Consider the following 134,259-nt stretch of genomic DNA (forward strand, 5'->3'; position numbering starts at 1 on the left):
GCCACTGCTGTGTGTTTAGTTGTCGACTGTGCGATTCAATCTCTCTACCGATCTGCGCGATTTTCTTCCTCAACGATCGGAGGTGTCGGCGCTTTCTCCACCGCTTCTGCAGGGATTGGCGGGCCGCGATCAGGTGAGCGAGTTTCGAGTCGACGCTGCGGATGGTGTTGTCGGCGGTCACCGTCGTGGTGGCCGCCTCGGCCGCCTTAAGTAAGCCGCCAGTCCACTGTTCGATGTCTTCCACTTTGGGTGCGATCGTTTGTTGCCTGAAGGCGTTCCAATCCGTAATTTTGTGTTTCGTTTCATGCGTGGTTGTAGAATTTGTGGCCCGCACCGGAATCTCCACCTCTATAATGAAGTGGTCGCTGACCAGATTCACCCCGGTGTTTCTCCACTTGGCGGGTCTGCCGTCGGGTAGGTAAGCGAAGGCGAGGTCTGGGTTGGAGTCGCGCGAGGCGGACGTGCCGATGCGCGACGGCTGTGCGGGGTCCGTGAGTAGATCGAACTGTGCTGCAGTTGCTTCTTCGAGCAAGTTCCTGCCCTTGGCTGTAGTGTTGTTGTATCCCGTTTCTCTGTGGTGTGCGTTGAAGTCACCCGCGATGACGGTGGGCGCGTTCACGACTTTCCTGAGTGTTCTTTGAAATAGCGTTCCGAAACGTTGGCTTCTGTGCTTTGGATTACTGTAGGCGTTGACGACGAACAGTGTCTCCTTCTTCTTCTTCCCGACAACCACCTCGGTAACGCACAGTTCGAGGGCCGTGTTGTTTCCCAGGAGGTTGTCGTGTGGTATGTGTACGACTCCCTTGCGGATGAAGGTGCATACTCCTTGTGCCGTACCGGTGGAGCTGGTGCGTGCGCTCGGAGGGGTTGCTTGCGTCCGATAGCCGGGGATGGTCGGCGTTCGTTCGCTGTACGTCTCCTGCACCATCACGATGTCCGGAGGGGAGTCGAGGCTTTGGATGTATTGTTGTAGGGCTGCTCTTCGGCACTGGAGGCCGTTGGCGTTCCAGTGCCATATTTTGATGCTGCCGTGCGTTTCTCTACCCATGGTGTTGCTGTTGTGTGGGTTGTTCGGGCACGGGTGTGCCTGTGATCTTTGCGCTCAGTAAGGCGAGCGTTCGTTGTATTTCGAGTAGGGTTTGCTCCACCCTTCCCATGCGAGCGTCCAAGCGCGCTTCTAGGTCGCTCATGCGTGCGTCCATGAGTGCTTCCAGGTTGTCCATGCGAGCGACAATTCTTGCCTCGAAGTCGTCTTGTCGCTTGAGTAGGTATCCTTCTAGGCCTTTCATCGCCCTGTTGTGTGTGATGGTGCTCGTGGTGGTCTTCTTTGCGACTCTCCCAGTTGTGACTTTGTGTATTTCTTCTATCTGTAGCCGTTTCCTAGGAGGCTCGATCTCCTGTGTCTCTTCTTCGTTGATTTCCTCTTCCTCCACCTCGTTTGCGGGTTGTTGTAGTGGTTGTTGGGGCGCGTCATCTGCCTCCGCGTTTTCCATCATTTCTGCGGGAGCGTTGTACGTGTCGTGGCTGTCTGCCGACCGGGATGAAGCTGCAGCGGTGGCATTAGTTTTGTCTTCGATCTTGAGTGTGAGTGTTTCTATACGTTTGGTAAGCGTGGCATTGGTAGCCTGTAGCGTTTGTATGATTTTCTCGAGCGCTGCGGCAAACACAAACAACAGGATTTACACTGCTGGAACTTCAAGTAGAATACCAACCACTTTCATGTATTGTGCACAGCATCTGAAACGCAACTCACTATGTAAAGAGAAACTTGATCTTTTCTTGTTGTCACAACCAAATTTCCCGCTGCTTCCTTCGCACGCTATGAAGCTGCGTATAGAGTTTCTGGAACGCCGGGTACTTAATGCTGAACACGAAATTTTATCTGTTTATAGGATTGTTTGCGAGAGGGGTTTAAAGCAACGAGGGCCATTTCAGTGGGGTAAAACATGAATATGGCGCAATTGGGCTTTTTTTGTTCTCTTTCAAATTTGTGTTCACGGCTTATTTGTGTCAGCGGATACACCCAAACGACCGATGCTCACAAATTACACGCTTTATAGCAGCGTTCTTCTCGATTCACTGGATGTGGCGTTCATTAGTGTGCAACCGCCGCCCCTAAAAATATTCCATACGAGATATTTCTGGACTCTGTCCCTGTCTTTAAAGCCGAAATCATCGCGGCTTGCAGGGGATTCTTTTTATTTTAATGCAAGTTGCAAATCGTACATTTTTTTATTCTAAGGTCTTCATTAAAAAAAACGTGATATATGCATAATCACGGCGACCAGCAGCTCAAGATTCTTTTATAGTTCAACAAAAACCTCATTTCGCAGAATAGTAAAAAGCTGAAACGCGATTGGTCGATATAGTGCACACAAGAGATTCAAGCGAAGTTAGCTGCCATATATGCACGAAAGTGGGATTTTCTGTTTGTTTAACGTTTTATTCTTTTATCTCTTTGGGGGGAATAGTTTATGAAAGGGAGAAAAATGCCAGATAGTCAAAAAGCACTTCTGTTTTTGTTTTTTGTTTTTTTGGGAAGGCGTTGCACAGTACTTTTGTTAGCGCCATGAATTACAAAACAGCAGCAAGTCGAAGTACCAGTGACGTCCTTTATTCCTTCTTCGTTTCTTCATTTCACCTGTTGGCGCTCGCAACATTGCATCCGTATCAAGTCGCCCAATTTCGCGTATTGCTGCGTGAGATATGTCTTACGTTTATGAGCAGCTGGTAATGACAATTCTGGGTGCAATTTACCCGATTCTTTCTGTGCGACAGGGGTTGTCGTCGCCTCAGGCTCCACTCTGAGTGTTCCTCACTTCGGCGTACCGTCATTTTGGCACAAAGAATTCAATACGACCAACAGTAGACAAGAACGTCTGAGCTGTTAAAAGGTTTATGTTCTCGCAAAGGATTGCCGTGTTTAGAACCACGAGAAGTTATGCTTGAAAATGCTTTACTCGACATTTAATTTGTAAAACAATTGTCGTTGCAGTGTAAATAAATGCCTAACGTGAAACTAGGTAACTAAGCAACATCCGAAGCAACTAAGCAACATCCTCCGACATAACTGCGCGAAATTCAACCGATAAGGTTATATTTCCCTGGAATTCTTGATAACTTCTGAGTGAACGCAGGCAGCTTTTTTTAATCCCATTCATTGGTAAACGGGGTATTGCGGCTTCAGAACAATTTAAAAATAACAATGCTTGCGGCACTCAGTGCCACTTGAAGCTTTGCTCCCGGCAGATAACCAATGAGGTAACGGGTTTGCGAGAATATAAATACGAGGGTTGAACGAAGTTTTGAAACTTACTACAACTCTATATTTTCGGTCCTTTCACGATGCTAGTGATTGATTTTAAGTGTCTCGCCCAAACTTGCCGTGTAAAGAAGGCTAACGTGGCAGATATGCACTCCATAAATTTCAAAGAAAGTTCTTGGAGGGGTGAAAGCCTATCTTCTTATTCTTTTGGTGGAGCTTTATACCGCCTGCAGCTCTGCGTGTCTTAAATAGGGGTAACGGTACCAGTGCGGTTCCTCAAATACCCCAACACTATTTTATTCGGTGTAGCATCTCGATACTACCTTAATGGAAGAGCGCAAACAGTAAATGGTGACTGCCGATTCTAGGATAAGACCAATCGGGAAAGGATAATGAAAACAAGAACGCTCTGTAGTTAATAGCTTCAAAAAGTTGAGTGAGTACAATAAAGACTATAAATACTCTTTTATCGCTAACAGAAAAAAAAAAACATGGGAACAAAGTGCCTCGCCCCTGTACCAGAATATATATACACTCGCAGCCAAATGTCGATGCATTAGCGTAAAACATTGAGCTTCTTTGGCTTAGGCGCTGTATGACCATTCCCTTTATTTAAGCAGAGCTCGTCTCATCATGCTTGCGAGCTGTATTACAAAGTGCATATCGTTGAATAAGGTTGCCGCATTATGGCAATATCTAAAACACTTGAAAGCCCCGCCAGCTCGTCCGTCAAGAAGGTTAGGGAGGGGCATGACTGTATATAACCAGATTCCGCGTAAAATCGAGAGGAGAAAACTAACTGAAACAAATATCTTTAGCTTCAAATCGTTTTGTGCTCTTTTTGCCAATAGATGCTGTGTATATTAGGATGTCGAAGGCAAAAATAATCCACCCACAGGAAGCTGTTATGATAAAGTGTGAAGAAAACCTTGCTGACGACGAACATGAGAAGCGAATGTGCGCTAACAAGACAACTGTTCAGACTGTTAAAATGAAATGACAGCGTAGCGACAGAAAAAAGGAAATGTGACAGAAAAAAGGACTTGCGCGTATCTCCCCGCTTCGACGCAAATGTAATCGAAAGACGATAATCTTATGCGATTCCTCTCACGTAAATGCCTCTACTCTATCCCCGACCCTCTTCCACGTTGTTCCAGTCCCGTTTCGCCCCTCCCAAGATGAAGGCAATGGAGGTTTGCTGCATTCACTTGAATCTCTCCGCGTTCGCACTGTTTGCATGCCGTCTTCTAGGGCCTTTTGTTACTGCTGAGTTTCGAGTGGTACCTGGTTGTCGACTCGCTCGCGCGAATTCTCTTAAAATAGCACTTTTAACGGTTTTCAAGAGCTATTGCGAGGTCATTCTGCTGTGTAATTTTCAATTTAAAATACTGCTAGTATCAGTTATGCATGTGTGTTTTGGCTCTAAAATACCTAATCTTATCGTTTTGCTGATACATGTTAACAATTATGAAGACCGCTTTAAGTAGTTTGGAAATGTTTTTATCCAATATGAACATCTCGTTCGAGATATCTTTTAACATTTCGCCAGGAGTCTGAATCGATGTACAGACAGCCAGAAAGAACGAAGTTGTGGTGTTTAGGGGGCGCAAGTTAGCATATCGTCTTTAAAGTCGGGAAACCATGATTTGCTTGTTGCCGATTGCGCATAACGATGGTGTGATGCTGCATTTTTTTACATTCAAGCGCGCTGGCGGAGGGCGCTTGAGTCTTCAAGATTGCTCTGCTTACCTCCCTAGTCTTTCCGAACAAAATAGAGGGAATTGACGAAAGAAGTGCATGAACAACTGCTCACACACGCACACGCTTACCTGACGCTCTCTCTGTCGATGTAGACAGTCTTACACAAAATTACTGGGCTGTTCGAGGCAAGCGATAGAGCGAGCAGCGGCTAATTAAAGCGAAAAGCTCGACTTTGTTCTCGACACCCCGCCCCTTCAACTAATTTCCAGGCATTGAACAGGCACGCTGACCAAGAGAAACTTTTCGCGTTCGCAAAGCAATTAGACTCACTGTTGGAATTGCTTTGTTGACTTCGGCGTTTGACCGGTAGTACTGATTAGAAAACTGGAAAGAAGCCAGTGCTAATTACTTTTCCAAGACGGGGAGAATGGCCATTTTGTTTCACAGGTTGCACGCACCAGCAAGGAGGAAGAAAAGCGTCAGTAAACGGGTTTGTTTGCTGCCATTGTTGACGTGGGAAGGGAAAGAGATAGTGTTTACCTCATTTCCTCACTGCACAGAACAGAAAATAATTCAAGACTTAGAATAGAATAACAACCCTTTTCGCTTGATATGTGCTTTTGTGTATAAATCAGGTATGTATAATCAAATTAGCTTTTGTCGAAGTCCGGTCATTCATCCGATTCAGTCACTTCTTCGCTTCTCTGTGAGGATCGTACGAAGCTCTTCATATTCAAATAATCCATCAACGGGTTAGTTAGAAGGCAGTAAGTGTTTCGATTTTTTTTCTTTGGGTCGCAACATCCTGTGCCTGTGCTTAGGGCCTATAAATACACATCTTGCAGTGAGCATCTTCTTTTCTGGCTTAAAGAAGGTTCCCAATAATATGAGGAATCACGTTACCCACTATGATATTCTGCCACGCAGCCAAGGACGACGCAGGTTTCTTCAAGGAAAAAACATTTATTGTAGTGAACTTGCGCTCTGCTAAGAACTCGAAGAATGCACAAGCGGCGAAGTAGCAGTTACCTAATGACGTGCACATACGAGTGTGGGCGAATCGAATTCCGCGGCGTTTGCCCTGGGAGTATTTACCTTTCCCCGCTCTACTTTCTGAAACAGTAGAATTGCATTGAGAATAAAGAAGAGCCTTCTAGAAAAGTGACGAAATGGCGCAACAATCTCCTTATCAAATAAGGTAGCTTGTGCGGCATACAAAAGAAAGAGAGGGAAACACCTGCTTCGCTTCCAACAAAGACAAGACAATCAGACACGGCCAAACGCAGGCAACAAAACAAACGAGCAAACAAAACGCAAGGCATGGTTCGCGCAATACAAGCAAAGGCATCATCAGTTCCTCCTACATGATGCTGATATTCGCATGCCAGTGACCCCTCTACTACAGCATCGAAAGACTTTTTTCTATTCATTTGTCTGGTATTCATTTGTCTGTTCTTCCACCGGTATAACCTGCTCCTTGATGGTTTAACAGCAGCTTGAATAATGCCACAGCATCGCATGACACGAAAAAATTAAAGGGACCTTGCAACACTTTTTTCAACTTTTTTTGAGATCCTAAATGTTTGCAGAACTAAGTCACCCAACACACCCAGTACTTAGATTACGGGGTCGCAAAGTACCTCAGCCAAAAATTACTGCTCTATGCTCATGAGATAACGTGGAAACTCCCCCAAAAGATTTTTTATCTTTCCCGGTCTTGACGTTCTTCGACGGCCCGAATTACATCACTGAGGCCATGTAGCGGCTCTAGGCTGTTCTCCTTCAATTGCAGCAATGAACGGCTTCCGATAGCAACTTTAAAAAAAGCCACAAAACCAAAGCAGAAACAGAAGGCGTATCTGGTGCAACGAGCAAATCACGCAGTGCTGCTTAATGCTGGCGATAACTGTAACTTTCGCAGTGCGCAGCGCTTCCAGACGCGAAAGAAAGAGTGAAAGCGTTTATCAAAAGTGTTGCAGGGTCCCTTTAAAAGCATGCATTCCTCCTTCTAACGACGACGATGGTTGAACGCGAAGCATTCTCGTGAGTGATTCGTTGGTTGGCGTCTGAGTTTGGACTTTGACTCGAAGACGCTTTGACCTTGCCTTGTTCAATTTAGACTCCGACTCGAACACAGTTGGGATTTTTGATGGCAGCGACTTTTACCTTGACCCTTCGCCATCTGACATCGCACAAAGAAATCTTCGCGTTCAACCATCGTAGCCCTTACACGGAAGGGTGTGTGATTTTTGTCTAATTTTGCACGTCCATTCACCCCTGTACAAATACATACCGCTTCAACCGCACCGGAATGGCGCACAGTGACGAGAATGCCTCTTACTTTGCAGAAAATGTTAGCAAACTGAAGGAAGTGTACGCCAAACAACAATGTGGTGCTGATGTTTTGTCACTTATGAGTGTATTGAGCGTAATTCAAGGCCACAAATGTTGACTGCCAACTAAAGGTTCGGCAGCTTGGTTATTATGGCAATCAATATTTTTTGGGGTGTACGACGTCAAGCCAGACTGAAAAATGAAATAATAAAGTAAGGGTTGTGTACGACCATTGACTACACGTAGTACCGAACAAATGATAATGCTAAGCTGGGGTTACGGCTGGTCGCTGTATGTATTGTATGTTTTGTACCATGCTTTGTTGGTGGTACCTTTTCTTGTCTCTACCATGTGTTGTTATTTGTCTAAGTCCGGCAATAAAAAAAGTGCCGAAATGGCGCAGTCAGATAGACGCGGCTTCTTAACGCGAGGGACACAGGTTCGATTCCTACCACGTGAAGAGTTTTAACTTTTCTACTCGTATCCAAACCCACTTGTGTATAGCTATTGCTACCCAGGGCGGTATTTTGCTGAGTGTCATAGACGCCAGGAACGAGCGGACCTGGAGCACATGTTATGGCAATGTCCGCAGGCAATCACAAATGGCCGCACAGTCACTAACAGTGAGCAGTAGGAGACCCTGCTGCTCAGCTCCAGCCCGGAAGATCAACTCTGGGCCGTACAGCTGGCTGAGGACGCTGCTAAAGCCCAAGGGCTCACAGCCGACGCCTAAGCAACACAGTTGCCAAACTGAATAAAGGTTTCTCTCTCTCTCTCTCTCTCTCTCTCTCTCTCTCTCTCTCTCTCTCACACACACACACACACACACACACACCACACACACACACCACACACACACACTTCACCCACGACTGCCATCATCGTCAAAGAAAGTTGGCTTTCCTGCAGTGGGATTGCAGTGGACTACAAACGATATCAGTGAGAGGCTGAAACCTTCGCTTTAAAAGAGCCGTGAATTTCTGTTGACAAAAAATATAAGGATCCGAATGTCGGCTTAAGTTCTCACCATGAAGATGCCTTACTTACTCCTGTGCGTTGCACAATGAACGCTGTCTCCCGCCTTTGTATATAAGAGAGCAAAGAAGAAAATTGTTGACCGTGAATTTCGGCATTATAAAAAGAGTTTCCAGTGCATTAAACAGGTTGCTTCAGTGAGAATTTAAAAAATAAATCTTAAAACCACTAGTGAAACGTTCTATATTTAAAATATAATGGGTCCTCGCCTCTATAAAGACATTATGTCATCCAGCCATTAATAAATTTTACAACAATTTGCTACATGATTTGCGTACGTACGCCTTATTTGCTAGCTTTCTCCGCGTTAATCACTTACGCTTAGTTTGTGCATCCATCCACCAATTACGCACCGTACATTATTTTATGTTTAAGTTGAAATCACTCTTCTACCTCGAAACCGTGTGGACGTTAGCAATAAAAAAATATTCGGCGGATTAAAGATCAATTCATCAACCCTTTCAAGATGTCCAATGAAAGAAGAAACAAAACGCGTAATTGCGATGGCACTTCTGCTAATAATAGTCCACGTATTCCAGCCATTTCAACCAAAAACTTAGAGAGAGAGAGAGAGAGAGAGAGAGAGAGAGAGAGAGAAAGAGAGAGAGAGAGAGAAGGAACTTTATTTGAGCCCAAACTGGTAGAAGGCCTTATATGTGTCAGATTGCTACAGAAGCAAGCAATACGCCCCCACCTTCTTCATCGTGGGTATACGCTTATGTTGTCAAAACCAGAAGCTAAAGTTTTGTAATGTGGCTGTTTAAAACGTGCGTGTTCACTATTTTGTAAACAATTAAACTCCGTTTACTTGTACGTTTTGTACAATAACTTATCAGCAAATATTTTTTACCTGCGAAAATCATGTGTTAAAATATGCTCGTCTTCACAGTAGCCGAAGAAAAATGAAAGCAAACCTTTTCTCATGGAGAATTTTGAGTGCTTTGAAGCGTGTTTACACTTTTTAAGCTTGAAGCTAAGACAACAAATCCAAATTTTTTTTCAATATAGGAAGAACATACTGTCCAATAAACGGGATTCATGACATGGAAACGGTTCTGCCTGTTTTAACACTGCCCTGAATAAGAAGGGAACTTGGTAGAGTTCTTTTTTCCAGCTCGCAATTGGTGACCATAAATGCTGGAACCACTCAGACACGTTACCGCATCCGAGAGCGATTCGTACCAACGGGGTGTATGCTGTGACTTCTATCGGTTCACAGTGGGCAAGAAATTCCAGTTGCCTGACTGATTGCTTTAAGACCAATCTATTTCCGTGAGATTCATGGCCTTATGTTCGCTATTTGAATCCGCCAACCCTTCAGTTCTTTTTCTCCATTTCCCACCATGAGTTGAATATTTTCGTCTTACTGTTCTAGTTCGCAGGACTCACGCGTGGTGGCGCGACAAACAAACGAAGCCCTTGCTGGTGGTTCCGAGAAAGAATAGCGATAATTAAATCGGACCCTTTGAGCCAAGTGGGTCACGTGAAACTGAAATAGCCAAGAGAACATGCTAAGCGCTAACCTTTTCACTTCAACGTGAAACCTTTACGGATTTCGTTGGGAAGTCAGAGTCACTAGTTAAGGTACGATCTAGGAAAGAATAGGCTGAACAAGGTGCGACTAGAGGCATTCGGGAAGCATTTCTTATGGCGATTCATCCCGCATTTTTCGTGTGGACAAAAAAAACGAAAAGTTTTTGGTGGCGGCAGCGATACCGACATATTCCCACTCAGCTTCCTGTCGCTTGCCACGCCAGCTGAAAGGACGGCATCGAGAGAATGGATGTTGGTGGGAGGAGAGGCCGTCTCGAGTCCTTTGAAAGACTCGGGGGCGCAGTGAATAATAAATGCTTCCACTTTCTGCCTACTAAGTGTCATTTTAAATTAGTGAGCCTCCTTTGTCTTGCAACTCTGGACAGCATTCCTTTCATCTTCCATCCTCCTCATCTTTCTTCTCTTCCTTGTCCCCTCTTCCTTGCAGCTGAAAGCGAGAGACGTTACCGCGAGGCTGGCACCTGCACACAATGTCGTCGCTTCGGTGTACGAAGCGACATAAGGCCACGTAAGAGCACGGTGCTTGCAAATAAAGCTGAGGCTTGCTTGTCAAACGGAAGTCGTCTCGCTGCGTCCCTACTGAGAGAAGCATAATAGAGGCACGACGATGAGGACGCAAATGTTCGCTTCTACCGGGAACAAATTGGCCGAAATGAGGTCGGGGAGTATAACCATGTCTCGGTGCAAAGTGAGTTCTACGGTGTTGTAAGGATGATACCCATGTTAAGAATAAAGGTGTGAAAACAAGATTTGAAGTATAAACTTTAAACCCAGTCCGCCTTTAAATCTCTTTATACTGTAAGGCATAGCCCAGCTGCTTTTGACTCTTAATTTTTTAAGAAGAAACCGAAAACAAAACTTGTTTATCGCTCTTTATTCTGGCTGTAGAATGTCTTTTAAAATAAATGGGGTAACGTGGAAAAAGGCTTGCCTATACTGCAGTGCTCCCGGAGATTTTCTTCTACATGTAAAAAGTGAGTGGGTGAGTGAAAAGACTTTATTTGATTATCCGGCGGACGACTATCCTAGCCCCACAAGGGGAGGGTCATTGCGATGCGGCCACACATCATCTCGGTGTGGTGTCCTTTACTCGGCGAGCAGCCCTCACTACTCCCGCCTTCTGGCACCCGCGCCTGCCCCTGTGCTGGGGTGGTAGCGAGCACCTGGCGCTTTCGCTCGGGCGCTGCTTTTCGAGGGCAGCCGAAATCCACTGGACGGCCCGTGTCTGTAGTTCCCGTTGGACGCTTCCCGCAGCGGCCGCAAGCCATGGCGGGATCGTCGTCACTGTCCGTGCCTCCCTCGGATTTTGTGCACAGTCCCACAAAATGTGGGCCGCAGTAGCCCTTTCCGATTCACACACGCGACACAAGTCACTCACATATACGCTAGAGCACACGTGTTTCATGAGCACCGGCGTGGGTAGCGACCCAGTCTGTAGTTGCCGGAACGTCACTGCCTTGCTTCGGGTCAGGCCCGGGTGAGGCGGGGGCATAGTCCTGCGCCCTAGTCTATACCAGTTCAACACCTTACTATACTCCGTCATCCTGTCTTTGGCTTCACACCACCACTCCTTCGTCAAGTCGGCCGGTTGGGCGGGGCGGTATGTGAAACCTCGCGCCGCCTCGTTGGCCGTCTCGTTGTGGTTTGCGTTGCCTCGGGCTGACACGTCCCTTCCCATGTGGGCCGGGAACCACTTCATTGTAACCGCTCTGTCCGTTGGGTTCACCGCGCGCAGCACCCGCACTGCAGCCACACACACACTGCCTCTGGCGTAGTTCCGCACCGCGGTCCTGGAATCGCTCAGCACGGTCGTGCATCCGGGGTGGGCGAGGGCCAGGGCGATGGCAACCTCCTCGGCCTGATGCGCCGACCGTGTCCACACGCTCGCCGCCGCCTTCGTCTCGCCGGTGACCGTACTGACCACTGCCGCAGCGAAAGTTCCCCTCCTGTCCTGATATTCCGCCGCGTCCACATATACGGCACCGCTGTCTCTGGCATGGAGGTCGATCAAGGCCCTGTCCCTTGCCGCCCTTCGCTCCCTGTTGTACTGAGGGTTTACGTTCTTGGATATCGGGCACACTTGCACGTGTCTCCGCACACACTCTGGTACCTCCGCTCCTTCTGCAATCTCCTCGTCCGCTGTCCTTGGCTCCAGTCCTAGGTTACGGAGCACCTGCCGGCCGGTTCTCGTGCCCGAGCGCTGTTCCAGCTGGGCCGTTCTCTGGGCTTCTGCAGTCTCCTCGAGAGTGTTGTGCACCCCCAGTGACAGGAGCTTCTCCGTGCTTGCACAGTCGAAAAGCCCGAGTGCAGCCTTGTAGGCCCTTCGTATGACCACGTTGATCTTGTTGCGCTCGTGTACCTTCCCATTGTCGAAGGCCGCCACATAGGCAATATGGCTCGCAGCAAAGGACTGGACCAGCCGCGTGAGGCTGGCCTCCTCCATGCCTCCGGCCCTTCTGCTTGATACCCTCTTTAAACCGAAAGGGTCTGGTGTGACTCCACAGAACATAATACACTAGGTAAGTTATCTAATAAAGTGTTCTGCAAGACCATGTGTATATCTTTGTATGTCTTCCGTTCGTGGCAGAATCTGTGAGTAGAATCGTTACATCATTTTGCCTGCACGAGAGCCCAAGCCATACCTTCCTGTCTCTCCCTCCACGAGCTGCGTAAAGGAGTGCGTTTATTCTTTGTTTCTGTGAACGGTCCTCAGAGAGAGGAGAATGCCCCTCCGTGAGACACTGTTTCTCGGAAACAAGCAAGCCAATCCTGTTTCCACGATTTCAATTCCGAATGTACAACGCTGCCATGCTGTCCCCTTGAACTTGCACCAAGGTATAGCGCGAAATTCGGGCAGGAGCGCCGCAAAAGATACAATTCAGAGTACGTTTTCCTTTGATTTGCTCCCACCGGAGCATAAGGATGCGATGTGCATAAAAGAGTACACAGAATTCACTTTCGTTGGCAACCCACACGAAAACCCTTTTCACGACACCCACAGTGATCTCATTATCATTGATGGACACCGGCGTAGTCTTCATTGTTTTTAATTTATTACACGCCTTTTATTCTTTTCATATTCTGCCCTTATCTCTATCCAGTCATGCTGGGTTACTCCAATTCTAACCTGAACTTCATTATCTTCTGTCCACAGATGATCCCGCTGGCTGGCAGTGCAAAATAATCAGGCCTCCCCTGCTGCCAGATGCACAAAGGCTAGCTTCGGTGTCTCCCATGCAGCTTCTGACGGCGTATACATACTGTCGTAGGTAGATGGAACAATCGATTTTCGAGCGCATTCCTTTTACTACCGGAAGCAATCATTTTCTCAGTATTTCACAGTTTGGGGGTACCGAAGTTCTTTCACAAGAAACAAATTATCGTATGGATTTTCGCGCGCGGACACTACAACTGAACTATGATGCCCACGGTGGTGTTGGCCCACGAAAAAATGCGAAGACATTTGATGCTTTTTGATGCACCCAAGAACTCCAGTTGAATAAATTTGCAGAAAATAGAGCGGCCTGTACGCCTAATCTTCCATTTGCCCAGGCTAAATTTTCGCGCGTTATGGTTCATCAGCCACACCACGATTCCAAATTGTCTTCAGAAACTCTTCACAATCTCTTGAAAGGATCCACTCCATGTCACTTCCCGCGCACTTCACGCGCAGTGGTGTACAAAGTAGGATACATCTGCACCGTCAGCCAAATATAAATCACTAACAAGCGGTCGAAAATGCACAGAACGTTATCCAATTAATGCAAAGGTATTGCATGTGTACATATCACAGATTATTTAATAACTTTACACGTCAACCCCAGACCTGTGGGAACGTTTTAGGGAAGGACTTACATAGATGAAAATTTCTGATACGTGCTGCAAGTTTCTTCGGAGCTTGCGAGCGGAAAATGCTTTTCAAGTAAATCGGTGCAAACGCAGGACTTATTTCAGTGTGGCTCAAATTTCCGCGGAGTAAATATGGTGGCACTTGGAGATTCGATAGACTATGACATAGAAAAATTAATAAGCCCAACGTAATGTATACCCGCATATGGCTATAAGCAGTAGCTTCACTTGCGGAAGGTTCAGTTGGCGATGAAGTATAATTTTTTCCGTACGTTTATTGCGAAAAAAATCTTTTATTGAGCCACACACAAAATCTGCGAAATTTCATGTACTTAATTTCTAAAGCTTTTTTTTTAATTGAGATGAAAGCGAAGAGCAATCAGTTTTTCGTGCCCGGGTTTCATTTGTTTCCTACTTCGGGTGATTTAAGACGCGCGGAGCTATATATGAGAAACAACGGGGCTGACACATTAGTTAACTGTATAGATTTATATTCGGACAGCTTACCTGCTTAACTATCTCACGTTGTTAGTATCACCTCCGCTGTGGGCATGGAAACCCCACAACCTCGGGTTATATAGTTCGAAGCCTCGCTCACTGAGCCCCGACGAGCCGTACCGCAGTAATCGTGTTGCAACCGCCAAACAATACGAGTTATGCCAGTAAAAACTACGGGAAAAGTATTTCAACCAAGGCTAACAAATGCGAATAATTGCGAATTGGCATGTCAGGCTCCTGCACAAATAAAAAAATACGCTTGTATTGGGCGGTGAGGTTGGGTGCTGCCAATATCTGCGTTCGCGATGTTTGGCCGCCTAGGTCCGGTCATATTCACCAGGTCTACGATTAACTGTACAAAACGAAACAAGGGAAACACGGAGACAGAGAGTGATATGGGCAGAGTGGTCCCGTTCATGACCTTTTGAGGACATATCATACATATTGTGATCTTTAGTGGGGTTAGGGCGCCTATACAAATCCCCAGAGAACCTGACCCAAGCGCATCAGACACCGTTATCGAGCTTATGGGTGTCCGTGTTCCACCCTCTACCGTCAATCGACACGATTCAGCGCGGACTTCACATACGTTCAAATGGTGTTTGTTTCGATCATTCTCACACTTCCAGCTTGCTTAACCTTCTCTCTTCTGGAGAGCAAGTGAGCAAGCTCAGCGTTTGCAATACAAGCGTCGTAGCAACCATAGAGTTTTATACTAATATACACTAGAGGGGACACTGGCGCTAGTGTCTATGCGAGCCGTTGATCGTCTGCTTCAACCCCCATGAGGGCGGCCATGTCAAATAGACGTGTGATTTTCGAACTTGGCTTGACTATGCCGACATCTTGACTTGACTCAAAATACTTTTTTTAATTGAAAAGCTACAACTAATGTTTATTACTGTATAAATTATTAGTCGCGTAAACAACTTGTACTATACGTTAAGTTTTAATTAAGGTTTAGAAGTATTCTTTTATAAGAGGGGAACTGATTTGTGAACGGTATACACGGCTGAGTTTAGCGGAGCCGGCGATTCGGCGGCGAAGCGTATTTTCTTTCTTTCTTTTTTTTTCTTTTTTGCGTGCGAGTCGGCGGTGGCATGGCGGTGGCATGTGTCTGCTGAAGGGCCGCTGTACGGCGTTAAATTTTGTTCTGGAAGACTGCGAGTAGCGGAGCGACGCGTCCTATAACCCCAAGTAAGTATACATGGTTGTTGTTTATTTCCACTGATTAGTCGCCTTACCCAACGTGCGGTCGGCATGCTGACAAAATCGTGAAAGAACACTGAGTAACAGCTGATCGTTTGCTTTGGTGCCTTAAACAAGCCATAACGGCCAACTCGACCACGGAACTCGACCATATCACCTCTGTTCGTCGCTAACACGTAGACGATGTTTTATTGACCGGATGGTTAATCGGGTGAGAGATAGAGAAAGAAAACATCTTTATTTGTCCTGCAAACGTGACGCGGCCTCACGTCGTGTCAGCCGGCCACTCGGCTTCCGTCAATCGGGTTCTTTTTTTGTTGTACTGTTCGAGTATTCTTGATGTCTAATTGACGCACTGTAGAGCTGTTTCTGTGAGCAAATGTTAATTTTATATGTTGAGAGCGATAAACCTAGGAAACAGGGTATCTTATCAGGCCACACAGCGAAAAAATTATCGTACTTCATTCGTGTTAACCTTCCAGAAGACGGCCTCGTCTTGCTAAGAGCGACAGGCATGCAGATCGTTCTGGAGCCGTGGGCTGCATTTTACGGGAGTTCCTAATTTCGTGAAAATCTCCGTGTAGAATGTTTCTATTAGATGACCAATAACGCGCACTGATATATCTAAGCACCGTGTGTGTACATTACACTCCCACAAGTGCCAATCATCACCTGTCTAACCGAGGTCTCACGCCGATATAGCCAGGACCGCGTGTGAAATTGAAGGCACCCTATTTTTTCCAGTCCCTCCACAGAAGCGTGCCGAAGCGCAGGAACAGTTTGAAATTACGTGCGAAGGTGTCAAATAGTGTAAATGTTGCTGATCAGACGGTGCTTTCCTAAATAGGAACTAAATAGTGCCTCCGGGGTACCATTTCCATAATAAACAAGCTGCCTTCATGCATTCGTTGTTCCGAAGCTGTTCCACAATAAGTTCAAAACATTTACTCATTTTGTGTGGTTGTTCAGTCTTGAATAATCCAACTGCTAAAGTCATGTCTTGTTAAAGCACGACCTTTGAAAACATTGTTGGCTTCCTGTGAGTTCATTGTATGTGTCTTCTCTTTGGTTTACGTAATGACTTCAGCGTCACACGGCAGCGCGCAGCTGATCGTAACTGTGGGTTTTTATGAGAAAGCCAGAGTCATTGAATGTGTTATGTTGCTGGAACCCTTTTTGTAAATAAGCATGTTAGTGTGCTGGATTTTAAGAGTACATACTTGTGCTCTAAATATCTGTACAAAAGCCTTGCAAAACCTTCAATGATGCCATCCATTTCGATACAGGTCCCAGCTGTGTCAGCAGTGCAAGGGCCAGACCAGCAGGCAACACAAGAAGCTGCACCAGGCATGCAACCAGTTTCCAAGTCAGGATCATTGGATGGATCATCAGCAGCGCAAGACAAGGCAGGCATGCCGCCAACCTGTCAAAAACACCAAAATTCTAGCAAGGGCCACCGTTCAAAAAGCAAAAGGGCTTGGGGAGAGGTTGATTGCAGCCTACGATATGTAAATAGTAAAAACAATCCTGTACATTCAGCAGCGCAATAAAGAGAAAAACAAGTGGTGAGGAAAGTTCCTTGTAGTGCATGGGGGATGTTCTTTGTATCTTGCTTGTTAGGCACTCAAGATTTAAACTAATTTTCTCGGGTGCAAGAAAATTGGTAGTTCGAAACCATCCATTGTATGCATAAATGTGACTTATAGCAGTGGCGTCATTTGCGATAGCCTTTGCACGGCATGAAACCAACTTCATTTAACTACTATGAGCAGCCATTTGAAGACTTGTGTACGTGCTTATTGAACTGAAAGAATGAAGTGGAAGTATTCTGCATGGTATTCTAGCCCACTGTGTTCCAAAGTGGTATTCACTTGAGGGACCCTGCTGAGAAGGAATGTGTGTGATGCCAATGGCTGTGAGAGAGCTGACACGTCCTCACTGCCCATGTAAATCTCCAATGAAGCCAGGTTCTATTGTGCACCTTTCACAAACTTTTTGTGGCGCCGCCACCTCCTCCGGCAACATATTCATGAAGGTGTGACGTAGGGGATCAGCTTTCACCACGTGAATGTCAGTTAAAACCTACATTATACGTTGTGGCTGCAGTGTTTTGTTTATGCACCTGTGATGTATGTCCAAATAATGGATTGAAAAATGTTGAGCTGCCCTTTTCCATCTTGCACTGTTAGTACGGCTCAAAAGGTTCTGATCAATGGGGTAGAAGCCTGCCTCACCTACTTCTTGCTGTTATCAAGTTGCAGATTGTATCCACCCACGGCTGTTCACTGTGGCTGTATATTGTCGTGCCGAGTGTACGCTGTTTTAAGAACCTGGTTTTGTTCGTTGATCAGATATTGTTGCCCTGCTTCTACTGCGCTGGCAGATGCTGATCGAAACACTTCTGCTCTACAGCTATAAGCTTTTCTAGGGTTCCTTTCATGCAATCTTTTTACCGTAGCCTAACGTCGCATTTGTTCGTCACTTACAGTAACCATTTTCTTGGTTCCTGCATAAAGCACCCTGCGTACATCAGTACGCTGGTTGCGAAAATGGCAATGCTGGTAGGTAGCTACAAACTAAATCCTGGTACCAATATGTTCACGGTGGCTCTTGGATGGGACAATAAATACATTGATGTAACACGCTTATGCCTTCACTTATTTTCATTGCATAGTTTGCATGTTTGCTGTTCACCAGCCTTCAAAATTTCAAAACTTCCTCAAGGTAAGCTTGCACTCTTGCTTTTGATGTATTAAGCAATGCTGGCTCTTGGATGGGATATATAAATACATTGATGCGACATGCTTATGCTTTCACTCATTTTCACTGCATAGTTTGCATGTTTGCTGCTCACCAGCCTTCAAAATTTCAAAACAACGTCCTCAAGGTAAGCTTGCACTCTTGCTTTTGATGTATTAAGCAATGCTCTGCTTATTTTATTGGTGTTACAGAGTATGACTCATCTTAAAAATCCAACTGCGCGCAAATTAACGAGGACGTGAACACACTGAAGACACCACAAGCGTCAAGATGCGTCAATACCAACTCGCCCAACTTTCGACCCTTTTAGATTATGGCTGTGGTGAGGGCTTTTTTACAAATGAGTAAAACTAAATTCTGCACTTTGCTGTTGGCACAATAAATTCACACAGCACTCGCCTAGTACAGTCGCCAACTTTTTCTGTGTGCTCAATATGCCTGTCTCCAGGCGCTGAGCCAGGGTTCCACTAACACAAACAGTTGCTACAGCAACACCTGCCACTGGATGGGGAACACTGTGACCAATGCAGACTCACAGCGACTTCATTGAATAGCAAGCATGCATGCCTGTGATCGCCTCATCTTACAGGCATATGGCTTCACCAGTACATAGCTATATAAGCCATAGTTTATGGCCCAAAAGTACTGGTAGGCCCCAAGCAATCATTTGGCCACGTTCTGTTGCAATAGGTAAAGCCATTCTACCGTTGCAGAGGTACGTTTTCTCTCCCTGTCTGGTACGGCTTAACGAGATCATACTGCGCTGCGTATACAGAGTATTCATTTCATTACATTGTTTTACCTTTAGCTTCAAACACCCCATATGCGTCCATGGTTACAGGCGGTCACAGCGATTGCGCGTGAGCCTTGGTTACGTACTGAAATTCGAAACTGCGCAAAAAGACGGGACACGGAAACGACGACACAAGGCGCTGACTAACAACTGTCTAACTAACCAGTGTCTAACTGTCTAGCTAACCGTCTTTTTGGCTGTAATTTCAGTATGCACCACCAACTAGCCCAAACCACCGTTCTAACGCAGTCCTTGGTTACGCCGGTGAATACACGCAGCTGATTAGCAACGGAAAATGACTGTGTCGGCTGTGTTGTGCTTGCTGGAACAGCCTAGCAGACGACGGTTGCACTGGCGGGGTCGTCCTATGCAAGCATGGTGGAAAGAAAAGTTTTTTCTTCCTCCATGTATGCAAGCGGCCCACCCTCACTTGTTTCGCCACTTTCTCCCAAGATAAGGTGCCGACCCACCCGCTGGTTGGCGCTCCCGCAACATTAAAAAAAAAATCACCGGCTGTGCACACATATACCGTAAAAACCCGCGTATAATACGAGGTTTTTTCCCAAATTTTACTATCTAAAATTTGGGCCTCGTATTATATGTGGATCCCAAAGCTTTCAGCCTATAATTTGCACTTTCGGTTTCAGCGGAGGGTGCGCCATCTTGCGGTGGCGTTAGCTGGCTGCTGCTTCTCTCAGCCGGCGCCATTTTGATTGTTTTGACCACGCGAAGGATCTCGGCACGTTCACCGCAAGTCTATCGCGATGTTGGGTGCACCAAAACAGTATTCGGCTGCAATTAAAAGAAAAGTTATTTTATGCGCCGAGACCATCAGGAATTGCGCCGCAGGACGGCAGTTCGGCGTCACCGAAGGCAGCATTCGTGGGTGGAGAAAGGAACTGGTGCATGACTGGATAAAGTCTGTGCGGTGTCGGCGGCCTGGAGCACTGTTGGGGATTCCCGTCAGTGCTCGTGTTGGACGCCTAACGCTGCCACCTGGCCGATTCCGTGAAGAAGTTGTAGCGCAAACGCCGCACCGAACTCATTGTCATTCCAGGAGGAATGACATCCCAGCTGCAACCGCCAGACGTTTGCATCAACAAGACTTTCAAAGACTGCATCAAGTCCTGCTACCAAGAGTGGATGAGGTGAGGAGACCCGTAAGTGACAGCTACCGAATGGCTGACGCGGATTTCTCCAGCGGTGCTTTGTGGCTGGATCGCGGATGCGTGGGCCAGCATCCCAGAGGAGCTCGTCAGTCGCTCTTTTAAGAAATGCGGCATCTCGAACGCCCTTGATGGCACTGATGACCACTTTCTGGGGGAAGACATTTCCGACAAGGCGACTTCAGGAGACAGCGGCAGCGAACCTGACTATGACTGAACGGACGTCGGGAGATAGTACCACCGAAAACTGACAATGACTGAACGGAAACTGCAGTGCAAATAAATGTTTTCTGTGCTCTTTACCTCGCATTATATGCGGATGAAAACTTTTTTTCTGATTTTGATGTCCCCGAATTACACCTCGTATTATACGCGGGTCCGTATTATACGCGGGTTTTTACGGTACTTACTGCTGATAAAAGATTTTTATTTGTCTTCGGCGCTACCGTGCTCGTGTTATAATCGCAAGCGCAGTCATGAACGTGACTAGGATGGAACGCAGTACCCGGCGCGGAATGCTTCCCGTATCCATTCATTCCACCCGTGCAGTATTTGCTCACTGCAGCCGCTGGAATCGGACGCCAACAGCAATTCTGCCCCGGAATGACCCACCGATGCTTTTGACGCCGAAACCGAAACTGACGGCGCGGAGAAGTACGAAGCCTAGCACATATAACAATCGTCAAGCCTCAAGTTAAGCCAAGTTCGAAAATCACGAGTCTACGTCACACAATCAGCTCCATGGGAGTTGAACGATTGCAGCGCCAGTGTCCCCTCTAGTTTCATTAGTATGAAACTCTATGGTAGCAACATCATGACGCTACTTAAGCGCCACATAAACCCTGACTGTCCTCGCTATTCGCTAGTTATTTGCTAACCAGGCGTGACATCGCTTGCTCAAAGTGTCACGTTGCTGGTGACGTGGGACTAATTAAGATTATATTCACCTTCGGGGCACACAATAACTACTTGATTCTCTTTCAACGACAAAGATAGAAGCGGATGAAACGACATAAAACGAGATACATGGCGGACAGAAACACAGCAGTGATTCTTCTTTTTCTTAGTTTTTACTCGCCTTTTACGCCTTTGTAAGTAAGTGCCCTGTGCGAAAAGCCAAGAACACTACTTTTTTATCCTGTCATCATGGCGTTTCATATCGCTGGCAACTCAAGGTACTAACAGAGAAGAATTAGGCGCTTGAAGCTGAGAAAAATCCAGTAACTATAAAGCAAACATCCTGGTGCACCATAGACCTAGTCATTTTGAAGAATTTAAAACTCGTGCAAGTGATGTGTGGTAAAAGGCAACCAACGCAAGAGGAATATCTTCCCCCACACCTGCACCCTATACCATGTGGTATGAGGGTGTCATGGACCTGGTATTTTTGAAGACAGTTCAAAACTCGCGCGTGTGATTTGCGGTAGAAGGCAACCAACGCAAGAGGAATATCGGCGCCCACCCTGGCACCCTATAACATATGGTATGAGGGTGTCAACAAACCCCAGCTCTTACTCCCATTCCCCAACCTACATACGAGTAGTGTGTGACATGGCTGACCAGCTCCGACATCTCCTTCTAGCGTAGTCTGTGGAGAGGGCCCGGGTGGCCAGCGCAGGCCAGGGTACCCCGGACTAGAGGAAACCCCCCACCAGGCGTGGCCCAGACATCATCGCATAAGGCTTGCTTAAATAAAGTATACTCCTTCTCCACCTGCATGGCCTTTTTTTAGGCCTGAATTCAGGCCAGGTGTGGCTTTAGACTGACATTTCGACTGCTCGGGACTTTTTTCAAGTAACAATATACTCAGCGCATGTTTGCGATTCTTTGTTAGGGAAAATTGAGACTGTTTTCCTATTAACACACTGCCTTGTTCTATACACTTTTTTGCCGCGCAAGGACTTTAGCCCGAGTTGCCCCCGCAATAGACCATGGCGTGTAGTATTTTTTCTTGTGCAGTTTTATTTCAGAGATATTCAAAAGCGCCCATCCTGTTTCCCTCCCCTTTAATTATTGCCTTCATGGCGCTGTAGTTAATATTACGATGAATTACACACTCGCCCAATACTGCACCCTGTCAAAAAGGGGATATGTAGAGAAAAAAATAATGATGGTGAAAGCTTGTTCCAAAGGTGGCTTGCAACACAACAAAAAAGGTCCATTGAATTTACTTAAACTACGTAATACGGGAAATGCTTAGAATTATCTGAGAATGCGAAGGCGAAAGCCTTGTTGGACCTTACGCTGATCTGCTGTTGCGCAGTATTCTCAATGCTGACCAAATTTATTATATTAAGCTTTTACAGGTTATACACAAAGAAAATTTTCATGGCAAATATAACGACACTAGCAGTATATACTCTTTCAGATGTGCAAAATACATGCACCAAAATTACGAACAAAATACGACAGGCAGTCTTTTCTGTTTCAACGCACCGACATACTAAACAATATTGGAAACCAGATTGATTTCGAATACCGTAGAAACAAATGTTAAACACAGGGGAAAGGATGCCTGTCAAGTCAAAATTTCTGCTTCAATGGTTAGAAGTGTAGATGTTGTTTAGACTTATTTAATGCGCAGGTTTTGTAGCTATGCTCATCTTTAAAACGCAATCATAGTTCTACTCTGATTGTCCAATTGTACTTTATTTTATTTCACTCTGCTGTACTCTAACGTACTTTATTGTACTTTTTTTCTTATTGTAGTTTATTCTTTGGTGCTCTTCATGTTGCCTGTATTTTTTGTTACTTAAACAGATTTTCCAGCCTTTCAATGTTGCTTGCTTATTATACTGTACCAACGGGGCTGGTGCCTCTGTCAGGCTTTTGAAGCCTTTAGTCCCAGCCTGCCTCCTCGTATTTCAGAGGAAATAAAAATCTTTGAATCTTTGTACATTCTGCTAAACTTTGCAGCCGCGCCCGTCAACAGTTGACCAGCCTCCTGGGCAGCACCCTCCGAGGCTCGTTCCCGTCACTCGCCATCGCCAGGAGTCCCCTTAATCGCCCCTGCCGGTACTTTAACCCCTGATGCCAGCTCGTATTGTACGTGCGGCAGCGGCATACCCTCCTCCTGCGCTGCTGTTTTCTTTTATGTCCGAATTTCTGCGTGATTTTTTGTACCTCACTCGTTTCATGACGCATAGGATCTCAAGCTTCATCTTAAAAACGCAGAAGTACTGAGCTTAGCAATCGCTTCGACTCCACACTTTGCCGCTTGTGGCGGCACTATATCACTCTTCTGCCTACAAATTTACAAATTTACCACAAAATTTATTTTCCTTTCAAATAAACAAAACATTCGGTTCACAGCCGCTCAAGAGCCAGAATATCAGTTCTAGATGAAGTTAATCTTTGTTGAACTGCTCGTTGGCGAATATTTATTGATTATAATAGGTTGATTTTATTAACTCGAGTAGCTGTTCTATTTACTCAACCCATCTGCGACTGATATTTAGTACATGTACAAAGGTGATTTGATTGATTGTAGGGCTTAACGCACCGACGAAACTAAGGCGATGAGGCGCGCCGTAGTGGAGGGCTCCGGATTCATTTGGACCGCCTGGGGATCTTTAACGTGCGTCCAAATCTCGTACACACGGGCGTTTTTGCTTTTCGCCTCCATCAGAAAAGCGGCCATCGCGGCCGGGACTCGAACCCGCAACCTCGTGCTTAGCAGCGCAACGCCTTAGCCACTGAGCCACCGCGGCGGGTATGTACAAATGTGGGTGTATATCGTAGATTCAGCCGGGCTATATATCAGCTAGTTGTAGGTTAACGCCATGAGCCACCAAGTAAAGATACCAACTTTACATACCGACCGTTCTCTTGAATCTCGTGCCTGCCTTCAATGTGGAACACCACCCCCCTCCCCTTTTGTATCCCCTCTTCCAGTACATCTAGAAAGACTACAGGCTTGTGGCGCGTGCTAGTAGCTTCCTCGCTACACATGATAACTTCGTTCACAAAAAAAAAAAAATCGCGGGCCATTTCTACTAACGGGAAACCTGGGGAGGGGCGAAGCCTGCAGAGTACAAATGCATTCATGGCGCCTTGGTGTTTTTCCCCACGGGGATGAAACCATTAGGGGTAGAGGCATGCAGCTTTGCTCTAAAAGTCTCTTATCTTTGAAGCACGAAGCTCTCTACCACGAGGCATAAACGAGTGCTCTGGTGTTTTTTTTTTTTTAGTAGGTAGTGTCTCTTATCACGGCAACCGTGAGAATTACCGTCAGAAATTTCTCACGGCAGTCGCCTCTCATTGGCTAAGCACGCTACGCGGAGATTCTATGGGATAAATATTCCCTAAAAAGCCGTGTCCGTAGCTGGCCCTGTGGCGCTGTGGTAGAGTACTGGCTTTTAAACGAGGAGGCTCAGCTTTGAGTCCGACATGGCGATGTTTTTTAGATGCGGCGGCATCTCATTCACTCGCCTTGTCCCTCCATACGGCGTTGTCATTGTCCGTCCACACCCCTCCCCCATTCTCCTCGCCGCGCGAGCTGCGCTCTCCGCCGCTCACCCCTCTCCTCTCCGATAGCGAACACTCTCTCGCGAGGGGCATTGGATTGGATTCGATTGGATTGGCTTGGATTGGATTGGATTGGATTTGGATTGGATTGGATTGGATTGGATTAAAATGGATTGTGTTGGATTGTGTTGGATTGTGTTGCGTCATAGCCGCGCCACGTTGCGTCATAGCCGCGGCAGGGGGTTCACGGCACGTTTCACGCGATGGGAGAATCAACCTAACGGAAACAACAACGGAACCTCCTATGCGTCGCATCTACACAGGGGTTCCCGCGAGGGGAGGTGGGAGTAATTTTCTGATTTTTTTTTGGCTTTCGGAATGTTTTGGTCATCGTAAATTTGTTAATAAATTTTTTATTCTGGTTTTTACTATATGAAGTGATCGAAGCACAGGACTTCTAGAATGTGTTAGGTTACGGTAAATACAGGCTGTGTTCTGCGTCGCTGGAACGGGTTAAATTAGGTTTGTGGCAGTTGGGCTGGATTGGGTAGGTCAATGATGCATTCCGTTAGAATAGATTACGTTAGGTTCGGTGAGGTTATGTTATGTTAGGTGAGGTTACTCTGGGACGTAATATTATTCAGCCAATTTTAGGCCAGCCAGCTTTTATGGAAAATGCCATCAGAATTTCCCGGGGGTAATTCTCACGGCTGCCGTAACATTAGATGCAGCCTTTTTAGTACGCGTCATGTTCTAGCGCGGAGGCGCCAACAGACCCATCCCTTAAAGGGGCTTCGCCTCTAAAACAAACATTGGCGCAGCTGGAGAAACAGCAGAGCTGGTGGTCCCTCTCCCTTCGTCGTAGACCCGGATGTTGCACCGCACATTTATTTCCGAAAGCGCCGCTGAAAGTTCTCCATGGCTGGCAGTCCCGGATCGTTTCATCCGCAAGCTTGAACATCTCTCCCAAAGTTGACCATCCTTCAAGTGCCCTCTCGTTTGCAGCATACCGGCCGAAGTGTGTTTGCATTTCTTCATCCGGGACTTTCAGAAAGTGGCAGCCAACCTGTCACTACGAGTACTTCAACCAGAGTCACTCTTCGCCTGATGTACCAGCCTAACACTATTGGACGGCATTCACAAGCGGCTTTTAGTGAGACAAGAACCACGGGATTAGCGAGGTCGAAGTGATACACACAGAAAAAGGGCCCGATAAACCAGAAATGAACAGGAGCACAGTCGAAAACTAGGCTAGTTGAAAATCTGTCTTGAATGGAACTGAGCACATAAACTGGACGAGAGAAAGGAAACATACATCATGCAGTTTTCAACTAAATTTATTATCAGAAAAAACATATATATATAGGCTCTGCCACATCCCCGTAGGGGTACACATGCGCACGAGAACCCTGCATGCGCGTTACACGTGCGCCGCTTGCACATTATACTCCTTATCTAGTAAGACCAACAATGGGTTACTTATACTGTCCTCTTTTTTTGTGAAGAATTGAGGAAAGTGCACTAATAGAGTTTGTAGAAGCCTTCCACATTTCTTCGCAAGAAATGACTAAGTAACCCATCGTCGGTCTCACTAGATAAGGAGTATAATGTGCAAGCGGCGCACGTGTAACGCGCATGTAGATTTCCCGTGCGCATGTGTAGCCCTACAATTCACGTGACATACCTTCTATGTGTGTTTTTTCTGACAATAAATTTAGTTGAGAACTGCTTTGTGTGCATTTTCCTTCTTTCGTCCGGTTTTTGTGCGCAGTCCCAGTCAGTGTCCAGCAGCGAAGTATGTTTCTGGTTATTGTGTCCTTTGCTAGACGATACGAATGCTGGTATGTGCCCGCCTAACGTTAGTGGCGTCATCACGCGGCAGTCACTGAAACCTGCGATTCTACGGGGCTGCCTCAACAAATGGCGCGCACATGTGTGCCAGCATGACGTTAGGTCTGGCGTTAAGCTTTGAGCTCTTACTTCGTCAACCGGTACCCGAAGGTTGACGTACACTGACGTCTTGACGTAGCCTGGCACGTCGTAAGGCCCAGTGTTCCAGCTGCGTAATGTTGACCCTAGATATAGGGCTTCCAAGGCTGTAAATTGATTATGATGATGATGATGATGATGACATTTATGATGATGGTGGTGGTGGTGGTGGTGGTGATATTCAGTGGACACGTTCAACAATTGCACAAAAATGCTTTCGCATGCACTGCATCGCAAGAAGTACTTACGTGTTCCGTAATATTTTGCTCCTAGATTTATACAGCCAGGTGCTGATCCGTTCCCAGGAGTGATCTTATCCAGATGAAGAAGGGCGTGAACGTTGCAGTATTACGCCTCTTTTACGTACCGAGTACGTACACCCGACAAGCACGATCTGCTCGTTCGAGAAAATAAAGCACAGGGATGAATTTGAAGAGCTTTATTCAACACCACCATACGTACTGTGTTCACAATAACACTTCTCGTCCAACATTTCCTGTAGATCGTTCATAACAAAGCGTATAGGCAGAGGAACGGTGCTCGACTTAAGCGCGATCAGCAGGTTTCCTCCAAATGAAGCGACGCTCACAACAATTCCCCATGCAATCACACACAATTTACACATAGTGTCAATATAAGTATTCCCACTGCGAAACCCTCTTCGCCCACGTATTTTATTTGTATATCTATGCACAACTTACGGAATGCAACGTATAGGCTTCATAAAACTCATCTCGCGGAACCGGAAAACCTTTTATGTAAGCACTTTTCTTCTTTTTTTTCTTCACGTACGTTATCTCTAAGGCATGTATTTTTAAGTCGTAAGCTATTCATATCCACCAAACCAATTGCGCCCTTACGCAAGCGTAGAAAGCGCGAAAAAAAACTCTTGCGTACATTGGCAGCATTCCTATATTCCTTCAGGCAACGTATCACATCTCACTTCCCCGTTGCAATAACACGAGAAAAAGTACACGAAGGTACAGAGCATTTATTGTCGGGAAACAACTGGTGTAACGCTAGAATATATTAAAAAGTCTTTGGACTTTACCTTTCCAAAGCTTTGCCCGCCTGAGTAGTAAGCCGCGCCAGTGCGTAGCGCTTCGGGCAACATCGAGCCCCCTGAAATTCTTTAGCGCAAGCACCAATTGCATCATAATAATGTTGGGGCACACAAAAAAGCAGACACCAGCGCAGTATCCGGATTTTGAATGCCATCGCATTTACACGTGCAGCTGACAAGGGACGAAGTGGGTCGAGAGGAATGAGGAATGCCTCTTCTCTAGCACACTCCGCCTACACCACAGCATTCACACCATGTGGTCAGTGCATGGTCTCGCAGCTGCAAGTACTTTTGAGTTCGCGAAGGATGCTGTAATTAGGATACATTTTGATACCCTCCAAAAAATGAACATCACCGCCGACTACATTAAGTACAAACGCGTTTCGAAATGAGCTTCGAAAAATTCGAAATGAAAAAGGTTGGCGAAAAGTCTTGACGGCAGACTAAAGGTGCCATTTCGCGCAGTGTGCATCGACGGCTTTCGCCTATTCTCATTCTCACATATTCTCAGCCAGATTCCCAGGTTTCTATCCCATTCGCATAAAAACACATACAACCGCTAGAGCGCAAACTAGAGTCAGCAGCTTTTCTAGTGTTAGGCGCCACCATGGACAACTTTCTACCAACGTTTTCCCTGGCATCATGTGGTCTGAACATGCAGGAGAAAGAAAAGGTGGGGAACACTCTCCCGCGTTCTCCTAAACCTCCCTATTCTTCACATTCACTGTTTTATGAGCATTCACTGCGTTCGTAACACAACGTTGCGAAGGCAAGAGGCCAGTTTTTGCAATATATCTCTCCCTCTGAAATCATAATTCGCAGTACACTCCTCGCAGCACGTTAACGTGAATCTGCCAACAAGCGAAGGGTTCAGCAAATCCTGCATTCGCGTCCCGCTTATGGAGAGTGTCATTTTCGATATGTACAGCAGTCGGAGAAAATTTATGGAGTATCTCTTGCACATAATGCTGAAACAACGTGCTACGCCAGTGCTTCAACAGCGCCCGGCATTTGTCCCACATCGCCTCTTTTGGAAGCGTACATAGGTTCCAGACCTGCTCACAGCACTCGCGTACTTGAACTATGGCACGAAAAACAAACACCAGTGAAGCAGCGAGAATACGGACATACATTTCGCCGGACTTCATTTCATAAATGTCATAACAACTCGCGAATACCTTTTACTAACGAAGTGTGCTCGCACCTACCTTGTTCCAGCCCCGCTTGAGGCTGTGTGTTAACATGAATAACTCCTTTGATCGGCACGAATTGACTCCGCTTTCTAAAAAAAACATTTCGTAGAGCGCGTCTTGAAAACGAAGGCGCTTAGTTCAGTTAGCTGCTTCAATGTTCCCGCATGCATGTATTGTTGTAGAGGTTAACACAAAAACAAATACCCCCAAATATAGAAAGAACAAATTTGCGTATTCTGATTTAAGTAGGTACTCTATTACGGGTCATGTACATTTCAATTCGCAATGACTACGATTTTTGTTATGTAAATGCATCATGTCAATAGTAGGTATTTGGGGAGGAAGAAGGGGGAGGGGGTGGCATACCGGAATTAGTGCTACCGGCTCATACGTTTGTATCTATGGTTTATTTTATTTCTATAAATTGTTGTTGTACGTTAACGTTAGTTCTGTTAATACTGTTGCACGTTAATTCGCGTCATTTCCTGCTATTCTTGAGGAGGTATTCGGGAGCACTGGTGCTTTACGAGGGTAATGGCAACTCCTCTGCGGTTTCTCCCCCTCTACATCATCAGCTTTGCTTCCGCGAGTCTCAATAGCGGATGACTTCATGTCCGCAGCAGCGCCGCCTAGCGCCGGAAGTTTCCCTGGCGGGAGCCGAGCCCGCCCGCAGCAGTCACAAGAGCCTCTCGAGCTCCTGCGACTTAGGGCCCGGCTCCAGGCCGTCCGAGTCAGACTCGGTCTCTTCCTCGGAGGAAGACTCGTCCTCTTCGTCGTCCAGGTCATCCTCGTCGTCGAAATCGTCGCCACCTTTTCCACCACGCTGATGCTGCCGCTTTGTAAGTACCCTGAAAACAAGAAAAGTAAGCTCGGAAGCTTTACGGATGACCCGTGCTTTGTTTTTTTACCACGCGCTACTAGGCCCCGCTACCAGAGTGGTCGTTATTCTGTTGCTCACAATGAGTCTGTCAACGAGCTTTTCTGACACATCAATTCTGCTAAGCATCGCAGTTTAAAACACCATCCTCGCAGTTACAAAGACAAGAAAGATTGTCGCAGCACTCCTGACAAGCCAAAAGACTGACACCCGTGTTCGGGCACCATCAGCTTCCATAGAAGAACCGTGTAATGCACGGAGGCGTATCTGAATTGATGGATGTAACGAGGGTACATAAAACACGGGCGTTGTCAACTCGTGTGCACATCTCAATTTTTTAGCAATTGTATGCATCTTAGTTACGCTTTGAAGGAGGCTGCCGCCGACTGTTTGTCCCATTCCAGTGATAAACGCCTTTCTGTGTGCCATTGTTCTCTAGTTTGAAGCCTCCAAGTTATTTTGTACGTATCCAGCTTCTGTTGAAGTTCAATATTTTACCTTGAGTAAAAAACCCTGTATGAAGTCCAGTGTTTGCCCCATTTACCTGTCTTACTCTTCATCTACGCTGCTTTCTTAAAATAACGCATAGCAACACGAAAGGCTTCCCACACAAGTCACCAAGGAATTTTTTACACGTCAAAGTTCACGTTGTGGGAAGTATGTATTCAACAAGCTGCAACATAATAAGAAGGCACGTGTTTCGTTGTGCCTACAGAAGCGAAATACTTTTTACAGACTTTCGCGTACAATGTTCGTTATGCTGCGGAAATCCCAAAACTAAAATTACAAAAAGAATCAACTTTTTCGTCTACCAACAAGCAATGGCGACTTTTCGTAGACTAGATTCACGACTCATACTTAACCCCGAAGTGTCAGCTTGATTGCTAGAATATATTATTCACGTAGAGTTGTGTCTAAACCAAAGCGGCGTTCATCATTGTGAAGCAACGCCCACCAGCCGAGAAACAGGCACCGTTCTAATCCTGTCGCATTATCCCTGTGAAGCGTGCACCTCCACAACGTGACCATATGACAGGAGAAGCCAACTTTCGCACTATTTAGGGCTAAGTACAGCTCGACAAGTACGTTCTGTACAGCGTTCTCTTTGGCATCAAGAACGCGCCTAACAAGAAGAGCCAGTTTCGATAAGCTGGCAGACAAAAGTTATTAATTCGCCTTTCTGACATGCGCGCGGAATAATACGGCTGTGAGAGGAAAACAATGAGAAACTATCGGGAGTGGCCGCGAGGATTGTGCAGATAGAGGGAAAATAGAACATGACAGCGGAAAGGTTAAGATGATGACAAATGGAAGCGGCTTTCGCCAAAGAAAAGACTCTTTCGTGAAAGCCTCTTTTTAGAGGGCCGTAAACATATACGTAGACCCCATCAGGCAAAAACCTCTTTCGTGAAAGCCTCTTTTTAGAGGGCCGTAAACATATACGTAGACCCCATCAGGCAAAAACCGGAGATGTCTGTATACTAATTCGTTTGTATCTTTTGACACCGAAATAAATTTGTCTATGACATTGATATTTCCAAGCCGTCTCCGAAGAATATGTGGTTCAGGGAAAAGGTTATCTGCTTCAAATGCTTCAGACACCAATGAAAATTTACCAGCCCGCCTAGTGCTTATTTATCTTCGTCTGGTGAAGCCTTTTTTGCGCGGTTCATGATATGAACAGTAAGCTGCAAGTGCTCAGCTGTTTTCTGCAGTCCTCCCTTTCTTCTTGTCTAAGAATAAGATAAAACATATCTTCCAAGCCTATACAAAAGTTAGTGAACAAGAACACTCGTACTAAACCTAGTCGATGAAGGTTGGCGTAGCAATGACCCAGTAGAAAGCCGAATAGAGCGTGCATCGCGGAATATGAGTTATGCTAGAACGCTGGCTGTGTGCAATATACCCAGCAACAAAGTAGTCCAATATCGGCTTGCCTCACCGAGCAAGCAGCGGGCGAGACAGCGCTGTATCGGTACAACATCCCTTTGAAAACACACTGTGTTGTGGTAAAAAAAACAATACAATCAGACTAACATTTTGAGGTATTTCGCGACAAAGCTACACTTGGGGTATGAGGCGAACCGTAATGGAGTGCTAAGCAATAATCTTGAGCACATGCAGATCTTTAACGTGCACTAGAATATTACCACATGTGTTTATGTTTTTTTTATTCCATCTGAAAAGCAGCCGCCTTGACTGCGAATCGAACAAACGTCACTGTGCTCAGCAGCGCACCGCCGTAGCCACTGAAATATGGTACTCCATGCCAGCTTCTCGTCCCACGCCTGTGTTTTCTGCACATAAAGCATCGATAGGACTTGGAGTTCTAAAAAACTCTCCGCATGTTACGGCCATTATACGTACGTTCCAATTAAAAAAAAAGAAGCTAGCAGGATAGCCTTTGGCAGCTGTTCTTGTGGAAGGTGCGACGGTATCGGAGATGCACATCTTTGGAACTCGGAATAAGGAAGACTGTGGAGGAGGGCAAGTTTGCTCCTTTCCCATCAGTACATTTGCGCAAGGTTGTAAACGAGTGGACCCAGAATAGTCGGTGTTACCGCAGTCTAGAGGATGTCAACTTGCATCTTCCGTCCGATGTGAACAAAAGTAGGCAAAAGTCGGGCACATAAATTCAATAAAAAATTGGAATGGACCATAACATAACAGGAATATGCTGTAAATCAGGATTTCGCCTAATACGAAAGCGTGCGCCAGAAGTCGTTCAGGCTAAAACCGGGAAAGCCAAGTGGCACGTCATCTATTATGTGCAGAAAAAGGGGGTTGTGTACATTGCAATAAATCTCCCATGCATCAAATGCAACGCAGGGCATTTGGAAGACGAGGTGCGCTTTGACGGATGGGTACGGATGTTCTTGGGTGTGTTTATCATGCACAGAAATATCGTACACACGGATACTTTTGCTTGTCATCTCTACAGAAAAAATTGAATGGGCGGCCGGAAATCCAACTCCCATCGTGCTCAGCTCCACAGAACGAGTAAACTGGGGCCAGAAAAGAATATGCTCGAGAATGGGTAAAACTAGTGGTGACCACTTAGTTTCGCTGCAAACACAAATCTGGCGTTTCCACAAGAATAGGTTAGTCACAACTAAGCTAAATTTTCTGAAATTGGCATGCAAAGCCGGATACTATAGGACTAATGGGTTCATGGACATGCCATGAGCCTGATTATTGGCCGGTTCAGTATGAGGTACGAGAAATTGTATAAAAATCACCATCGCCCTCGCAATAGTCGTACCTCGAGCGTTGAGGGGGGTCGCGCTCCTCGTCGTCGGACCAGTGGTCCAGTGACTCCCGATGGTGCTCGAGGGCCAGAAGCGAGGGAAAGAGCGCGTCGCACACGGGGCAGCCGAAGTGGCCCTTGCGCTGCTGGTGCTGCGACAGCCGCCGCCCTGAGGGGAAGGAGCGCTCGCACACGTTGCACGTCAGGCTCTCCTCCTCGTCCTCTTCCTCATCCTCGTCCCCACCATCCGCTGCCTCCACCTCCTCCTCATCCTCTGAAAAGGAGAAAATTGAAAAAAAAACCGTCACTGTGCCATCCAGTGGCTTGCGCGAAGGCGGTAGAGATGGTGATTAAATAACCATCCAGGGTAGTACACGTACGCGAGTAATGACGTACTTTTTTTTTTAAGAAATGTTTGCATCATATTTTCTGACAAAAATTGAGATAACCTAAGCCAGCCACACGAGTGGGTTCTTTCGTTATGCTGCAATGATTAATATTTTGTTTATCGCCAGAACACCCTAACAATTTTACGTCATGCCTGCTCTAGCAACCAATTCTTTGGTCAGTAAATTCTATAGTCATTGTTGAGAAGGTTAGAAAATATTCCAGGTTTCAGTCACGTAGTAGAACACCCGGCTGAATATCGCGAAACCGCTCTACTAATCTCTTTCAGATATTCTCTTTCGCTTTACTAATCCCTGCAAGCACTGTACCTTTTTCCTCCCTCTCTCTGAGATAACTTGATAAATCGACGTCAGTATTGTGACTTTAGAGGGATTCTAACCGGCTCGTCAGAAGTTTCGCTAGTCCGTGCGTTTTCTAATTACAATCGACATTTTTATGCGCGCGAATTACTTAGAAAGCCAGTTAGTAGCTCCGACTACCGCTGTGTTTACGGAACGGCACTTACGCTTCCGAAGAAGGCGACCCTGGGCAAAACCGTTAAAGCCACTGAGCCCTGTCCGCTTTTTGCGATGCAGGAGAAGAACCTGACGCGGGTTTCCCCGCGTTGAAGTTAGTTTGCGCAAGACTTTCGTGCAGTTTTCACGTCGCTTGTTGGATGTGTCAGTTCTCATGTTTTCAAAGCAACTTATGCTCGTGCAAACAAACCACTGTTCAGCTAGTTAACAGTAAATTTTCATGGATTGTCTTGTTGTATAGCAAAGTTAAATGTCACCGGAAGTTCAACATTTTAAGTGGTCTTTACAACACGCTAAAGCTGTTTGCGGTGCAACAATTGTCATTCACATCGCAGTCAAGACATCTTAAATTTGAATACTACTCGCTTGCCCGTGCAACGGGCGAAACATTTGAGTTTAACTGCAGCCCAGAAGCCGTTTTCATCCCTTTTTGCGCATATGAAGAGCAAAAACCGGCGGCCCGGTGGGGTAGTCTCAGAGAATGACGTTGGTGCAAGCGTGACAAACGCGACCAAACTCTCGCACTACAGTCGAAATAAGCTTTCAAGTTCATATTTTGATGGACCAAGTGCATTTTTATATGGTATTCATCAGGTTCCCAGGGAGGTTCGGCCAATGCCAGTTAAGTTAGCACATACTATGCAACGATGCGTTCTCAAAAACTTGGACGTTAGTGTTTGGTTTTTCGTCGTACATGTTCAATGGGGCTAGAGGAAGCGCACTCAAGTTTGAATTACATGAATGACGAGCGTATTAAATTATTGAATCGCAAAAATCGTATTGAATTACATGCATGATGAGCATCATCGATGCAACTTGGTTGGCGACATTGAAAAGCCATATTACCCAAAGTCACGGACATCATTCTCTATAGAAACATTGAGCAGTAGTGAATGAAGGCGCGAAGTGTGCGGTCGCGTGTAAGAAGTGCTGCGCTCGTCTGACGGGACGCATTAGGAGAACGCTAAATTTTGTCAGCGTTTCCTATTCATGCTGAAGCCACAGAAGTGAATCTTTCAACCCGTTCCTACATTGGGCAGAGAGTGGGAGCGTTCCCACCATACGAAGGTCTACCGAACATGCACGACGTTACTTTTGTAAGTCACAAAATCATTAAACTAACGCAATTTCGATAAGGTCAGACTTGTAAACAAATAACAAGCGGAAATTTCTTTCCCAGCATTTTCCTCCCCCTTCTCTATTCCCTAACCATAAAAAATCATACTTTCATCCACTTCGCTCCAGTGGTGTGTGCTTGTTCTTTATGCTCAGTTTTCTTTGTTGCAGTGATTGAAGGACGACTACGAGGAAGCAAAAAGTAACCACGTGTAATGTGTCTTTTTTTCTACACCAGCATTATTTCAGTCCAGGCACGCTAAGCGGCTTCAAATTAAGGTCGTCAATGATAACAGGGTTTGCAGATTGCCAAAATAGTTCGCCCTCACAGCTGGAAAAACAAATTCGCTGTGGGTGATGTAATCGAATCAAGATGCCTGACTATTCGCAGAGAGCTTGCACCCTCATTTGCACTTACGCTCAGGTTATAAGCGCCCGCACGAAAAAGATGTCTAAGTGTTCTTAGCGCCCTTAGCGCGTCCTTTCATCGTCCCTAAACCCTAGGATTGTAGTTTATATAACCTTTTCAGGCACACAGCGGATCATCACGCGAACGTCCAACATTACACGCTTGGGTTATTTTTCCGCCTTAAGCTGGTCCAGCCAATAACAGAGGCCAGTTAGAGAAAATATCACGATGAGGCGCATACGGAATTCCGTTACTTAAATTACAAAAAAAACGGGGTTTATTGTATTTCTAGCTGCGTTCCTTATTTTTGCTTTTTCACAATTGAGGCCTGACACTTTTTCACCTCTTATGAAAAATATCTTGTGGCGCAGAAAAAAATATAGTTGCAAAGAATGAACTGCACCCAATGAACTAATAATTAAAGTAAATTAACTGTGATCCTAAGTGGTTCACGTGAGTCACGTAATGCGGAAGTCAGTGCTAAACATGAACAAAGTTTTGTAGCCACTCTTTTTGAAGAATGTCAACGTCGCAGCATTTCTTCTCTTGTTTTTTGTTCGAAAATAAAGTAATTTGGCTTCCAGATGTCGTCATTTCCCGCCAAAAGCTAAGAGACGAGGCCGCAGAAGAATCCAGAGTCTAAGTCTAAGTATAAGGGCATAGTCTAAGTCTAAGCGCAGCAATCACCTAATGTTAAAAAAAAGGTTGGAACAAGATCGAGGCAGCCATGCGTTGTTATCACGCGGGTCAGAGAATCCGTCATCGTGTAACCCGTAAACTAACCAAAACTACGCTCGTTTCGGCGTCTTCTGGAAATACAGCGAAAGCTTAGGCATACACGCCTAGTCGGAAAGCGAAAATATCTATTTCAGAGAAATTCATTTGCTCCGCGCTTGTTGTGAAATCCTCTCTGCCATCTACTCCCCCTTCACCCATCTACCTCTCCGAAAATAGCTGTCGGTGTCTGAAAATTCTCTATTACACCCATTGCCTACAATAAACACCCTAGCACAGTTATTGTGGCCAACCTGCAATGAATTTGTCTTCTCTTCGAAAGTAGTACGAGCTAGGCAGGTTATTTTCAAATGCGTTCGAATGCGTCTGTACATGCATGTCTGGAAGCGTGCCAGTTCGTGCGTGCGTAATCCTTAAAAATAACAGAAGTGGCACATCCCACGACTAGGTGGCAATCGACGCAAAGCGCATGTTCACGTGGATCACCTGCCAGCTTTTAGTGTGGACGTACATTTCCACGTCGGAAACGTTACATAGGAGGGTCGTAATCACGTAATCCACCTCGGCGGCGGCGTTCACACTCGCAGTCTAGACAGCGAGGCTGGTCCTTCTGGCCAGCACGCCGGGGATTCCCGCAGCCCGTCGCCTTCTGGCCCCGCGGGCGTGGTATGCGGAAACCAGCGCTATCTGATGTGAGATAAAATCCAGCGGCGCGCCCTGCTAGAAAAATCAAAGCACCTTTCTTAACCCTTTCGGCCCTGGTGTCCTATATTTAGGACATTAACCAAAAGTCTTCTAGCAATTTGAGAACAAAACGATTGTTTGATTGATTGTAGGGTTTAACGCGCCGACGCAACGCAGGCGATGAGGCGTGCCGTAGTGGAGGGCTCCGGATTAATTTTGACCACCTGGGGATCTTTATCGTGCGCCGAAATCTCGCACACACGGGCGTTTTTGCTTTTTCGCCTCCATCAGAAAAGCGGCCGCCGCGGCCGGGAATCGAACCCGCGACCTCGTGCTCAGCAGCGCAACGCCTTAGCCACTGAGCCACCGCGGCGGGTTGAGAACAAAACGAAAACAGATAGTTTTCTGGGAAATAGTTCTTTAACGATGCCCCTTCCGATTGATATAACTATTGTTCGTTTTTTGGTATAGCTGAACACATGAAAGAGGAAGGCATTGCAGTGAAGACCAAATTGACGTCAGGGTGACTCCAAGGACTGAAGTCATAGTTAGATTACACGGCTGTCAATCGAAAAATATTTGCACTACCAGCTTCAATTTTTGTATGTAGGTTAAGTTCTTTCCAAAATTTAGGAAAACGAGCAAAAATATTTTTTCTACTGGACTTTAAAATTTTAATTGCCTAATGACCTAATTAGTTGTCATGCCTGTAGATCGCTAATTACATGCATCACAAGCTCAATTTTTTGTTTGTAAACTTATAGGGTACAAATATTAAAGAAAACACATAGAAAAAATCTTTTCAGTAGAAAGAAAAAATTCCGAGAGAGACGGTTAAAACGTGAAGCTTCCTCCCATCCAACCTGAGAGTCAAAGCCAAAGTCTAAAATCCACTCTCACAAAGTACGAAGTCCAAACTGCCCAAAGTCAAAGCCAAAATTCAACCCTGCTTAGAAACCTATTTCGCCATCATCATCATCACTGCTAATCGTGTGTACTGTGAAACTATATTTTCGTATTACGAGAGGTCCGTTAGCTGTGCAAAGACATCCCATTATTATGTATGTGGTGTATGACTAATCTACCCTTTGTGAAACACATTGTGCAAAGCTGGTTTTCCTGCGGTGTTTTACTCGGACGTCAACGCCGTGAGGCATAGAAAACTTCGCTTTAAAAGCAGCACCAGCGGCACCAGCACCCGGGGATCAGATATAAAGAAAGCTTTGCTTTAAAAATGAAGGCCCAAGGCATATTCGAAACCGGGAAGTAGGAATGGTGGGTATTGGCGCTTTTCGCGGTTGATGCGGCAAGTAAGCGTGATGCGGCAAGTAAGCGTGATGCGGCAAGTAAGCGCGATGCGGAAAGTAAGCGCGATGCGGTAAGTAAGCGTGAGCCTCGCTCGACGGCGCCTCACAGTATTAGCTCCCGCTCAGGAGACAGGGAGCTGAGTGAGCGAGAGGCTACGGTAAAACTGTGGAGGTATCTGGTAAAAAGTATGGCACAAAGCCATTTTGGCGGCGAAGTTTATCGCAGGAAACATCGAATTTGCTTTGTCATGTTTGCAATGTATTCGGTTACAAGAAAATCATCATCAGCCGCAGTGTGTAAGCGTGATCTCGGTTGCGTCCCGTTGAAAGTGGCGTCCCTGTCACCACACAGCTACTGATTTCATTATTGTCATTAGCCGGCTTAATAATGATAATCGAATATTAGAACGTTGGTTGCTTTTTCCCTCCTATACTAGGAAAACCAACGCAGACAATTTATAGCACGAGTGATTTATTTATTTATTTATTTATTTATTTATTTTTATTTATTTATTTATTTATTTATTTATTTATTAATTTATTTATTTATTTATTTATTTATTTATTTATTTATTTATTTATTTATTTATAATGTGCGATAAATCAATTATTCCATGTTCTGTGTGATGTGCTTTTCTCTCCAGTTTTTTGTTGCCTTTTTGTTGTGTTATTCATTTTCTTTATTTCCGATTTGTACGTTTAGCCTTCTACTACTACTGTATTCACATTTTTCTTCTTTCTGCTTTGATGCTTCTCTTTCTTTCCTTTGAACCACTCTTAACAAAATGGGAAAATTTCTGAACCTCAAGAACACGTCAAATACAACAAATGCAACCGGCAATCGCCTGTCAGACGCGATTTACCTTGGTTGCCTACTTTTTCTGTGGAGCCGTCTCCTCGCCCAAAGAATAGCCCTCCAACCTCCATAAACGCGTAGTTTTTTTGTTGCTTTCGGAATTGAAGGTCAACATCCAATCGACGACTGACGGTACGCAGAACCGAAACAAAGAGTGCCGCGAAAGCCTGGCGACTTGCCCGGGACGCAATTTTTCCTTCGACATCCATTCACATAGCTCCGCGAAGAAAAGAAAAACAAAATGCGGAAACGACATCAACTTCCCCTTAACGGCCTTAGCGCGTCCTTCTGATCATTTGCGACGCAGGAAACTTCGGACCTGTTCCGGCCTCTTCCCTCGCCAATCCTTGCGCGCACAAAACAAAGCGGACCGAGATACAGTGAGCAAAGAGGGAAAAAAAACGAAAGGATGAAGACAGCTGCCACACGAACAACATAAAATTGAAAGAAGCTACTGAAGGCGTCTGTTAGAAATTTATAGCAAGGACGGTGCACGTGAAGGCCGCATTTCGTGTCCCCAGGAAAAAGAGAAGTGGCGGTAGTACCTCTATCGAACGCTTAGTGTTAAAGACAAAGGTCGAACGGCTTTGTTTTCTTGAAAAAAAAGACAGGAACGATTGCTCGAGTAGAAAGCTTTAAAATCAACATTGTTCCCACGCGGAGGGAGCTTCTTGGGCCTAAAGTTCGAAACAAGAACGCGAAGCGAATTTTTACGGTCTTGTTACTAAGAGGTGGTATGTCGATACCCTCAAGGACATCAAACACAACTCGGCGCTGGGTGGAAAGACAAGAGAACCAATCTGGAGAAAAAAAGTGAATAATGGGCATGGGAAGGGTTGAGCTGAGATAGGAAATTCCGTACCGATAAAACAACAGAACCTTTGCGAAAAGAGATTTATTTCCATCCACGGATGCCACAGCCTTCCCCCTCCCTTGCACAAAAAAAAACGATGTCGTGAGAAATTGTCAACAAAAAACAAGCACAAAGGCAGCAAAGCGATGCTAAAATACTGGTGCGCGGAAAATGCGACCACCACGTGACCCTGAAAAAAGATCGCAAAGTCAAAAAAGGAAGTAACTAACAAACTCAAAAAACAGAGCCCGTAGAAACCCGAAAACGAAATGAGAACCTGTTACTCTCCGGCCGAACGGAGATACGCCCGAAGAGGGGCGCTGCGAGCTTAGAGTTACGTTCTGTCTCCTGTCGTTCCGCGCATACATAGAGAGCCAGCGTTCTGTGGATTCTAAGCAATAACTCGTGCCGACTGCCTAAAGGAAAGAAGGAGTGAAAGGGGGATTGTGAACAGCGTAATCCTGTAGAAGAAGGCGGCCTGTCCGTCACAGGAGGCGCTTGGTAACGCGAGGGCACACATCGAACGGAGAAACCAAGGGGGATAGAGACGCGCTGGAGATGAGGGGACGACCACACACTGGGCATTCGAACCGCTCGCTCTCCTATCCCTCCTCGCATCTCTCAGCTTATTTTTTGTACGCAGGGAGCTGGAAGAACAAATATGAATGGGAATAAAAGAAATTGCCTAGGTATAAAATTAGGCGAATGGAAGAAAAACAGAGCTGAAGAATGGCGAGAAGGCTTGTAACGTGTTTTAAAGGAAATGCAGGTCGCGGCGGGGATTTGCCCGTGTCAGAGGGGGAATGCTAGGCGGGTACCGTACGCATCGTAAAGATTGAAACGCGAGATGTCAGCGAAAGTGGAATGTTTGGTGAAGAGAGCTGACGGAAAGGAAGAGTTGTATAGATTGTGCGGTTGAAAGGTTGGTCGCCTTTCAAATTTTAGAAGCGGAGCAAAAAATGACATACTCTGATGACGGCTTCCTTTCAGGTGTGTGCAAACTTTGAGGGAAAGTTTCGCCGAGATAAATTACATGTCTGGAAGGAATCGGATGTTTCAAATAGTTTTTAGAATTTCTCGTCTTTTTTTCGTAATTGCCAGCTAAATAAAAACATGGTCGGCTTCGCCTTATGTCCGTGCCACGACCAAGACGTTCTCTTTAAAAGCTGCTCAAACGCAAGCGCGATTGTATTCTGGTGAGACTATCCGTGCAACGTTAGCGCTGAGAAAAAAATGGCCGCGTGTCTTCTCCTTTCGCTGCAAATGTCGACGAAAGACGAGTCTTTCGTCAACATTTGCCAATTAAATGCCTACCTTCGCTTTCGCGCTCGCCTCTCATGCTGTTCCTCTGCCGTCGCGCTCCTTCCAAGGTAAACACGCTTTAGAGGTTTGCTCAAAACAATTTAAATTTAACGCATTCCACTTCCCCAGGCCAGGTGCCTCGATGCCAGCGATGCCGCACGGCGGAGACGCGTGTGAATCAAGGCGCCCTACTTCAACGTTTATTGAACCGCGTGGCCCTGCTCCACGTGCGTTCCAAGCGGAACGTGTAACCTATCTAGTAGAACCCTTCGTTACTGTTGCCGTTTGATTTCTTACAATTCTTCTTGAAGCTACAGTGGCGCGAGCGACAGCAGGCGACACAGTGAACTGCCTTTTATGCAGTAGATGCAGTATTTCATTTTAATCAAGATTCCATGAATTTTTATAAGGGAACACTGTAAATATCACTTATGTATTGATTTTCTGCCTCTTATTTGAGTAATGTTTTCTTCTTGCTCAACAATGTAGAACCGTTACACCGGACGTACACACTTAGATTTGGATGTGGGTATATAAAAGTATTACGCAACTTCTGTTTCACTTTGGCCGGGTGGCTGAATTGAGTCACAGACAGACAGACAGCGGGTCCTAGCGGGCCCTACAGTGGGTCCTAGCTGTAACTAGTTTTAATAAATTTTCTTTTCGACAGACAGCCATACATACACACCAAAATTTCTGCGTTTAAGTAACCCAAAAGAGACTATCGTCTTTTAAACTTGAGAGCGTATGAGTTACGTTGCAATTTATGATATTTTTATTTATTTTGCAGAGGCTGACGCAGCGAGATAAACAAGATGCTCAATATTCACACTACGTTTCTGCATTTATTTATCATTTTTTGTTGTTGTTAAGGCTACTTTGTCGGCTTTACGACTCAACCCAGTGCTGGAGAAAAGAGGCTTGCACGTGCTTTTTTTTATTAAAATCCCTGGCATCTCCACTAACCTGAAACCTGGGGAGGCGCGAAGCATGCAGTGTATAAGTGTATTCTTGGCACCTTGGCGTTTTTTACTAATGGAGATGAAACCGTTAGGGGGTAGAGATATACAGCTTTGCTATAAAAGTCTCTTGTCTTTGAAGTATGAAGCTCTCTAGCGCGAGGCGCAAACGAGCATCCCGGTGTTTTTTTAGTACGCATTACGAAGCGCTCGAGCGCGAGGCGTAAACGAGAATCCCGGTGTTTTTTTAGCACGCTTTAGTTTCTAGTGCGAGGCGTAAACGAGTTTCCCGGTGTCTTAGCACCGTAACTACATGAGACGATGATTATGACGATGACGACAGGAGACGGCAACAGCCCGAACCCCTAAGGAGCTTCGCCCCTAAAATGCGTGCGAGAACAATTCTCCACAATTAAGTTGTAACAGTGTTTATTGAGGGTTTGAGAACAAAAAGAAATTGTGTGCGCGAATAAAAAGTCCAGCATTTTTATCTTCGCAATGACGATGCCGTGTTTAAACAAGAGAGAGAGAGTGACAGACAGCACACTGTCACGTAGTGAAAACGGAACCGAGGCTCATGTAGAAATGTACGTTTACTGAAGCGAAAATATGCTCGGCAACCACTTGAAAGAATACGCAAACGGCGAAGAAGCAGTCAACGAAGTGAAGGGCACCTACGAACATCGAAGAATGGAATTCCGCGGTGTTCTCCCTGTGAGCATTTATCTCTCCGCGTTATTATTTCCCGAGCCATGAAATGAGATGGAGACCTAGCGAACACTGGCGATCAAAGAAGAATATTCTAGTCTAAAGTGATGAAAGACCGAAACCCTTAAATTATCAATATCGTGGCCGGTGGAGCATTAAAATTAATGACACGAAAACACACGCTTCGAAAACATAGATAACTCAGATAACATAGATAACACCGATTATGTGTTCTTATTCACAAGGTTTTTATAATTCCCACGTCGTTTCCGAAGGCAGCCTCATGGGCATTTGTAAGTGGGAAGAGCGTAGTAGACGTATGTAAACAGCTGCTTGCGCTGGTGACTAAGGACAGGACGTGAACCATGTTGATTCAGTCCAAATTTTCTGGCTGGTCTCTCAGCTAGTATTCTCTCGGAGTGACGCGCCATTGTGTTATGTTGAGGCTAATATTGCCGACACGTCTGTAGAAGCTCGTTCACTTAATTCTAAAGTGTAACCTGGATATATTAATACTATCAATCCAGGAACGAAGAAAGCCACAAGGATACACTTGTGTTCAAAGAAGAAACCGCGGAGGTTTATCAATGAATTCAAATCACGTCCGATGGGAAGATTGTCAGAATCGAATCTGGTTGGCTGCCCAAATTCAGTGGAAAGACAAAAGCTTTTAAAAAAAATCCCGGGCCATCTCCCCTAACGTGAAACCTGGAGAGGGGCGAAGCCTGCAGTGTATAAGTGTAATCTTGGCGCCTTGGCGTTTTTGCCAACGGAGATGAAACCATTGGGAAGTAGAGGTATACAGCGTTGCTGTAGAAGTCTCTTGTCTTTGAAGCACGAAGCTCTCTAGCGCGAGGCGTAAACGAGTGTCCCAGTGTGTTAGTATCGTGACTACATCAGACGACGATTACGACGACGACAGGAGACGCCAACAGCCCTGGCCCCTAAGGGGCTTCGCCTCTAAAACTTGGGTAGAGCGAATTGAGATGTGCTCCGGAGAAAACGGTGGTCAGTGAGCTTTGCAATGGTTTCCCTTGCGCCCATGTAGCTGACTGTTTGTGTACTGCTTAACACAAGACGTCGAAACTAACCTTACGGAAAGTCTCCCGTGCGATTTTTTTAAACTCCGCAATTTAGCGTACCTACCTCAAGCGTACGATATTATCTCTGCAGAGGCAACTCCTTGCGCCTATGCGCCCTATCGCTGTCGTCATAGCAACTGCGCTCCCTCTGGCTTCGTCACCGTTGAAATGGAATTCGATAGACAGAGAACCTGACGCTATCTCATGCGGAGCTTGAATAAAAGATACCAACTGTAAAGAATCTGAACGCCAGCTAGATAAGAAGGTGAAGGTTTAAAACCGCACAGTTACTGAACCCAGCTACTCTGTTTCGGTACAGAACAATTCCACCTGCAATAGCAAGTCAGTCTTCAGGAAAAGCATTTCGGGCTTCTGGGGCAAAGCCCCGGTTGTTCAGTTGTACTCTTACCCAAGTGCTGCATAAATGGGCAGGTTTGTCACTTTGCCTTGCGAGTTCCCAGGAAATTTCTTTTCCTTTGTTTGTGAAGGAGTAAGAGCTAGGCTCTTATATTAATTTTGCTTTTTTTGCTGTATTATAAAGCTTTTCGGCTTTCTGACGGAGTAGGAGCTAGGCATTTCTATTAGTGTTGCTTTCGTGCAAACAATACATAGAGGTGTATAAAAAATGCCCTGGAGTGCCAAATTTCTCAGTTATTAAAATGAGGCACACAGATGGTTAAGTCAGAACCATTGCATACACCAAATTCAAACAAAATACTCAAAACCATTTGCTTGTTTGAAGTGCCGAAGCTACGCCTGTGTCATGAGTCGGGCGTAGAGAACTACGCATTTACTTGACCACCTTGGAATTTTAAACATGCGCTATTATCTTGACACATAGCATCTAAATTTTTCGCCAACATGAAAAACCGGCCTCAGTAGTCCGGTTTGAATCCGCGTGCTTCGACTCATCAGCACGATGTCTCAGCCACTAAGCCGACGCAGCTGGCGTCAAGCCAAAAGTCAGAAATACAGGTTTGGAGACGGTGGCGGCATAAGACCAAGGAAGCAAACTTTTTTGGAAAAGTTCTACAAATATTCATGTGGCATGTGAAATAAAAAATCACTGCAACTTAATGGTTAAAACTCGAAGCTTTCTTCCAAGCAACTTTAGTCAAAGTCAAAGAAAGAATCCAAACTGCTTGGCCCGCGTCGGGATAGCGAAATCCAACCAACATCGTAAGGTTTGATTGCGACAACAAAAAAACGTTTTACTTGAGACGATTCGCGTTTCATTATCATCGTGCGCCCTTTGTGAAATAAAAAATTCCCCGCATTTCCCCGAGGGGAAGAATGTGAAAGTGCGAATGCACGAGTTGAATTTGCGCGGTTCGGTAATGTTCGCGAAAGAGAGATCACACACACACACACACAACTACAAAGAAAGAAAGATGCATTTATTCACAGACACCTATTTGTGTTGTCGTTATACTTGATTGCTAGAGCGGATCTCAGCTTTGAAATTTCGTGTCAGTACTCCTTTAAGCGGGTGCATTAGCCCTTCTCACGCCCGATTCCTGGCCAATCCCCCACGTGGGTATGTGCCATGTCAGCGGCCAGGCAGCGCGCGCCCATCTCCCCCCGTTGCCAAGGAAGACGAGGAGATTCCTGGCCAATCCCCCACGTGGGTATGCTATGCGGACATCGCCGGTGGACGCAGGTTCAGGGTCGCTTAAGAAGTGCATCGCACTTAATTGTGCAAAGTTGGCTTTTCTGTACTGCCTTTTTCTCTCACGATGTACGGCATAAGTCAGGCATAAAAAGCTTCGCTTTGAAAGGAACAGAACCGAATCATCGCAAGCGTGGCGGCTTATGTGAAAGTGCATGCAACAGAGAGCAAACTTCCCTTAACTTAAATTAATAAAAAAAGAAACCTCCAATGACAGGTGCACACACGGTCACAGTTTCAGAAAAATAATGTGGAGAATTGCGTCACCAGCAGTAAATTTTAAAAAATTGCCCCCACCTCCCCGAAGGGAATCGTGAGGAAGTGCGAATGCATTTCTTGCGCCGAGAGTACACGGCGTAGTAATTCTGCCATCGCCTTGAGAGGCGCAGTACCGGCGAGGCGGGAGCTGTCAGGCGAGGGGAGAGGCGCGCGCCGAGGGTGAGTGCAAACCTAACGGGGGGAGAGGCGCGCCAGCTGCAGAGCATGTGACGTCACGGCGCGAGGAGAGGGGGAGCAGACGCAAAGGCGCCAGAACGCGGTCACGTGGGAGTGTGACGTCACTGCGCGAGGAGTGGTGCGGGAGCCGGCGCGGGCGCGCGCAGCCACGGCGCGGGAGGCGGAGCGCGCGCGGGTCACGTGGGGTGTGACGTCGCTGCGCCGTTGCTACAGACGCTCCTCTCCGCTCCTCGCGCCGTTGCTAGGGGAGAGGAGGAGGAGCAATGCGGACGGCGGAAGGTTCGGGGTCGCTTATAAAGTGCATCGCACTTAAAAAAAAGCATCAAAACGCTGCTCCAGATTTAAACAACTGTGCTTGACAGGAAGGAGTTAACGAGCTTGGAACTAGAAGCATGTTTACTTCTGTTCCCTTTACTCTCGTATAGAAAGTCCGGAAACACAAACATGTCTGCGTAGCGATGGCAACGAGTTTTCGTTTATGCTCGTTAGATGAGCACCAGAAGATCAAAGAGATTAAAATGCAGGAGCTTTGCGCCCGTATTGTGTTTACGCGCCAAAGAAGCTGACGAAGATTACTTTGAACTGTGTGCGATTTCCGTGTGTAGTACGCTGCTTCGTAAAGAGCTGTCTTGCCAGAAAGGGGAACCTCTACAAGATTAAAGTAGGAGATCCGAGCAATGACGAACCATCCTGCAGGTTAAAAGCTATTTGAACGTTAGCTCTCTGTAAAAGCTGAAATTCAAAAGCACAAACAAAAATTGTGCCGCACCTTTTTTTTTTTTTTGCTATCTTCAAGCTTCGCTGCAGCAACGGCATTCTTGCAACGGAGTACCCTTTACAGGCGAACAACGTGTTGTACGTTCGACGTCAAGCAGCGATTCATGGCTTTAGCATAAAAGTCATTGCAGTTCTATAGTACCCTATCAAATCAAGTATTTCCAACGCAGAATGAGAATGAAGGGTCAGCATAGATTCCTGATTTATGTTTGCCAATCTAATAACCTGCTTTGCCCCCCTTAGAAGGAAAGAAAGCGTAGGTAAAACTGTGCCTCATAGTAGAGTGTTATGGCAGAGCGGAGAACCGATCCCGGTATGGTATTCGGTACACCTGCGCATGTGCACAACCAATTTTTCTCCTCTGCGCACGTGCAGTAGTACTGGTCGCCTACTGGGTACCGTACCGGGACCTATTCCTCGTTCTGCTATAACTCTCTGGTAATAAGGCATTTGAATTTAAAGGGACCCTGCAACACTCTTCGTGCAGTGCAAGTAAACCTGCGCGACGTTTAGATTAGACTTCCAGAAACACCGGAGTCAAATATTACACGTGCACGTGAAGCGGTAAGCGCGCAAATCGCCGTGAGAGACGCGCAAAAACCAACCGCGCTCTCCTCAATTCTCCTCATTATGCACCCCTGTCATGGCCTCTGCGACGTCAATCGGGCCATGGCTTTCCTGGCTGTCCTATTGGCTGCCGCTGGTCAACTTCGCGGCTAAATTCTGGCATTTCCTGTGACGATCAGCCGTCGTCGGCGCTGTGTACGAACCTCTTCTATGTCTGAACCTGTCCGCATGCTTTTGGTGTTTCTTTTGTTTTGAGTGCGCGCGGAGTTGGAGTGACAAACTAAATATTCCACTTTCAACGAGCCCACTCGACAACAAGCGTTTATTGCTCCAAAAACGCCCTACCAGACCGAGCGCGCACTTGCGAGCAGGCACCCATGCCTGCTTTTTTGTGGCTCCAGACCGGAAATAGACCCGTCCACGTTGCGGAGAAAAGGACGAAACTCCCCGGCCCGTGACATATCGAAGGCCGCCGAACAGAACGTCGCGCGCCGCCCCCCTCTCCGGGAGAGAGCACGCAGCTTTCGTCGCGTTGTCCGCGGTTGAGTTGAGAGGAAACATTTATGCGCGATTTTTCATCGCGCATAGTTTCGGTGATAGTGAACGGATTTTCATAATTTTGCGGGACGAGATTGCTGGGACAATAGACTTTGCCCCAAAATACATTCCGAGTAGTCGATGGTAAGTGTTGCTGGATCTATTTAATGCAAAATACCATGCACCGTTGAAACGGCACATTGACAGAATTTACGTTTTGTTTTTAAAGCGAAGCTCTGTATGTCTCACTGCTCGTCCGTGAGTGGCAAAAAGCGCACAGCAAGAAAGGCAAATTGTTTATGAGTAAAACTCAAAACGCTTGGAGAACATAATTCGTGTCCACTCAGTTTCCCTTTAGGGCCTCAAGAAAAAGAGAAAAGTCCCTTTTTCTCAAGAAAATGGTTTAACACGAAGCTTTCTCGAATTTCAAAGTCAGAATGAAAGCCAACGACCACGCAATGAAAACAAGAAATGCGGAGTGGCCCGAATCAAATCACCTAATACAACCAAAACATCGCATCAGGTCGCTCAGCATTTCTTGGGTTCTCTGCGTGGTCGTCAGCATTCAACTTTGACTTAAATTTGATTCAATTTGCATGGCAGAAAGCTTCCCGTTAAACCATTTTTCCTTAAAAGGGGGGAGGGGGGGGGGGGCTTTGGTTTTTTTATGAAAAGCCCACGTTTACAAATGGAAAAAAAATAAGGCCTTCATCATCGCGTCCATGTCACGTAACTACACAAGACAGAGTTGACCTTTTCCGCTTTACGGAGAGGAATATTCTTTCTGCAGTTCGGAACGGCTGTAGATTTTGTTGCGAAAAGAAAAATATTTGGTGCACGAAACATTGTCCTGGAAAACGCGTTGAATGCGAACACGGAGACGAAACAGATGGCGACACTTACCGTACTCGTCGTCGTCGTCGTACTCCTCGTCATCGTCGTCGTCGCTGCTGCTGTCCGTGCCGGCACACTCGGCCGACCCAGCCGGACGAGGGACTGCACCGGTGCGGACCACGTGGTGGCCTCCTGCACCGCTGCTGCCGCCTCCGGCCGAGCGTGACTTGAGGAAGCAACGCCGGGGGACTGCTGCGCCACCGGCCTCGCAGCTCGCATCTGGGAAAGGGTAAACAGAGAGAGAGAGATGCAGAGCGAGGCTTTTGTAGAAGTAGCCTGACAGCCCACCTAGACGTTCACACACTTCTAAATCAAAGCGCAGTAAGGTCTGCTATGATGAGTCATAAATGCAGAGGTCTTTTATTCTGCCCACAAAGGAGAGACAGGCCATTCTACTAGGCCTAAGGGGACAAACACGGGATTGGGAAATGGCTAGAACCATGCGCTCCAAGCCAATCCCAGTGGGATCAAGAGAAGCCAAGGGGATCATGTCTCCCCAGCAGCGAACGGGCATGGCATCTCTCGCAAACGTTAGGCAGTGCTAGCATATTTATACAAATTGTCACGGGAGACGTATAGGCGGGAGGCAAAAGGGTATCGAGCGGCGTGGTCGTTTCCCTCTCGTAGATAAGGTAAAAGGGTGAGAAGCCTGCAGTGTCGTGCTACCCCAGCTACCAAAATGTTACGTTACAGCAGGACACAGATAAGACGAAAGATGGGATGGGGTGAAGTGATCTATTTACAGAATGTCCATGGCGGCCATAAGATAGCGCGCGCAAGGACACAGCCAGTTCGTCGTCTTCGTCGTCTCGTGCCTGAGCCCACGCAGTAGGGATCATTTCCCGCCTGTACGTGTCCCGTGACAATGCAATCCATTATACGTGTATTGAGAGCACTGACGTAATTATGCAGCAGCGTCCCGCGTGCTGTTGCATTATATAACTGTTGTACCTGGCCTTAATGTGTTGCGCGCAACGGGTTAAAACTACCAAGAAAATGCCGAGCGCACGTGAGCGCCTGCCTCGAGGCGACCGCCGAGCGTCCCCGGCACGCGCGGTGGTTTCAGCAAAAAGAAAAAGAAAACAGGCCATAACCCCGAGAAGCGCATCACGTTGCCTAGCAACCCACAACGCCACAGCTGGCAGAAAACCTGCTCCCCGGAACCTCGATGCGACGACAGGAACGCCGCGCATGCGTCGTGCACGTACGTGCCGCCGCTGTGCCCCACCTGTCGCCAAGCGCTGCCGCGCACGTAATGCTTGGCATGAGGAACACGACGATATCGATGCGTATGACGATGTCTACCACTAGCGCAGTGCAAAGCGATGACGGAGCATGTAAATAAACAACTTCAAACATCTACAAATGCGTGGTGATTGTCCCGCAGTGCTCACGTAGAGAGAAAGAGAGAGTGAAAAAGTAAAGGAAAGGCAGGAATGTTAACCAGGCTACGGCCTAGTATGCTATGTCTTTAGTGTCCTACCGCTGGGCACACCACTCCACGTAGAGGGAAATACTGCAGCTTCGCTATGGTTCAAGCCATGCACCACTTAGTGCAGGCTTCCGCAGGCTGTTTTACTTTTGTATTTTTTCCCCACACACACGAAGACGTTGCCGGCGTTCCGTGTTTCCTGCTGCTGCGTGTTGATGACGGGAGGCCAGAACAATCCGTCATTTTTATCACCTCGGGACCACCTGCGAACTTAGCCGTATTTCGGCACACTTCAGACCTGCTCGCTTCTCTTCGCTTTGTTTTTCCCGTCTACCGGCTCAGCGGCGCTTAATGGTGTCTACATACCCCGGTAATACATCATTCCTTTGTTTTCTGAGCGTCTGAAGATTCAGAACATATTTTAGCATCAAAGCTTCCAAGCACCCGATATTGCTTTAACTGTCGTTGGCGATGTGTAACTTGGCTGTATTTTTTGCGTCCTCTCTTTATCCAAAACTTTCTTTCAGATTTCTTTTTTTCTGTGAAGTCACTTTTTTTACCGAGACGAATGTATCAACTCTGAGTATAGGATTCTTGCACTGTGGGAAACGGAATAAAAATAAAAAATGAATTAAAAAACCCGCCGGTGATTTTCTGAATTCCAAAGTTCCCTTTCGAAGCGTACATTTTCCGTTTCCTTTCACCCTCGAGTAAACCCGAATCTTTTCGTTGCGTTGCTTTATTATTTTTATGGGGATGAAGCAGTGAAGATGGATAAAATAAGACCCTTCAGTTGGAGCGGGGGATGGGGGGTTGGGGGCGGTGGCTGAACGTTTATGCTGCAACCACACTTCGAGGACAACCTCGTATTTTTAGGATAATCTCGTCGCGCCAACCATCACCATCGCCTCTGACAAATAGAAAGCGAGAGAAAGCTATATGAAAAATGCTGCCTTGAACGGCTCTCTTTCCACACCCTGTGGACTTTGCAAAAAATCTAGTTTTCGCTGCATCGGCGCGTCTAGGGTTCAAGTACTCCGAGAATTCCATCATGCTCTGGAAAGTTGCACAGGACTGCTCTCCCGGGTCGACCTATCACGTGTGGAAGGCTTGAGCAACACACAAACGGCGTTTAAATTTTCGATTGTTTACATCCTGAAACTTTTTGCGCGCACTCAATAAGGCAACCCGTCTGTAACGCTTTATGTTCCAAACTGCCGCATCATACAAAAAACAGTGTCAATAAAAGACGTCAGGGTCTTCATAGCTCAATTTCGTACTCCTTTTATTTCCCAAAAAAACGTGTGCTCCCAGCTACGCACTGTGCAATGTGGCGAAGCCGGCTTCGCTGTATTGTTCAGCGTATTTTTAAGTGGTTGCAAGGGCTAGGTGGATCATTCGTTTTTCATCTTTGTAATTCATGAAGTTTTTATACACCATTTCTGTTCCCTGAATCAAATATTCGTTAAGAGTGATGGTTCCCCGGCCTTCACAAGCGTGGGTTTTGGGGGGAAAATAGGAACTTCTTCGGTGGATTGCTACAAGCGTGGGGTGTGGTAAGTGCAGCCGTCCGTCTGTCCCTCGGAGGCACCTAGCTTGTGGCCGCATCTCTCCATTCTTCATGCGAAGCTGGCGGAGCCACGGGCTAATGCTCTTAACGTTCCCCAGAGAAAACGGGGAGGTCCCGGCAGATTTGTTCAGTCGTCGGCCTCATCAATAATGCGTGCAAGTGAGGGCACGTGGCTCTATGCTCCAAGACCCTTCCCGTGGGTCTCAGGTTGTTTGTGCACGCTGGGTACGAAGTTTAACTCGATTATTCCGCATGTGCTCGGGTATATTACGCACGTGCTTGGATTCGAAAACAAAAAAAAATTACTTTAGGCATTTTTATCGATTTGTCGAAAGCTTCTGACAGGATAAACCTTGAACTTATGTTAACCAAGCTAGAACACTACCGTTTTCGTGGCGTTACTTTAGAACTTATAACGTCGTTTTTGAATTTCAGGAAACAATGTGTCAGGATCAAAGAAACTAGTTCTTCGCTAAGGAACGTAATAGCGGGAGTTCTGCAAGGTAGTATTCTCGGTCTTGTTTTATTTAATATTTTTTTATAAATGATATATTCAATATTAGTGAGTGTGCCCATTATGTTGTCTACGCTGACGATACCAGCCCCTTTTTTCAATCTGATGATCTAATGAACTTTCGAACGCAGCCAACACGACCCTTCAAAATTTTCTGAAGTGGTGTGAGCTAAACGCCCTAGAAATAAACATAAGAAAAACGAAAGCTGTACTATTTTCTACTGCACAAAAAAACATTACTTCGGATTTGACCCTATACCTTGGATCCGATAAGGTAGAGATTGTAAAAGAAGCCAAACCCTGCGAGTAACATTCAATGAACATTTATTTTGGGATACACACGTTCGACGCGTACGAGGAAGCTTAACTAAGGCTTGCGGTATTCTTTCCAGACTGCGATATGTTATCTCCATCAAAACAAAACTGCTTTTATACAACACACTTTTTAGCCCCCCCCCCCCCCCTAAATTGTATGGGGCACCACATTTCAAGCAAACATAACTAAATTATTTTTACTGCAAAAGAAAGCGCTTCGCCATATTGCAAACGCTTCATACGACGCCCACATGCAGAACTTTTTTTTTCAGCATTTAAGGTGTTGCCTCTGTCGAACTTATATAATTATAATCTTGGGATGAAATACAAACAGGCTGTCCGTTACAATAACAAATGTTTTCTAACTTTATCCAACCTTAAACCACCTTTGGAAGTTATGTATATTATCAGACATAAAAATCTTTGGATGACTCCTTTCTCACGTACAAACCATAGATATCGCAGGCTACCGTACTGTATTCCCAGTATCTTAAATAATTTAGCAAGCAAAAATATCTACATAAATATTATCTCCACCAGAAATTGGAAAGAGCACGCCATAGAAATGGGTATTCGCTTATAACACTAATAAATTTGTGACAGCCATGCACAGGACAAATATATTCTTTTGAATGGATTTCTCTCCGAAACATTTCCTGTAATGCAATTTGCTTTTCCTTTTTTTCGCTTACCGAAAAGGTTTTCTTTTAGTGTGTTACATGAGCCTATTATTTCTCTGGCTGTATGTTTTACTACACAGGTTGTTTGTTCTTCCACTTGGTATACATGTTCATTAGTACCTACCACTGCACCAGGTATACAGTGCTCAGGTACATTAAACAAATATTTGTAATATTTTAATTGGGTGTATGCATATGTAATGTGTGTTTGTATCTACTTTCTTATTAGATATGTATATCCGAGCGTACATATGACTGCTTATGTGCATTTTTATTTGTATTCATATGCATCCACGTGTACATCATTTTTTGTGTGTGCTCTTTTTATCCAATTTCTGCAAAAGTTCAATCATTTGTATTCATTTTTCTGCTGTTCTTACGGTGTCAAAAACGGGGCAGACACCTTGTCAAGTTCCTTCTTCGCAGCTTTTTGTTTCTTCCCTTATTATTTACACTTTGTACGAGATTACAATGCTGAATAAACGAACTTTGAACTTTTGAACTTTGAACATATCCCTGGGTAAAAGACTCCCATTCGCCAATTACGTCGGTTGTGCGGATGTCGCGGAGGATTCTGTATAATCGGTGCACTGCGTGCATATTGATTGATTGATTGATTGATTGATTGATTGATTGATTGATTGATTGATTGATTGATTGATTGATTGATTGATTGATTGATTGATTGATTGATTGATTGATTGATTGATTGATTGATTGATTGATTGATTGATTGATTGATTGATTGATTGATTGATTGATTGATGCTACGTCTTTCCCCGCTCTCTCCTGTTTCCAATCGGCTGCGGCTTGGTAGGCCCAAGCTCGGCAGGAGGCCGCTGTGCGTATCAACAGGAAGCCAATTAATGGGAACACAGTCGGCGGCGCTAATGAGCACCACATCAACAAGGCCGGCACAAATTAACGCCTTCCTTTCGGGGAGCCGACTAATTACTCATCAGGTTTACTTTACGTCACCTATATTGGGAAGGAACATAAGCAGGCCGACAAAGAAAGTCGCCACTCCCTGGCTGGTTTGATATCAAGTCGCCTCTGACGAGTTAATTGGGAGCCGGCGTCGGATATCGGAATACACGACCGGAAATATCTCTCGGAGAAATTGCGACGACCCGTGCGCAGGTGTTACAACACTCGTTTCGCGAAGAAACATTCGTTGTTTCATTAGAAACAATAGTTGTAGGCACGACTTTCAAACCAACCACCGCCACATGATGTAGGGAACCGCCAAATTCTATTACAGTACTGTTTTATTCTTTTGGTCCATGTGCAATTCAGGGGGTTACGTGGAATACAAATGTAAATGAAGGGTTTTCCGTAGTAAACGGGGGAGGGGAATCGCAACCTATTCCCACAAGGCTTGTAATGCTATGTCACCTATTAAATCCAAACGTACGTGGAGAGGGAAAAGTCTTTTTTTTTTCAACTTTCAATTCAACGCATGGTATAAATTGACCAAGTAAAGATTCGATTAGAAGGGCCTTACCTCCCTGCTCTTCCGGTCAGCAACTGGCGCTGGAGGGTATTTTATTTATTTATTTATTTATTTATTTATTTATTTATTTATTTATTTATTTATTTATTTATTTATTGTTTGCTTGTTTGTTTGTTTGGTCGATTGATTGAGTAAATAAATTATTAATTTATTATTAATTATTATTCACTCCGTTCCTCGATCAGTTAGTTATTAAGTCAGTAAATTAGACCGTTGGTTACTCTCAGTGTGCGAAGCGCGTTACAGAGGAAAGCGGGTCATCCACTCGTGTAAGAGAACAATAAAACCAGTATCACAAGTAGCACCTGAAAATAACAGCACAATAAATAACATTAATTCCTGCATGTTTGCTACAGCAGACCGAAAAGCATCTTCGTCGGCAGCCACTGACCGAAGAATGTGGTTCGAAAACACGCGCAAGGGAATAGAGAAGAAAGACTGACGATAAAAGCTTTGTGCGGAAAGACAGGTCCCTAAGTTCGGGCTGGTGATTAATGGTTCGGCACAATGGTTGCAGCGATGACGGGAAGATGACGAACACAGCACCCGTTGTCTTCGAATGGGAGTTTCATGGTATATTTTGCTCGCAAGCCGCAACAATTTTTTTCCGGGGTTCCAGAAAGGGTAACGACAGGCTTACTTTTATGGCTGCAACACTTGACGTGAGGTGATGGGAAGAATGAAATGCGACTCATAATTTTAGACAGCTCCTACTTCGGCGATGAGCCATTCTCGACCGGGGTCCCTGCTTTACAAAAGCGGAGGAGTGGGAAGCGACGACGTGCCCGGCTTGCAAATGACCCGAAGGGGTATTCCAACGTTTGTTTTTGTTTTTTTTTTCGGACGTGTGGTTCTGTTTTTCGTCCGTGCATCTCAGCAAAGCACCGCGTCGATATAGACACACAATATCGCGCTGCGCTATTGCGCTTCACTCGCTGCGCTTATGGGATCGCCTCGCGCTTTATCTTCGCCCTAGGATGCCTTTCGCTATCTCTACTGGTGGTGCTTTCCGGATAGATAAAGACAGTAGCAGCCACTCGTTCGTTTTTTGTTTTTGTTTTTCTGGTGCCTGACTTTCCCAGTTGGCTATTTCTCCACTCAATCTCTAACGTGGTCGTGGATACAAAGTATCGTCTGCTGGAGGCACTCGCGCCCAGCGAAGAGATCGGTGATGATTTCCTCGTCCTCATCACCTGCGTTTCCTCGCTCCGTCCTGTCTCATGACAGCAAAACCCGCCGCTTTTTAACAGCCGAGCTGTTTAAGCTTGAACATGTTCCTTTGGCGGTCGCAAAAAAATGCTAAGAAAAATTTACGCCCATCTTCCCGCGAGGGAACCCTGATGTGATGCGACGCATCAGGGGGGAGCGTTTGGACTGACGCTGGTATTGGATTGCGTCAGTCCACTCGCTGAAGGGACTGTCGCTTCCATCACGTCTTCATTGGAAGATCTTGCACGGAGGTATCGTCACGCAAAGTCAAGTCAAGTGCGAGAGCGAGCGCTGGACTGATCCGACGCCGTGCGCTCCCCCGCTTATATTCCAGCTTTTGAAAGGAGAGGAGCCGGGGGGGAGAGTCGCGCGCATGCGCACACATGCGCGCACCCAGAGCAGCGAAGCGAGCACGCGCAGCTGTTGTTATGATAATGAGACGGAGTGAGAGTGCGCACACATGCGCGCACCCGGAGCAGCGAAGCGCACACGCACAACTGTTGTTATGATAATGAGACGGAGTGAGAGTGTTGCGCACAGCTGTCGGAGAGAAGAACGGAGGAGTGTTACACATGTGCAGTGAGCGTGCGGACAACGCCGCGACTCAGGAAGGACATACCCCCGAGCAAGAGATGCGTCGCATCTAAAAAAGACTCCGCCGGCACCACGCGCCCGTCACGACCTTCGCTCAGCGGCGTAGGCGGAGCCAAGCCTCCCCTAGCTATGACGTCATCACGCGCGCCTGCACCTCTCGACCTTCCAGAACACTCTCCCCAGCGTTCGCGGCGAGATCTCTCGCGTGCTTTTCTCCTCGCAAGTTCACGTGCGTTCGCGCCGAAAGTGGGGAGCACTAACGCCGAGTTCGCGCTACATACGCCGAGTATGCGAAGCTGGTTGTCGTGGGTTCTAGCGCGTGCTAACGCGGTCAACTTTGGGAGAGATGTGAAAGCCTGCGGACGAAACGATCCGGACCTGCCAGTCATGGGGAACTTTCAGCGGCAAGTTTTTAAATCCATGTGCGGTGCAACTGCCGGGTCTCCCACGAAGGGAGAGGGGCCGGCAGTTCCACTGTTTCTCCCCCTTAGCCAAGTTGTGGAAGCTGCACCAATTTTTTTTTCTTGTGCCCTAGTTTCCCACGTGGCAATTTCTCCACTCAGTCTCTGATGATGTGGACACAAAGCACCGCCTGCTGCAGCTACTCGCGCCTAGGGTTAGAGAACATTTTCTCGTCCTGATCACGTGATTTTCCTTGGTCCTCCCTGTCCCATACTACCTCACCTCGCTCCCTTATTTTGCGGTGCTGCCCTTAGTGGGGCGTTAGTTGACGCCGTGGCGGTAAGCCCATCTATCCCATCATGCACCGCACTCCTGTAAAACATAAAATAACTTGTCCAGAGTGGTGGGGGAACGGTTGAGCTGAAGCAGTGAACAACGGAACAGCACGTGACGAAAGAACATAGAATCGTAACCATCCCGCGGGTGAACAGCAAGCGACCATTGGGCATGCGCCAGAACAGCACAACGACAAAACAGCGCGCTTTTGTAATACGCCTAAGTGGCAGTTACGTACGTTTTTACGAGGTACAAGCCTTCTTGAGTGTGCGAAATGGTTTTGCAGCAAAGCTGTACCTCTACCCTTCAACGGTTTCATCTCCGTGGGCAAAAACGCAATGGCGCCAAGGCCTAAGACGCCGAGCGGGTGCGTCATACAGGTATACTGCATAAAGCTCAGAATTTGTTTAAGGAAACCCCGAAACAAGCATCGAAACCGCATTATGAATGATAACGCGCCTGTGAACAATGGGACCCACCCCACCAGTTGTTCCAGTTGTACCACATGAAAGCACTATGACAAGCTGGGGGGCGGCAACACTCGCTATAACATCCTCATCGCATCGATACTTGTAATCAACCGTTTTGATTAGCTCATCACCACCATTCGCTAGAGGCACTAACGCATCTTAATCTTATCATTGCTGCCATTGCTTATCTTATCATTGCTTATCATTGCTGCAGGTATAGCTAATAGCTATACCTGCCTCATAAACGCACCACTACTACAACTTCTTACTGTCATATAATCATAATTTTGTTATTACTGCACTATTGTAGTGTTGTCCCACTTTCGAGCAGTGTCACCCAGGTTGTGTTATACTTTCGAATACCGGTTGGCAAACTTGTCTCCGTATTTTTCTCCGCGTGTTCCGTTCCTTAGCGTTTTGTTCAAGCAAAAGCCATTTGTAGGACTCGTGGTTCAGTCGACCTTAAACGACACCTTAGCGTCCACACCTTTCGTACAATAAACCAAATCGGTGCGATGGGACGGCTCGCGATATATAACGCCTTTCCCTCCAGAGACTTAGAGCCCGAGGCGGGGATTAAAAGGGGAGTCAAATATTAACGGGAAGAGGGCCTAAGCAGCAACACAAGAGCAAGACGGGGAAAATGTTAGTTCAGCATTGTATGTTCACCAGAAGAGAAAGAAACGTATGTCGACGGTGGATGTGGAAATTGCGCTGCTGAACAGACTACACGCGCATAAACGCGCTTCCATGTCTCGCTAACATGTCTAAAACAGGTGCACGCATCGTAATGAGTCATCGCAGAAGGTGAAAAAATGTAAATCGTTTCTCCGTCTGTAAAGGATCGTTACTCAGGCTTTCGCTTTCAATTCGTCGTTGGGATAGCATGAGAGACCCTACTAATTTTGTTCCTCTGTTTTCCTGTCGTCTTTGCTATCTACTCGGAAAATAATCGCCGTCGTTCGTCCTACCTCCTGCCCTCGTTTGCCGTGACGGTGAAGCTGTTCGTCTTTACCGTGGGCACCCGCTGTGCCATCTAAACACGCTGTTCCAGCACCCGCCACTGAAACGGTGGTAGAAAATGGGTGCGCGTTCAGTACTTGTGTTTATACCGAGGGCCAGATATGAGCTCTGCCGCCCCTGTTCGCGAGAGCTTGTGTTGTTTGCGCTTGCGTTTTCTTTTTGACCAGAGCGATAAAGGTCGCATCTAGCGGCCATTACATGGCAGCGTGCACCAGAATAACTTACCCCGTTTCTGGCGTTCGCCCCGGGGCGAACTTCGCTTATTGACGTAACATTTATCACCTTGTCCCTAGTGCGGGGAACTTGTACAGGCACTTGTAACCACTTCTGCCGGCACTGAAGACTCGCTCTCATGAATGTCGGTATCGTGGTTCTTCTTTCTTCACTGCGCGCGATCTTATTCCAGAACGAAAGGGCAATACCGAGCGCGAAGCAACAGTCAATGAACGAGGGCCATCGCTTGATGTTTATCTCTTATGCTGCGTTGTGGTAAGCATCAAAAGCAATGCTAGCATGAGCAAAGTCGGGAACGGAAACTCTTTCGAGTGGGTGCGCTGTTTTGCTGCAACAGCTGCGGTTATTTATTATGACGGGCAATTTCGGCTCGCAGGGGCGTGTCGATTGGTCGTCGTGTCGTGTGTACATGGGTTGTAGCTTGGCCTGTGTTCGTCTCCACCCTCACGTCGCAGGCGCCGCCAAGCAAGTCTTAACAATAAAGTTCCTTGAGGTATTTAAGCCTGCTTATGTGTTTTGAAAGAGATAGCATGACGGCTTCAATCGAATTTGCTATGGGGCCTCAAGGGGGGCGCACTCGTTTCTCTGCTTTCCACCTTTCTTTCGTATCTTAAGTGCCCCAAAAACCGTCTTGTGCGTGGCGCTGGCCTAGAGTAATAATTAAACAAAAAAAATTCGGCCACATCCGGAAGGGAGTTGCGAAGACTGAGAAAACAGCGGACCTGGTAGCCTTAATAGCATTAACTCGGCTTTTCTGAGGTCTGAGAAACATGGTTAAAAAGAGAAGCTTCCTGCATTAAAAACAAGGTAAATCAAAGTTCAGAATTCGCCCTCCGACAGTCCGAAATCCAAACTGCCACAGTCCGAAGCCACAAACTAGTTCAGCTCAGCCAAAGTCCAAAGCCAACTCCTCTACTACGAATCCAAAAGAAATGGTATGCGCCCCAGATTCGATGACAACGCAAACAAATAGAAACCGGTTATACAGTCAAACCCGGCTATAACGAACCCGGATAGAGCGAATTATGCTATATATCGAACAGAAATATTTCAGTTACAGAAATACATGGGGAAAATATTCCTTATAACGAAGTTCACATCCGATATATCGAACTCTGCGCGCCTAGAATGGCTGCCGAAATGCATGGTCTCGAAGCGGCGATTGAGATGTGGATTGGCCACGACCACGGAGCAAGAGCCGCGACTGAGACATTGCGCCTCACATGGAGTGACGTGATGCCCGACACTTTCCGTAACTGTTTCCGACGCGCGGGACTCACGATGGAACCCGCCCATTCCGTGAGTCCGGACCAAGACAGCAGTATAGGTGAACTGTGGGAAGAGCTCGCCAGCGTTCCCGATGATGTCGCGAGTGAAAGCCGTCCGACGCTTACAATGAAGCGCTTTCGGCAGTCGATGTGTTCCGCCAATGCTTTTTTAGATTTTGGAGGACGCGGACTCGAACTGGTACAAACAATGTTTCGTGTAGAGAATGATATGCTAGTTGAAGCCGCCAAAATGAAAGTGAAAAAAAAATCACTGCTTTTTTGCAAAATAGGCAGCTAAGGCGGAAAGTAGCTTTATTATTTGCAATAAATGGATTATTTTGTGTATGGTAATGGCTAATTTACTGTGTTCGTTTCTGCATGCGGGGATGGCGGAGTTGGGGGGGGGGCTCCTGCGGATTGCGAACTCGTGAAATAGGTTCGTTATAAGCGGGTTCGGCTATAACAAACTATTGGATATATCGAACTAATCGCAGTGCATATTGCAGTTCGCTATAAACGGGTTTGACTGGTATAACGCCAGGAACCCAGGCTCGATTCTGACTGTGGGAAGTTTTTTTTTTTTTTTTTTTTCTTGAGGCGTCTATTCCTCACACCTACTCGCGGGCCTCGCGGGCTCCTGGTACATAATTCCGCCGAGCGGAATTTTCTATTATCTGCAAGCAAGTCTGTTTGAGCTTTCTTCCCACTCCGTGCAGTTATTTAAGAGAAAATTCCGCTCGGCGGAAGTTTCTGTTAACTAACCGCAGGCAAGTCTGTTTACGCTTTCTTCTGCACGTGAAGACAAGTCTTAAGCTTTTTTCTGTCCGTGCCGATAGTTACCAGAAAATTTTGCTCGGCGGAATTTTCTGTTAACTGCAAGCAAGTCTGTCTAAGCTTTATTCTGTACGTGGAGTTAACGGAACGTTCCGCCGAGCGGAATTTTCTGTTAACTAAATGCAAAGACAGCAGAAAGCTTGAACCGACTTGCCTGCCAGTCACCATGCGCCTCTCGGTTCGATTCGCGCCCGTACACCGTTTTTGGATAATGTGATGGCACGCCCGTTCTGAAGTTCGCGCCATGAGTTTTGGTATCATCCACAGCTCGCAGCGCCGCACGTAATGCTATCGCGTTAAAAACGCCTTTTCCCACCATGCACGTATTAGGCGTCGGGCTCGGGCTCGGGCCCTGAAGAACTTTATTAATGAAAACTAGATTTTCTAGTTTTGTTCGCGATGTGTTAAGGTAATTTTGTGTTATGTCCTAAATAAACGACACCATGATTGAAATGGTTAACGCGAAAGCGGTACTAGGCTAGCATTGCGTGGTCTCAGCGTGCCCGCCATTCGTGTCGGAAGGTGGCGCCATCAAGGCACAGCGGAAGCAAAAACGGCAGCCATTGTCGGGTATTTCATTAACTTAGTAATTTTGCCCTGCAGCATATGAAGAAGGCTGGTATGTATCACAGATTAGCCTAAACGTTCCGCTTCGAAGTCTTAGGTCGCCAACCTGGACCAGCTGCTTGAAATGCAAGGAGTTTGACATTGTCTCGCACGATGTTATCTTAACGTTAGGGCTATTAGCCCTTTAAAGTAAGCCTAGGCCTAACAAGGGAAACTCGCCATAACACCGTAACGAATAAGTAGGCATATCACAGCAGCAACTGCCCGGTATGTGCTGGAAGTTAAGCCTGACGTTAAGCTTTGAGGCTTAAAGTCATCCACCGATACCTCCCGCAGGACGTACAATGAGTTCGACGTTGCCTGCCATGTCGTTAATCTTAATGGGCAGCCAAAAAACAGACCTAAACCTCTAACAAGGGGGGCTCTGCCGAGTGCCGAGGCTCTTACTCAAAGAAGGAGAAAAGGACACCAAAAAAAAAAAGGATCGTGATGACTTTGCGACAACTTCTACAGCCCCGTAAGATTAGCTGTTCTTTGCTACATCCTGGACACTCATAGAAGGAAGACATCTTATTGACAAAAAAATTAAGCGGTCCCTGCATGTCCCGACTAACAGTGTCTAACCCGCATTTTCTGTTTCTTTCGCATTTAGGAACCGCTTTTTATATTTTTCTTATCTTGGCGATGTTCCTCTGCATTTTTCAAGAGCCTGGGTCGGCTTCAATCTCGTACAGGTGCATTTATCCTAAAAGGGATGACCTTTATGCCTTCCGCATTCTTACTGCAGCAGTTTTGTTGTGTTCGCGTAAAGAAATTTATGCGAGGATATGCACACAGATAATATTAATGAGTTACGACGTCTGTTCAAACAGGCAAACGGCGGTTTGCCATTGCGCAGTCCTTTTACGGGCCGACAAAGGCCATAAATTACCCTGTCTCCCCCGTTTCAAACGACCGCTTCCGTGCTGCAACCTGCGCCCGGGGGGACATTTTTCTTCTAGGCGCCTTAATTTTCTTGGGCCATCGATTTTAAAACTGCCGCAGACGGAAACAGCGCGAAACGGCCAGGAGTCCGTATTACTTTACTCCTTTCATGTTCGTCTGCGCCCCTCGCAAAGCGTTAGAATCATAATATTGTGCCATGACCGTTCGCTTAGCTGATTGCGCCTAATGTGATCGGCTCGGATTTCTTCTTTTCGCCAAGATGCCTTTGCAATCTTTTCCCCCCGGGGCTTCCTCGAAAAAAATTGTCCGCGTATCTGATCTTTTCATTGCAGATGTCGGCAAAAGACGATAGCCTTTGTCGACATTTGCCAAGGAAGTGACTCCCTTCGTTTTCCCTTTCACTATTCTGGTTGTTCCTCTTGCGTCGCGCTCCTCCCAAGGTAAACACGCTAAAATTATGCTCAAGTCAATAGAGAGTTTTAGCGTATCGTTACCGCGTTTGCGTTACCGTCTACCGGGTTTGCGGGAGTCGACTGCGCATGCGCGAGAGTTACCGCGAACGGTAACTTAACGGCACAGGCTTTACCGTCGCCAGCGAGCTTCCTGAGTAGACGAAGTTTACCTTCGCGTATTGATTACAGCAAATGCAGTGCGGTCGGCGCTTTATGCTTGGTACGGCCGAATAATGTAATCTTACTTGATGCTGTTTATTGTTGTTGGGCAAGATTGCAGCCAGGGCAGGGGCGTCAGCAGGGCTTCAACCGTTGTCAACCTCTAATCAAAACGGCTGCAGCCATTCTGCTGTTACGAGGCATGCTGTAAGCTTAAAAGCTGTTGCGCTTTAAATTGACGAGCCACATGAATGCCTGCTTCTCCTAAGCAAAAACGATTGTCAGAATGAGGTTGAGAATGCTAAGCCACCCGCCGCGGTGGCTCAGTGGCTAAGGCGTTGCTCTGCTGAGCACAAGGTCGCGGGTTCGATTCCCGGCCGCGGCAGCCGCTTTTCTGATGGAGGCGAAAAGCTAAAATGCCCGTGTGTACGAGATTTCGGCGCGCGTTAAAGATCCCCAGGTGGTCAAAATTAATCCGGAGCCCTCCACTACGGCGCGCCTCATCGCCTGCGTTGCGTCGGTGCGTTAAACCCTACAATCAATCAATCAGGATGCTATGCCAGGAACTACACATGCTTTACAACCATTCATCTGCTATTTGCGAGCCGAACTCTCACGGTGCTCTCCGCATGCCGTAACCTGGACCTCGAAAATGACAGATACGCTTGACTTGTTCTCGTCGATGCCCTTCCATACTTCCTTCCTTGCGCGAAAGACAGAAAAAGCTCGTCGATAGCACCAGTGGCCTCTTGGACCGTCTGCTTTTGACCCACGACCGGCGGGACATTCGTCCTTAAAGTCACCCCGCCAACGGAGAGGGCGAATCTTAGGCGTGGAATATAATCTAGTCGCATGGCGTGTTCCTTCAACAAATAAATGAAAAGAAGCATTGAGAGTAGCGAATCCTACCGCTTTTGCAGTGTTTGTCGCTTTATTTTTGCAATTTGGCAGTGTTTGCCCTTTGTGATCCTCGCAAGAATCTCTTTTTTTTGGGGGGGGGAAACTCTCCTTCCGCCTTAAGCTCCCCTTCTTCCCGGGGACAGTCAATGCGGTAAGTAGATTACTGCGCGCTTTTTTTTCCCGCCAACCCTTTTTCTCTCGCCCCGTCTCCCAAAGATGGCGGCGCTGTCCTCACGCGTGCGATAAAAACAGCATTTTCACGCACGGTATTCTTCTTCCCTTCCCCCCCCCCCTCCCGTAGTTCATCCACTAACACAGAAATATTCATTCGGTATCCTCTTTGTGTTGCCGGGCTTACTTCGCTCATAATCCCGAACCCCCAAGAGGGTGGCCACGTTCATCTCCTGATTCACTGTGTTTTATGCGATATCGTAGCGGAAGGTGTCCGTGACGTCCACGTTCGACGATGCAATCCCTTCTTCATTGTCATCATCATCATAATCATCGTCACCAGCCTGTCTATTCCCACTGCAGGGCAAAGGCCTCTCCCATTAATCTCCAATTATCCCGGTCCTGTGCTAACTGCGACCAATTTATCCCCGCAAACTTCTTGATCTCATCTGCCCATCTAACTTTCTGCCACCCCCTGCCACGCTTGCCTTCTCTAGGAATCCACTCTGTTACCCTTAATGACCAACGGTTGTCTTGCCTTCGCATTACATGCCCCTCCCACGTCCATTTCCCCTTCTTAATTTCTACTAGTATGTCCTTAACACGCGTTTGTTCCCTGACCCACTCCGGTCTCTTCTTGTCCCTTAATGTTACACCTATCATCTTCCGCTCCATTGCCCGCTGAGTCGTCCTCATTGTTGAACCCTCTTAGTGAGCCTCCAAGTTTCTGTCCCCTAGGTGAGTACCGGTAAGATGCAGCTGTCATACACTTTTTTTTTCCCGAACTCGCACCGTTCTCGGCGAACTCGCTAGTTGGTGTAAGCGAGCGGGGGACACCCGCCGTGGTGCTTCAGTGGAGGAAGCACGAACCTCCGCTCTTTTTCTCGTGAAGGCGAAGACTCAGAGGATCTGATGTGTACGACTCACTAGATCGCTTCAACGGTCCCAGGCGCTATAAATTAGTTCCCTCAAAACGGTGTGCCCCACAGTCGAGGCGTAACCTTTGTACCTAAAACGACAATTGAACCGATTTTCGGGGGGATGTTAATGTCACGGTCTTTAGAGACCGCTATCGTTTATGCGGTCCAACAAATACACTTTACGGTAAAGCTAATCTAACGGCGAGAGCTTTTGTAACTGACACTTTGTTGCAGAACGCATTTAAAAAATATATATAGAGCGCTCGGCTGCTAAAACGAGAATGTCGCTGCGCTAAGTTCGCGTGCCTGGACTAATTTCACATCAGAGAGTCAAGCGTTCGTAAATTAAGTTGTATTTCATGGTAAAGTTGTCTTTGCTGAAAAGCGTATTTTGTCTGGAAGGAAAGCCTTCGCAAAAATGTCGGGGACAGTGGCAGTGACAGTTTTCCTTCCTTTTAAAGAAACGGTGATACGACATTTACAGTCTGTTTACTTAAGCCTTATTATAATCCGTGCTTCATGGATCAGCTCCACGTATTAGGCGCACAACTTCGCATTTTCATTTGAGCTGAACAAAAATACAGCTGCCTAATGGCCAGTGGAAAAGGGCCTGCGCCAACAAGCTTGCTGCCCCGAACACGCCCCATCCAGTGCAGCGGCCGGTCGCTCTAAACGTACACTGCAGTGAATTTACCGTTAGTGGGGCTGACATTTTCAGCTTTCACTCAAGTTTTTCTCTCTCTGAAGTGAGTTTGTTTAGGTCCAACTTGTAACCGCAATGTAAAGCTTAAGCCCTATAACTCGGCATTTGTCCTTTTAGTCAACTTCTATAGCCCTTTCTTGCGTGTAACAGGCCGAAAAGCAACATATTCCATCAGCTGTTCACGACCGTCGCAGTAACCGCTCTAATAACGCGACGCTGCCGTCAAATGTAGTTCCACGAAACCTGAGTCTCCTAATTTCTAACTTCTCACTCCTCTCGTGGTTATAACCGACTTTTTTTTGGTTCTCTCAAAAGTTACAAATGCCGAGAAAGCTAGCAATCCGTTAAATTTATCTCTGCCAGTTGTGAGGTCACATTGCAGCAGAGTGTGACGTCGAATCCAACTGCCAGCGTCAGCATCTGCAGATACGCCCGGAGTCTGATGCGAGTTGAACGACACTTTTGAACGCACTTCTCTCGTTAAAATACGTGCCCTCGGGTCGGAAAATACCAAAACACGGCCAGCTAATTGTAGTTTTCAATCTGGCGACGCACTTACACAATGCGCACTTCTGACTTATTTGTCCCGTGGTGCCATGCCGAAAAAAAAACGGCGTGCGAACCCCGACAGAAAACACTTACCGCTCCCACTCTCGTAGAAACACCAACGCAGTTCTTAAGAAGTCTGTCGTAAACTATACCAAGCAATCGATAACTCTAACACTACCATATATGTGCGCCCTTGCGCTAGTGACAAAGGTCTGATATGGTTTTTCATGTCGCTTGCATCTCCACCCTCAGTTGATTCACTAAGAAGCAAGACACTTCAGTAGGCACAGGGCCTTTCTACCACGCATGAGAGAACTCTCTAGGGCGAACTAAGGCTCCACGGCAGCGTCGGGCCTACACAAAGCCAGGCAGTTGAATAGATTATCCTGGCACCGCAGCTCCCTCACCCGGTCGCTCGAGAAAATAGCCCGAGGTATTTGCTTGCGCAGACCTCATTTACCTTGAGCAGGGCACCACACATCTCATGCGACCACTCCGCTTCCTCCAGCAGACTTAACAGCAGCTCCAGCCATTTCGTGTCGGGGACTCTATTACCCTATTGCCAGTTCCAGAACCGGACCCTTGGCTCCACTGCCTCTACCCACTACCAAGCTCCGGTGGCTAGGGCCCTCTTGTGGCAAGGGGATTCTTACTGGGCGTCGAAGATCGGGTGTCGTTTGTGCGACCACTCTCCGTTCACAAGAATTGCTCCGTACTGGCCTTCGACATGTTTCTCGGTGCTTTGCTCATCCACTGGCTGCCGCTTCTGCATCTGGCGGGGTGCACGTCCTGCCATCTAATTACCTCCGACCCAAGCTGCCTGCTTCTCCCCCCGTGGTCGTACGCGGCATGGGTTATGTGCATCACTGTACTTGTAATAGGTAACAAGTCGGCTATGCCCGAATCGGCATTGACATATTTTGTCCTGGGGCATATCCATACCCGTTATCCTGACAACATACAAGCGTACGCGGATGGATTTGCGACTTCGGCCTCTTCGGCAATCGGCGTATATGTTCTGGTCGTTCATATAATAAAGGCTCAGCTACAGAACATCTTCAACCACCGCTGAGCTAGCAGCTGTCAGAACAGCACTCCTTTACATAACTGATCGGCGGTGAGTAAATTCTTTCCGAATCCCGGTCAGCCTTGCAACTACTAAATAGGCCGTCTCATTGTCGCTACCAACCTGTCTGGGATTTGAATAAAAAAACACAGAAGTGCGGTGCGCGAAGGACATAAAATTTGCTTTCAGTGGCTACCAGGTCACTCTATTATAACGGGCAACATCGTATCCGATGCGGCCGCCAGAGGACCCCACGACCTAAACTACACCATTGGAATCACGTTTTCCAACGAGGATAGCAAAACAGCTGAATTTGACCTAGCATGGAAACTCCGGCAGGATCCTCTGAAAAGGCATGCACCTCTCCATGTGATAGACGCTAAGGGCGATTTTCTGCATCCGCGGGGTCTGCCCAAGCGGACTGAAGGCGTGCTGCACCGGCTGCCACTTAACGCTGCATACACCCGAAGCTTCTTGTTTAAGCTGGGCTGGGTAGAGTCGCCATTGTGTTCAGTGTTGTATACTACGGAAAACATTCGGCATATTTTAAGCCGCTGCCCGCGATATGTTGGTCAACGAGCAAGCATCGGAGGCCATTGTGCGACTCCAACGTGGAGGTCCTATAGAACTCTCGCACTTCCTTGGACCCTGGTGACGTCATGACGAGGCAGTGCTGGGAAGAAAAACTCTGCTTACTTTTCTTGCGGAAACCGGGCTATAAGAGGTCCTGTGAACCCTGTGAACATATGTGCACATCTCCCCTCCCTTCTTTTTTTCCCTTTCCTCTTTCTCTCGCTCTCTATTTCACCCTGTAATTTCACGGTATTCACCCCCATCTATTGTAGCAAGCCTTGCCGTTAGGGGGGCTGACCTCTTCAGCTTCCATTAAAGGTTATCTCTCTCTCTCTCTCTCTCTCTCTCTCTCTCTCTCTCTCTCTCTCTCTCTCTCTCTCTCTCTCTCTCTCTCTCTATCTATCTATCTATCTATCTATCTATCTCTTTCTCTTTCTCTCTCTAGGTTTGATCAAGAAAGAAGAAGCCCACTGTGCCGGCGGGAATCAATGTTTCACCGGTAATGAGGCGTTGCCTTCTCATTAACAACAGCTTGGGCGGTAATTAGACAAATATCACAGATTTCTATGGGGAGAGAGAGAGAGGGAAGGAGTTGAGAGAGCGAGAGATATAATGCTTACTGAATAGGCATTTTCATGGAGGCACGCACACTTCTTCACAAGAAAACCGTATGCTTCATCTTAGTAGGTTGACCTCAAATGATCCTAGGGTGAACACGAACGATTGAAAAACCTCAGTTAACCAAGCAAAACCAAGACGCGAACCAAAGCATACCAACCGTGTATAAGAGAAAATTATTAATTTTGCTGGAAAAAGGTGGGAATTAAATTGTATAATTATAGACAAGTAATTAATGAAATGAATAGTAAGGTAGGGGTAGTGTGGATCAAGGTTAATTAGGATGAATTAATGTTAATTAAATTTGTATAAGATGAATTACGGTATATTAAGATTTATTAAGTTGTATTAAGAATGATTAAGGGCGGTAAAATAGCGAGGCTGTTGTGTCGACGTGCGCACGTGTATAAAAGGTACCCGTCACAGTAACACACCAGAGTTTCGCCTTCAAAGCCCGTAAGGCGAATTAAATGTTCCGTGGAAATATTTAATATACAGTAAACATTCCACCGGCATGGACGCATGGTAACCCTTCGTACAAAGCACTCGTACAGAAAAATGCCTTTGATATACCCGGTGCTTGGTTAAAACAAGGAATAATTTCCTTTCTTGGTTCTTTCCTACATTAAAGAAAGAGAGAGAGTAATCTTTTATGGAAATGAGAGTCGGTCGGCCTCCGAGAATATTCCTAGGCCTGCTACTTCCCAAAGAAGACGTTCATTAAGAAAGCGACAGGACGCTTAAATTTGAAGATTGAAAGTGAGCGGTTATGTTAGCTGCGTAACTTTCTTCAACTGTCCCTATATTACAATCACCAAATGACGAGGCACTTGCCATTGTAAAGAGCAAAAAAAGTAGACGTTTTCTCTTTTTATTTTTCTGCCGCATAGCCAAAAAACGAAGAAACCAATGCCGACTTTCTTCCCATACCAACCCTGCCGCCCTTTACTTTCGTAAGAACGTTCTTTTGATTGTTTCTTTTTGCAATATGAGACGCCAAAAGATAAAAAATGAAATATGCGGCTTCGTGCGACAGCAAGCGTTGTCGTTCGCGTAGGCGTCTCCGCTTGCTTACGAAACATCGCCTCTATCAGCATAACTGAAGAGCGGATCGGACCATTCTCCGAAGCAGTCGTGTATGAAAAAAAAAACGCAAAAGCAGCAATATTGCAAGAAGGAAAAGCCGACGTTCGCATGTAACAAATCAAGCCGTGGAGCAGCCGACAGAGCGAAAATGTCGCGTCCCCGGTTTCTTTACTGCATTTCATGGTACTTTTTTTCCGCGCCAGCCACCTGCAGTTTGTTCGCATTTCCTTCGTTCGGTGTGCAATGTCTTCCTTTTCTTCCCGTAGTTCACTTTTGGCCGTGTCTAGAGTGCCGTCCGGCGGTATTATAAGCACTCCACTATATCGACGTCCACCGGCGTTTTGTGACAAAATTGCCGCGTCTGGCACTACGTCGCTCTAGAGAACGTAAAGCTAGGCAACCTAACGCAAACATAACATAAGATAAACTAACTCACACAAAGAAATCATTTAAAACGCCAAAACTAATCTAAGGCATAAAAATTACACTTCAATTACATATTTAAAAAAAAAAACAAGGCAGGATTTCGAACTACCGATTTTGGGATCAAGAAGCTAAGGCAGATCCGCTACACTACAACGACAGACTCTTTGTACAGTGCTAGCCTAGAGTTAAATATTCAAATGTCGTCGGACGGCACTCTAGCCATGCCTGCAACGATCAGCTAGAATGCCGTCGGACGGCACTCTAGACACTGCGTTCACTTTTAAGTGCAATGCACTTCTTAAGCGACCCTGAACCTGCGTCCACCGGCGATGTCCGCATCACATACCCACGTGGGGGATTGGCCAGGAATCTCCTCGTCTTCCTTGGCAACGGGGGGAGATGGGCGTGCGCTGCCTGGCCGCTGACATGGCACATACCCACGTGGGGGATTGGCCAGGAATCGGGCGTGAGAAGGGCTAATGCACCTGCTTAAAGGAGTACTGACACGAAATTTCAAAGCTGAGATCCGCTCTAGCAATCAAGTACAACGACAACACAAATAGGTGTCTGTGAATAAATGCATCTTTCTTTCTTTGTAGTTGTGTGTGTGTGTGTGTGATCTCTCTTTCGCGAACATAAACCGAACCGCGCAAATTCAACTCCTGCATTCGCACTTTCACATTCTTCCCCTCGGGGAAATGCGGGGAAATTTTTTGCAGGAAGGCAGAGCCGACGTTCGCATGTAACAAATCAAGCCGAGGAGCAGCCGACAGAGCGAAAATGTCGTGTCCCCGGTTTCTTTGCTGCATTTCATGGTACCTTTTTTCCGCGTCCACAGCCGGCAGTTGGTTCGCATTTCCCTCGTTCGGTGCGCAATTTCTTCCTTTTCTTCCCGTAGTTAACTTTTTAACAGCGACGCTGTTTAGCAAATCGTAATTTTTCTTCTTCGAAGTTAAAAATACCAAGAAACTGCCGAGCGCGAGTACGTGATTACGTGCACGTGAGAACGTGCCTTGCGGCGACCCCCCCGGCAGTTAACAAAACCAAGAAAATGCCTCACGACGACCGCCCTGCATCTCCAGCGCACGTTTGTCAATCCAAGCATACCCACTTTGGGAGATGGGCCACGATTGGCAAAAAAAAAAGAAACAACTCCAGCGTTCGCCGTAAACGTGGCAACACTTGCTCGGAACGAGAAAGAAATGGAAACGCCCCTCCAAGGTGATGTCCAATGATTACCACTTCCAAAAAAAATGAAGGGAGCTCACACTTAAAGCAAGAATGGTGGAGTAAATGTCGTTGCGGAAGCGAAGAAGAAGCAAATCGGCTGCAATCGTGGACTGAAACCTTCGCGATGGTCGTGAAGGTTGCGTGAAGCTTCGCTACCTTCAAGTCTTATGCGTTAGTGCGAGCTTAGAGTTTTTTTCTCATGTATGGCTGCTTTTCTAATTGAGGCGAAAAGCGAAACCTCAATTGTGTCGGGGTTGCGGCGCACGTTAAAGATCCCCAGGGGGTCAAAATTATTTCGGAGCCCTCCAATACAGCGCACCTGATTGCCCGGGCGTAGCTTCGGCGCGTTAAACCCCAAACCAATCAATCAATCAATAAATAAATCAATTAATCAATCAATGAAGTGGGAAAAAAATTGAGTTCTCGTAGAAGGATGGTGCTTTTTATTTCCCCCTTTTTTACATTTCGAATCATCCCTTGCCATTCCAACCCATTTCGTCTTTCCTCGTAGTATACTGCTGCCTGAATCCTCGTTCAAACGTAGCAGTCATTCATAAGAGCGGTGACATCTGTGATCGCTCTTTTCTGTCGGGTTCTTTCTCCTTTCGTAAAAATGAAGAAAGACAAGTACTTAACAGAAAAGCTTTAACAACTAAAAAAAATGCCGTACTTGTTTTGCGCGCCGATTTTATGGCGCAGCGATGCAATTCTAAACAGCCGAGGCAAGAAAAACATAACGATGCATCGCACATATGAGAACAAGTAGGCGAAAAGAGACGTTTACAAAGTAGATGCAAGATGATAAATTGCGTCTCTACTAGATGAATCAAAACGCGAACAAAAATATCCCGGTCTTCTAGCGGGCACCTACACTCACATTTGTATGCAAACGCATTAGCATAAGACATTGAGCCACTTTCGATTTGGCGCGGAATGTCTCTTCGATTTCTTTAAGCATTGCTTTCCTCGACGTGCTCGAGAGCTGTATAATAAAGTGTATGTCGTTGAATAAAACTGCCTCATTACCCCGTTATCGAGAACAGTTTTGAGAGCAACAACAGCTCATCGGTCAAGAACACCAGTGAGAAATAATAATGTAAGCAGACACCACGTAGAAATGAAGCCAGGCGAGAAAGCCGATTGAAACAAGTAACTTTCAGTTATTTTCTATTCCTTTTACACAGGACAAGTTGTGATTAAGAATGTCAGAATATCTATTTCTTTCGTAGGAATAAACAATTGTCCCCAGAATAGTGCCACAATGAGCTGTGACAAGAAATTTTCAATGGCGAGTGCGGGAACGATAGTGTAAGTCAACGAAATGGCTATTACGCAGCACTTTTCGCACTAATAAATCTTTGCACAGGACGAACAATAAAAAATCACGCAAAAAAAGAATACGCGCCAGTCCACCCTGTGAAGGTTGTTGGAAAGCGAAGCTGTAAACGACACCCACAACGATCACCCATGCGACGTCACTTGAATTCACACACGTGGCTGTACAAAGAGTGAAATCAGAGACAAGTGAAATGCGTTTAACCACACCCTTTATTACTTCAAAGAGATATTTTTTGCAAATGTAAATAAACGGATGATCCATGAACGGTATGTCGAAACCTTCCGAAAGCGCAACACTTGAAAAAGCGCGACACAAACGAAAGGGAACGCAGGACGAGCGCTTGCTCGCAACTGAACTTTAATCAGAAACGACGAAGAACATATACCAGTCAACATACCACGCATGCGTCTCCAATAATGGTTTCAATTGATTGTTGTAGCCGCATGCGCGATATGTTTACTGGGAGTGCATATGTTCTTTGTCTTTTCTGATTAAACTTCAGTTGTGAGCAAGCGCTCGTCCTGTGTTCTCTTTCGTTTGTGTCGCGTTTTCTCAAGTGTTGCGCTTTTCGAAGGTTTCGACATGCAATTTCACCAACTAGCCTAACTCAGTCTCCTGCAGCATATTTCCACGAAAGGTGTTTGGTTGAGTTGTATTGGTGAAACACATAAGTGGAAACTCTTGTTTTACAAAATTAAAGGACGCTCAAACTTGGGGTTAGACGATCTCACTTCTCCTCCGTCTCTGCCGCCACCGATGGGGGCGACGAGATCGGCGGCAAAGACAGAGAAGTGAGATGCCATACGTTGTTGTGAGCTTCCTTTAATTTTTACTAACTCCTAGCTCATGCGCAAGGCGCGCCCACGGCCGCTACACGTGCCGTGGGAGGAGCGCACAGCGCCGCGAGAGGTCGCGTGACGCTATCACATATCTTTCCGCGAAAATGCGCTCGGTGAGTGCACCGTCTGTCTACCCCGTCTCCACGTGGGCTCGTAGCTCAATTGGTAAGACAACGGGCCCCCGCTCCGTTTCTCTATTTGTTCCAGGTTCCATTCAAGGCGGTGCCAGTAACATCTTTTATTTGATCGCGGGAATTTTCTGTTGACACCAACGGTCACGAAAGAACCCTTGGCGGGTAAGTGTACAAAACTTCGCTTTGAAACAATATCGCGTCAACACGATCCCAGTGATTCAAAACGGAAGAAACAAACCGACGTATCGAAGTGCAGCAAAGACGAGGACAGGAACACAGAAGACGACACACTTCGAAACGTCGCTATGTACCACCTCGCCCAAACCAATACTCTCCTGAAGAAACAAACGTTTTTCGCGTCGTTGTGGCTTATTGAGCAAAAACACAAAGCGACAATAAATTGCTCGACACACAAGCGTGTTGCCCGACCAGTGCCTTGTGCATCCGGCTTCATGCGTTGATTTTCCAGCTTTTTTACTGCTTACCATGTTACTTAGGCATGCTATCTACATAAACATACAGCTTTTTTTTAATCCCGATGGCCCTAATCTGCGAGTCCCTCGAAGTTTTAATTGACGAGCAGTGGAGGTACCTGGAGTTCGCCTCAAAGACAATTAAAAGCATTGTGGTAACCATTAAAAACCATACTCTCTCTCTCTCTCTCTCTCTCTCTCTCTCTCTCTCTCTCTCTCTCTCTCTATGTCCGGAGCTGAAGCGAACTAAGCTGCTGAACCACGAACCACCATGCACGACTTCGTTATCTCTACGAATCCCTCAAACTGAATACCCCTGGTTTAGCGGACAAGCGGACAATGATGAATTCCTTCCATTGACGGAGTAATTAAACTTGCTTTTTTTTCGATATCACGTCGGAACCTGACGGGGGTTTCTGAGTACGAAACTCAAGAAAAAGCGAAGCTCGTTCCACTACAGCGCGTTTCGTAGAGCAGGTGGGTCTTCGGCGCGGCGCGAAAAAGATGAAAATTTGAATTTGAAAGGAAACAGAGCTGATTGCTTCGAAGGATTGAGAGGCTGACAATTTTGTTTCACGGACTGTGCAGGCGGGAAAAAATAACGAGAAAATTACCAGAGGTTGGGATTTCTTTTCGTATCAACTGCGATAAAATGTGACAAGAAGTAATTGTTCAGATGACCTAATTATTACATGTTGCTTAGGCGCATGAAACCCTTAAAAGTAAACTTGCTTTTTTCTGGAACGGTTGCACACTTCTGAAACGAATTCAGGGCACTGCTTATAATGTAGAAAGCTCCCTATTTCAGCTAGTTGAACACGTTTCACAAATGTTTCCATAAATCGAATTTTACTTTTATAAGGACTATATACAAAGCTCTCTCTAGCGGTTTTCATCCTTCAACGACGTAATCGCAAGAGAGCAAACCTTTAAACTTTCCTCTTTTTCAGCCGTGCGCTGTGCCTGCCTTCAATGACTAAGGTGAACTCACAGAAAGCCCGTCCTCGTTTTAGGCAAATCAGTTCTTTAAAATAATAAGAAAGCACGTTCCCCCTAATGAAATACGAATGAATGTGCTTTTCCACGTTCCTCTTTCAAGGAACTCATTTTATTTGTGTTACGGCGACCTCAAAATGGCCGCATTAAAAAGTGTTTTTCGCGCATACGTCGAGGAAAGCGCTCATTTGTCTCTTCTGGCGTCGGAACGTCCTACTCCCGAATGAATGACAAGCTATTTTATCTCTCGTAATAAAACAGCGTATTTTAAGAAACGAGCACGGATAGGAGAATTTGTGTTTCTTCTTTCTTTAAGGGGGACTCTCACCAGAACACATTCCTATAGGAGTCACTAATTCATTTCCCGCTGGCCTAAAAACCATCCTTCACCAATACAAAAAGCTTTACACATCCATGAAAATGTTCCTAATTGCCTAGTTTGCTTACTTTAGAAGTAAATCACTTCTGTACTAAAATTAAAAATAAACACGAAACACATTTTAGGTTAGCTTGTTTGCACTATAGATGGCGCTCGCTGTATTGCAGGCGAGTGATATATTTTTTTAGTAAAGATGTTATATTCGGTACAGTTTCAGAAAAGACGTTGGACAAAACGGTGAACAGAAATTTACCATTCGTTTCCAAACAAAGTTTAGTGGGGCGCGCAACCTACAAGTGCGCCGAACCTTACTGAGAGCACGTCCAATCGATCATCAAACCTTCAAAGTTCCAAACCGCGAACGGAGAACCAACCCATGCGACGATTTTTTTGCGCACTAAGTAAACTCCACCCCTGTATATAGACTTCCTAGATAATGAGAAATCATTTGATTCGGTTGCGACGTCAGCAGTCATTAAGGCATTACGGAATCAGGGTGTAGACGAGCATTATGTAAGAATACTTAAGGATATCTACAATGGGTCCACAGCTACCAAAGTCCCCCATTAGGACAGCATTAAAATACCTATAAGGAAGCGCGTCAGACAGCGACACACAATCGCTCCAATGTTATTCAGAGCATGTTTACAAGAGGTATACAGAACATCGGATTCGGAACAGGTGGGCATAAGGATTAGTAGAGTAAATTGAGGTAGAGTTAAAAAGGGTTAATAACGTTACTCCTAACATATTCCATTGCATTGCTCGCTGAGTCGTCCTCAATTTCAGTTGAACCATTTTAGTGAGCCCCGTTTCTGCCCTGTAGTTTGTGCCCTGTAGGTGAGTACCGTTAAGATGCAGCTGTGTTACACTTTCTTCTTCAGGGACAATGGTAGGCTGCCATTCTGAGAATTCCTGCCGAATGCACTCACCCCATTCTTATCCTTCTAATTATCTCTGCCTCATGATTGGGATCCGGAGTTACTACTTGGTTGAAGTAGATATATTCGCTTACCACATCCACTGCCTCGTCATCTATCTCAAACCGCTGTGCTCTTCCTAGGTTATTCATCATTACTTTAGTTTTCTGCATAAGAATTTTCATGCCCACGGTTCCACTCTGTTTGTCCAGTACGGTAAGCATGGTTTGCAATTCGTCCCCCGAGTTACTTAGCAAGGCAACGACATCAGCAAATCTGAGGTTACTGAGGTACTCTCCATTAACCCTTACACCCACCTGTTCCCAATCCAGCAAGCGTTCGCATCGGGTCGAGCTTCAAGTTCGCGAGGGACAGGACGAGGAGTCCATGTATTCAGGGGCATTACAGGTGCAAGGGACAAGAACAAAATTTGAAGGAACTCCGCAACACTTCGTATAAACGCTTTCACTCTTTCTTTCGCGTCTGAAAGCATTATCAAAGCTATAGTTATCAAGAGCACCGAGCGGCAAGCCGTGATTTGCTCGTCGCAGCAGATGCGCCTTCCATTCCAGATTTGCTGTGTGGGCGTTTTTCTAAAGCGGCTATCGAATGTGTTTATTGCTGCAACTGCAAGAAAGCAGGCCAATCGCCGCTACACCGCTTTAGTTACGTCATTCGAGCGCTTGAAGAACGTTAAGAGCGGCAAAGAGGGAAAATTTTCTTCAGCAAGTTTCCAAGTTATCTGATGGGCATACAGCAGTAAATTTTGGCTGACGTTCTTTGTGACCTCCTATTCCAAGTACTGGATGGCTTTATTGACTGCGTTCTCAAAGCGGTTAGGATATTAAAAAAAGTAAAAAAAAAGTATTGCAGGATTCCTGAAAAGATTCACCAAAAGACCTTCCATTTATTTTACCGCACATGCGTACAGGACCTGTTGAAATGTGCCCTCCACAGAGGGGAAGTGTTCTAGCGTCGTTGTCCTCTTCTCGAATTCCCGCAAAATTTCTAAGATTATTTTTCCACCTTTCCAAATCCAGCGGGCGTGCAAGATCGTTCTTTATCTCCTCGTTTTCCGAGGGGCCGGTCTATGTGGGGTTTAAAAAGCAAAAAAAGGGAAATAATTCTGTTTGTTTTTTTTTTAATCAGAAGTGTGAAGGTTTTGCAGTTTCAGCTTCCGTACACGCAATGTTTCTAGAAAGCTTAAGAAAGAGGCTTCAATTAACAACAACAACAAAAATGCTCAAATAGAACATAAAACATTTCAAACATTCTACTTCCAGTAGTGCGCATGAAAAACGCTAATTTTTCGCGAAGCATACTGCCAGGTGTAAACCACAGCCGAGTGAGTACGTTCCCGTGCTTAATGCTCCAGCGGAATATGGGACATAATCTGTTTTACAAAAGATTTCGCGTTACTTCTCTTTCTCTCTTTCTGTTTCTCTCTCTATCTCTATATCTCTCTCCTCCCTCTCTCTTTCTGTCTCTCTGTCGCTTCTTTCACTCTGACACTGCTTTCTAATGGTCATGCTGGGTTTACATTTCCAACATCGCTCACCAATACAAAAAAGTGCAACATGCATGTTGTTCTCAAAAATAAATTATAAATGCAAGCACATAAAAATAACTCCTCAAAATTGTGTGTTGGCTGCTAATTCCCCGCATAGTTTTCGCTGTTGCGCGTCTAATGTAATGCGCCCCGTGGAAGAACGTGGAAAAACTGGAAGAAGGTTTGCCGTGCCGTCAACCAAGTGTTATACTGTTTTCCTGTTTCTGTTTATGATTCTGTTTTTCGCCACAGTAAGCCGTAAGATTATTTTATTTTTTTTGCGAAAGCTCGAGGTACGAGACGGCGTGCATTCTTCATAAAGCCCGCCACTGCTGAATTTCACTAAAACCGAGAGGAAAACATCCTTCATCTCGAGCCTCACTGTTTTGCTTTGCTTTCTGTTAACTGATTCCTCGAAATAATTTTTACATTCCTTCATCTCAGACATTTAAGTAACTTGGAGAAAAAAACGTGCTTCCTCTGAGGCGCTTAATTCTTTAATTTTCATTCAGAATGAGTACGCGGAAAAATGAAACGCTGTGCAGTTGGTAAGGCTACAGGGCCTAAGAAGCGGGTAATGCACAGCTAACCCTAGGGGCGTGCACCGCCCACACTACAAAAGCAAAACCGTTCAAAATTGCTAGAGTTCCTACACTAGAGCTGCTACACTATTCACGGCAAAGGAAACCACAGCCATACCTCAGGCAAAACATAAGTACATAATCGAGAGTACCAACTTTTCTTTTTTATTGTTTTTAATTTTGCATACTCGTTGATTCGTTTTTTTAGGACTGCAAAGGAAAAACAACGCGTTAAAAACAGCGCGAAAACACTAAAGCGGGAGATTTCAATTCGAACTGTTATAAAAACAACAGAAAGAAAAAAAGAGTCCCAACGGATTGTGAGCGAGCAACGCACGCGCGGGAAAAGTGAGTTCCACCCAGCAAACCGCATTGCATTCATCTACGGAGGAGCGGAAACGAAAGAAAAGAGCATGAGGGGTTGGAAGAGGACGGGAGAGAGTGGTACGTGCGCAGGAGGGGCGGAAGGCTATCGTCTTCCGACGACTTGTCCAGAGAAGCAAAAACAGATACGTTGCCATTTCTTTTTACTTCCACTGTTCCTGCTCCGCGTCTCCAACAAAGCCCGCGCGAAATAATCCTGCCTCCCACAAGGATAGCGAAGGAGACCTTGGCACTGCTGATTCCATCTCAGACTTTGCGGACCGACAAGAAGATGCGGCCCCGCTGACCCAAGGGATTTCCCCAGCGTCGCCAGCATGCGCGGTCGATGCATTTCCGGGTGGAGACGGAAGAGGGTGCACATCCGGCAGTGCTATTCGCTTGAGAGGACACATTCGACGGAAAAGATGCAGCTGGTCCAGCGTACGCGTTCAATGTCGAAGCCGCCATGGGCATTCTCTGAGGACTTCTGGCGGACACCCGGCGTTCGTGCCTCTCTGTTTGTTTTTTCTCGCTTATCGACAGATGGCTGCAGTGTGTGGAATACAAATTTTGCGTGGTTAATATGATCGTAGGGAATTCAGGAAACGTAAGCACTTGATTGTTCTACGAGAAAAACCTTACTGCGTGCCTGTTCTCACAAAAGTCATAGTTTTGTTGTTGTTAAATGTTTTATTCAAAAAGGGAAGGCCGGAGGCCTTGTGGGGGAGTTGGGAGGGGAGGATTCTTCGTTGAAGGGGGCTCATATGAGTTCGTGATCTTCGGGGGGCGGTATCAGTTTTTCACAGGACAATTGTAAGCATTGAATCCTCCATTCACTGGTGTAGGCCATCGCTATACAACTCGCGCTAGACAGCTTTTAGTGGCAAACCGTATGATAAGGTTATTGGTGTGTTCATTTAATGAGAGTGGATCGATGTGGGTTGAGGGATCTGGGTTGGGGGAAGCGAAATTCCGGTATCGAGAGAATTTGGGGCATATTCAGACCAGGTGGTGCAAATCAGCCTTGACGGCTCGCTGACAGTATGGACATTTCGGGTTGATGTGGGGGTAGTACCATTTGCGAATTCATAGTTTTAACTGCTGGGCCGTCACCGCGAGGCGCGCGCGGCAATTCCTTTGTGTGTTTAACGGCGGACACGAAAAATTACGAATGCCTAAAGAGCCTCTCTCTTAAAAGAAGCCTTCGTGGATGATGTTGGGACCCGACCCAGACACTCTTCACGCACAGGTTCGCGTAAGCGAATCACGTGACGCATGCTGTAATGACATTTTGTGTATCCTTGGATGAAAAAATTAGCATCCCTTTCTTTAGAAAGTTGAGAGGAGCGCGAAAGCTAAAATTGCGTCTAACCTTCGCTGAAGGTGCGTCCAATCGATAGTGAAACCTTCGAAGACCCAAATCGCGAACGAAGAACGAACCAATGCGACGAGTTTTCGCGCACTAATCAACCGCATTCACGAACGATCGAAACGTATACCCAAACGAGGTTAATGATATAAAGGCATATTATTGCACTCCTTCCTCACGATCGATGCGTGCATTGTCTTATCTAGAACCGTTCCTTTTTCGCGATTTTCAAGTAACCGTTTTGACACAGTGGAAGCCCAGTTTTACACATGTTCTGTGTGTCCACAGATCTCATCGGAGATTTTCGGTCGACCAACCAGTCTATGGGGAAATGCATTAGTTTTGGGACAGAACTCCATCGGTCCCACAAAAAAAGCTTTCGCTTTAAAACATTGATGCAGGCGCACAAAACGCCCACATATTTTTGTCGAGGTGCAAGTTTCATGGCAACAGTTGCGCAAGCAGCTCTCCACAGTACGCTGTACGCTGTTACCCTGCCCTCGAAAGCGACGCTGTACAGCTTCGACGGAGAATGGTAGCGGTACGGACGTCGACACACTCCCACCCAGTGAAGCTGCCTAGACATCAAGAGGGGGGATGACAGTTTCGACAGCGCCGGGAGACGCGGAGATTCGTCGCGATGAATTATAAATGCCTCTACTCTCTGCCTAATGAGACTCATTATAAATGAGTGGGCCTCCGCTGTACGATATGCTCGAGCAGTCATCCCTTTCCTCTTCTACTCCTCTCTCTATCCTCGTATCTTCTAGAAGAGAGGAAAGCTTGCTCTGGGCTGGACCCTGCTTTGCTTGACAATGTTCCCCTTTGTCTGTCCAGTGCCGAGGGAGGCCCGGGGAAAGAGCCGTGGAACTTGCAAATTGAAAGCGAGGCTTGTCGGCCTGTCGGAAATTATTTGCCTGCGTCCGGTGCTGGAGAAGCCAGAGGGAAGCTGGAAGATGAGGACGTCCTCATTTGGTTAAACCAGGATTAGCTTCGACAGACAATGCGAGCCCCTCGGGACGCATATCAAGCTAGAGAGAGAGAACGAGAAGGCCCTTTGATTTATGGGAAAGCAGAGAGGTCTACCGGCATGTTGGCTCCTACGTGCTCCACTGTGGAAATGGGGAACTGATTATAAAGGAGTAGTTTGGGAGAGAGAGAAAAAATGAAGAGGCCAAAAAGAGGTTAGCACGCCGCTTTAATCATGTCATCTCAATAGTCCTGATGATTTATTTATTTATTTATTTATTTATTTATTTATTTATTTATTTATTTATTTATTTATTTATTTATTTATTTATTTATTTATTTATTTATTGTAGGGTGTAACGCGCCGACCCAACGCAGGCGACGAGGCGCGCCGTAGTGGAGTGCTCCGGATTTAATTTTGATCACTTGTAGATCTTTAATGAATATTCCTCATAATCTAACACGATCACGCGGTTCTCTCCTGAAGCCTCTCGCCGACGTTGATGTACACGCTTCAACATCCTCGTGAAAAAAAAAAACTCATCATTGCGTGACCTTCCAACTCACTACATGTGGAAAAGGGTAAAATAACAAGGTTTCAGGCGTAGTATCAGCCTGAACGCACCCCGAAGGCTGCATATTCTTAAGCCTAAGCTGCACTTGACGCTTACTTCTTCCACAAAAAAAGCAAATATGACTTTTTTTCTAATTTTTTTCTGTCAAGCCTACACCCGTAACATGTGAACAAGAAAGCGTACAATACCTGCATCTCTCTTTTCTGTAATAAAATGCCTCGTAAATATTGTTACGGGTAAATATTTTTAGGGGGGGGGGGGGGGGAATCACAGCGAGAGCAACAAAAATTTGTAAAAGAAAAAAGGTGCCTCTATATTTTGTTACAAGAAGTCATATTGCCTTGACAAAATGTCTTCCCAGCAATGCATTAGCGTAAGAAGATCAGTATAGGCTTAGTTTTATTTTTAACCTGGCTTTCCCACACCATGTGTTGCGCAGGGAAGCACGGCCATCTACGGAGGGACAATGGTTACAACCCCGCTTCATACTCCTCTCCACCGCTGCTACATCTTTCTCGAGTAGCCATGATGATTATGATGATGTTGTTGATGATGATGATGATTATGATGATTATGATGATGTCGTTCCTGGGTGAATGGCACATACCCAAACAGGGAATCGGCGAAACATCAGGGGTATAAAAAAATGATGTTATTTGTTTACAGGCCCCCATAGATTGTAAATTTCGAGAGGTTGGAATACTTTTTGAAAGTAAAATCCAAGATTCAGAAAAAGAAAGAAAAAGGGGGAAGTATGGGGAAGACCTCAAACCAATTACTTAAGTTTCAGCGTAAATTATGATGATGAATAAATCTTTATTTGTCAAGCTGGGGCAGATGTTAGGGCACCGACCCGGTGGGGGGCTTCCCTATTCCGGGATACCCTGAGCTCGGCTGGCGGTCCAGGCCCTCTTCACCAGTTCACGGTGGATCCCAAGGTCCGGGCTCGTCAGGCGGTTCGCCCACTGCTTGTAGAGGGGGGAGGTTATTGGGGCAAGGCCTGGGGTCTTCTGGCACTCCCAAATCTGGTGGTACAGTGTACCGGGCGTTGGACAGAAATTGCAGGTGGACGGGTATTGGATGGGGTAAATAGCATGGAGTAGGGTTCTGTGGGGGCACGTATTTGTCTGTAGTCTTCGAAGGGTGGTGGTTTCTGCTCTTGTTAACTGGGAATGCGGAGTCGGGAAGGCTCTTCGGCCTTGACGGTAGTAAATGAGAATGTCAGCATACCTGACAAGCGATTCCGTTTTGGGGGCCGCAAGCGGTGTTTGTCCCTCTATGGTAATGGCCCGGTGTATAAGCGCGCGGGCAGCGGCGTGAGCCGCCTCATTACCTCCGAGAGATTCGTGACCACGTATCCAGATGAGCCGCGTTTCAGGTATGTGGGCAGTATCCTTAAGAATTTGAAGTGTCGTTTTGCTGATGCGGCCTCGTTGGTAACTGCGGCACGCCGCCTGCGAATCCGTCAAAATTGTAATTGCATATTTTCCCGTCGTAATGGCCAGGGCAATAGCGGCTTCTTCAGCAGCTTCCGTTGATGTTGTGCGGGCGGTGAGGGTGGTTGTTACTTGCCCTGCTGCATTGGTGACACACACGACGTGGGCTGGCTTGTTTCTGTATGGAGACGCGTCCGTATACCTTGTTGTTGGATTGTCGCCGTATTTATTATTCATGGCTCGTACTCTTGCTATGCGTCGAGCTTTGTTGTGGAGTGGGTGCATGTTTCTTGGGATGGGGGCTACCCTGATGGCTTGTCTGAGTTGGAGTGGAACCCGCTCCTTACGGTCTTGCAGTGGCGGTATGGCATATCCCAGCCGTCACAGTGTAGCTCGTCCCGTTGTTGTTAGGCGTAAGCATTCCAGTTGAGAGCTATGTTGCACCTCCTGTATTTCCTCGCATGTGTTATGTAGTCCAAGATGCAATAATCTCTCCGTCAATGTTTTTTGGTGCAGTCCTAAGGCTGTCATATGCTTGATGAATGATGACATAGAGCCTGGATTTTTCAGGTGTTTTCAGGGCCAAATAAGGGGTTCCGTAAGCTACCCGGCTTATGAGTATGGCTTGGACAATACGCACTGTGTCTGACTCTTGCAAACCAAATCAGCGGTTTGACACGCATCTTATGAGGCGGGTTAGCTGACTGAGTGTCTGCTGTTGCAGCGCTTCAGCGTAAAAGAATCTAATCAGAGCGGGAATCGAGTAGTGTATATAGCTCGAAGCACGCAGTGTGTATCTCGCCCCTGCCATTTTTATGCATGATGCATTTTTTTATGGGGGGGGGGGGGGGGGGGGCTAGGGTGAGGGGAGTGCGCGCAGAGGCAGGTTTCACGCGTTTTAGCCTTCGCGTGGCCCTTATTCACGAAGGCCCGGCTCAGCGCTCGCAATGTCAATAAAGCCTACCTGCACCGTCTTTTTTTATTTCGTGGAATTCGAGTCTTTCATTTTATCTAAATTGAGTCCCTGTACGCGACGGAAGCCAATAACGCGAGCTCCATTGTCTGCTTTCTACGAACAAGAATTGTGCCTGGGCTGCCGCATACTAATTAGCCTCGCGCGCTGTCAGAGTCGACACCGATCAAAGTCAAGGCATGGCGCGTTCAGTGTTCCTGATCTAGTAGCTCCTAGAAAAGATGGGCGTTTGTTTGCGTAGTATCGTGCGCGGACGGAACGAACTGTTTTCCAGGCTATTCCTTTCACCGCTAGAAGCAGTCATTTCCCCAGCATTTCACGCATCAACGGCACTGAAAGACTTTCACCATGTTCAACTTTTGGGGGGTTCTTTTATGCGCAGAGGCGAAAAATTGGCTTCGAGACAATCGTTTGAAATGTAGATTGATTGACAAAACGAGAAATTATCCGGTGTGCGCCGAATAAGTTCTGTTGACTAAATGTGCGACGACATTCTGTTCCCAGATAGGTACCAGCCTGCCACATCCTCTCCGCGCCTAACGCCATCTATTGTTTGGCTTGGAATAATAATAATAATAATAATAATAATAATAATAATAATAATAATAATAATAATAATAATAATAATAATAATAATAATAATAATAATAATAATAATAATAATAATAATAATCAGCCTATCTACGCCCACTGCAGGGCAAAGCCCTCTCCCATTATTCTCCAATTACCTCGGTCCTGTGCCAACTGTGACCAATTTATCCCTGCAAACTTCTTGATCTCATCTGCCCATCTAACTTTCTGCCACCCCCTGCAACGCTTGCCTTCTCTAGGGATCCACTCTGTTACCCTTAATGATCAGCGGTTATCTTGCCTTCGCATTACATGCCCTGCCCACATCCATTTCTTTTTCTTAATCTCTACTAATATGTCCTTAATACCTGTTTGTTCCCTGACCCACTCCGCTCTCTTCTTGTCCCTAATGTTACACCTATCATTTTCCGCTCCATTGCACGCTGAGTCGTTCTCAATTTAAGTTGAACCCCTTAGTGAGCCTCCAGGTTTCTGCCCCGTAAGTGAGTACCGGTAAGATGCAGCTGTCATACACTTTCTTCTTCAGCGCCAATGGTAGGCTGCCATTCATTATGTGAGAATTTCTGCCATATGCACCCCACCCCATTCTTATCCTTCTAATTATCTCTGCCTCATGGTTGGGATCTGGGGTCACAACTTGGCCTAAGTAGATATATTCGCTTACCACTTCCACTGCCTCGCCACATATCTCAAACCGCTGTGCTGTCCCGAGGTTATTGATCATTACTTTAGTTTTCTGCATATTAATTTTCAGGCCCTCGGTTTTACTCTGTTCGTCCAGTGCGGAAAGCATGCTTTGCAATTCGTCCCCCGAGTTACTTAGCAAGGCAACGTCATCAGCAAATCTGAGGTTACTGAAAACTGAATCTGAGGTTACTTGGAATACTCCTCTTTTTTTTAGCAAATGTTAAAATAAAATCGTTTTTCGGGGTTAACATAAGCTGGCTTGGGTGGGAACGACCTGTTTTCGAGCCCCAGCAGTGCTGAAATTTTTTCTTAGGTCCCGTGTGTTTGTTTGTTTGTTTGTATGTATGTTTGTATGTTTGTATGTTTTTTTGGTTGTTTGTTTGTTTGCTCGTTTGTTTGTTCGTTTGTTTGTTTGGTCGTTTGTTTGTTTGCTCGTTCGTTTGTTTGTTTGATCGTTTGCTCTTTCGTTTGTTTGTTTGCTAGTTCGTTTGTTTTTAGCTCATTTGCTCGTTTGTTTGTTTGCTCGTTTGTTTGTTTGTTTGTTTTTGTTTTTGTTTGTTTGTTTATTTGCTTTGTTGCTCGTTTGTTTGTTTGTTTGCTCGTTCGCTCACTTGCTTGTTGGCTCGTTTGTTTGTTTGCTTGTTTGCTTTTTTGTTTTCTCGTTGGTTTGTTTGCTCGTTTGCTCGTTTGTTTGTTTGCTCGTTTACTTGTTTGTTTGCTCGTTTGTTTGTTTGTTTGTTTGTTTGTTTGTTTGTTTGTTTGTTTGTTTGTTTGTTTGTTTGTTTGTTTGTTTGTTTGTTTGTTTGTTTGTTTGTTTGTTTGTTTGTTTGTTTGTTTGTTTGCGCGTTTGTTTGCGCGTTTACTCCTTTGTTTGCTCGTTTGCTCGCTTGCTCGTTTGTTTGCTCATTTGTTCGCTCGTTTGCCCGTTTTTTTTATCGTTTGCTCGTTTGTTTGCTCGTTCGCTTGTTTGCTTGCTTGTTTGCTTGCTTGCTTGCTTGTTTGTTTCGTTGCTTGCTTGTTTGTTTGCTTGCTCGTGTTTGTTTGTTTGTTTGGTTGGTTGGTTGGTTGGTCGGTCGGTCGGTCGGTCGGTCGGTCGGTCGGTCGGTCGGTCGGTCGGTCGGTCGGTCGGTCGGTTGGTCGGTCGGTTGGTTGGTTGGTTGGTTGGTTGGTTGGTTGGTTGGTTGGTTTTTGTTTGTTTGTGTCTGTCTTTCTGCTTGCTTGTTCGTTTGTCTATTTGTTTGTTATTTAAAACGTTCTCTTAGCTTAATTATACGCATAGCTTCCATAAATAAGTGTGGTTTGGCACATTTTGGGTCGGTATAGGGGTAGGACGCGGCCAATCGACGAAAATGAATCATCATCATCATCATATTTACGTACACTGCTGGACGATGGCCTCTTCTATTAGCCTCCCCTCTCACCTGTCCTTCGCGATAGCGCCTTCGTAATCGGTCTTGATTTGTTACTGACTGCCCGCATTCCAGGAGGTAGGGAGATCGTATTTAAGAGTACGGTAAGGCCGACGCCTTACTTCGAAGCAGAAGTATATAGCAATGAAGCTTTATGGCATAACTATATCATCTAGTTAATGTCGCACCCAACTAATAAAACTCTATCTAATTCACTCAAAAAACACCTGGTAGCAGTTCATTATGGCCCTATGCTCAGGTTATAGTCTCTAGAAATTTGGTTAGTCTGCCGTCCGCGCCAGTTGTGCATTATAACGTTGTGTCGCCTTGTTAATGAAAACGAGCGATAAACAGCACAACAGTTGACCGCTGCGCCCTCTCGGAACACTATCCGCGTGTACCATTAAGGCTGCTTTCAGGACTTAAATTGCTGTTCTAATAACTTCTTGTTGTGAAATTATTTCTTCACTCATTTTTTCTTGTCAGAATAAATATTTTCTATGAATTAAAAAGGAAATTTTAGCGTCGTCTGCTTGCACTCCGCCTAAACTGCTGTCGTGATGATGATAATAACTTTATTTTGCCCAAAACTGGGTGAAAGGAGGAAGGGGGAGTGGTGCCGTCTGCACTCTGCAGTGAGCCGGCGATCAGAAGTAGGTACAGTACTGTTTACAGTTTTAAAAATTTCTAAATAAGCTTATTCAGACAAAAAGCATGGAAACCAGAATAATGTCACAAAAAGCTGTCATGAGAACAATTCAGTTTTTTTTTTTTTTACAATTTAGAAGTAGATGGCTCGGTAGCAAAAAGGGCGAGCACAATGAGAGGGCGCTGCAGTCGACAGGTGTGCTGGCTGCCCGAGGTTTTCATCACAAAAAGGACCCCGCTGAAGGCATCCGACGGCAAAAAGCATAATTTTTTAGGGACCATACTTGTATGGTAATAGCTGTTTTTATCCTGCCACGCTAACAAGTTGAACCAGAGACGCACGAACTCTCGCGCATCGCTAATCTTCCCGTACCCACCCCTCCAAAGCACAGCTCTGGAACGGGGTCTCGGTTTCGCAACGCCGACATAGTTCATTAACGGAATAATACTCCCAAAAAAAGGCGTTGACGACGTCGAGAAACTTTGACCTAGTTTGGAGCTGGACTATTAGTAATTAAGCGCATGCCCACATGACCCCTGCAAGCGTTACTGTTGAGAACCTTGAGAATATTTTTGTTGTTAGTTTTGTTGTTGCCGCTGTTTTTGTTGTTGAACAAGGTATCGTTAAGCGTGGCTCGTCTGCACGAGCTATTCTGCTTTGAGTGCCTGTGATGTGATACGTGTCGGCCGTTTATAGGGGTAATAAAGACAAAATACACCTTTGTTCAATACGGAACAGTTAGAATTTGATAACTATTCCAGCCGTGAAAACTGTTTTTTTTTTAACGACAAAACGGAAGAAATATTGCAAAGTGCTCTAATTTTGCAGAACAGTGACGTAATAAGTGCCACACGTAATATAGTCCAGCACTAAAAACGCAATTTTTGTAAACCCATTTTGGTCGAATATGTTTTTCTTATTCCAACTGAAATGGCATCACTTAAAACACCTTAACACCAAATGATTTTGCTGCCTGAGCCCTAGAACTTTTGAAATCGCAATGTATAGATCGACCAGCCAAATGTGGCCCCGGCCAGAAGGAATGCTGGCAACAATGGCAGTGAGCCGTGCTGCAACATACTTTTAACTGCACGTGAGATTCAAAGAGGTGTTTAAAAACTTGTCCCCGGCTAAAACAGCAATAATGTGTACTTTTTCCTATTCCTTCATGCGATTTTTGAATCACGCATTGAAACAGACGGAATTGTGTGGACACGAAAGGTAGTGTCATGTTTAGACACTACATGTCTCCACTTTACAGACTTCAGAAATTTCGGTGCAAAATTAAAATTATTTCCGCCTATTTATATAGAAATCCCTTCCGGTTACCCGAGTATATTATACGCTAGTTTGGGTTTTTGACGTTTAAAGGGACCCTGCAAAACATTTTTCAGCTCTTTTTGAAAACTTAAATGCTTGCAGAACGTAGTCACGCAACGCACCCAGTACTTAGGTTAGGGTGTCGCAAAGTACCTCAGCCGAAAATTACTGCTCTGTGTCCATCAGATAACTGGAAACTCGCTCAAAAGATTTTTCTCTCTTTCCCGGTCTTGACGTTCATCGACCGCTCGAATTACGTCATTAAGACCATGTAGCGGCTGGGGCCGGGTTTCCTTCAGTTGTAGCAATGAGCGCTTTTCGATAGCGACTTTAAAAATAAAGCCACAAGAACAAAGCCGACACGCAGGCGTATCTGCGGCGACGAGCAAATCACGCAGTACCGCTCCGTGCTGGCGATTACTGCAGCCTTCGCAGTGCTTCCAGACGCGAAGGAAAGAGTGAAAGCGTTTATCGAAAGTGTTGCACGGTCCCTTTAATTTGACCCAGGTTGCATTGGCGAAAGCTTGGCGTTTTAACCATCTTTCTCGAAAGAAAGGCGCTTTGATCTTTTCTAGGGGACAAGCACGACGCTGAACGTTTCCCTTCCGCGTCATGGTCATGCTGCTGTCTGTGTAACCCACCAACGCAAACCTCTCTAGCACAGGGGACAGCATTCAGGTCGCATCAGGACGTGAGACGTTCACGTTTGGATCTCCCGCCAACACAACGCGCATCTCATAGGTGACCGCAAGAAGCCTGGCTGTTCATGCCACAATCATCACGGTGCTCAGCGACTCGAGGACCGCAGTAGCAAGCTACGCCAGGAACGCCGTGTGCGGGACTGCAGCGAGCCTGCTCCCCGAGCGCAAGGAGACTACAACGCACATCCGCTGGTTCCCCGCACACGCGGGGGGCATTGCGGGTGGCACCGTCAACCGCAACAAGGAGGCGGACGCCATCGCACGCGAGCTCGCGCACTGTGTGGTGCCCCCCTGCCCATCGTCTGCGGCGGAGATCATGGAGCCCCTGACCAACTACGGGGACATCCTTCACTGGCATCGTGCGGGAAGACGCGCCCTGCCCCCACCTCACCCGAGGCTCAAGAGGGGCGACGCCGTCCTCCTCCGTCAACTACAGACTGGATCCGTGCTGACTCCAGCGCTCGCGCGCCACGTGTGCCGTCCTGGAACTTACGAAAGTGCAGTGTGCAGTGTGTGCGCGTTGGTGACTGCAGACCTGGCCCACATCATGTGGGGATGTGAAAGACACAGTGCAGTGGGGAGCCCAAAAGAGCTACCACCGGACATTATAGGACTCGTGAGCTCGCCCGAATACGAGCGGCAACTGCTGGCAGTCCAGCGGCTCGAGGCTGCTCTGGCCCGGCAAAGGCGAAAAGGAGACCCTCCTTCGGGAGGGGACTCGCCGAGTAGCCTGAACCGGTGCCCAGGCATAGCTTCGCGGTCTGCTTCGTACATAGACAGGGGGTGGCGAAGCCCTGCGTGGCCTGACCCGCCTCCCCGCCGGAAATTTTCAATAAATGTCATTTTCTCTCTCTCTTCATGCATCCCCCCAACAATGCAACCGGTGATGTTCGCGTGGTTTGATTAGATTAATTAATTAATTAGCTAATTAATTGGTTGATTGATTGATTGATTGATTGATTGATTGATTGATTGATTGATTGATTGATTGATTGATTGATTCATTGATTGATTGATTGATTGATTGATTGATTGATTGATTGATTGATTGATTGATTGATTGATTGATTGATTGATTGATTGATTGATTGATTGATTGATTGATTGATTGATTGATTGATTGATTGATTGCAGGGTTTCACGCGAGGGCTCGGGATTAATTTTGACCACCTGGGTATCTTTAGTGAGCGCCGAAATCTCGTACACATGGGAGTTTTTGCTTTTCGGCCTCCATCAGAAAAGCGGCCGCCGCGGCCGGGAATCGAACCCGCGTCCGCGTGCTGCTCGCGTGCTTAGACATGAATGACACCGTCAAAAACGTCGCTCCGGAAGCCCTTTAAGAAGATACACAAAACACTACATCTTGGGTGCGACAAATTTCAGGTCTATGCGACTTATCCACGCACGTTATATGTGGAAACCAAGGTATATGCAGCTTCACTGAAAAAAAGAAACATAATGTCCTGTCGTGACCACCCAACCAGCATCACCTTTTTTTTTTTTTTCTTCGTGGAACTAGAGTCTTTTATTCTGCCCAAATTAAATCCCTCTCCGGCCACGCGCGTTTACGGAAGCCCTAAACGCGAGCTTCATTATCTCCTCTCTACGGACAAGTCTTGGGTCCGGGCAGCTGCATACTAATTAGGCCTCGCGTGCTGTCAGACTCGACCACGGTCAAAGGCAAGGCATGGCGCGTTCAGTGTTCCTCATTTACCAGCTCCTGAATAGCATGGACGTTTACATAGCGTCGTGCGCTGACGGGACGACCTGTTTTCGAGAGAATTCCTTTCACTGCTAGAGGCAGTCATTTCCCCGGCATTTCACCCATCGACGGCAGTGAAAGACTTTCACCAAGTTCAACTTTTGGGCTCTTTGTTTTGGGTGCAGAAACGAGACATGGGCTTCGGGACAAGCGTTTGAAATGCAGATTAATTGGCAACACGAGAAATTATTTAGCCTGCGCCGAATGAGTCACCTTGAATAAATGCGCCGAAGAAGCGGCATTCCGTCCCCGGATAGGTACGAACCCGCCAGCGGTCCACCGCTGCGCCCTCTTGGAGCTCACTCCGTGTTTGCCATTAGGGCTTCTTTTAAGATTTCAATTGCTGTTTTAATGACTTTTAGTGATAAAATTACTTATTCGCTTACTTTTTCTTGCCCGAATAAATATTTTCTAGGAATTGAAAGGGAGATTTTAGGTCGTCTGCTTGCACACCGCCTTTAGCTGCGGTCGTCTGCACTCAACGGTGAGCCGGCGATCAGAAGCATGCACCGTACTGTTCACACGTTTAAAAAAAATGCAGTGCCCCGTTTAGACAATGCATGTCTCCAGCATTCAGAGTCCAAAAATTTCCCTGCAAAATTAGAATTATTTCTGCCTGTTTATTCAGAAATCTCTTGCGGTTGCCCTAGTATAATAAACGCTGACTTTCGTATGAACGGAAGGACATGCACTCCACAAAAATCGGTTTTTTTTTTTTGCCCGCACTTTAGCATTCAAGTGACATGATCAAACGAAACGACAGGCCCCACTCCATAGAGGAAAGAAAAGGTTAGGAGAGGCCCTGACATCACGTTTGTGAAGCCGCAACATCCATGTCGACGAGCACACTAAGCCTAGAACTCTTTCCAATTCTCCTCTGCTGTTTCCGGTTTGATAACAGCTTCGCGGTACGGGCGGCTCGCGAAAGCGATAGCAGACAGCGGGAGCAGTGTTTGGGTCCGCACAGCACGACGGTATTTGTGCGCTACGTCTCAGCTGCGATGAACTTCACGTCACGTGGATAAGTGGCCGCAGTGATTTGCAAGATGCCTCGCTGTTGAGTGCCGGGTTGCCGGTCGCACCCGACAAAACTTTCCGCAGCTGCCAACGCGCACCTTCTCACCGGTAGACCGGTAAGGATGGAAAACCACTGCGCGGAATCGACGAGATATCGCCGCAAGAGAGCGGCAACTACGCTCGCCGACGACGCCAATTATTAACCATCAGATGTTGCCTTCGAACAAACATTAGACCACAAAGAAAACGGCAGTAGAAGAAAGGCTGCGAAATCAGCTGTAGTGCACAGATTGCAGACGACGACAGCGCCGTAGCGACTGCGCTATTTTGCCAGCATAGCGAGGCAGCCACAGTCAAAGCGCCGTAAAATTTGTCCGTGGAATTTAGCCAGATTTAGCCACCGCAACCGTAAAAAACTAGGCAACACTGTGTATGGGCTCAGTAAACATGACGCCCCCTCCTCCACACTTTTAGCAATGCACTTTCCTCCATGCCCCGCTACAACCGCCCAGTCATCCTTCTTGGCAGTATGTTAGGGCGCTGGCCGCCAAGCACACAAACAAGATTCTGTGACGTCATAGAGACGTCACCGATAAGTGCGTGGGAAGTCACCGCTGCTTCATGTTTTCCTTACTATCTGTCTTATTTGTTTGAAATTTGCCATAAAATTGGTATCGTTGTTATCAGGAGAAAGCATTCTTTTAAATGGACCAGGCTTGTATTTTGCCTTCGTGGCTCCTTTAACCTCGAAGGCATTTTTATTCGAACTAAAAGAGGAACTGTCCGTCTTAAATGATTGACGTGTCGGACTTTCGCCACGTAAGACAATGCTGTTGATAAAATCCGCTAGGGCCTTCGCAGTTTCACATAGAACCGTTTATATCTCCTCTAAAGATGGCTTCTCATCAGCGCCTTTGTGAATATTGGTGAAGAAAACCTAAAAGGGCCCCATTGTATACAATTATTTCTTAATGAATGCGCTCTTATGGAGCTATTTACTAAAATTCGGTAGGGCCTTCATACTTCCGTACCAAACCCCTTGTATTGCCCATAAATGTGTATTCGCAGCAAGGAATTTGCGTAGGGTAGTGAAGCTGACTTATAAGAGGTTGTTCTATAACGTTCTATCAGCATACATGAGGTTTTATGGAGGTATTTACTAATATGCGCTAGGGCATTCACACTTTCATGTAAAGCTCCATCAATTAACGCTAACAACTGTCTTCCCAGCAACAGATTTCCATATTGCAGTGAAGACGAGTGTAAAGGGGCTATATGCATAGCGCTCTGCAGGGATATACATAGGGTCTTATGAAAGTACTTGATTAAAAGCCCTATAGCCTCCATACTGTGATATCGAACTTCGTGTTTTGCACTAAATAACTGCCCTCCCCGTAATGGCATGTTACAGCAGTGAAGCCAACTTCAAGGAGGCCTGCTGTATATGAAGGCGGCTACGCATTGTAACCGAAAATGCCCGCATTGGAGTTTCGCCATTTTTGGTGACTTTTAAGACCCTTTTTCCGGTTTATCCACGGTTCTCGTATGCGTGTTCAGGTTACTTATGCGTTTCAGCGTTGATTGTGCATGCAGAAAAAAGTGCACTGACGATTACTTTACTCCCTAGTGCGAAATTTGTGCGCAGCGAACTGCAGTCTTCTCGGTCACGGCGCATATCTGATGCGGCTCAGGAAGTGATCACGTGATCAGGGAACGCACGGCGATGCGCGGTATTCTGCCATTATCTCACAGCGCGTCGCCGCAAGTATGTCGCTGGGAATCCTGTCTGAACCTCTCGCGAGGTACACGAGGTTCGGATGAGCGCCAAACAGAGGAGCGACTGGCGAAGTGTGAGGGGGAGGGCGCTCTTCGGCGGCCACGCAAGGCGAAAGTGTGAGGAGGAGGCAGGGACAGAGATGCGCTTTTGTGATGGAGGCGAAAAGCAAAAACGCCTGTGTGTACGAGATTTCGGCGCACGATAAAGATCCCCAGGTGGTCGCAATTAATCCGGAGCCCTCGACTACGGCGCGCCTCATCGCCTGCGTTGCGTCGGCGCGTTAAACCCTACAATCAATCAAGGGACAGAGATGACGCCCTAGCCGCGCGTGCCGCCCTCACCCTCACACTTTCCGTCGACGCTCTCCTCTCCGTTTTTTTTTTTTTTTTTTCTGCTTTCGCTGCCTCGTTCGCACATTCGGTTATGCGGATATTGACGCCGCCGCCACCGCCGCCGCAAACCCCGGTACCAGGCACGAAAGGGCTGCGCCCTAAGAGAAACAAATTCAGTCTTTATGCGGCTCGCATTTTTTGGGCGCGTTTACTGCACGCCTTCGAAGAGCCCCGGGAGACCCTTGATTTCCCTATGGCTCTAAATATTTCATAAGCCATCGTGGGAGCCTTGGGACGCCCTTTGTTTAGACGAGCGCCTTTTCCGGAAAACTTGCATACGTTTGGGAGCGTTGCTTTTTTTTTTTTCTGAAAGTTTTTCGCGTCTTTTCGGCCTTGCGCTGATCAAAAATATTTCAGGGTATTGCCGTTGGAAAAGCACGAAACGATCGGGAGGACCCTTACGACAGCACGAATAAACAAGTATGATAACTACTCTGTCGAGACGGTGATAAAAAAATTTGGACCTATCTTGGCGCGTATATTGCTTGTTGCGATAATATAGGAGACTGAAATTTTACTCGGAACGTTTTCTTTCTTTTGTTCTTTTTCCACGGCTGGATTATTCAATCAATGAAATAATCAACCAAATATATATTCACCTGCCCAAGAAGGCGACCAATATGTCTTTTTGATGGCGCATAACTGGTTAAGAAGCGAGAAATAACGCTCTTATAAAAACGAAAAACCGAGTTCTAGCAGCGAAAGTCAACCGTAGGAATGCCAATCCATCTCAGGAGTCTGTTATATCTGTATTTGTCACGAGTGCGGGAATTAATTAATTAACTGATTCATTGGTTTACTTATTTATTTAATCATAAACGATTTATTGAATCGTTCAGTGATGATAAATTAATGAATTAATTCTTTATTAAATCATTAATCAGTTAAAGAACGAAACCGTAGGCACTGGTAGGGAATCGGGGTCAGAGGGGGAAAAAAGTTTTCAGTGCCAACATTTTTCCTGACTAGGGGTACCGCGTCATTCCGAGAATAATTCTTCAGTTTGTTTGGTGCGATGTCTCCCCAACCTTTCAGACTATGTACGGTTATTCTGCCCCCTCCCCTGATGGTGGCGCACGTTAAAGATCCCCAGGTGGTCAAAATTAATCCGGAGCCCTCCGCTACAGCGCGCCTCATCGCCTTCGTTGCGTCGGCGCGTATTCTGTCGCCTCCCGTAGCTTTGCTTTTATTCATTTACTTAAGCGCCTTTTCCATTTCGTCCTGGGTTACTATTGTAATCATACAATTACTGTCCCATACTATTTTATCATGTTTACTAAACCGAGTTTCTTCACTTTAGTTGCACTTTCTTCTGCCATTGTAGGTATCAGTTTTGTTGTTGGTAGCCACGATGATTTCATGCTACCAATTACCTCTATTCGGACCCGCTGCGGTGGCTCAGTGGCTAAGGCGTTACGCTGCTGAGCACGAGGTCGCGGGTTCGATTCCCGGCCGCGGCGGCCGCTTTTCTGATGGAGGCGAAAAGCAAAAACGCCCGTGTGTACGAGATTTCGGCGCACGTTAAAGATCCCCGGGTGGTCAAACTTAATCCGGAGCCCTCCACTACGGCGCGCCTCATCGCCTGCGTTGCGTCGGCGCGTTAAACCCCACAATCAATCAATCAATCAACCTCTATTCGGGTTGTACAACCATTTCTATCCGTTAGTATATTGTCACGGAGCCAAAGATGAGGCAGTCGTCTTGAAGGAAAAGCACGTTTATTGAAGCGAACTTGTGCTCCCCTAACAACTCAAAAGTACACAGGCGGCGAAGCAGCAGTCAGCAAAGTGACGTGCGTCAGCGAGCGTCGCAGAATCGAATACCCCGGTGTCTGCTCTGCAGGCTTTTTATCTTTCAGCGCGCGTGGTTCTCGAACCGTCGATTCACATCTAGAACATTGTAGATCTATTAAGATTATTCTGGGCTGTTCACGTTAGATCGGAATGCTCTCCCTATCAGAACAGATAACACATGCGGCACAGAAAAAAAGAATGGAACACGCGCTTCCCTTGGCACAGAGATAACACAGACCGGCGCAGCCGGGCGGTAAAAGCAAAACCCAAATAAACAAACCCAATGCATGGTTCGCGGCAATATGTTATCGTAGCAAATGGCCTGCATTAGTGCACTCTTTATTTTGAACCCAGGACTAGTCGTTGGCTATGGGTCCAATCACTCCCACAATCATTTGTGCTACAAGATTTGGCAAACAAATACAAAACAAGCTAGTTCCTTTGGTACTGTCGCATTGCTTAACACTGCTAGCGTACAACTCAGCATAAAACCTTTCTGCTAGCTGCTTTCGCAATCCCATCAATGCTGAGTGTACTCTACCTATTTCATCTCTAAGTTCATTCTCTCTTTGCCGAAAGCGAGCTTCTCCTTTGTTACCCTTAAGGATACTCCTTTTCAAACGCTTCTTCCATCTTTGACATGTTGTATATGCGAATGTCAATAGCCTTGCTAAATAATCACGATAGTTGCAGCGGCAGAGATCGTAATTCACAAGGGCATTGGCCACACTTCACTCAAGGGCATTGGCGATAGTTTGCATATTCGTCTCAGCCTCGAATGTGTTATCTTCGCACTGGCAAAAGAAAAATGAGCCCGGCGATTTTTTTTTTTCGGCAGAAGCACGTTTTAAAGCCCGATAGGCCCATATAATGGCGAACATACGTCTTTGGCTGCAAAGCCCTCTCCGCATTTGGCGAAGAGCCGTGAACCCTGCCAGCTCATTTTTCATTCGGAGTAGTAAATCCAGGGGCGAACCTATTGAATACGTGCTCCAAACTCGAGACCCTGAATAATGGACGAAAAGACTCGTAGAGATTATTTCTATTCCGAAATGAAAACTGCTGTTTCTTTTTTTTTTTTTTTCCTTGTCTTAGTCATATGCCGGATGGTGTTCAGTTTAATATCCGAGTCGGTTCGCCCTCGCAGAGAACGAAATGAGAACATACCAGAGAAGGATATACGCTAGCACAGACGGCAGGATTTATCACCCAAAAACAGGCACGTGGCAATCGCAAATATTAGAATTCAGGACGAGAAAGGTTAATTGAACATTCAGTTGGAGAAGGTGAAGTTGTCCAAGGCATTGCTCTTGTGCCGAAAAACAGCCCAATTAGAGTAAAGATCACTTCGACGTAGCTCCCTTTTTTTGTTGCTGTTGTAGATGCAGAAGAAAGACAGGCGGGACCTGCGAAACATGAATGTTCTTGGTTCTGCACGCGCTATTACATTTACTGCACTTCACGGAGAAGTCTTTCCTAATGACGCTTTTTTAAATCGAACGAGATGGTTTGGACAAGTAGAATATAACGATGATTACTCTACCTTCGTGGTGTTGTGAGACGCTAACGGCCTTTACCCTGAAGGCTTACTTAAATTCGTGTTCAAACAGTTGGCGATAAGATTCTTTTTTTTATTTGCTCGAAAACTATATCGTCACTTCATATCAGAAAAAAATGCTTAACGTAGTTTTATGGGGGTTGCTAAACTACAAGTTATAGCAGTTAGAATGGATGAGCCGCGTTTTCCACTTAAAGGGACCATGAACACAAAATGCAAGGTTGGTTTATTCGAAATATTTCCTCGTTAGAATAACACTGACGCCACTTTTAACGCAAATTTCACTCGAATGAGCTAAATAATTAGGAAAAAAATTACACCCATCTCCCCGAAGGGAGCCATGAGTAGGATGCGGAGCGTCATGGGGGTTCCGTTTGCGTTTCCGTTATGTTTGTTAGCCAAATTTGGTGGAAATGTAGTGAACCCCGTAATGCTCATATATTCTACTCATGGTTCCCTTCGGGGAGGTGGGTGTAATTTTCCTTATTGTATGCATATATACGCGAGTGAGACGACATTGAAGTGGTATCTAAAGGTCTTTATTTAGGTTTGCACGTCTTCTTACTGTGAGTATGACGGCCTTATGATCGCTGAAGTGCACAGTCAGTGGATCTCGTAGCAGCGGTTGTATGCAGTCGTCACCGTTACAGTTGGTAAAGACGAGATCGATACACGTTCCGTGGATTGTAGTTGGGTGTAATTGCTGTTAGTGTTTGCGCTGATGCTCTCACTTAATTGCGTCAGCACACTCACTGATGGGGCTGTTGCTTCCATCCTACTTCATCTGAAGAATTACGGAGTCAAGCGCAAGCACAACCGGAGTTGTTGTTGTTGTTGTTGTTGTTGTTGTTGTTGTTGTTGTTGTCGTTGTTCCTCTTCTATGGCACGCGTTCCTTTCTGTGTTCTGTGTTCCTTTCTTGGCCAATCCCACGTGGGGGATTGGCCAAGAAACGGTGGTGTGCGGACGCCGGACCACCGCCGACGCCGCGGGACATGCCCCCGAGCATAAGACGCTCCGCATCTAAAAGAGCATGTCCATGCGACCCACTGTTTCATTTCCCGCACTAGAAACTATGACGCATTATGGGCAGCTGTGTGATTGGCTGAGGCCGGAAAAAGCAAACACAAGTTAGGCAGAGCTTATAAGCTTCCAGAACGAGCTATTTACGCTTAAATTTAATGCATATTTTATAGCAGTAATAATGATGGGGTAAAGAAATTGAAGTTAAGAAGTAACGCGTAAACATAGAGGTACCACTGCATACAGCGCGCTCTATGTCGGTTACAGCTGCACAGCCGTCCGGCGCATTGACCTTACACTGGCGAACTTGCATAAGCAACATGTTCTCCCATAACTATGTTTGTTGAGCATATCCAATGTTTCACAAAACTATTACTACCAACCATAACAAAAATTAGCCAGTTACAAATCGGTCAAAAACAAAGTGTCAGCAAACAGTTGTCGGGAGCAGTATCGTAGCGCCATCTAGGAGGACTGACGGTAAACAAGGTGTTTCGCCGTTTTCTGCAGCCCTAGCAAGTATACTAACGTTCGCTTAAGTACCTGCCCTGGTTACGTCATAGCTGACGTTGCGAAACACACGATTCAGAGGGAGAATCAAAATTTTGGTTTATATTGTTTAATTTCTCGGCGAATAAAACATTCTACGCAGCCGTACGAGCGCTGGGGGCACTACAAAACACCAAATCTTTGGAATAAAACAAACTTGTATTTTGTATTCACGGATCCTATAAGCGTGGTTCTTTTAACCGGTTGTGCTGCGCAGCAAAGAAAATAAAGTAAAATTGGAGGACACTTAATATCCGCCTTTGAGCATGGAACGCGATAGCGTTATCGTATCGGGACGAGGGGCACAGATACACGGATGCCCATCCATTACACGTGCATCAATAGCGATCGCGCGCTACGACGTGTTACACCCTAGCGCTGACGTCGTAGTACCCCCAAGAGGTGCCCGCGAAGGGTGAGAACTTTCCGTTTCTGCACACAGCCCATTTGTTCAAGCAGCGCCTTACGATCACGAGGGTTTAAGTGGGCGCCGCGAGGTGGTGCAACAGGGTTTTTTGCTCATGCCGAGTTTTTTCTTGTTATACAATTCTTCTGCTGTAAAAACTTGTGCAGAATTACAGCCAACTGTTTGTGGCAATTCAAGAGCATGACCACAGCTGTCGCGCCTTCCTTGGCAAACCATTAGAACTTTTTCGAAACTTTAGGGAGATTCTTTGCGAACCCGGCGGGCCATCACAAGCGCCCGGCACGCCATTAAGTCAGTAGTATCCATAAAATGAGAACAACCTCGAAGTGCCTGAGTTACAAAAGCATGAACTGAGAAGTCTAATAAGACGCTTGTACTTCGAAGAGAACGCTCCTTGGAGGAAACAGAAAAGTTTGCAGAACCCCGTGCTAGTACTCCTGTTAAACGGCGCTCTGGTTCAGCCTGACAGTTACGCTCGGCGTCTGTTGGAAATTTCAGCTCAAGTATGGCAGTGGTTTTTTAAGCGAGTTTATATGGCTAGGGTTCCTTGTATTTTTTTATGTCCGTGATCAAACATTAACGAAGCTCCACGTGTCTTTAAACCTCGAGGCCCTGCAAAATAAACGTCCCGGTGAGTGTGTGCTATTAGCACGTGGTCACCACCAAAGTCACACGCCATTCAAAACCTTAATTTGGACCTCAAGTTTATACGTCTTATAATTTTGACATGCTGCTTGAGCAGGTTAGTTCCTTATAACAGGCACCACTTTCAAGGTAAAAAAAACGTGAATCACTTTGGTATGCATTTCGAGCAAACTGGTTAATTATGGGGACCATTTTCAAACTTGTTAGAGAAAAAAAAAGTGTGTATAGTAGTGATGAGCAGTGGAAGACCGTACTGCTATCAGCTCAGGCCCGGCGGATCAACTCTGGGTCATCTAGTTAGCCGAAGACGCTGCTAGGACCCAAGGGTTTCTGGCCGATGTCTAGGGTGAAGGGCCAGCCCTCCTCAACAAACTGGGCAAATAAAAGTTCTTTCTCGCTCTCCCGTCTATTTCGTAAGCACGACCGTCGTCGACGGTCAAACGAAAAAAATTGCCGCGTATCTCTCCTTTCGTTGCAAATGTCGTCAAAAGACGATAGTCTTTATCGGCTTTTGCGAAGTAAATGCCTCCCTTCGCTTTACCGCTCACATCTCATGTTGTTCCTCTTACGTCGCGCTCCTCCCAAGTTAAAGACGCCAAATCTTTGCTTAAATCGTTTTAAATTTTGCGCGTTCCACTGCTCCAAACTGGGTGTCTCGATGCGAACGCTGCCGTACGGCGAAGACGCGCGTTAATCGAGGCGCCTTACTTCAACGTTTATAGAACCGCGTTTCCCTACTCCACGGGCGTTGCAAGCAGAACGTGGAAACTATCTAGTGGAACCTTGCGTAACTGTTAGCGGTTGATTTCTTAAAATGACGCCAGAAGCTATAGTGGCGCGGGCGACAGCAGGCGACGGCGGAGTGAATTCTTTTTCTGCAGTTGATGAAGTATTTTTTTTCGCAAAAGTCAAGCATGTTTGAATTTTTATAAAGGAACACTGCAAATATCACTTCTGTATTGATTTGTTGTCTCATAATTGCGTAATGTCTTGTCCTTCTTCAACAATGTTGACAAGTATGAACATTACACCGGACCAAGATGGGTAGATTTAGCTGTGACTATATAAGACTATTGCGCAGGCCTTCTTTTGCTTTGGCCGGGTGGCTGAATCGAGTCACAGACAGACAGACGGACAGACAGACATACAGACAGGCCAAAATTTCTGGGTTTAAGTAGCCCAAGAAAGACTATCGTCTTTAAAAATCCCGGGCCGAGAAACTCGTTTACGACTCGCGCCAGAACATAACGCGTTCTAAAAAAACACCAGGAGGCACGTTAATGCGTTGCGCTAGAGAGCTTCGTGCTTCAAAGACGAGAGTGTTACAGCAAATCTGTACACCTCTACCCCCAAATGCTTTCATCTCCGTTGGCAAAAACATCAAGGCGCCAAGAATACATTTATGCGCTGCATGCTTCGCCCCTCCCCAGTTTTCAGGTTAGTGAAGATGGCCCGGGATTTTTCGTCTGACTAGCCCCAACATCGCTGTCTCCAAGTCCCACTTTTGTCTGCGGCGCTGAAGTCAAAGATGTTCTGAAGGTCGGCGAATATGACGGGCTTCTTCCTCAAAATTCTCGCCAAAAACTAAACCAATAAATGCGGGGGTTGCAGGTCGTCAAAGCTGACAACTGACGTAAAAAATTACCATGTATTAATCAACGACAAGATGCCGAGATTTGCTGGGATACCGGTTGATACGCCATGACTACAATGAAAACATTGCGCGCATGATAACTCATGAGCGGCAAATGCTCCTACAACTCACGCGAGGCATTTCTGTTTTGCTTTCTTCAGACAATAATTTATGGCACTTGAGATTTTCTTCAAGCGCCCAACTGGTGTGTAAACTGTTCGATATCCACTAGAACACCAAACAGGCTTTGAAATCCACACAATTGGAAGCCGTTGACGTCGCTGCACAGTTAGGCGTTATAAGTTTCCCGAGCCGTACGGCTAAATTTGCGCATTACCAGCGCGTAATACCAGCCAAAAAGGCATTCAATTGCACACAAAGACATAATTGCCAAGGTGCGCAAGGCAATAAAATCTATCTCTTCGCTCGTGCGCTTCGTTATTTGTTGCGGCAATGCAATCGCTACCCCACCAAGCTTCACCACGTGCTACATGTTTTTTACCCCAACACAAAAAAAATTATGCGCGATTTTTAAACGATTCACTCACCATTCTCGCAAAGTTCATGCACGTCTTCGTCGCACAACCTTTCTCCCACTTTGTGCCTCCGTCTCCAGAAGACCCAGAAGGACCGCATACGATCGGCAATCTCTAGTAGCTTCGTCGCTAAACCCGCTACGCGCGTCCGAAGAGAAAGAAAACTCCTACTCCTCTTCTTCTTGGGCCTCTGCCGTTTCACAAACTTTCCTCCAGGCTGTCCCGCTAGATTCAACCTATCCTACGTGAAAGCAACGTAAAAAAGAAGGTCACCAAAAAGAGTGAGTCAGTAGGGAGCTAACGATACCGCAGCGCAAAGACACGTCGACGGCGCTAGATGCGCTAGCCGCGCACGACGGTGGGGGAGCCGACCAAGGGGCGGCGTGATGCAACGTCGACACATTGCAGCAGCACCAACTGCGAAGCCGCGAGAAACGCCTCGTTATCACTCCCCGTGCTCACCCGGTGAAAAGTTGGCGCTCGACTGACGCGGCGCCGTATTTCTTCGGCCCGAAACAGCGCGCGCCGGCGCTTTCCACACTCCCCAGTTTTTCCCCCTCTCCCTTTGTCCGCCGACCCGCATCCCTCAAGAGCGACGTCCCCCTTCCCTCTTTCTCCCTAACACGGGGAAAGCCAGCATCCACTTTTGCGACGTTCTCTCCCCGCTCGGGCTCGGATGCTCTTGGGGAATCCGGGCAGCGGTTCACACCCTCCCCCCATCACTCCCTCTCCCTCTTTCTCGCTAACTCTCCCTAACTCTCCCTTTCTGTTTCCGATCCCTCGAGCGCCAGCGCCTCTCTTTCTGACACTGAGGTGGCGCCACGTCGCAAATTAGGTTTCCGAGTTTGCCGCCGCTCGTACCCAGGGGGCAGCGCTAACGCCGCTGCTTTTCCCGCTCCGAGGTCGTTCTGTTTCGAGGACTGCTAACTCCTTTCTCCCCTTTTTTTTTCGGCTTCTCAACACGTCTCTTCGTAGCAAACCCGCTCCCCCCTCTTCTCGTCATATCCCCGAGGCCCGCGAGAGGCTGCCAGCGCTGTTAGACGCGCGTACACAGCTGGCGGCAGTGGGCTTGTCTCAATGGAATTTGAGCGTTCGAGGAACGACCAGATACATAAATGAGCGAATTGTTTACTTGCACGCCCAGGAACAGCCGGATCTCATCTGTACTGGCGCAAGAAACACAAAGAGAAATGGCAAATATGTTAACTGGGAATGCTGATAATGATAACATGCCCAAAATATAAAAAACAACTGGAAGCCATTGGCATGTTTGATATTTGCGTTTGACTGAACTTTACCTCCTAACCCCGGACCTGCGAGCAAACGAAAAATCATTAGGTTTCCCAGGAAACTTTCCATGGACATCGATGTAAGTAGCACAAACAGTGGGCGTAGTCGCAAAAATAAGACTAACTATAGAAATAGTTCTATTACCCTAAATACCTTTGAGTGTGACGTAACGTGGCGCACATCAAAACTATACGCATTCAAACGACTACTCACGTTAAATACCATATCAGTTGATAAATACAACTGTTTGATCTGAGGGAAAGATTTTCACCATTAGGGTATAAAAACGTTCTTTCTTTATTTCTGCAGGAAAAGTGACAGTTAGGCTTTGTGCTGTGAATTCGGACACATCTCAAGTCGTTTTATTAATTTTTTACTGACAACCATTGGCTCTACACACCAATTTTACATAGCCATCTTTTAACGAAAACATGCAGCATATAACTCATCTGCGCCATTAACACACTCTTGTTTTGGCGCTCTTTGGCCTAGAAGCCACTGCGACATTAAACACAATCAGCATCATCATCATCATCGTGAATTCAGACACGAGCCAAAAACCCAATAAATGTACGATTTATCTCTGGATGATATCGCTGCAGCGTTGAGATGGAAGAAGACGGGACAGCAAGGGTTCAAAGCGCGACGCCCCATTTCATTCAACAAAGCCATTTATCACGAAGCCGGCCGCAGTACTAAAAATTATTCATTTCACTCGTCTTTCGTAGGGGACGTGTAGAGGCCCGCTCGTGAACGAGGGAAGAATGGGGAGGCGTATTTCCAAAGTTGAGCGAAAATTTCATTTCGCATTTCCCAGTGGACCATTTATTACCCGCGACGAGACGTTCCGCGAACGCATAAAAGGCTTAATGGATTGAAAGGTGTACGGGGTCACTCTTTTTCCTGCCATCGCAAGACCGTAATCATATTACAGCTTTCTATAAATATGTCCTGAGAATTTCATATTCATGTCGAACGTCATGATGCGGCGCGGGCAAAGTTAGACGCGGATAAATTGCCCGAATTCCTGAGAGTTAAAAGTCCAATTATCATCGCGAGTTGCTCCGAAGAAGTCATTCCTATACGCATACTTAAATAGAAAACAGAGTCGTGCTTAATTTAGACCTCTGTTTCCGGAAGAAAGCAATTGGCCCGATTGTGTCGTATGGCAATTGTTGCTGCGAACTGTCTCGGTGAAAACTGTACGAAAGACCTTTCTTTTGTCTGTGTATAAAAATTGCATGTTTCTGTTATCCTACCCATGTTTGAGTGTGTGAATCTTAATGTTTGTACAATTCTCTAATCTTAATTCTTTTCTATATTCGCAATGTTATCGCATCTTGTATTTTGTATCCTGTTACAATGCCTTGTATCGCAAAATTGGACCCTATACTAGCCTTTGGCTATTATGGGTCCAAGCAGTTTTTTGTACTATCATGTTGGAATTTGAAATAAAGTGAAATGAAATGAAATTAAAGAAGGCTCACGCAAAGATTGAATTGGATGACAAAGCTTGACTTGTCTGGAGTTAAAGGATTGATTGATTGTAGGGTTTAACGCTCCGACGCTTCACATGCGAAGAGGCGCGCCGTAGTGGAGAACTCCGGATTCATTTTGACCGCCTGGGGAAATTTAACGCCTGCCGAAACCTCGAACACACGGGTGTCTGCCTTTCGCCTCCATCAGAAAGCAGTTTATTTTATTTTATTTATTATACCTCAAAGGCCGCCCCGTTAAGGGCGTTACATGAGGGGGTAAACAAGTCACTGAAGGGTGATTTGTGCGATGGCTTCTTTGAAATGAGTGATGCAGGAGTAGTGCACGGCGTCAGAAGGCAGATCATTCCAGTCCCTAGATGTTTGAAGAAAAAATGAAGAATGGTGTGCGGCAGTATGAGTACGAGCAGGATAAACAGCTTTCGAATGGCTTAGTCGACATGAAAGCATAGGTCGGCAAAACAGAAAGAACTCACTCAAACTCAATCACATGTTTTTTCATTCACGCTGTACTCCATCAAACTCAGACTCAAAAAGTTCGTCTGTTCACAAAATCACTCGTACTCACTCATCAAATACTCATTTGTAATCGTACTCACTTGTACTCAAACTCATTTGTCCTCACGAGTATTCGTACTCAATCTGTACTCATGAGTACTGAATCTGTACTCATGGGTACTCAATGAGTACTACTGCTCATGAGTACTACTCATGAGTACTACTCATTCTGCACTCATGAGTACTACTCATTCTGCACTCATGAGTACTCAATCTGTACTCATGAGTACTCAATTTGTATTACTCACGAATAATCAACTTATCTGCACTGTTAGCTAGGTCGTAGCTCGAATGAAAAACTAAGTAGAAAAAATAAATTGTTTAATTGATTAGAAAAACACAGGTTACATATAAATCAGGACAGATGAAGAAAACGTCTGACGCGGTGCACTGTCGCTGGGCGACTCACTGCGCGAAGGCAAGTACATGTGAGAAAGCGAAACGGAACGTAAGCTCTCGCGTTGCGTCTGGCGTCTCCTCTTGTTCTCAGGCCGGGTCGGGCTCAGGGGAGCTCGGGGCTTGTCGGTGCAGCCGAGGCCGTAAACTGCGTTTTTCTGCGTGTCTTCTTGTGGCAGCTTTTGTCGTCCGTTTTCTTGTTTGCACTACTGTTTGTACTACTGAACTCAGGAGTCCATATACTCAAGAGTGCAAGCACTCGTAAAAACAGTATTCATGAGTATTGTACTCATGAGTGCTGTGTACTCATGAGTACTGTGTACTCATGAATAGTGTGTACTCATGAGTACTCATACTCATGAGTACTCAAACTCATGAGTACTCATACTCATGAATACTGTACTCATGAGTACTCATACTCATGAGTAGTGTACTCATGAGTACTGTACTCACGAGTAGTGGACTTACCCCTGTACTCACTCGTCATCGTACTCACTGTTTTTTTCTGGGTGTGTGATCACTCATCATCGTACTCACTCGTGAGTTTGAGTACAAATGAGTACAAATGAGTGTACTCACGAGTGAGTTCGCCGACCTATGCATGAAAGGCAATGAGCAGGAATGAAAGCCTGGTTTAGGTGTATGGAATGATAAAAGCGATGAAAAAGGCATAGTCTGTGGATTTTGCGCCGCGACACTAGGTCAGCAAGATTAGCTCGAGATTTGAGTTCGGTTACGCTGGTTAGATAGGAGTAATCTGAGTAAATAAATCTGGCTGCACGGTTCTGGATCGATTCAAGTGTGTTAGTAAGAGTGATTTGATGGGGATCCCAAACGGCACATGCGTATTCCAGTTTTGGGCGGACAAGTGTTAGATAAGTAAGAAGTTTAACGGAAGGCGGAGCGAGTCGCAAGTTTCTTCGAAGATAGCCAAGTACACGGTTAGCGTCATTGATAATATTCATGACATGGGATGGCCAGGTGAGATCTGAAGTTATGGTAATGCCAAGGTATTTACATGAACTAACTGGTGTAATTTCATAATTAAATATAGAGTATTTAGCGGGTGAGTAAGCCGGGCGACGGTGAATGGACAGGACACATGTTTTCTGAATATTAAGAGACATTAGCCACTTTTCACACCATGACTGCACCAGAGAAATATCTGATTGTAAGGTGGCGGTTAAAGGAGCCACGAAGACAAAAAAAATCCCGGGCCATCTCCACTAACGTGAAACGTGGGGAGGTGCGTAGCATGCAGCGTATAAGTGTATTTTTGGCGCCTCGGCGTTTTTTCCAACGGGGATGAAACCGTTGGGCGGTAGAAGTATACACCTTTGCTGTAAAAATCCCGTGTCTTTGAAGTACGATGCTCCCTAGCGCGAGGCGTAAACGAGTGTTCCGGTGTTTTTTTTTTTTTTTTTAGTACGTGTTACGTTCCACCGCGAGGCGTAAACGAGTTTCCCGGTGTTTTAGTACCGTGACTACAAGAGACGACGATTACGACGACGATGACACGAGACGTTAACAGCCCCAGCTCCCAAGGGGCTTCGCCCCTAAAACAACCTTGCCTAATTTGAAATAACTAGGCTTCAGTACCTGACTCAGCTCCATTCCTGTCGGGAAAGACGTTTCTTTAATCGAAGACGCGCAAGAAGTATTGAAAGACTTTCAAATTTCGCGCCACAGTGACGTGTAATGGTCAGAAGTGACGTCATATGGTCCAGAACTAAAACATAATTATCACTGTGCTAACTGCCCTTAGCATTCAAGTGATGTGAACAAACGGAACTAGAGGCCCCGCTGCAATCGCCCAGTCATGTGTCTTGGAGGCCGCCAATCGCACAAACAAGATTCTGTGACGTCATAGAAATGTCCCCGGAAAGTAGCTAAGGATTTGACACTGCTTCACGCGTTTTCTTTGGTATCTCCATTATTTGTTCGGAGTTTGCTATAAAATTGGTGTCATTGTTATCGGGACAAAACAATCTTTTAATTTTTTGTCTTTATGGCCCCTTTAAGCCTTGTGACGGCTGGCGACACTGGCCATGATTAATCATAATTACAGTAATAATTTATGGTCATTTATTATCATTTTTGCCGGGGGAGAGAGAATCTGCAAGGCAAGGCCGGCGCTGAATGACCACGTGTGATCATCTCGGCAATTTTTAATCTCTATATCTCTCGTTCTCGAGCCCGTCTGGTCCGGATTAAAGTCCGGATTAAAGTCCGTAACGCACCCACTTCGTGTGAGGCAGAAAATAAATTGCGTCACGCCTATAAAAAAGAGGAGAGCAGAGAAAGTGAAGCCCTTGGGAACGCCGATAAAGGCTGCGTCACACCTATAAAAGAGAGGGGAGGAGAGAAAGGGAAGCCCTTGGGAACGCCGATAAAGACTGCGTCACGCCTATAAAAAAGAGGGGAGGAGAGAAAGGGAAGCCCTTGGGGACGCCGAACGTCAAGCAAAGAAGACGTCGTTGTTAGTAACAGCCTATAAATGAATTTAATGTGAAAACTTTCTCCAAGCTTCCTGTACAGATTGGTGGGAGAAACCCGTCATAAAAGCAGCTAAAAGTAGTATAAGGGAAACGGCAGTCCACAGTGGCGGTGGTAGTGACACGCACAAGCATATTCAGGGAAGACCCATTGATAATATTTGGTCGCACTGCGTAATTACAAAGCAAGCAAACATCCCAGCTCGAAAATAAGTGGATTTGTCTTCATAATCATCAACCATCATAAGGAGATTTTATTCAACGCAAAATATACTCGGGCGCATGGTGTATAAATAACACAATATGCGGGTCTGAGTTTTCTTATGGTTGAGTTTTCAGAAATTAATTTTGCTAGTGCAGCAAAACTGAGTTCAAACTTGTTGCGAATAGTACAAATGTCAGCGATAATATAAATGCACAACCTAACCAATTAAACATGGATGCTAAAAAGCCCTGTAGAATAATTAATTACATTGTCGTGGTTCAGACACATGCTCCGAGAATGCCCAAATGCTGAAAATTGGCACACCTACGCCAACATACCCCACAACCAAAGGACCCCGTCTACAAAAACGGCAGCCCAATTAATAGGCACAAAAGGCGTCAAGACTGCAGTACCCAAGCAATGGATGCACTTATTTCCCATTGTTTAGTGACGACAATGACGCTGCACTTATACAACATATATATATATATATATATATATATATATATATATATATATATATATATATATATATATATATATATATATATATATATATATTACACTTTGTAGCTAAACGACGTTACAAAATCATTGTATTACGCCCACTAGAAGCTGACCCGCATTCATGGAAGCCCTCGTGGAAAGTAGTGTATTTACAGTTGACCTTTTTCAGTACCATCGTTACAATAAGATTATTCAGTGCCTTTTATGTAACGGATAACGAGCTTACAGAGTTTCCACCTAGAGTAGGCGCTTGCCGGTTAAATTTATCCATTACGAGACTCCTCTATGGCATTATTAACTTTCTCTTTCCTCCGTTCTCCTTTTTTTTGCTTATTTTTCCTTGTTGCCTCTCACTCAGTGCAGCTCTGGGTACATAATGTTTTTTTTTTTTGATACCCTTATCTGTCCGTCTGTCAGCCCGTTTCTCCGTTGGCCGGCCCATCCACTCGTCTATCCGTACATCCATTCGCTTATCTGCTTGTCTGTATGTCAGCTTATCTCTCCATTTCTACTTCTCTCTCTCTCTCTCTCTCTCTCTCTCTCTATATATATATATATATATATATATATATATATATATATATATATATATATATATATATAAATATATATAATTAAGGGTAGGCAGTCAAGAAAGCTAAGGAAACCCAAAGACGAAAATGTGGAAGATCAGATATATTTTTTAAAGAAAGGAAAGGAAGAAAGAAAGAAAGAAAGAAAGAAAGAAAGAAAGAAAGAAAGAAGGAAAGAGAATGTAGAAAAAAATGCCTGTCGGGTGGGATGCGAATCCACGACCTCCAGAATACGCGCCTGGTGCGATGACCACTACTCTATTGGCGGGGCTATTTTCCCCTCCACTTTTTTGGTTATTTAACTCAAGGCAATTTTTGCCTGTGTTTGGAGGTCGAGCTAGCGCCACTCCGACTGCTCGGGGTGGCGCACCAGACGCGTATTCTGGAGGTCGTGGGTTCGGACCCCACCCGGCGGACATTTTTTCTCCACTTTCTTTCAGAAAATGTATCTGATCTACCCCATTTTCCCCTTTGGTTTCCTTGGCTTTGCCGACTGCCTACCCTTATTTCTGTCTTAATTCAACGAGCCCCTCATTTCCTATTCTGATTCGCTACATGCATAGCGAGGGCCTCTGTTCTGGCAGTCTTGGTGCCATAGGGAGCTTAAGAGGGTTCAACGCTGGTCGACTACTGTCGACATGTCGTTGACACTCGAGTGACGGCCCGGGGGTTAAAAAGAAGGTCCCTTTCACCCCGAGTAGTCGGAGTGGAGCTGGCTACCACCCCCAAAGCGCAGAAACAAAAATACGTTAACATAAATACCCCAGAAAGTGGAGGGGAAAATAGCCCCGCCGGTAGCGTAGTGGTCATCGCACCAGACGCGTATTCTGGAGGTCGTGGGTTCGAATCCCACCCGGCGGGCACTTTTTCTCCACTTTCTTTCTGTCTTTCCAAATTCTTTATCTGTTTCAATCACCTACCACATTCTCCAGTTTGCTTTCCCAGGTTTTCTTGCTTGACTGCCAACCATTATTTCTGTCTTAATTCAACGAGCCCCTCATTTCCCATTCTGATTCGCTCTCTCTCTCTCTCTCTCTCTCTCTCTCTCTCTCTCTCTCTCTATATATATATATATATATATATATATATATATATATATATATATATATATATATATAGCGAATCAGAAAATGGGAAATGAGGGGCTCCGTGAAATAAGACAGAAAATAAGGGTTGGCAGTCAAGAAAACCTCGGAAAGCAAAGGGGAGGTTATGCTGGGTCATAGAAAGAGATGAAGAATTTTTTTAGTCGAAAAGAAAGTGGTGAAAAAATGCCCGCCGCCGCCGGGTGGGATCCGAACCCACGACCTCCAGAATATATATATATATATATATATATATATATATATATATATATATATATATATATATATATATATATATATATATATATATATATACAAGAGAAGAAAAACTTCGAACAAGGTAAAAGCACGATTGTGGCCTACGTTTCAGCAAAGAGAACTTGCTTTCCTCAGGGCAATCTCTCGCCTGGCAGGCACGGTTTATATAGGGGTAGGACCCCAGGTGAAAGGAGAGGGAAAGCTGGCAGTGAAATTGAGCAAGCTGATTGGTTTGGGAGTGTGTCGGGGGAGAGATTGAGGGGCCAAGAAGGTTGTCTAGTTTAAGCCGCGAAGTAGGTCACACGGAAGTCAGCTGGTGGTTGATATTCGTGGAATTTTTGGAGAGAAAGGATGAGAGGGTGTTTATTGACCCGCCGCGGGGTATAGGGAAAGGATCTCAGAACCGCCGGAAGCAGACCAGGCGGTGAGGGTGGGGTCCTTATCAGAAACTGTCTGCAAGCCTCAGGTCAAAAGAAAATATAGAGACGGGGGGAAACTAACTAGGTCAAGTAAAAAAGAAAAAAAGGAGAAAAAAAAGACAGGGAGGGAAACCACATAAACCCACACACAAAAGAAAAAGCAATGACCCGGCAACTGAAATGGCACGTGTCACCGACGGCAACATTCCTGGAACAGGCCTGTCCTGAAACTCAAAAACGAAAAGATAAAGTTAGAGTGACGTACGGGGCACAAGACCACGCGAAGTAAAAAAAAAGAGAGAAATTAAATAAATAAAATTGAATTCCAAAAGCAAAGGTTGGAGGGATGAGGGCGAGTATTAAGCTAGACGCTAAGGAATGAAAAAAAAGAGAAATTAGGTGACCAGGTACAGAGCAGAGTGAACGGTCATAGTCTTTGGATGAGATATATATGCACGAAAATGCCTAATGCTGTATTCCCGGTGAATATCGCAAGGATTCCAAGTTGCCCTTAGACGCATTAATTCCAGCAGGTTCCATGGAGTTGAATTTGTTGAATATGTATATATATATATATATATATATATATATATATATATATATATATATATATATATATATATTAGGGTGTCGAACCGGAACTTAACCGAAAAAAGAAATAACGGTTACCGGTTCATGCAGAAACGACCCTCCGTTGTTGATATTGCACAATCAATGCAATTCAGGCCTTTTTTTCTTTCACGTACCATCCACTTCGTACCCGCTCACGCACTTTCCCCTCCAGACAACTGAACACTACCACGCTCTATGTAACAACAGGGAAAATTAATGTGCACCAATGTAGCAATGGTCTGTTGCTGCTGGAAGCGCCAGCGTAGTGCAAGCTGACCAAATAAAATTTCCTTCTCGGCAGCTTTCAGGGGATATAAAACGACTTTGCCCTTCCCTAGCTGCGACTTTATTGGAGCAATCAGGCTGCAGGAGTGCTCCACTGAGCAACAGAGAAAGCCCACACCCGACGTGTGCAAACGTTTTGTATTTCATAATTTGTTTAAAAGGTCCGACACCTGCAAATTGTTAATACTTGACCAGTGTGACCGCAGGAGATGCTCAGTAGCTAAGCCGTTTGCTGCTGACCACAAGTGGCCTCGATCTCCCTTCCCCACGACCGTTTTTCTGAAGTAGATGGGAATCGAGAACGCCCGTGTATCAAGATTTTGATCCAAGTTTAACATCACCAGCTGGTTAAAATAAGTCTGCCGGCCTGCAACATAAGCTGCGCCACGACGTCAACCCAAGGTCGCACCATCCTGGCTGATATAGGGTTTGCGACATCTCACTTATCTCCTCTACCAAAAGAACCTCCACCATGGGACACAATTCCTAGAATAACGGTCAAGCCCATCCCACGCCACATGGACCCGTCTTCAGACTCCGGCAGGCGCCGAAGTAGAGCCCTCCATCTCTCCAGCCCATCACATGACACATATTACACAGACGCCACGTTTACCGACAACATGGCCACAACTGTCACGGTAGGTCCACGTGAAGAAACCATCCGTCAACACTGTAATGTACCTTCTTCTACTGCTGCTGAAATTCAAGCCATTGCCGATTCAATCATGCTGCAAACCCATTCAACTGACCAAATTACCATCCGCAAGGATAGTCAATCTGCCCTCAGAGAATTCGCAACTCCTTACCTGCGCACTTTCATCACGAGCTGACATGCTACATGGCAGCCCACAGTCACCTGCACGTATTTCTAGAATGGGTCCCCGGACACCAGGGAATTGTAGGGAATGAAAGGGCTCATGCCCTTGCTCGTGCAAATCGAAACCCGAGTGACCCTCAACCCTGGCCCCAGGACTACAGCCCCAAGAAAGAACGCGCCGCCCATCGCAAGGCCCGGAGGCAACAGCTGAACGACCTTCGCAGATCCCGCCGTAATCTTCCTCCACCCACTTCTGACCTCACACCGCGAAGGCACTTACATCCGCCAGGCTCAGACTCTCTCCCTTCCTTGTGACCTCGTTCTTCACTATATCATGACCCGAGATGGCACGCCCCACTGTCAGGTGTGTGGTGCCTACCCCGACGTTAAACACACCTACTGGACTTGTCCTCGCGCCAGGCGATCACCTCACTTTCTTCATCCACACCTTTTACCATCCCACATTCCATACGCATGGGAAAACTGGGCTGCTCCTCCGCCTGATCTTCGCACCATCCTTTGGCCTCGCCTCGCCCGACACATTGCCCACGTGCGGTGCCCTGACACCTGCGGAATTCCCACCTGAACGTCTTCCAGGCCAACCAGAACCACATTTTCGGCAGCCCGGGCATGGGCCGCTTTAAATAAAGTTTGATCTCTCTCTCTCTCGGAGCAGAGATATAGCACGGGGCATTATATGCGCCAGTTTTTTTTTTTTGTAATTTGTTTACACGAAATACAACAAAAACGAAAAGGCGAATCACGTTGCTTGAAAATATTACGCAAAACGTAAGTAAACGCAAACAAGTAAAAAACAGCACCAAAACGTGGATTCACAACCAAACGTCATCAATGCGAAGGAAATCAGTTCCGTGGTCAGTTTTAGAGGATAGAGTGGACAAGTTCCGTTTTGTTACAGATACAAATAATAACAAATTTGTCAGGGAAAACTGTGAAGGTGCGCGCTTAATCCCTTGGCAAGAAACTGCAGCCCTAGACTTTGTCTTAGAAGCAGAAACAGTAATAAAGCAGACGACACGTGCAGAAAGGCAGACCGGTACCTAACTTTGCCCCATCCGCCCAGCTATCGTCTTTTCTGCTTGTTCGGCAGTTTTGTCTCTTTCAGGTCTGCTTTTTTTCGATGGTGCACTTGTACTGCCTGCCCAACTGGCTACATTACTTCTACTGCTACTCGTTCCGGAGGGGAGTACTGCTGTGCGCGAATTAAAGAGCGTCTACCCAAAAAAAGTCCCATCTCATGCTCCGCGCGTCAAATTTCCCTTTCATTTTGTAACAGCATAATCTGTTATAAGATTCCGCATTGTAGCACACGGAACGATTGCCGGCGGTCAGGCGGTACGATGACATACGGATTGCAATGCACACATCCGGTATAGCTGTCGCAAAAAGAATTGCAGTGGTCAGAGCAATAATGCCGTGACTGAGCGTTAACTAAAGCTTACTTTTAACAAAAGTGTGACTAAAACATTCGATAAGGTGACAGCTAACAAACTATTGAGGGTGACCAAATAATCTAATTCATTGGTAGTATTTATGTGCCTGTTGTAGGATTTTTATGTTTTGTTACAAATATAAAAAATGTGCGCCATTGGTATTGAGCGCTGGTATTTGAACGCGCCCGTACGCCCGCTCAAATTTAAGGCTTCAAGGTTAGCGTGATAGGCGATTCCATAGCGACGATTGCGATTTCAACAAAGAAAGATAGCGCAGAAAATATATCCCACTGTCATATCTCTTGGCGATGGCTTTATGAATAGTCGCTAGGGCAACATAAAGTCTGGGCGATAAAGTATGTGGTAAATCGTCGCCACTTCGTCTGTTTTTCTAATATCTCGTAATTGTTTAAAGATTGCTTTGCAATTGCGCCAGTGTCCTTGGGGAACAGCAGCATTTTGAATTTTTGTTTGTATTTTCATTTGACGGTCGTTTTAAACTGCTAAATGTTTTTTTTTTCTAATTTCAGCGATAATTCAACTTATCCAACCGGTTCGCGAACCGGTTCGGTTCGTGATTTTGTCGAACCGGAACTGAACCGGAACGGAATGATGTCGCCTGAACCAGAACCATAACCGAACCGGTATTCTTTCGGTTTGACACACTGATGTGTATATATATATATATATATATATATATATATATATATATATATATATATATATATATATATATATATATATATATTCTATCATTTAGGGTCGTTAGGGGTAACACAGTGGAGCACAGGAACGGGATAATTGGAGAATAATGGGAGAGGCCTTTGCCCTGCAGTGGGCGTAGATAGGCTGATGATTATGATGGTGATATTCTATCTATCCGTATGGCTGCCTCTCTGCTTGCCCGTTTGCCCGCCTGCCTGCTTGCTTATTTGTCTGACCACCGATCTGTCTGTCCCGCCATTCGTCCATGTGTCTGCCTCTCCTTTCTGTTCATCTCTCCATTCCTACTCCGCTCCCTTTCTCCGAGCCACCTTACTCCAGCCAATAGGCCAACAGGGCAGAGGCAGGTTCTTCCGGCTTCAACTTCCCATTAGGGCTCCATTTCCCTTCCGCGAAACATCCTGCCGACCGAGCCGGCCCCCGACGACACTCTCTCTTATAAAGCGCGCCGTCTGGCCCGCAGGGATATATTGGCTTCCGTCGCCGGATATTTCTACACTGCGGTTCGCGAGTATCGACTGGGCCGCGTCCAATTGAGGCCGGGCCGCCACTTCGCTGATACTCACCAGCCGCCGCCGCCGCCACCCGCTATATTGCGCTCGACATTGCACACGCCAGTCAGCGGAGCCGCCGTGGCTCTGCAGAGGCCACTTCCGCGCAGCTTCCGCTTCCGGTTGGCCGCGCCCTCAGCCGCGCTATTTCCGCCAGCGAGGCTGAGCTGAATGCGGGGCGATGGCAACCGCCATCAAATACTACGGGATATGTGACGTTACTGTGGCAAATTCTAGTTCCGGGAGGAATGTGCATTCTTCTCTTCGCAATATAGGTTCGGCAGATTCCGGTATGTTATAGCGTTTATAACCAGCGTTGAAGCGAGCCCCAGCCACTTCGACGAATCGCAGAAAGAAAGAAAGAAAGAAAGAAAGAAAGAAAGAAAGAAAGAAAGAAAGAAAGAAAGAAAGAAAGAAAGAAAGAAAGGAAGAAAGAAAAACAGAAAGAAAAACAGAAAGAAAAACAGACAGACAGACAGACAGACAGACAGACAGACAGACAGACAGACAGACAGACAGACAGACTGGAGGTGTCGCTAGGAGTATCCACGGTAATCTCGGAGCTGGAAATCTCACCAAAAGTCTGAAAAGTTCTTTGTTGTAAACTGTCTTCTTTGTAAAGTGCCTTTTTTGTACATTGCTGGTAGAGGAAATTCCCTCAAAAAGTATCAAAAATTTTCGAATAACACAAACGCTCTGCCCCCCGCCCGTCAAACTGATTTTTTACACCTAAGCTTTCTATGGCTAGGATCCGACCACTAGAACCTTCTCGGCTACAGAACGATGTAGACAAGAATACCACGTGATCGTAGCGCTATTTGAAATCCCTGGAATCGTAAAACTATGTTCCACACCTTCAGCGCAAGGAAAAAATTATAAACAATATTAAAAAAGTTCTAAAGCCTTCATATTTTGCTATAACACCGCTTATGTTGCCCCTGAAGAAATGTCTTCCCATCAATGCAATGTGTGCTTAGTGGTGAAGCCAGCTTACAGTTAAAGGGCATAGCTAGCTATGCCCTTTAACTGTAAGCTGGCTTTTTCACACTGTTGCACAGCGAGGCATGTCCGTCTACGGAGGGAGGATGATTACAGAAAACGGCTATAACTCCCGTTTTATTGAAACGATTCCAAAATCAATTATCTGACAATTAGCCGCTAAGACGGCTCTACCATTACGCGAAATTTCATTTACGTTTAGAAATTGCATACTTCACAGCGAGGCTGTAAATAGTGGCGAATTCCCGTCTGCTGTCAGCACATGGGCTTCTACGGGAGGTAAACGGACAGCCCATGTTTTTTCGCTGGAATAAAACTCTACTCCGTCCATTAACTAGGAAGTATGCTCAATCACAAATTTCAAGCAAATATGTTTTTAGATGCGAAGCATCTCATGCTCGGGGCTGTGTCCCTCCCTCCCTCGTTGTCGTTGTCCGCCGTACGCACTCTACTGCGCATGCGCGTCTCTTCAGCCCTCTCAGCGTTTGGGTTGACGTCAGCGCAGTACACTATTAAAAGAATAGTTAGGTGGTGCCCGGTTTCGATCCCACGACTCTCTGGCCGCAACAGGAGGTACGTGGCACTCTTGCCACTGCGCTACAAATCGAAACGGGTGCTTGTGCTACGAACGCGCCTTATGTCCTTCACTCATTCAAACTACGTCAAGAAGCTACTGATACAACGAAGGCACGTGAAGCTGAGCGTCAACGGAAACGACGAACTGAAAACTAATGGGAACTTCAGTCGACCCCATGGCTGCTTCGCATACTACTCAGGGTTCCCCTACGGGAAGATGGTGTAATTTTTTGTTTTGTGTCCTCCTTGACCTGCGCCCCGGTAAAAGCATATGGTCGCTCACGTTGAGACTCGGCACCACAGCTTTGCTGGTCATCCTGCTTCGCAGAGCGGAAGGACACTAAATTTCGTTAACTTTCTTAGTGGTACTGAAGCCGTCCTGTTGAAAAATCTGACTGCGTTTCCCCTTAGACTGGTTGACCGACCGTCAAGCTCTTGTAAAAACTGTGGTTTATTTCTCTGTCAGAGGAATCGGCAAAACACGAAAGTGAAATGTGCAGCGAAATGTGCAGCTGAGCATGATTTGCCGGTAGGCGGCTGTCTTCTTGATGTGCTTTGCGAGCGACGCCCTGCTGCCGGGTCGCTTCAGCAAAGGTGTACTGGCGTCATTTCTGTGACGGATATGACGTCAGTGAAATATTGGGGTATACCGGCATAAATACGTTCCTGTTAAAATATAAAACCCGAAAACGAACAACCCAAAGTATAACGTACTCTTTAGTACTAAAGGTTGCTTCCCCGCAAGCAGACTTTGTGTGCAAGAGTGCACCCTTTACAGGCCAATTGCTTCGTTGTACTGGCGTCACTTCCGTGGCGGGTATGACATCAGCGAAATCTTTGTGTATCCGGGAATAAAACACTTGCGTGTTAAAAAAAATTAAATATCCTTGAGCCTACATATTTTGATATAAGACGGCTTAGACTTGCTCCCAGAAAAATGTCTTCCCAGCAATGTATTTGTGTTTAGAGGTGAAGCCAACTTTTAAAATACCTTGTAAGCGTAATTTTTGTAAGCTGTCTTCTCCACATTGCCTGTGCTGCAGTGGAGCACGGCCATCTACGGAGGGAACATGATTGCATAAAACGGCTCTAACTCTGGGGATATCAAAAGCATCCCGAAACAAAATGCATGAAAATTACTCGCTAAGACGACACAAGATGCTTCAAATATATTTCTTATGTTCACTACTATAGGAGGTCCCGTTTCAGTCCCTGACTATGGGACCTCCTTCTGTATGCAAAAATTTTGTAATCTATCCATTGCCTAATAAAATCCTTTTCTGAATCTCATTCAGAAATCGGAGTTGTATTTTGTTAAAATGGTCAGTAGAAAATCGCGAAGAAGGAACGGTTCCCGATAAGACAATACATGCATCTATCATGAAGAAGGAGCAAAATAGTATATCTTTATCTCATAAATCACTTATCGCTATACTTTTAAATCATTCGTATATGCATTTACTTAGTGCGCCAAAAATCGTCGGTTTCGCGCTCCTCCCAAATTTATTTGGGAAAGGATTGTAGTTTTTTTATGATTACCTATTTGTGATTGATTCCTTTCGTTTTTTCAGGGGGATGTCTAATCGTAAGACAAAATTGTGCTTGACAGTCATTCACGCGAGCTATGCATTTCGGTGGCTGAAGCCTGGAAGGGGGACCGCGAATCAATGGGCCAGCAAGAATTAGGTTCTCATGCATGACGCCGCCTAAGGTCCGATCAGGTCACACACCATGTACAGTTCAAGCAGATAATGCTGCTTAATATGCATGAACAAAAAGAGGATTGCTACTTTAAAAAAGGTTAGCTAAAATACCCAAAACGGCAGACAACTGCAGTTATTCATCAAAAAGCTAGCGCGTACTAGCGAAGCCCGAATATTGCCTTACTGACTGTCTGAAACTCCTGTTGATTGTCTGATCTTAAGCCTTTATAAGCAACCAATCAGGGTTAGAGGCACGAATACGACGAGCATTAAAGAGAAACAAACAGTGTTATAGCTACTCTCAAAAAGCAGGAGCACGAGTAAGATACTTCAGTAAAATGGGATGCTGGACCAGTTGGTGCATTATGCCTTACAAAAAATATCGCGCGAACTGTACGTACTGAGTGAGTGAGAAACAATGCGCAACTCACAACTATTTATTTGAAGGAAAAGAAGTCGCCTTAAACAGGCTTGTACATATACAGTAATCCCTCGTTATAACGAAGCCAGCGGGACGGCGAAAAATTTTGTTATAAGCGTTATTTCGATATAAGTGACCACTCAAGAAAAGCTGAGCAATTTGAGCTTCAGTTGCCCCACAACTGCGAGGAATCAGAACACAACGTGTTCAGTTGAACAAAACTTTATTCATGTGGGGAAAAAGGCAGTGAGCTTTGGTTGCTTCAAGTTCTTGCCGGGTGCGAGGAACACCTGCTCCAATTTGACTGAGCCTTGCATGAAGCTGTGGTCGCCGCGCATGCATTCATCTTTGTTCTGCGGTAGGCGTAGGTACTCCCGCGTCTGTGCCTTCACCTTCACAAGTTAGCGCTTCACCTGGATTTTCGTCCGCCGGCTCTTCGTCCTCGTCAGGGCCACCAACAGTACAGTGCCAATAATGTCTACATCCCTCGCTGGGGCGACCATGTGAGCCGCAGCGTCACCCATCGCAAACGTCTCGAAGTCACCTTTTACCTATTATCCAGAAATTTTGGCTCTTTGAAAGTCACGGAACGCTACGAGAGTTTGGCGCTGGAAAGCGCCGCAGATGCCATGGCTCGGGTCTCAGGTTGCTATTGTTGAGCTCAGAAAACGACTAACCGCTCATTGTGGGTACGTACACAGCGCAATCGTGAAGGCCGACCGGGTTTGGCACTAGGGGCTTTTCATGATCACTGGGCAATTTGTTCTCCAGGTGTGCAGCCTTGAAGTTTGCAAAACAATAGTTTTTCGGCGCCCCGTTGTTAACGACACGGATAAGTCTACAGTTCGAGGGCCCGTGTTTGTGCACCATCACGACCACGCCATTGTTGAATGCCTATGAACAAAATTTAATGACACTACCACGCATTTGGACCGTTTGTCTAAAGTCTGATGGCGCGAATCGAGCACGACCGGCTCGAGAAAATCGCCGGTGAAACACCAGTTTGCGTTGACCCCCCATGTTGACAGCCTGACTCGCCGCTGGGTTGCCGTCGCTCGGTGACGGCTGCGCTCGCCACTTCGATCTAAGCGGATCAAGCTCTTCGTGTGCTTCGAGTAATGCGGCCTAAAATGCATGGCTTTGGGTTGGCACCAGAATAAATTTCGCATAAAGCGGTATTTCGAGTAAAGCGATTTTGTTATAACGCGGGATTACTGTGCATAAAAAACATGTAGAACATAAAAGCGAATAGTAAAAGCGATTAACACCACAATACTCAGAGTCCTCCTATTGCATGCTATCGAATAAAACAGAATTTATTGCTAAAAAGCGTTAACGACGGTTCACTGATGCACCCCTCGGGATTTTTCTGAATGGAGTACGCTTCTGAAAGCTCACGCGCCACAGCGTCACGGTTTCTGTTAATGATAATAGTTTCTTTGAGGCGCGGCGTACAACCACAATCACGGCAATGAATGGGAAAGTGTGATCCAATGCCGTCGTAGATTGATAAATCGTGTTCTCGGAGGCGATGGTTTGTGCAACGTCCACTTTGCCCAATGCAGTCGAACCTCGTTCTCACGAAGTATAGTATGGGGACAGTAATTTAGTTCGTCATATCCGACATTCGTTATCCGACAGTAGAGCTAAAAATCAGGTTCGAAACAATCGGTAACCTGGCTCCCGCAAAACTCCTCGATACAAAAATGCATTATTTTTTATCTTGGAACCTACTATATAGACAAGGTAACCCTTTTCTTTCTCCTTGTGGAATTTCAAACTCAATGAACCAGAACATGAAACGGTAAATTACAGCAGAACAAAGTTCATTTGACAAAACAGGCCTGCGTTCCAATTTTTTCGAGAGAGGATGTGATCTCTGTCTGGTAACTTTTCACGGCACTGAGCAGGATGAAGTTTTCCACAGTGTCAACGAACAAAGGGGCCTTTTCTACTTGTGTAGTTTCGGAAGCCGGGAGTTTTTCCAACTGGCCCCTGAGCCTACGGGTCAAATATTACTTCGTTATATCCGATAGTGCACGTGGCTCTCACAGCTTCACTTTCGTTGTAAAAGAATAAGTGTAGTTGAAATTTCATTTCATTTCATTTCATTTCATTTCATTTATTATACCCTTAAGGGCCCGGAGGCATTACATAAGGGGGGGGGGGATAACAGGGTTTGCAGGAGTACAATTGAACGAACAAAAAAAAAACAAGAAGGTGAACATGAAGGCAGGAAAATACAAACAAAGAATACCTTAAGTAAAAATTACAAAAAAATGTACAAAGGTAACAGTAAAGTCAGCAAACAGAATTCAAAAAGAAAAAAGCAGTTGAAGCATCAATAGGACCATCAAGACAGAACAGTAGAATTACATCGTTAATGCATTATGCGAACGTCTTTTCAAGCTTATCTCTAAATTGCTTGTTATTGGTGCATGTGACGATGTCGGCGGGTAAAGCGTTCCATAGAGTAATAGCGTTAGGAAAAAATGACGAAGCAAATGCTGATGTTCCGCCGGGAGATGAAGCGTAGCCAACCAAAGTTCGTATTTAGTTCGCCATAGCCGATGATTCGCTATACCAGTGTTCGTTATAACGAGGTTCAACTGTATATACCTTGTCAGATGTGAGCGGTATCTGGCATAAAATACCAACTGTGCATTTCACGTACTTCATGACGCGTTTCTACTCTCATGGACTAGGCTTCTTTTTCCCGCTGATACGGTTGCACAACTCACCTAGCTTGCATGGTGCGGAAAACACAATGGGCATCCGATATTTCCTAACCCCCTTAAGGTTGTGAGCTACTTTATGGTTCGAACCCACTTAAGGTTGTGAGCTACTTTATGGTAATGGGGCACCACCTCAGGTGTCGTTTCGTTTTCGGCTGTCACCTGAGGATTGACGCGCTTGCGCCTAAGTTTTCGAAGCAACACCTCTGATGCCGCCGACAGTAGCTAATGAGGGTACCCGGCATCCAACAGTCTGGAGACCTGGGCGTCCAAACTGGTTTGCATATGATGGGTACAGGACTTTATAATAGATTACTGTAAGGTCCACTTATGAGGTCAGTGGCCAGGCACGCAGGCTGCGCGTGAGAACTCGCCACTCTGTCTGGTGGCTCAACACTGTGGACTCTACGCGGCAGCCGTCGCCAATTCGTTACGGCACGCACGGGAGACGGATTGTCTGGCCGACCCAATACCACGGGGATAATCCCGCATTGAAAACGCAGACGGCGCCGCTGGGTTCCGAGAATCACCGGCGTGGTGCGCCGGGGAGGTGTGATTGCCGACGTCGGAGCGTGCGCTGCGCGAGCCTCCATTGTTAACGCGGTCCAGACGGCACGGTGCACAGTCGCCGCCCTTCGCCCTCACCCCTCGGGGTCGCGCGCGTTTGCTCGCCCGCGTGCGTGCCGTTGACCCAAAGATGGCGGCGACTCATTGAATATTCCGTACCGCGCTGAGTGACAGCTGTCTACGTGAATTTGGGCACTCCCTTGCACGTGTACGAATGGTACAGGAGCGTTCCGAGAGAGCGTGATCTCGAGGGGTTATAAGGCCGAACTTGGCCGTTAGAAATCGTTCTTGTCTGAGCGCTTAGCTGGGCAGTTCCCGGCGGGACAACGAGTCTCGACCGTTAAAGCTAGGTTGGGATTTGTGAGCCCCCTAGGCTAGAGGTTAGGATCGCGTCGGAAATTTAGGATACAGCGCCGTACCGGGCAACTAGACGGATCCTGCGGCGAGACAGGGTCTCGGCCGTCGTTTCTCGAGCGGTTTGTGTACGCTTCGAGGATAGGAGAGTTAGGCGAAGTTGATAAGTTCAAGTGATTTGTGCGCACTTGGAGCTAGCGTCTAGCTGAAGTTTGAAGTTTTTTTCTTTTATTACTCATGTACCCAGTTATCCTACTATAAATAGCAGTATATAAACTCTTCGTTTCCCTTCTCGAACTACCAACGCCTTGAATTCGTCAATTCGACCGCCATCTGCAAGAACTTCAACACCATCGCCCTGCCAGCCTCCTGCCAAATCAACCGGAGCCCGGGCGATTGGGTTCCTGATCGACACCGGACTTCGGGGAAACGAACCACGACCATCTTTACTGATGACTATAAGCACATCAAGGCAATCGCACGTTTTAAACTTTTTGAATGAGCTGATTCAAAAGGCAGGAGCCCTTTGGTCACGCGGGCAAAAAACATCCAACACACATGTTTTTTCTACTGCGAAGTCAATGTCTAAAAACAGAGGGTTCTGCCCTTCTTGCATTTCGTGCGTAAACTTCAAGCTGCCGCCCCAATTCCTGAAATACACTAACACCTCTGCAACACTTTCTTGGTAGCTCAAACCTTCCCACCTTTTCAGCACAATGAAGTAGTCGTCTAAGCATGTTAAGATTCATTGTTCACGTCATTGTTCACTTCATTTATTAAATCAAGGGCGAACCGCGAATGAAAAATAGTTAATAGAGCTGGGGCAACGCTTGAACTGATACAGATACCTATTTTCTATATGTACAGCCTATCGTCATGCTTTACGACCGTGACGGAAAGGTAGAACTTGAAGAGGGCCATAAAATCATTAACGGAAATACCCGTATCATTTTGAAACCTTACTGCGCCATTCTCCTCAATACATTCTTGTACGCATATCAGTAATTCACTATGTGGAATCGAAAAGAACCATTCTTCTATATCCACAGAAAACAATCCACCTACATCACCATTTTTGGTTTGTAAGTAGTCTATTGCTTCAGGCAAATTCTAGGCGGCAAACGAATCATTGGTGTTTAGCGTATTCAAATGTTTATGTAGGTACCTGCTTAGTTCCCGTTGCCAACTTCACTTTTCACTAACAATGCATCGGAACGCAAACCCTTCTTTATGAGTCTTGGGAGAAAAAAAACATTGACAGGCAGGTCCCTTTACTTCCCTTGGTTCATTTCTCAAGCTTATTATTAAGTTCTAGAGCTTTACATTTACACACCGCTGCGCTCTTTACCTTCTGCGGTTTGAGCTTTGCTGGAATGACGTTCTTGTGCACCGCTGCCATCGCCTTTTTCCAGAACATCCCCATCTGCACAACCCAAATCTTCCCCCTCTCAACAACCTCCCCTCCACCTCCAATCGAATGCTTCTGCGTACGGTTTAGGTGTCGTTATCCCTACTGAATTCATCGTAGGAAGGAGGCAACTTTTCCGAAAGGATGAAGCCGAGCCTCCACCAGCGCTCGCCACACTGCATTCGCACTAAGGACGGAACTTGAAAAGAGCAGTCAAATGAACTTGGCATTCGTATCTGGCATCTCTGTCACAAACAGCATCCCGAATGAGCGTGTGGCAAGAACAGCTGGAGTTGTCGCTACTCTGCCCTTTATAAGGGCCGGAGCAACCCTCCTCTCTCCTAACTCTCCCTACTCTATTCACGCTGCCGGTCGGGTATTCGGTTTCTGCTCTTTCTGCTACCCACGCGCTTCATCCGAACCGACTGATTGGAAACGCGCTTCTGCTCTCGAGGGAACCCGAGTCGCGTCTCGTGAAATCCCGAGCAAATCCCACGCACGACCTCGTATTCGTGCACCGCCTTTTACATTTACTGTTCTATTCTGCTCTCCAACTTTGATACAATACGGAAAGAGCGTTCAGAGGAGAAAAGTTTCGGGTCGCGTTCATGCAGCTTCCCTCATGCATATATACAGTTACAAGCGCATTATTTCTCTTCGTCGAGAGATACTCCGACCGCGAGACAGAAACATGAACTGCTCCGTTGAGGCATGAGTCCTTTTTTTTTATGTCTTCTGCACAGCCTTCGAACGCAGCGTTTCTCGAATCGCGTCCCCGCAAGTCTGTCGTTCTGGGATCAGCAGCAAGCACGAATGGAACTCAGAACATGTGCCGTCTTCATAGATGCTAGACGCAAGCTGGTGGTGTTTGCCTGATTGTCTGTCGACGCTCAGACCGCACCGGGACTAAGAAGTTGTTGCGGCAGGCACGGTTTCATCACCCACGACTTCTCTGTACATTTTGTGCGCGTCTGCAGACGATTGCTCTCACTGCGTGAGAAGATAACGGTCACGCAACAAAAGCGACTGCGAAACGCTGACTCGTGCCGCACCCTACGCGGCGTGTGTCTACAGGGACCCGACCGGTTGAGATCATTAGCAAATGCGGGCGCTTGCAACATGAGGCCACAGAGCGAGTAACCTAAAACCACCAGCCGCAACGCCATTTCATCCCTTTGACGTCCCCTTTTATTGCGTTTCCAAATATATTCGTTCTGTTTGCATGCACTTTCGCAACACGGGGCATTATTATGTTCGCTTGTGGTTTGGGCGGCGTCACAATTGGAGTCGCCATAAAAGAAGGATCCACGCAAGCATCACATTCAACGTCGTTCGAGCGCAAAAGCCTTAAAGGGACCATGCAGACAAAACGCGTTTGGTTCATTCGAAAGATTGCCTAGTTAGAATCATCCTGACACCACTTTTAATGCACACTTCGCTAAAATAAACTATTTAATTAGGAAAAAAGGAATGGCCATGCGACCCACTAGCTCATTTCTCGCAACAGAACCTATGATGTCATATACGCCCAGCTGTGCGATTGGCTTAGGCCGGCAGGCAGGGTTTATAAGCCTGCCGAACGAGCTATTTGCGCTTAAATGTAATGCATATTCATTTTACAGCAGCAAGAATGATGTGGTAAACAACGAAAGTTACGAAAATACACGTGAACATAGAAGTACCGATGCGCACTGCTGTTGGTACTGGGCGCACAATGCTTGTTTTAGCTGCCCAGCAGTCCGCCGCTTTGGAGTTGTCTTACACGACACTGGCCGATTGGCGTAAGCGACGTTGTCTTACGTGAGCCTGTTTTTCGAGCATGCCCCATGTTTTACTAAACGATTACTTTATACCGTAAGTAAAACAAGCCGGGGGCAAATACGGTCAAAAACAAAGCAACGGCGGACAACTGTCCTTGGATGAGCAAAGTAGCGCCATCTGGGAGGACTAACGGTAAGCAAGGCTGCAGAGCCTAATGAAGCACTGGAAGTTCGTTTGAATACCCACCCTTGTGACTTCATGCCAGGCGTCACAAAAACACATGATTTGGCGGGAAAATCAAAATTTTAACCTAAATTGATTGATTTCTCAGTGAATACGGCATCGTTTGCTGTCGTACAAGCGCTGGGGGCACTATAAAACACGAAATCTTTGGAATAAAGCAAACTTGAATTTTGTCTGCATGGCCCCTTTAAAACATGTTCGTTCATTCATTCATTCATTCATTCATTCATTCATTCATTCATTCATTCATTCATTCATTCATTTTATTTTATTTTAATATTTTGAACAAGAAAGGCATGCAATAACATTATGTCTTCAGTTCACCGTGACAATATAGTGTCCCGCATTAGCTCGAGCAAAACCCAACTAGACATACTTTCCTGTAAAGGGTGCTTCGGCGCAGCGCAATAGTTACTGAGGAAAAGCCACTTTTCCGGAGAAAAAGCAAGCGGCAGGATAGAGCGGCGTTGTTGGGAAGCAAATTACTTTCCTGTCCTAGAAAGTGAAGACAGGGATCCCATGAGTTGCGATTATTGCGAGGGACCAGATGAATATTTCAAGAAAATAAACTGTCAAGCAGCATGCACGCAGTGATATCGTCTCTCTCTCTCTCTCTCTCTCTCTCTCTCTCTCTCTCTCTCTCTCTCTCTCTCTCTCTCTCTCTCTCTCTCTCTCTCTCTCTCTCTCTCTCTCTCTCTCTCTCTCTCTGTCTACGCTCTTGAGGAGGCGCGCGCTAATGAACACGGGAACTTTGCTGCGCACGCTCCTTTTTGTAAAGCGTGCATCGCCGCAGCGTCTGTCTAGATGAGGCAGAGCCACCTTGCGGAAGAAAACCAAGCTATCAAAAATGCGAGAACTGGCGAAAGGGCAAATAATTTTGTAGCTAACAAAAAAAACAAGGCGCACACTGTAGACAAAGGTGTTACGCAGCTTTTAAGACAGCCACTAATATTAACCATGACCGAGCTTGATTACAAATTATAGCCACGCCACATTAGCAAAAACGCTAATGTTAGCACTGAGTACATGTAGATACGTAAAAAGACGTGAAAAAAGTCGATGGCATCCAAAACATTTTACATGACATTGTGAGTGACGTCATATATACCCTCCTCTGACTGGTTGACGACGGCGGAAACAACAGCCAAAAAAATTGCGGGGTTGGCAAACAAACTAAATGCGATTTAAATTCAAAATAACTATGTAATAGAGCCAAGACACTTATCATATGAATATAATAGCAGTGTTCAAGCAAAAACAGCAATGATTCGAATGCGATGCGTCTTGGCAGCAGCCTAAGGCCCCTTCAGCAGCCGGGGACCTAGCGCCATCTCTGCGTGGCTGTTGCAACAACGCGACGATTTTGCTTTTTTGAGCGCGAAGCTCCCACCCGCCCAGCTTCCTAAAGGAAGTAAGCGTTCGATAAGACAAGAGTTGTCATACTTAGCACAGTTACCTGCTGACTGAAGGTTTCCTCATCCAACGGAAGCATGAAATTTCAAATTATGGAGGTTTAACGCGGCGAACTTACACTTGGGCTATGAGGCACGCCGTAGTGGGGGCTCTGGGTTAATTTTGAATACCTGGGGCCGCAACCTCGACCCACGAGCGTTTTCGCTTTCCGCCTCCATCAGAAAAGCAGCCACCAGGGCCTGGATCGAGCCCGTGTCCTCGGGCTCAGCAGCATAATTCCTTAGCCACTGAGTCACCGCGGCATGCCGAAGGGAGAACGGAACCACTCGGCACGCCATTACACTGACAAGAAGCACTGCTATGTCTCCCGCGGTTTCAGTGAAGATAGCAGTGGTTCTGGATTCCGGTGGACCAAGTATTTATCAGGCCTCTGGCTCCTCCCTCAATTTCTTCCGAGATTGCGGCCAATGCGTCCAGCAATTTAAAACCATCCCCTTCAATCCCACGTGTCTACAGCGTGTCCTTGAATCTGCAGTTTTTCAGTACAATCCCGTGGGCTTCTTCTAACGAAGTAGGATAAATGCGTTTTTGTGTTCTTCTGTGTTTTTTAGGGCCGAAGCCCCTTATGGGCTGGGGCTGTTGGCGTCTCCGGTCGTCGTTGTGGTCGTAATCGTAGTCGTAATCGTCTTTTCACGTAGTCACGGTACTAAAACACCGGGGAACTCATTTACGCCTCGCGCTAGAGAGCTTCGTGCTTCAAAGAGAATAGACTTTTACAGCAAAGCTGCATAACTCTACCCTCCAACTGCTTCATCTCCGCGGGCAAAAACATCAAGGTTCCAAGAACCACACTTCTACACTTCATGTTTCGCCCCTCCCCAGGTTTCACGTTAGTGGCGATGGCCCAGGATCTTTTTTTTTTTTTTCTAGGACGCGTGTGTGTTAAAATTGAGCGGATCATGTTGCGGCTCCACCCCCTCTCCGCCGCTCGGTCCTCCTCTCTCTGCGTCTAGGTGTCCTCCTCCTCCAGCGCTCACTTCCCTCTCCCAGCCCTACGGTTTCCGTCAGTCTTGCCGACTTCACAGACAAGGCTTGCGCGCAAAGCTCCCAACTGCGCTTTCTCCTGTAAAGCGTGCATCTCTGCATTGTTTTTCTTACTGAGGCAGAGCCAGCTTTACGAAGCAAAAACGAATGCGGTGTTAACCTAGATGAAAAAATACAACTTTGTTTCTCCCAGCTGTACTGTGTCCTGTAAAGCGGGAATATTTGCATTATAAGGCTTACTGAGGCAGAGCCAACCTTACGACGAAAAAAAATGAATGCGGCGTCTTAACCAACACTACAAAATGCAACTTTGTTTAGTACGGAAGAACCAACCTTTGTTAAATCACTCAGCTGTATTCCAGCCGCCAGAGATTTTTTTTTACCCGCAGAAAAACGCGATAATAAAAACTTTCAAATTTCGCGCTTTGGGAACGTAATACCGGCAGGAGGGACGTAATATGCGCCAGCAATAAGAAAATAGTTATGAGTGCGTTGAATGCACGCTAGCATTCATGTGATACGATCAAACGGAACTTTAGGCCCAACTACAATTGCTTTGCAGCGGGTTAGGTCAGCGGCCGCCAATTGCATAAACAAGATTCTGTGACGTCATATAAAAATCTCCAAAATGCGGCTGCGGAGTCGCTACTGCGCCATACGTTTTCTATCATCATTAGCCTGTTTACGCCCACTGCAGGGCAAAGGCCTCTACCATAGATATCCAATTATCCCGTCCTGTGCTAACTGCGAGCAATTTATCCCCGCAAACTTATTCATCTCATCTCCCAAACTAACTATCTGCCGCCCCCTGCCACTCTTGCCTTCTCTAGGGATCCACTCTGTTACCCTTAATGACCGACGGTTATCTTGCCTTCGATTACATGGCCCGCCGACATCCATTTATTCTTCTTAATTTCTACTAATATATCCTTAACACGCGTTTGATCCCTCAACCACACCGCTTTCTTCTTGTCCCTTAATGTTACACCTATCATATTCCGTTCCATTGCTCGCTGAGTCGTCCTCAGTTTAAGTTAAACCCTTTTAGTGGGCCTCCAAGTTTCTGCCCCGTAGGTGACCACTGGTAAGATGCAGCTGTCATACACTTTCTCCTTCAGGGACAATGGTAGGCTGCCACGGTTTCTATAATTATCAATAATTTGTTGGAAGTTTGCGATAAAACTGGTATCAACTTTATGGGGAAAAGGCAGTCTTCTCAATGAACCAAACTTGTATTTTGTCTTCATGGCCCCTTTAAATGGGTCATAAAGTCAGAATACAACTTTGGCTCATCAAAAACTGTTTTTCCTCTAAAGCAATGACGCCAGTACTTATCACCAACTTGAGACAAATTAAGGAAAAATAGGTGAAGCAGTGCTGAATCCCCAGCGACTTTCTCGCCGAGTCTTTACGACGTGACAGGATATTGTTTGTGTCATTGGTGGTCGCGGACCTAATTTACGTCCAAGACACTTGACTGGGCGGTCGTAGTGGCGCCGCTAGTTCCCTTTGGCCGTACAGCTGAACCCCGTTATAACGAACACTGATATAGCGAATTATCGGCTATAACGAACTAAATACAAACTTTGATTGGTCACGTTTTATTTCAGTGACACTTCTTCATTTATAACGAAACTGAAACCGCGAGAGCCGCGTGCGATGTCGGATATAACGAAGAAATATTTGACCAGGAGTCTGAGAAGCTACATGAAAAAAAAAAAAAACTGTCGTCCGAAACTGCAGAAGTATAAAGGCCCTTTCGTTGGTGGACACTGTGGGAAAACTTCATCCTGTTCAGTGCAGTGAGTAGCCACCAGACGACGATCACATCCTTTATCAAAGAAATAAGGACGCAAGCCTGTTTTGTTAAGTGAGCTTTGTTCTGTTGTCATTTCACGTACTCATGTTCCGGTTCATTGAGATTGAAATGCAACAAGGAGTAAGGTAACGGTAACCTTGTTTATAGTGAGAAGCGTTAAAAATGCATTTTTGTATGAAGTATGTTTGCGCGAGCCAGCTTGTCGATTTTTATATCCAATTTTTACAACTCCTGTTACAACGAATATCGTATATAACGAACCGAGTTGCTGTCCCGATGCTACTTCATTAGAACGAGGTTCGACTGTATCACTTGAACGGTAACATGCAGTCAACACACTCATACCTGGGTTTCCTTTTTGTATTACCCCTGTTAAGTAACTGTTAACGTCGTATGGCGCGAAATTTGAAAGTTTTCTCAATATTTCTCATATTTTGAGAGGTTAAAAAAACGCCTTTCAAAGCTTGAATTCAGTGAGTTACCAAACGCAGTTATTTCAAATTAAACATCATTGTATTTTGTTCTCAAGGACTTTTTTTAAGCCACCATCTCAGCACCTCCTGCAAGCGACGCTAGCATCCACTGCCGTTATTCCTCGGTTCGCCTTGAATGGAGGAGGGACCGGCGAAAGAACGCTCTTCACCAAACTTCGCTACAGCAAGAAAGGAAGAGCGCGTGTCCATACACGCTTCAACGCATCGTACGCCGCACCTGAACACTGTCGGAGTTTTCGAGACAAAAGCGGCGCGTTAAAAGAAGAGCACCCCCCCAACCATTTTAATAACGACTTGCTTTGTTTAGAGCATGTAGGTACGTAAATCTCAGGTTAGGGACAAAAGGGAACGTGTTTCAAGGATGCGCCCGACGGCGCTCCCTACAACAGGGCTTTAACGATTTCGCTCTCCGCGCAAAATCGATAACGCGTTCGCAGCGAGAGCGCGCTGCTGCTCCAAGAACAGTTTAGCGAGCCTCCGTCTTTCAAGACGCGCTTGGAGATAAGCGCCTTTCTCGCTACTCTTTCGACGTACCTCATCTGTTTTCACGGAAGAATGACGCTGCCTTCCCACGCCTCCGTAACGTGGCTCGGTGTTACGCTGGTTATACGTCGCTTCAGTAAAGTTATGGCTCTCTATTGACCGTCAACTTCGAGGAACTCTGAAGAGTGTATCGGCTGATAATGCAGTAAGCAGGCACCATCATTAGGCTCTATCGACATCTTCTTTTTTTTTTTTGCACATTTCGAAGACTCAGCCGTAGCTGCTGAAAGAGCGGCTTTGTAGAAGCTCGGCGTATCAGATTTGCGAAGGCGCTATTAATTAATATCGTCTTTCAAGTCGTTTGCTCCGGCCGTCTCAAGTTTGTCGAGAGATTTCAACACATAATCCGCTTTGCGTAATGCGCGCTACTTCACAGACATGAAGAGCTGGTACGCTGTGCCTTGCAAAAATAAATGCCAAAATAAAAACCTGATGGTATTAGTAAAGATTAAGATCTTTCGCTTGGAGAGTTTTCGGAATAGTGTACATAACCTTGGTCTTAAGGATATTTTTTCGACCAATTAGGCAGTCGAGTGCAGGTGACTTCTTTCGAATAAGTGCTAGCATTTTTTACTGTCAACTTCTCGCAAATCGTAAGTACTTCAGAAGTGAATCAATACTGTAATCGCTTTAATAAATTAGCATGTCACTTCTCGTATTTTGTTTAAATTCTGACTCTGAACACGTTCACTCTGTAAATAAGCAAAAGATTAGGTTCACCGAGTATCCCTAAGCTTGTTGACGATAATCTTCACCGGCTGTGCTTGTACCGCATTAACGCATATCTAAGCAACTCACAGTTCTAAGCAATCCTTCCACTTTTGACACGAATATCATGGAAAAAAATGTGACAACGGACACAGGTTATATACCCACTGGGTTGCGGACTTCTTTTGGGGTGGCGGAGGGGCTTATTAAGCTTGTTCTGATATAGTATACTGATCTAATATTACGTTATCATGAGCTACCGTATTCTTGCGCGTATAACCCGCCCCTGCATATAATTCGCACGCCCACTTTCAGCCCGCCCCAAAAGAAAAAAAATCCTCGCGTATTTCCCACACATTTGATACAGGAAAGGCTGCACCAAAGCTGCCGCTCAAGAAACACGTCACATACTACGTAGACAGAGAAAGCGTGTATTTAGCAAGTGAAATACACTGACTGCAAGGCGAAAGTCACAATTCACTAATAAAATTCGGTTGTTAGAGTGCACTCGTCCTTGCTTTTTTGTCCTTGTCCTTGTATGTTTCGCGCAAGCGCTGCCCTGGAAGGCTTAGTCAGTGTTACTGCGTGGGAGCTTCACGGCACAACACGCATTGCCGTGAAGCTGCACTAAAAGAAGAACCCCGCGTATTATCTGCACCCCTACTTTGCCACTGACATTTTCGCATTCTTGGTGCGGGTTATACGCGCGAAATACGCTATCTAGCTGCTATTACAAATGACGGGAGGAACAGTAGTGGTATTATTATTCTATTTTTATTCAACGATATATAAG

At 46.1% G+C, this 134,259-nt stretch overlaps 1 protein-coding gene and 1 non-coding gene across 2 annotated transcripts; one reads left to right on the plus strand and one right to left on the minus strand.

Moving 5' to 3' along the window:
- Positions 1 to 27,044: 27,044 nt before the first annotated feature.
- Positions 27,045 to 103,428, minus strand: LOC144138557 (uncharacterized). The gene is made up of 4 exons (XM_077670903.1): positions 102,968 to 103,428; positions 48,844 to 49,053; positions 33,016 to 33,274; positions 27,045 to 29,724 (listed from the first exon to the last, which is right to left on the minus strand). The coding sequence occupies exons 1-4, from the start codon at positions 103,053 to 103,055 to the stop codon at positions 29,553 to 29,555; spliced, it is 729 nt and encodes a 242-aa protein (XP_077527029.1). The 5' UTR covers positions 103,056 to 103,428; the 3' UTR covers positions 27,045 to 29,552.
- Positions 103,429 to 111,262: 7,834 nt separating this feature from the next.
- Trnat-cgu (transfer RNA threonine (anticodon CGU)) lies at positions 111,263 to 111,335 on the plus strand. Its single transcript has one exon. It is a non-coding gene; the product is annotated as a tRNA-Thr (tRNA).
- The last annotated feature ends 22,924 nt before the right edge of the window (positions 111,336 to 134,259 follow it).

Source organism: Haemaphysalis longicornis, unplaced genomic scaffold (genome assembly GCF_048455015.1).
Source record: "Haemaphysalis longicornis isolate Haplotype H1 unplaced genomic scaffold, Haemaphysalis longicornis Haplotype H1 scaffold_5, whole genome shotgun sequence".
Taxonomy (NCBI): domain Eukaryota; kingdom Metazoa; phylum Arthropoda; class Arachnida; order Ixodida; family Ixodidae; genus Haemaphysalis; species Haemaphysalis longicornis.

Bases quoted from the DNA above. Each gene is read 5' to 3' on its own strand.
- LOC144138557 (XM_077670903.1), bottom strand. From the start codon at position 103,055: ATGCGGTCCTTCTGGGTCTTCTGGAGACGGAGGCACAAAGTGGGAGAA. The intron at 33,275-48,843 runs GTAAGTGTCGCC...TCTCCTTTTCAG, and splicing joins CGACGACGACGACGAGTACG to AGGATGAGGAGGAGGTGGAG. The intron at 29,725-33,015 runs GTACGACTATTG...TCTTGTTTTCAG, and splicing joins GACCCCCCTCAACGCTCGAG to GGTACTTACAAAGCGGCAGC.